The following is a 132752-nucleotide window of genomic DNA, read 5'->3' on the forward strand; positions in this document are numbered from 1 at the left end:
TAAAGTTATACTCCAAAGACTATGAAGTCCAGAAACACTTGATCTGTAATCTAGCCTCTAGTGAATGTTTGATATTAGGAAAGAATCAAAAGTAGAGAGGAAATTAAAAAGGCTTGCCTTTAAAACAATAAGATGCAGCTGGCCAATGGTGGCACACACCTTTAATCCCAGCACTTAGGAGGCAGAGGCAGGTGGATTTCTGTGCGTTTGATGCCAGTGTGGTCTACAAGAGCTAGTTCCAGGTCAGGCCCCAAAGCAACAGAGAAACTCTGTCAAAAAAAAAAACAAAACAACAAAAAAAAAAAACAATAAGATAGGATAGTTATAATCCCAGGTGTTTATGATTCTTTAAATGTTGTAGAATGATAGAAGAATATTTTGAACATTCTATCTTTTATATTTTGTAAACAAGGTAAAGGAAACTCAGTGACCTTAAATTAATCCATTAACTGAGCTTTTCTATTTTTGTCTATCTATGGGCACGGGCATATATGCACATGTATGCAGGTACATGTGGGTGTACATTCAGAGGTCAGAGGATAACGTTGGGTCCTGGTCCTTACTTTCTAACTTGTTTGAGACGAGGTTTCCGGTTGGTTTCCAGTGTAGAGCAGACTGGCCTGCCAGCAAACTCTGGGGTATTCTCCCATCTCCCAGCAGGAACGCCGCGGTTACAGGTGTACTCAGCTTCTCGTGAGTCCTGGAGGTCTGACCTCAGTTCCCCATGCTTACACAGCAAATGCTTTACCCACTGAGCCATTTCTCCAGCCTTCTGCTCGTCTAATAAAGATTTCCAGTTTAAAGAGAACACTTAGCAGCAATTAGATTTTTATATGGTGGTATAAAATTAAACTTGGCTTATTTAGAAAGAAGTCTTTGTTTGATCATAATTGGCACCAATCTGGGGACAAACACGCAATTTGCAATGCTCCTTAAATAGAATTTAATGAGAGTAACTTTGCACCTGTGCAAGCCTTGCAGCCTTGGAGCCGTGAGTGACTTCCAGTGTCATATGGAAATATCTTCCCTTCTTCATCTTTATGGGTGTTCTTCTCCCAAGAGGACATTTTTTTAGACATCTAATATGAACACCCCACTTTTTATACTTCTCAGAAAGAAATAATCAGGAGGTATCAAGCACCTCTTACTGAGGTTTCAAATGTCCAAGCCAATGAATTATTATCCTAACCCTCATCCTTTTGCTTCCCCACACTTCCACATTGCCTTCTGCCAGGGCAGTGCTGTGGACTTCGCTGGCACATTCTAGCATTCTTTTAGTGATAACGACAGCAAGCTATGCTGTGTATCTGTGTAGTGTGAGTACATGGATCAAAGTGTCTTCTTGCTCCAGAACAACCTTCATGTCACATGGCTCCCCAACATATCTATGCATCAGAACAAAGTCCGTGAATCCAAGCAACTTGAGTCTCTGACGCCTCCCTGCCACCTGGGAGCACTGCTGATGGATCCACAGGTATGAGATGCCGTGTGCAGGCTCCCCTGTTGTTGAAAAGCTGACCTGACTGATTTGAGACTCTCAAAGGATGGAGGTACCATTTTGTTCTAACCTATGGCAGAAGCACCAAGGCACTAAATCATGCCATGCAGCTGTACTTTTCCTTCAATTTTCTTTGAGATTTATGAAGACTATTTTCACTTTTGCGCTATTCCTTTGGACTAATTTTATGGGGGAAAAAATGAGTATAAAGACATAGTCCAAGCACAGAAAAAGACTAACATTCAAATATAAAAGGGGAGCACAATAATGAATTGTACCAAAAAATATAGACAAAACTGTCAGTTTTTTCAATTAAAAAGTTTAAGATATAAAGTTAGGTGTGGTCATGCACACTTGTAATCCCAGCACTTAGGAGGTGGAGGCAGAAGGATCAAAAGTTCAAGGTCATCCTCAACTATGCAGTAAGCTACAGAAGAACCTGGGCAGCATGAGACCATATCTCAAAGCACACAAAATATGAAGATGCATATGTACACATATGGAAGCATTATATGGTACTCATTGATAGGTGCATGTTTTGTGTTTTTATGATTTGGTTGAAAACTGATGTGGGAGTCCCCTCTGTGTGCTGTGAATACTATTGGTTAATAAAGAAACTGGCTTGGCCTAATAGGACAGAGTAGACATAGGTGGGGAAAACTAAACTGAATGCTGGGAGGAGGAAGGCAGAGTAGAGGGAAGCCATGTAGCCCTGCCAGAGATAGACACTGGATTTCCAGTGTCTTACTGGTAAGTGTCTTACTGGTAAGCCACAGTCACATGGCAATACACAGATAAATAGAAATGGGTTAAATTGGGATGTAAAAGTTAGCCAATAAGAATCTAGAGCTAATGGGCCAAGTAGTGATTTAAATAATATAGTTTCTGTGTGATTATTTCGAGAGTCTGGGTCGCCAGGAAACAAACAAATGGTCTCCTTACAGCAGAAAATAAACTTCTAAGTGAATGCATTTTATATAGGTACCAAGTCTTCAACTATGGTCACATAAACATAGTTTAATAAGTTTGCCATTTAAACATCAAGAATTGGCTTGTAGATAAAATTTAAAGGTCTAATTTCTAAGTAGAACTTCTCTCCACGATTGGCTTCAAAATTCAAACATTATATCCATTTTTTTAATTTCCTCCACTCAGAAGCTAGAAGTGTTATATATTTGGAAAATCAGAATCAACGTAAATCCTATGTAGACAGTTATCTGTATTGTTGGGAATCCTCACAGGGTGAGTGTGTACATTTTCATTTCTGACACATTAATTTTCAAGTGGTTCTGATTCACTAATGGGAGTCCACTGACATGGAGAACTGTGTAATTCTTTAAACCATTGCTAAGGAAATGCATTCTCCTCTTCCTAGAATATGTAAACCTTTTCGTAACCTAATGTTCTGTCTCTCTTTCTCTCTCTCTCTCTCTCTCTCTCTCTCTCTCTCTCTCTCTCTCTCCTCTCTGTTTTGTTTTGTTTTTCAAGACAGGGTTTCTCTGTAGCTTTGGAGCCTGTCCTGAAACTAGCTCTTGTAGACCAGGCTGGCCTCGAATTCACAGAGATCCGTCTGCCTCTGCCTCCCAAGTGCTGGGATTAAAGGCGTGCGCCACCACTGCCTGACCTGTTCTTTCTATTTATACACAGTTACATTTAGAAAATGATGATTTTGTGTCTAGTTTTCCAATCATGATGCATTTACTTTAAAGATGGACAATATAATGTTTCTATTGCATAAAAAGGGCTGAGTGTCGTTTTCTCTCTCTGCTGCTCTCCAGTTCCAGATGTTAGTCTACTTTCTGTGGGACTGTAGAGACCACAGCCCCATTCTGCCCTCCATCTCATCTCCCTGCATAAATATCCCCTTGGTCTGCCCTGCCCTTTTCATGATGGTGCTGAGATTTTGGCTTCTCCCTATTCCCCATCAGCAGCAATCTCATCTGCCAGGTTCTTTTGAGTCTACCTTGAACTTCAAGTCCCCTGGATCTCAGCTTTTTTTTTTTTTCCTATTTCCCGAGTCTTGGTCTGCTTCAAGAGCTTTTGAACTAGCCTTCTGCTAGTCCTACAGGTAGAAATGCTGGTGACTCGCCATTAAATACAAGATGAAGATCAAACATTCCCACCTAGAATCTGAAGCAAACCCCACTATTCTTGGATTCATAGGCTTCTTGGCCTCATTTTCTACCATACTCCCCGTGCCCTTCCCATACAGGCGTTCTTCCCAAATGTGTCTCACTGTATCAAATGACAGTCCCTTCGTTTAAGTACCTGGACTGTGAGTCCTTCATGGGAAAGCCACTGGTGAGTATAGTTTCCTTTCCGAATTGCCAGAACTGTCTACCTCTTCTAACAATACTCCCGTCACGACTCCTCCTCCGTCAAACACAATAAACCTGGGACATTTGCAGTAAATATTATAGTAATCTTAATTTTATACAGCCTTTCTCCCCCTAGATTATAAACTTCTCAAAAGCAAGGACTGTAACTTTGAATCATTTCCACATATTCTAGCAAGACCCTTCATTCCCAGTGGGCACTTTATAAGTATTTGTAACAGAAATGAGCAAACATTTCCTTGAAATCTGAGTGGGTTAAGCCACGGTGTGAGAAAACTCTTCAGGATCCTGAGATGTACTCCCACTCTGCCTGCCCATTTGCGTTCTGTCTCCTCGCTGACAGAAACATGTTGGACACTCTACTATGTGCTATAGAAATGAATGAGACAAGACGGAAGGATCTGAGGACGTTGAGCAGAAGGGACTTTCCAAACCCCGCTCCTTGGCTTGTGCTCAGAGTGCTGCATGGACGTTGTCCTGATCACGAACAGTAACATTGCATACAGTGCTGATAACCTAATGGGGACATGCCAATGTCCTTTGGAAGTCCTTTGATCACATTAATATATTTCTTCCTTGATTTGGGGCTCAGAGAATGAGGATGACAGAGAAGACAGAGAAGAAGCAAGTGGCAGAAAAGAATGACTCGGGAAAAATGAAAGGTCCAAGGAGCAAGTTAAAAGGGCTAGAGGTGATTGATAACCTTCGGGGTGTCTAACTGGTACCTTGCTCTGCCCGCGGCCCCTGCTGGTCTTTGATCTTCCTCTCAGCTCATCCCATCTGCCTCCTGATTGGAAGGACCAAGAGCCGGGATGCAGCTACTTCTTTCTTGGCTGAACTACAGGCTCCATCTGCAGCTTTGTTTCCTTAGAGCCTGAGTGGATATACACAGGTATCGAAATGTGAAGGGACTCAGTTAGGGCTATGGCTCAATGGTGGAGCACTTCTTAGCATGAACAAAGCCCCAGGCTCTAGACTAGATTGGAGGGGCATTATTGTGGGTCAAAGTATGTTCCCCAAAATGGTATGTTCAAATAATGGCCCCCAGATACCAATAAATGTGGCCCAGAGTGAAAATGAATCAGATAGCATTGACTTTGCAGATGTAATAAAGTAAACATAAGGTCATATTGGATCAAAGGAGGACCCAGTTCCACAGTACCTTTAAAAGAAAAGGGGGGTGACTGCAACATACCACACACACACATGCATGTGCCAACAGCAGCAACAGCTATGTGATAAAGGAAACAGGGACCAGAACAATGCAGCAGTAAGCCATGGAACCGAAGTTAGAGGAGGCAAGAAAGGATTCTCCACAGAGCCTTCAGGAGAGGCAAGACTGCCAGTGCTTTCAAACCTCCCCCACCTGGGAGAGAACGCATTTTTGTCATTTTGAGCCAACCAGTTGGTGGGCATTTGCACGGCACCCCTACGTAACTGATACAGGGACTAAGGAGATTGAGTAATCAGAGACCTCGGAGCAAGAAGAAAGCTATGAAAGTTCTCCCCTCCCAAGGCGGAAGCTAATCCATTTGGCTCGTGTCACTAAACAATGTGGTCTGCACTACTTAGAAACTATTCTGTAACATTAAGTTCTGGCTGGGCAATTTCACTTTATTAAGGCTTGAAATCTCAACCAGAACAAAGAAGCTGCCACTGAAGAAAACATGGGAGTCGGCCAACTCTTGGCATGCAGTAGTTGTTTAATAAATACTTGTTGAATGAATACATGGAAATGGAATTATCAGAAAAGATCCTAGGACATAAAAGCAGAACTTCTAATCCTGAGCCCCAGAATATGGAGCTTTTGCCGTCGGAGCTGAGAAACTCAAGAGCTGTAGGGGAGCCCCAAAATTCAAGAGGAGTGGGCCTGGCATGAAATGTGTATAAAGCAATGGGCTAAGGCATTGCAGAAAGCTCTCCAGTCAGGTAAACAGAATGGATGGATTCTAGGATGGGTCTGAGAGGTAATGGAGCATGTATTCATGGCTCATAAAACACGTAGTGAGGCGAATTAATTGGTCATGATGCAAGCAAAGAATGCTTCATCTTTCTTTGTTCACAGTTTCCTCCTCAGCATCTACTGATTGTCTCTTGCAGCGAGCAGGAGCAGTTGTCAAAAGGCTCCAGGTGAGATGCTGGCCACACTGCCCCTCCCTAACAGCCCATGGGAATCTCTCCTTCCCCAGCACCCAAAGACCCACACCACCCCGACTGCACCAGGATCCTGCAGCCCTTTCCCTTCAGGTTATATGCAGTCTTCAGAGCAAATTGCTGTCTGGCTCTATCTGGAAGACTTCCAGCCTCACCAGGAACAGAGCTTTTATTTGCTCTGGGTTCTCTGAGTGCCACTGCCCAGTTGAACTTCTGAAATGGTGGAGTATTCTAGCTGCCCAGACCTCTACTAACTTGAACTGCTGAGCTAACTTTAAACTTTTGACTTAACTAATTTAAATTTAAGCAATTTTTCGCGTTTGGTACTTACTATATCTACAAGCCAGCGTTAGATGTTTAAGGAAACGAACCATCTTCATTGCGTCTCTCTTCTTCTGCCTCCTCACCCCTGACTCTGAGTGACGAGAACCAGGTCATGAGCATCCTGTCCCTGTTCTGCCTGTGGAATAAGAAACATTTTAGGGGCCTGGTGGAGTTGCAAAGGACCCCACTACCCACCCATCTGGATAAGCCATCACTGAAGGGAATTTGATCACAAGAATGAATTAACCCAGCTCCACTTGGATACTCATCTGACAGTTCAAGTGACCTGTATGTCGGTCACTCGGCATTTCTTAACAGTCACTAAGTGCCTTTTTTTTGTTATCAATTAGTAGGAGAAATTTAATAAAATCTGAATAGGAAAGACAGAGTGAACCAGCATTTTCTTTCAGGAAGAAGACACCACACTTCAACTTAAGAAAACCCCTTTACGGTCCATGTCTTTTATTTCTTTTTGTACTTCAGGCCAGGAATTTGTACGGAATGGGCTCCAGCAGCTCAGGCTCTGTCCCCTTAGTCCTCACAAAGTGTCTTCTCTGGGTGGAGCAGGCTGGCGCTTCAGCTGAACCCAGGTGCCCTTCTCTTTGGCTTCCTTTTTCTTCTGCTTCAGGAAGTTGTCTTTGCTCTTCGAGTGCTTGATGTGTTCAATCCGCACAGTAATTCTCTTGGTAAGAATCTTGCCCTTAACTTGCTTGTTTACAATGATGCCCACAGCATGCTGGGTGACACTGTAGACTCTCCCAGTTTTGCCATGATAACATTTATGGGGCATTCCTTTTGAACAGTGCCCATTCCCTTGATGTCTACAATATCGCCCTTCTTGTAGATTCGCATGTGTGTGGCCAAAGGAACAACTCCATGTTTCCTACCGGGCCTAGAGAACACATAGCGAGAGCCCCTCCTCTTTCCCTTTGTGCTTGTCATATTGGGGAGTTACTGAAAGATGCTACTGTGGCCGAAAATGCCACTAAGTGATAGACTGTCACACTGCTCAGGAGGGGCTTCCCTCTAACTGGGGAGAACTCATCATTTATCAATGAAATAAAATTCATATTAAAATTAGATATTCAGGAAATGTGTGTCTATTGTCTAGCTTATTTGTTTTGTCTCTTTCTCTGTCTCTGTGTGTGTGTGTGCGTGTGCACACACATGCACATGCGTGCACACACTAAGTAACTGCTAGTGACCTTGGAGACCAAAGATGATGATCTGCCATGTGGTTGCTAAAAACCAAACCCCAGTCCTCGCAAAAACAGCAAATGCTCTTAACCACTGAGCCATCTTTCCAGCCCCCAAACCAAGGGTTGTTACAGGAAGATACTGTGCCTTTTCTAGGGTACAAAGACTCTTCCATCTCAGTCAGAACTCTCACTACTTACCGTGGTTCTCACTGAGTTACATCAGGGACTCTTGGGAAGTCTTAGAAACAGTCCCCATCTAGTTCCTACCAAACCTGAACTTGCCTTTGATCAAGCTTCACAGGGTGTTTACATGTGCACAGTGTTGAAAAGCACTAATCTAAATAGAGTTGTCCACACTGACACCACTGAAAGATGTAATAGACTGGTCTTTGATATTAAATTTTATAGGATATTTAGAATATTTTCAGAAAGCTCACCAGTTATCTAATTATCTGTTAGGGTGTGCAAGAAACAAAGGATTAGAACCGTGAGAGGAGGCTACTCAAATCTTTCATATGCTGACATTTCAGCGAGTGGTCCTCATTTTGTTTGTCACTGCTTGGTGAGAAAATAGGCCAGAAGAATAGATTGGGGCCCTAAACTGGCCACAGATCTAAAGGGTAAATGTAGGACAAGTAAGTACAATTATCTATGTTTGCCTGGCCCAAAGCTCACAAAAAGGAAGTTCACAATATTAAATTCAGGATGGTTACCTCCTATCTCAAATATCTAGCTTGGGTTTGGGAACTACACCAAACAGAGTGACTACACAGTTAAAACCATCAGTAATGAGTGGGGTTGATTCTTTCTTCCCTTGGTTGGCCCAAGGAGACAGAGGACAGGCTTGTGTCCAGGCTCACATCATCTCAAGCAAAATGCAATTTTCACTTCAACTTCAATAAAAGTTTTAATAGGCAAAGACTCCATGAGCCTGGGGTTTTCTGTTTGTTTGTTTGTTTGTTTGTTTGTTCTGGTTTGCCCACCTTTCCCCCTTTTCAAAGAGAGGAATCCAGAATCTTAGGCTGCCTCCTTAGACAAGCAAGATGACTTTCCAGTTCTCCAGTGGTTTAAATTTGAGAAATTCCTTAGTACTGTGGAAAGGCATTGAGATTAAAAACCCTGCATTTTTTAATATTTCCACCTGTCACTACTGATAAAAATTTGGGCAAGCCAATGGTTTTGTTTTTGTTTTTCATATTGCTAATCATATAAATATTTTAAATGAGGAGTTTCCACCAGTTTATCCCAAACTGAAACTCTTTGTAATTAATTTCACAAAAGGGCTGAGTGGTAGTGACACATGCCTTCAGTCCCAGCACTCAGGAGGCAGAGGCAGGATTTTCTCTGCGAGTTTGAGACCAGCCTGGTCTACAGCCTGAGTTCCAGGACAGCCAGGATTGTTACACAGAGAAACCCTGTCTCAGAAAAAAGAAAGAGAAAGGAAGAAGGGAGGGAGGGAGGGAGGAAGGGAGGGAGGGAGGGAGGAAGGGAGGGAGGGAGGGAGGGAGGGAAAAGAATTTCACAACCGAAAGATAACAAGAGTTCAAATAACTGTTCTCTTTTTTAAAAAAGCTTAACATCACAATTATCCACTTAAACACAAAAATACTACCCAGAATGTTCTCTTTAGCTACTGTGCTTTGTTGGGTCCCCAGATTAAAGGGGAGGACTAAGCTATCTCAAGCACAAAGTCTCTCATAACTTCCGGAATTAGCATGGAACTGATATTTAGCAGCCTTGATTGAAAATGAACCTAAATCCTCTTTAAGCTGTAGTTCGAGCCTAAGTCCTCATAGTATGGGGGCTTAGGGACAGCAAGTCATCGTTTTCTGAACAGAGATTTGGTCTGTAGACTCCATGGAAATTGATGTGCTCCAAGGAGGGGGGTTGCCCCAGGAACTTGCCAGCAGGGGGATGGAGTGGGAGAAGGAAGCATAATTTCACAGGTGATGCTGCCATAGGTCTTTCCGGTCAGAGGCAGAAAAGGTGACTGCTGCCAGTGCATTTCTGTTCAGCTTCTTTTTTAGCCTCTGCTAAGAAGGTAATGCTTGCCCTTTTTTCAATTCTGGAAACCCAACCTCGGGTCTTAAACTCGACCCTGTACCACCCCATCCCCCAGCTCCATTCTCTATTGCCTTGAGAGACTTCAGACAGTCACTGCTTTGTAAAAATCAAGAGCAGGTCTGTCCTTAGGAGGGACACCTGAGAATTGTTCAGTCTCTGAACATCCTGGGGACTTAGTAACGACTATTAAAATACCACCCGTGTCTTAGAGAAAATCTGACTCCTCTTTAAGAGGAATCACATCCCCGGCTTGCACCAAACATGAAAGCTCTACTAGCCATGGGAGCCGACCTGACTGCAATGAACCAACGACACACTCTGGACAAGAAAATGTGTTCTTTGGTTACAGCACAAATATGAACCCCACAAAAGGAGATGATAAGCTGTATTTGCACTACCATTTATTTGCTTCTGTTTTAACTGTGAACTTGCTGTATTCTAATACATTTTTGATGTTACACACGGCAGCTACAGGGAAGCCTGTAAAAAATGACTTGAAATCCCCATGTCAAGTGGAGCATGAAGATCCGGTTTCATTTTCAAAACTGCTCTGTGGAGACATAGGGCCTTACAGAGCGATTCTCGTTTTACTCCATGAGAGCTCCAACAGCTGTGGAGTGAATTGTAAAATGTATTTAACCCAATCTGAAGTTTAGAATTTTGATCTCTGAAGAAAGTATTTGGAAAGCATAATATTTTGGAAGAGACTCACACCTGCTTTAAAGAAAGGGGGTGGGGGGGTTAAAACTTTGATAAAGCGTCAGCAAGCAAGATTGTGAGATTTTAACAAAGCCTACCCTGGTAAGAATGCCTCAGGTCTGCAGTGTGCAATCTCCTCTGCACAGCTATCTGGATTAGTAGCATTTTCTTCCTCTGTCCTCCCAGGCACCTCGTATTCCCACCAGCACACACAAACCTTATACAGACTCAAGTGAACACTTCTTTTTTCATATGCAAGTAAATACTACACATATCCATATACTTGCTCATCTGTATTTCTGTTTGCTCACTAGTCACCCATAATAGCCAGGCTTGTAAACTCAGTGTATCTTTCTCAAGTTGCTTCCACCCTCTGATGTGTTAACTAATCAGGACCCAGTGCCACAGTGAGTTTGCAAAGCCTATTCTATCACAGGTGACCACAGCAGGGAGCAAACAGTCCCTTATGTGGGGCTGCGTGTCTGCACTGACGGTCCATGGGACACACAGCCGCCTTCCCCCCAACCACAAGCAACTTCAGATAGGGCTGATGCCAGTTTTACCTGCATCTGAGGCAAGGTGTAATTCATCATTGCCATCATCGCTGAATAAAATTACAATGCAGAATGTGTAATGCATCTTTTTCTGCAGCCTTGATAATTGTGGTATCTACATTAGAGAAAAATAAATAATTCTGTCTCTGTGTGTGATACATGAATGTGGATGTGTAGGTGTGTGTGTGCCCTGTGCATGCATGCAGAAGCCAGAGGGGGATGTAAAGTGGCTGTTTTGGCTAGGCTGGTTAGCCAGTGAGCTCCCAGGATCCACCTGTCAATCAATCTCCCAGTGCTGAGGTTACAGGTATGTTTATCTATGTGCAACACACTGTAAAATAATACTCTACAAGAGAGATGTGTGTGCAAGCACGTGGGGGGTCAGAGGTCAACATCAGGTGATTTTTTTAATCACTCTCCACCTTGGTTTTAGACACAGGGTCTCTCAGTGAACCTAGGGCCGACTCCTAGAACAAGCTGGATGGTCCAGGATTCTTCCTGTCTCTCTCCCCAGCACTAGAATTCAAGCCGGTACCTCCATGTCTGGCTGTTTATATAGGTACTGGGGATCCAAAGCTGGGTCCTCATACTTGTACATTAACTGATCTACTGAATGTGCCAATTCCCCAGCTTCTCAAATATTTTGAACTTATATATGTATGTATGAGTGTGTATGTGTATATAAGTAATTTGTGTGTGTGTGTATAATAAATGTGTATGGATTTAGAACCAGGACAGAGAGAACTAATTGCATTCTCCATATCTACATTTAAATGAAAACCATAATCTTCTTGAAGTTCATTTATAGCCAAGTGTAGTAGTGTGTGCCTATAGTCCCAGGTGCCTGCAAGGCTGAGGCTAGCAAATCACTTGAGTTAGAAGCCAGCCTAAACAAAGAAGTGGAAAGCTGTCTCTTAAAAAAGTGCTTCTGGCAAAACACTCACACATAAAATAAAATGAATAAGTCTTATTTATTTGTTTGTTTGTTTATTCAGGTTTTCAAGACAGTTTCTCTGTAGCTTTGTAGCCTGTCCTGGAACTTACTCTGTAGAACAGGTTGGCCTTGAGCTCACAGAGATCTGCCTGCCTCTGCCTCCCAAGTGCTGGGATTAAAGGTGTGTGCTACCACCGCCTGGCTAAGTCTAATTTTAAACAAAGTATTAAAGAAAGGGCTGGAGAGATGAATGTCTCAGTGGTTAAGGGTACTCACTCATTAGTCTTATAGAGGACCTAGTCTTGGTTCCCAGAACCCACATGGTGGCTCATAAATATCTGAAACTCTACTTTTGACCTCCAAGGACACTGATGATACTTTTCAAGAAGTTTATTTAAGAAGCAAATGTTTTAGCTGAGCTGGTGTTACACACCTGTAATGAACTTAGAAACAATGGCACCATCTCCTCTGAGGTGTGCAACCAAATCACAAAGACAAAGCTTCAACCCCTTGCTCTTTTTTATCATAATAAAAACTATGAAGATGATGCTCCTCTATTTGCTCTTCTGTTGATTTAAGGCGTAGCTGTTCAGTAGGACGGTGCTAGCACACACCTTTAATCCCAGCACTTGGGAGGCAAAGGCAGGCAGAGCTCTATGAGTCCAAGGCAGCTTGGTGGAGGGCCTAGCCATTGCCTGCCAGTTTAAGATTTGTCTCATGTGGTCACAGAACTGTACAGGCACTGAGTAAAGCCAGACACAGAAAACCTCTAAAACAGTATAGTATGCTTTAAAAGGTGCTTAAGTACTGAAGAAAGAAAACAAAATGGGTAGAGAGAGCGGTGGCGGAAGCAGCCCTGGACAGGGAACTCTGAAGTTCCTCATCCCCCTCCCTATACTCCCCGGGCTCCCTACAGGGGCTCTACCCCCCCATACTGCCTCTCTCTTCTTGTCCCACCCAGCATGCATCCAGAACCCTTCTTCCTTCTGTCCCCTTTCCTCTTTGGGCACATAACACCACCCAGCTCAGTCTGTCTGGCGCTGGGGGCAAATCCTCAGGGCAAGCAGGCAGGCGAGACCTCCTTTGCTTCACTGGCCCGCCTGCACCAACCAAGGTAGGCGCTTTGTTTACTAACTACCCAACCTGCAAGGAGATCTGATCTCGGCACCAGGAGAGAAAGCAGTGCGGTGAGTTTGTGACCAGCGGTGGCGGAAGCAGCCCTGGACAGGGAACTCTGAAGTTCCTCATCCCCCTCCCTATACTCCCCGGGCTCCCTACAGGGGCTCTACCCCCCCATACTGCCTCTCTCTTCTTGTCCCACCCAGCTTGCATCCAGAACCCTTCTTCCTTCTGTCCCCTTTCCTCTTTGGGCACATAACACCATCCAGCTCAGTCTGTCTGGCGCTGGGGGCAAATCCTCAGGGCAAGTAGGCAGGCGAGACCTCCTTTGTCTCACTGGCCCGCCTGCACCAACCAAGGTAGGCGCTTTGTTTACGAACTACCCAACCTGCATGGAGATCTGATCTCGGCACCAGGAGAGACAGCAGTGCGGTGAGTTTGTGACTGGACAGGGAACTCTGAAGTTCCTCATCCCCCTCCCTATACTCCCCGGGCTCCCTGCAGGGGCTCTACCCCCCCATACTGCCTCTCTCTTCTTGTACCACCCAGCTTGCATCCAGAACCCTTCTTCCTTCTGTCCCCTTTCCTCTTTGGGCACATAACACCATCCAGCTCAGTCTGTCTGGCGCTGGGGGCAAATCCTCAGGGCAAGCAGGCAGGCGAGACCTCCTTTGTCTCACTGGCCCGCCTGCACCAACCAAGGTAGGCGCTTTGTTTACGAACTACCCAAACTGCACGGAGATCTGATCTCGGCACCAGGAGAGACAGCAGTGCGGTGAGTTTGTGACCAGCGGAGGCGGAAGCAGCCCTGGACAGGGAACTCTGAAGTTCCTCATCCCCCTCCCTATACTCCCTGGGCTCCCTGCAGGGGCTCTATACCCCGCATACTGCCTCTCTCTTCTTGTCCCACCCAGCTTGCATCCAGAACCCTTCTTCCTTCTGCCCCCTTTCCTCTTTGGGCACATAACACCATCCAGCTCAGTCTGTCTGGCGCTGGGGGCAAATCCTCAGGGCAAGTAGGCAGGCGAGACTTCCTTTGTTTCACTGGCCTGCCTGCAACAAGCAAGGAGAGACATCACTAGAACACCAGGAGAGCTAGCACTGCAGAGAGCCATCACTGGGAAGGTACATCAGTAGGCAAGGAGACCTGATCCGGTAAAAGAACATCCAGAGGGGAGCATTCGGAGAAAGAGATGGGCAGGCGCCAATGCAAGAATTCACCTAACAATCTGAAAAACTATATGAAACCACCAGAACCCAGCGACCTCCCAACAGGTGGACATGAACACCTTAATCATGAAGAGGTAGATAAAATTGACTTTATGAAAGTGATTGACGCCCTTAAACAACATGTAAAAAATGCCCTTATAGAAATGGATGAGAAGTATAACAGAAAGTTTGAAGAATTGAGTAAATCAGTGAATGATACCCTAGGAAACCAAGGAAAAACAATCAAACAGATAATGGAAACAGTTCAAGACTTAAAAACTGAAATGGAGGCAAAGAAGAAAACACAAACAGAAGGCCAGCTGGACAGGGAAAATCTAGGTAAACGAATAGAGACTACAGAAGCAAGCATAACCAACAGAATACAAGAGATAGAAGAAAGAATCTCAGATTCTGAAGATACCATAGAGAAAATAAACACGCTGATCAAAGAAAACAGCAAGGCCAACAAATTCTCATCACAAAACATTCAGGAAATATGGGACACAATAAAAAGACCAAACCTAAGAATAATAGGAATAGAAGAAGGAGAAGAAGCGCAGCTCAACGGTCCAGAAAATATATTTAATAAAATTATAGAAGAAAACTTTCCCAACCTAAAGAAAGATATACCTATGAAGGTTCAAGAAGCATACAGAACACCGAATAGGCTGGATCAAAAAAAAACATCCTCTCGCCATATAATAATCAAAACACAAAGCATACAGAATAAAGAAAGAATACTAAGAGCAGCAAAGGAAAAAGGCCAAGTTACTTATAAAGGTAAACCTATCAGACTTACACCTGACTTCTCTATGGAAACCATGAAAGCCAGAAGGTCCTGGATAGATGTACTGCAGAAACTAAGAGACCATGGATGCAAGCCCAGACTACTATACCCAGCCAAGCTTTCGTTCACTATAAATGGAGAAAACAAAATTTTCCAGGATAAAAACAAATTTAAACAATACGTAGCCACAAATCCAGCCTTACAGAAAGTAACAGAAGGAAAATCACTAACCAAGGAGTCCAACAATGACCACAATATCTCAGACAACTAGAGACCCTTCACCAGCGCAACACAAAGAAGGGGAACACACAAAATTTACAACTTAAAAAATGACCGGAGTTAACAACCACTGGTCATTAATATCACTTAATGTCAATGGACTCAACTCTCCTATAAAAAGGCACAGACTAAGAGATTGGATACGAAAACAGGATCCAACATTCTGCTGTTTACAAGAAACACACCTCAACCACAAAGACAGGCACTTACTCAGAGTAAAGGGTTGGGATAAGGCTTATCAAGTAAATGGACCTAAGAAACAAGCAGGGGTGGCCATACTAATTTCTAACAAAGTTGACTTCAAACTTAAATCAATCAGGAGAGATGGAGAGGGACATTTTCTACTCATAACAGGAACAATTCATCAGGATGAAGTCTCAATCCTGAATATCTATGCCCCTAATATAAAAGCACCCACGTACGTAAAAGAAACATTGTTAAAACTCAAGGCAGCCATCAAACCGTTAATAGTAGGAGACTTTAATACTCCTCTCTCACCAATGGACAGGTCAAGTAGACAGAAACCTAACAGAGAAATAAGAGAATTAATGGAGGTAATGAATCAAATGGACTTAACAGACATCTATAGAATATTCCACCCAAATAGGAAAGAATATACCTTCTTCTCTGCAGCTCATGGAACCTTCTCAAAAATCGACCACATACTCGGTAACAAAGCAAACATCCACAGTTACAAAAAAATATTAATAACCACCTGTATCTTATCAGATCACCATGGATTAAAGCTAGAATTCAGCAACAATGCTACCCCCAGAAAGCCTACAAACTCATGGAAACTGAATAGTCAACTACTGAACCATACCTGGATTAAGGAAGAAATAAAGAAAGAAATTAAACTCTTCCTTGAAGACAATGAAAATAAAGAAACAACATACTCAAACCTATGGGACACTATGAAAGCAGTTCTGAGAGGAAAGTTCATAGCACTAACTGCCCACTTAAAGAAAACAGAGAAAGCACACATTGGAGACTTAACAGCCCACCTGAAAGCTCTAGAAAAAAAAGAAGCAGACTCACCTAGAAGGGGTAGAAGACTGGAAATAATCAAACTGAGGGCTGAAATCAACAAAATAGAAACACAGAAAAGAATTGAAAGAATCAATGAATCAAAAAGCTGGTTCCTGGAGAAAATCAACAAGATTGATAAACCCCTATCCAAACTAATCAAACGGCAGAGAGAGAATTTGCAAATTAATAAGATCAGAAATGAAAAGGGAGACATAACCACAGACACAGAGGAAATTCAGAGAATCATTAGATCTTACTACAAAAGTCTGTATGCCACAAAACTGGAAAATGTAAAAGAAATGGACGCTTTTTTAGATAAATACCATTTACCAAAGTTAAACCAGGACCAGGTGAACAACCTAAATAGACCTGTTAGTCGTGAAGAATTAGAAGCTGTTATCAAAAACCTCCCTTCCAAAAAAAGTCCAGGACCAGATGGTTTCAATGCGGAATTCTACCAGAACTTCCAAGAAGACCTAATACCTATTCTCCTTAATGTATTTCACAATATAGAAACAGAAGAGTCATTGCCAAATTCCTTTTATGAAGCTACAGTAACTCTGATACCAAAACCACACAAAGACCCAACCAAGAAAGAGAATTACAGGCCAATCTCACTCATGAACATCGACGCAAAAATCCTCAACAAAATTCTGGCAAACCGAATCCAAGAACACATTAGAAAAATTATCCATTATGATCAAGTAGGCTTCATACCAGAGATGCAGGGCTGGTTTAACATACGCAAATCTATCAATGTAATCCATCATATAAATAAACTGAAAGAAAAAAAACCATATGATCGTTTCATTAGATGCTGAAAAAGCATTTGACAAAATTCAACATCCCTTTATGATAAAAGTCTTGGAGAGATTAGGGATACAAGGGTCATACCTAAATATAATTAAAGCTATATACAGCAAGCCGACAGCTAATATCAAATTAAATGGAGAGAAACTTAAAGCCATTCCACTAAAATCAGGAACACGCCAAGGCTGTCCACTCTCTCCATACCTCTTCAATATAGTTCTCGAAGTTTTAGCAATAGCAATAAGACAACATAAGGGGATAAAGGGGATTCAAATTGGAAAGGAAGAAGTTAAACTTGCATTATTTGCAGATGATATGATAGTGTACATGAGCGACCCCAAAAACTCATCCAAAGAACTCCTACAGCTGATAAACGCCTTTAGTAATGTGGCAGGATACAAGATCAACTCCAAAAAATCAGTCGCCCTCTTATACACAAAGGATCTGGAAGCAGAGAGAGAAATAAGAGAATCATCACCTTTCACGATAGCCACAAACAGCATAAAATATCTTGGGGTAACTCTAACCAAGGAAGTGAAAGATCTATTTGACAAAAACTTTAAGGCATTGAAGAAAGAAATTGAAGAGGATACCAGAAAATGGAAGGATCTCCCTTGCTCTTGGATTGGGAGAATCAACATAGTAAAAATGGCAATTCTACCAAGGGCAATTTATAGATTCAATGCAATCCCCATTAAAATCCCATCAAAATTCTTCACAGATCTTGAAAGGACAATAATCAACTTTATATGGAGAAACAAAAAACCCAGGATAGCCAAAACAATCTTATACAATAAAGGAACTTCTGGAGGCATTACCATCCCTGACTTCAAACTCTATTACAGAGCTACAGTAATGAAAACAGCGTGGTACTGGCATAAAAACAGAGAAGTCGACCAATGGAATCGTATAGAAGACCCGGATTTTAACCCACAAACCTATGAACAACTGATTTTTGATAAAGGAGCTAAAAGTATACAATGGAAGAAAGAAAGCATCTTCAACAAATGGTGCTGGCACAATTGGATGTCAACCTGTAGAAGAATGAAAATAGACCCATATCTATCACCATGCACAAAACTCAAGTCCAAATGGATCAAAGACCTCAATATCAATCTGAACACACTGAACCTGATAGAAGAGAAAATGGGAAGTACCCTACAACATATGGGCACTGGAGATCGCTTCCTATGTATAACCCCAGCAGCACAGACATTAAGGGCAACATTGAATAAATGGGACCTCCTGAAACTGAGAAGCTTCTGTAAAGCAAAGGACACTGTCATTAAGACAAAAAGGCAGCCTACTGACTGGGAGAAGATCTTCACCAACCCCGCAACAGACAAAGGTCTGATCTCCAAAATATATAAAGAACTCAAGAAACTAGACTTTAAAAGGATAATTAACCCAATTAAAAAATGGGGCACTGAACTGAACAGAGAATTCTCAACAGAAGAAGTTAAAATGGCCAAAAGATACTTAAGGTCATGCTCAACCTCCTTAGCGATCAGAGAAATGCAAATCAAAACAACTTTGAGATATCATCTTACACCTGTCAGAATGGCTAAAATCAAAAACACCAAGGATAGCCTTTGCTGGAGAGGTTGTGGAGAAAGGGGTACCCTCATCCATTGCTGGTGGGACTGCAAACTTGTGCAACCACTTTGGAAATCAGTGTGGCGGTTTCTCAGAAAAATTGGGATCAACCTACCCCTGGACCCAGCAATACCACTCTTGGGAATATACCCAAGAGATGCCCTATCATATGACAAAAGCATTTGTCCAACTATGTTCATAGCAGCATTATTTGTAATAGCCAGAACCTGGAAGCAACCTAGATGCCCTTCAATGGAAGAATGGATGAAGAAATTGTGGAATATATACACATTAGAGTACTACTCTGCGGTAAAAAACAATGACTTTTCGAATTTTGCATGCAAATGGATGGAAATAGAAAATACGATCCTTAGTGAGGTAACCCAGACCCAAAAAGAAGAACATGGGATGTACTCACTCATAATTGGTTTCTAGCCATGGATAGGGGCCACTGAGTCTATAATTTGTGATCCTAAAGAAGCTAAACAAGAGGGTAAACCCAAGGAAAAACATATAGATATCCTCCCAGCTATGGGAAATAGACATGACTGATGGGCAAAAAATTGGAATCTTGGGGGTGGGGTGGAATGGGGATGAGGGGTGATGGGGAGAGAAAAGTGTGAAGGAGAGGATGAGGGGAACTGGGGGAATCGGGGTGATTGGGGATAAAGGAAGGTTGGATAGGGGAGCAGGGAAACTCATACCTTAGGTAAGGGAGCCACCTAAGGGGTGGCAAGAGACTTGAACTTGGAATGGCTACCAGATGCCCAGGGCAATGTCCCCAGTTAGTTCATTGGGGCACCTGAGGATAGGGAACCTGAAATGAACCTATCCTATAATCATACTGATGAATATCTTGCATATCGCCATAGAACCTTCATCTAGCGATGGATGGAGATAGAGCCAGAGACCCACACTGGAGCACCGGACTGAGCTCCCAAGGTTATAATGAGGAGCAGAAGGAGAGAGAACATGAACAAGGAAGTCAGGACCATGAGGGGTGCACCCAACCACTGAGACAGTGGGGCCGATCTATTGGGAGCTCACCAAGGTCAGCTGGACTGCTACTGAAAAAACATGGGATAAAACCAGACTCTCGGAATGTGGCGGACAATGAGAGCTGACGAGAGGCCAAGGAGAATGGCACAGGAACTTTCAACTGGCGATAGATCAAGAGAGAGACAGAGACCCAAATTGGAGCAATGGTCTGAGCTCTTAAGGTCCAAATGAGGAGCAGAAGGAGGGAGAACATGACCAAGGAAATCAGGACCACGAGGCGTGCACCCACCCACTGTGACATTGGAACTGATCTATTGGGAGCTCTTCAAGGCCAGCTGGACTGGGACTGAATAAGCATGGGTTGAAACTGGACTCCCTGAACATGGCGGACAATGAAGGCTGATGAGAAGCCAAGGACAATGGCACTAGGTTTCGATCCTAATACATGAACTGGCTTTGTGGGAGCTTAGCCTGTTTTGATGCTCACCTTCCTGGGCCTGGATGGAAGTGGGAGGACCTTGGTCTTCCTGTAGGGCAGGGAATTTGGACTGCTCTTCAGTATCGAGAGGGAGGGGGAATGGACTGGGGGGAGGAGAAGAGGAGTGGGGATGGGGGAGGGGAGTGGGGGGAGGGGGCAATGTGTGGGAGGAGGGGAGGGAAATGGGAAACGGGGAGCAGTTGGAAATTTTAATTAAAAAAGAATAAAAGAAAAAAAATGGGTAGAGACTGTCATAGAAAAAAAGTTTAAAAATAATAATGTCTTTAAAGAAAGAGCAAAGTAATATAAAAGGAATAAGCCATGTAAGGATGGAAAAGACAGAGAACATCTGGATCGTGTATGGTGCTTTGTTAATTTGGAATTTTTAAATGCCGATGAGTGAACACAGCTGCTGAGAGACATTGGCCTGTGGAAGGGAATGCTGAATTAAACCAGACTATCTGCTTTAGGGATGTCTTGGCTTCAGAATAGAAGTCTGGAAATGTGTGGTGTTGGGGGAGAGGTTGTGCTTTTGTTTCCACAGGGAAAAAAAGCTATAGATTCCTTTAGAGTTAAATAAGATCAGACTTGCCTGGGGGAGACCTCCTGAGGATCTTGGCTACAGACATGAAGGGAAAAGTCAGGAAAGACTACAGGACAAGTGAGGTATATGCTGATCTGATCCCACAACATGGGAACAGCTCTGAGACTGCATGAAACATGACAAACCTTGTTGGACAGAAGCCTCATGGCTTATCATTACAAACCATCCTTTCATATGACATAGACAGAGTGTAGACGAAGTCCAAACAGACTTATGAAGTTGGAAGATACCTATTACCTACTCAAACATAAAACAAAATCATCTTTAGCTGATTTGTACACACCACATATTCCATACCTGTGTTAGCCGGGCAGTGGTGGCACCAGCCTTTAATCCCAGCACTTGGGAGGCAGAGACAGGCAGATCTCTGTGAGTTCAAGGCCAGCCTGCTCTACAGAGTGAGTTTCAGGACAGGCTCCAAAGCTACAGAGAAACCCTGTCTCAATACCCCCCCAAAAAAAAGTAGCAAAAAAAATATTTATGTTAACATAAATGATTTCAGAAAAGGATCACACACCATGAGACAAGCAGGTCAGGGGATCCAACCTCTCAGAATGTCTCTGCCGCAGTTTTCTCAAAATTCTGCATCCAGAACAATTTCAAAGCTGCTAGCTGAGCTGGTCCAGTCTCACAGACTACACTAGCCAGGACTTCAGATAAGCCCTGAACTTTTATATTCCATAGAGGCTAGACAACAAATAATGCAGCTAGTTTTCCCTGGACTTGACCATTATCTAAATTTTCTCAGGGTCCCCTAAAAATACCATTACTCCCAGATAATAGGACGTAATTTTAAGAACACAACACTCATATTCCCAAGAGGTGGGGTGGATGGTTTTTGGTCATTCAGTGGATTACTGGATATGTATCATCATTTAGGGGGTTGGGCTGCAAGTTGTCATTAGTCATAGTCAGGGAAGAAGAAACTAAGCAAAGGAGATAAGATTCAGGGATCTAGTTCTGAAAAGAAAAAGGGGGATATAGGAATGTTAAAATAAAAGGGAAGATCATTGAATCTATTTTTGAACTAAAAAAATTAGTCTTAAATATTTTTTTGGTTTTTGTCAAGACAGGGTATCTCTGTGGCTTTGAAGCCTGTCCTGGAAGTAGCTCTTGTAGACCAGGCTGGCCTTGAACTCACAGAGATCCACCTGCCTCTGTCTCCTGAGTGCTGGGATTAAAGGTGTGTGCCACCACCCGCCTGGCTTAAATATTTTATACTGGTATGGATTTTTGTATAATGATACAAATTTAAGGTTTTGTTATACTGTATATATGTTTCTGCTCTTGTTTAAGATATTTTTTATATTGATACAAATTTGAGGTTAAATTTGTTTTAACATTGTATATATGTTTTTACTCTTGTTTAAGGTATTGCACCAATGCAGATCATTTTAAAATGTAATGTAAAGTTCTAGTCCTTAAAGGGTATTATTACAAACTGTTTAAGATAATTAAGAAATGTAGGTTAGTAGTTAGTCATTTTAAACAATCAAATTTATGGCCACATTAGGTATGTTTTCCAGGTCAAACAGAGATATAGTTTAGATAGATAGATAGATGGTCTTCAAACACTTCAGAGACCTACAGAATATGGCATTTAAGATGTTTTAATAACATGAGATTTTTCATAACAGTGAGATACATCTGCTCCTGGAAGCACCAATTTACTTCAAAAAAGGATGATGAGCATCCAAGATCCTCCATATGGAGTTTGCTTTCATTATGACAAAGTTAGCCACTAGGCAAGAAACTGTCCTTGCCTCAACACTGACCATAGTTATCCAAACCGGACAAGCAGGACACAAAAGAAAGCAACTGCTAAACTTTGCCAAGACAAGGTAGGACAGTCCTTTCAAATTGCTGCTTCATAGAAAAATATGTCAGATATTCTAGGCCTGTAGGTCAAAGATGGATGCCCCAATGTTGAAGAGGCAGCATCTTGGGTGTCTGTTCAGGCAACCAGATGCCTTTGTCATTTCTATAATTTTGGAAATTGTTTTGCTCTGCACTTCCTGTTCACTCAGGTAATGTTATATCATTATCAGATCTCTGATGGAGTTAAAGATGAGACAGTCATAGTTACACTTTCCCTATTACCAAATTTGGAAAAGAAACTCACAAAAGAGGTATAAAGTGTATAAGTTAGAGAGATAAACTAGTAAATTGTTTACCTAAGAAAACGTTTTGAACAGCCTGGTCTACAAGAGCTAGTGCCAGGACAGGCTCCAAAGCTACCGAGAAACCCTGTCTCAAAAACATAAAAAAAAAAAAAAAAAAAAAAAAAAGAGTTTTGAGGTACAAAAAGACATTTGGGGTTGGTAATACAAGTTAGTATAGAAAATGAATTAGGTATAAAACTTTGAACTCACCAAGATAAGATAGATAATGGAGTATTTTCTCTAAATTGGACAAATGTAAATGGGTTAGACATTGTGAAAGTTTTGTTTGGTTTTTTTTTTTTTTTTTGGTTTTTGGTTTTTTTTTGTTTTTTTGTTTTTGGTTTTTCAAGACAGGGTTTCTCTGTAGATTTAGGGCCTGTCTCCTGGAACTAGCTCTTATAGACAAAGCTGACCGCAAACTTACAGAGATCTGCCTGTCTCTGCCTCCCGAGTGCTGGGATTAAAGATGTGCGTCACCACCACCCCACGTGAATGTAATTCTTATCTGATAATTGCTGCTATTGTTTATAGTTTTACTGTGTTAGAGTTAAAATGTTCCTCTTATTTATACAAAAAAGGGAGAAATTCTATATGATATTTTTAATCTCACTCTGACACTGAGACTGACAATAAAGTTTACTTTGAATCAGAGGGCAGAGCTAGCTACTAGCGGACCAAAGACAGCCTTAGAAGTTTTGAAGGAGCAAGGACATATAGAAAGACACAGGAGGTAGTGGAGTGAGCCTTAGAAAGATTCTTGGCCCTTTTTGGATGGAGGGAAAAAGAGAGAGAGGAGGTTACTAGTCACTTTTCCACTGCTGCTCTGATTATTTAAATTCTTACCACAATATCTGACTCCTAAGTTTTTATTGATAACAAATAATTAGATAAACACTTCAAACAGTGTGTCTCCCTAAACCCAGAAATTACTAATTGTCTAGGCTAGCTGGCCAATAAGATTCAGGGATCCACCCCTTAAGGCCTATTGTGTTTGCACAGTTACATGCCACAGTAAAATTACAGGTTCTGGGTACCAAACTAAAGTCCTCATGCTTGTTCAGCGGGACTTTTCCGATCCAAAATTCTCCCTCAGCACCCTAACTTAAATTTTTGGTATGTATTTTTAAACTTGTAATTATAAATGTGTAGAGTTAAGAAAGAAATAAACACACATAGATGGGGATCCCATGTTTTAACGTCTTGAGCACAGAAGGCACAGACTACCGGCAGAGGCCCGGGCAGCACACAGAAAGTTCAATCTCAGTCTTCTTTTCATGCCTGGCACATATTTCACACTCCATACAACTTGTCAAATGAAAAACAAATATCACTTTGGAGTAGTACAGAACACAAATTTTAGAACTGGAAAAATAAACTGAAACCCATCTTCTCATTTTCTGACAAGGAGATGGAGGCCTGGGAGGTTAAAGCACACAGCTAATGGATGCATGCTGAAAGAAATGTTTGAGGAAGATTGAGCTGACATCCAGCTATGGAATGCTGGGGAGGAGGAAAAGACTGGAAGCAGAGGCATGCGTTAAGAGACGCTTGCAATCATCACAGTGCGAGGTAATGAGAGTGCAAGCAGGGATGATGGGAATGGAATGAGAACCAGGGGAGGACCTGAAAGACACAGAAAAGGCTCCTCTTGGCAGGGCTGTCTTGCTGTCAGTGAGATTTCATCTTGACCTATTTCTACACATGCTGGTATCAATCATGATCCCCAGATATTTTTACCCATGGCCCAAACTGCACAGAAAGACATAATTAGCAATCCTTTTGACTCATCTAGGGCCTCTGAGAGTGAATCATACCCTCTGCCACCCAATTATCTACCATAAACATAGTTCAACCTCCAAACTATTCTAAGCAATGGTTCTTTATAACGTCCGTTCAAGGGCTGGCTTCTCCATTAACATTGGACTAAGCCCAACCTCTTTAACTTATCTTTTAAGAATCCCCCATATTTTTCTCCTCCACCAAAGATAATCAATCTTAATGCACATTCTTCTGTAATGTAACAGTAAACAGCCTTTCAGAATCAGATCATAATCTTTATTTATCCCACGCATGCTAAGATCAAAGTAGCATTTGACTTCATAGCATCTTTTAAGATGTTTCAGAAGTACAATGCCCTCCTCAGTTTAAAGAACTGGTTGGTTTCTTTGTTCAAGACCAGCAATTCATAGGAAATTACATTACTGCATGTCAGGAGTTAGGAAGATAATTTACGGAAAGCCATTGGTGAGAAAAGTCAAAGTGGTCCAGGCAGGCAAAAGACAGGCATGGGGTAGAAAGTGTGAGATGCGGAGGTCAGCTTCAGGGTAGGTGAGAATGCAGGAAATGAGGCATGAAGCCACAGGCAAAGGCGTAAAGGTCAAAGGGGCTGACAATTGTTCCCCATCCAGCCATGTGCAGCATGAGGACATTGTAGACAGTAACAGGCCACACATACAGCCATGGACCTACAAACTTGTAACGCCATTGAGCATGGTAGCACGAGTCCATAACCCCAGTATTCTGGGGGCTGATACAGTAGGGTTGCCTTTTGGGATGTGCCATATGTTTGAATTTGTTTTGGTTTCTATGCTTATGGGTGCTTTGCCCGTATGTTTGTCTGGATACCACATGTGTGCACTGGCGAGGCCAGAAGAGGGACTCAGATGATACCTTGGGATTGGCTTTATAGAAAGGTGTGAATCATTATGTAGGTACTACAAACTGAGCCCAGTTCCTTTGCAAGAGCATCCAGTGCTCTTAATCACTGCGCTCTCTCTCTCTAGTTCTGAGATGTGTCAATTTTCCAAGCAGCATATGAATGTACATACTGTGAAAATTGTTGCATCTTCCCATCCCACCCCAGCCACTGAGACGCTTAAGGTCAACTCCAACCCAGCATGTCTGCTTCAAGCCTTATAGACACACATTGTATGCAGTCATCTCTACATTCTACCCCAACCTTGCTGTGCATACTTCTCTTCCCTGTATGCTTTTCACCCACTGCTCCAGCCCAATGGTGAAGAGCCACCTGGCAATGTTTTAAATCTAATCTTGCCACCAGTGGCGGAAAAGGCCCCTTGTAATTGTTCCTCTGCCATTTCACTTTTGTCCCTCCTCCAAAGAAAGAGCCCTGACTAAGTGAATTAAGAACCATATTTTGAAACCGTCCATGCTACCATTCCGTTTCTCTCCAGTGGCCACTTAAAACAGGCTGGGTGCTACAGCTGAAGAAGCACAAGTTCCTTCTTTGGGGATTGGTTTATAAACAGCATGGTTGAAAATACACCCCAGCTCAGGGCTTTTTTCTATAGCTGGGGATGAAGAAATGAACAAAGCCAGGGCCCCAAAAGACCAATATAGTCGGCAGCTGCTAGAGACAATTTCATACTTAGCATGGCTAGCTGGCTAGAGATTGGTTCTATTAAAAGACCTTGTTTTCTCTGCAAGAGAAAAGTTTGAATACATTAATTCCTAACTGAGAGCTCAAAGAGGCTAGACATGTAACAAGAAAACAAGCTAATTACAAAGCCGTTTTTCAAAGAAGGTCAAAGATTTCCACCTCTTAAAAAGAATCTGCAAATCCAACAAGAGGCTTTGTTTTGAAAAATAATTGTAGCGAAGGAGCAATATATTTCTGCATGTCTGTCACCCCAGACATGGGGTGTCCCAATGTTTCATCAGAGCCATGTATTCATTCACTTATTCATATGTCTGTTAATTGAATGTCTAGTGTGTGCTGGATGCTGTGCTTGCTAGATGCTGGGAAAACAAAGACATTCTCATCCCTGAGGATGTCAAAATGTGAGGGAAACAGTGTTTTAAATATGTTGAGTGATGTAGCAAGACTATGCACCACTCTTGGGCTTGGGGCCATGACCGAGTAGTAGATATTGACTCCACTAAGTAGGTGAGGGAACTGTGCAAATTAAATAGCTCAAAGCAGATAAAGAAGTGGTTTCTGAAAAGTGTGGATAAGCTACAAGATAAGATATCCATTGTGTCTCAGCACATCCCAGAAATCAATCCATTGAATCACCAAGAGTCAGAAACAAGCTATGCATCAGTAATTCAGAACAATGGAATGCATGTCAAGAACTAGGAAATCTAGCAGAGATGTAAATAAACCTGAGGATACACATCAGGTGAGATATGAAAAGGCAGGAAGTCTCGGGTTAATGTGGGTTAGTGATCTGGAATCATGGACACCCAGTCAAGCTCATTCATGATGACAGAGCTGGAGTAAGCCAGATCTTAAGACTAACTCCCATCTGTCATGCATGCACCGTGTGCAAGGACTTTGGCTAATCACTTCCTATAAATTATCCCATTTCATTTCCCATCTGAAACTGAAAGGGTTGTTTATAGCTGAGAAAATTGGGACTTGATGCCCTTAATCACGTGATGTTTCTGGTAGAGCCTGGCTTACAAGTCCATACAGAGCAAGTCTACTTACTTCCCTGTTAGGAAGGCACACTGAAAGGGTTTCAGAGGAAGTGAGGAAGCTCTGACTGCAGATAGAACATACTGGCTTGGATGAGGGGAGTGAGGATTAGGGATGGGCAATAGCTCAAGTGGGCTCTGATTAACTTGTCACATTAGATTTGGAATGGCAACTATTGTCATTGTCTTCATTGTCTTGTACACATCAGGAGTTCTGGCATCGCACCCTTGCTACATCACACTTGTTACACACCTAGATAAAGATTTTAATGACTGACCATTTCAGAAGTTGAACAAGAGCATAATTAAGTTTACTCAAAAGTAGTGAAGGATAGAGGATCTCAGGCTACAAAATGAAGCCAACTCTTCTGCAAGGATGAATCCCTTTCTATCACAAAAGAACAACCAGGACTGAGGTCCTGGTCCACATCTGCCATAGAGAGGACAAGTGGGGCCCTAGTGACAGAGACATGGAAGTAGGTGTGTACCTGCCGTTAGTCCCAGGTGGGATCATTCAATGTTTTGTAAGAACAAAATTTAAATGGAACATTCAGTAAATCACAATTGTTTAAAACACAGTGACTCTGTCTGGGAGTTCTGAAGAAATTCCTTGTCAGAAGTCTAGATCAGCCGGGCGGTGGTGGCGCACGCCTTTAATCCCAGCACTAGGGAGGCAGAGGCAGGCAGATCTCTGTGAGTTCGAGGCCAGCCTGGTCTACAAGAGCTAGTTCCAGGACAGGAACCAAAAGCTACGGAGAAACCCTGTCTCGAAAATAAAAAAAAAGTCTAGATCAGACATTATTTAATAGAATGAAAGACCAGGAGTTTAGGAGAAGTGGACAAACAGGGAGAGACTCTTGAAAAGTGTTAGCCAGTTTTGCAAGATGAAAAAAATTCTGTAGATGGATGATGGTTTTTGTATAACAACATGTGTAAGACTTAATACCACTCACTGACCTTTACACTTAAATGTGTAAAATACTAGCATCGTGTACATTTAACTGCAATTAAAAACCAAATTTTAGGGACTGAGGACACAGATCATCAGGTAAGAGTGCTTGCTGCTCTTCCAGGGGACCAAAGCTGCATTGCCAGCACCAACACCAGGTTGATCACAACTACCTCCACTTCCAGTTACAGGGGATCCAGCACCCACTTCTGGATTCCGAGGGCATACACCCACATGTGGCATACGTACACACATGCATACACACAAATTAAAAAAATGACTTGAAAAATAAAATTTTAAAGTTTGCTTAGCTGCAAAAACAGAGGTCTGTACGAGAGAGCATGTACACACATTCTTTGTTTTCTTTTGATGCAGGATTTCACTATGTAGCCATGGGTAACCTGGAACTCACTGCATAGATGAGAAGGTCAGAAAACAACTTGTGGGACACTCTTTTCTCCTTCCAACATGTGGGTCCTGAGGACCCAAGTAACTCTTAATATAGCCAGGCATGTGGCATTTAGGGCAAAAACAATGTTGGAGAAAATGCAGAACTTTTCAGCCCCATGCCCCAGCTACTTTGAAGATGGGATTCTACTGTTGCGAGCACACTTTTTATTAACACTCTTTACTGCTTATTGTAGACGCATTTCCCTCTGCAGATCCAAAAGTGCCCACTTAACACTGATATCCACTTTCCAGAGAAGTCTGGGGAATGAAAAGTCATACTAAAACTAACTGGACTCCATATTTACCATCAAACACCCTTCCAACTTGTTCCCTTTTCCTATATCCTCCCCCCCACCACCACCAAACACACACACCCGTTTAAAATCTAGCTTGTCTGACATATATATAGTCACGGTCTTCCATCCAGTACTTATTTCCCTTCCTTTTTAAATTTTAATTGTATTTTTATCGGGGAGGTATCAGAGGCCAGAAGAGGGCGCAGGATCCCCGGAGCAGGAGTTACACGTGGCTTTAAGTGTAGGAATCGAACTGTGGACCTCTGGGAGGGCAGCAAGTCCTCCAGCCATGACCCATCCCTCCAGCCCTATCTTGGACAACGGTGGTACCTCCAATTTGTTTGACCAATTTTCCAATTAACTCAGCAATTTGACACCAGAGGGGACGGTCACTCCCGACCGCTCTTAAACGTCGAGGAGGCAGCCACACCTAGCTCACACGGGGAGAGCACGGGTGGAGGCCGCTGAGATCTCGCGAGAGTCAAGGCCCTCGTGACTTCTCAGGCACCAGGAGGTGGGGGCGGAGCACGGCGCTCAAGCGCTTCCGCAAAGATGGCGGCGGCTGCGGGAAGAAGCGCTCGGCTGGCGGCTTGGGGCGGCAGGCTGCGGCGCGGGCTCGCGGCCGGACGACAAGCCGTCCCGCGTGCCGGCCCGGTGGCAGCGGCTGTGGCCGGCGTGGCCCTGGCAGGGGCAGGAGCGACGTGGCACCACGGCCGCGTGAAAGCCGCTGCGCGCGAGAGCAGCCTGACGGTGCTGGCGCAGGTACAGCCCCGCCCTCGGACGCCCCTGGGAGGGAGGCGCGGGAGACCCCAGGCCGCTGCGCGTGCCCGGAGAGCCCGGGAGGAGGGCGGCCGGAGGCGGGGGACGCGGGTGGGCGTGGCTCGGGGCCGGCGTCTGCGGGAGAAGGGGCGAGCTGGTCTGCGGGCGCTGGGCGTCCCCGGCCTCCCCGGGAGGGACCTCTGGTAGCCTCTCTAGCGAAAGGCTTCCCTAATCGCTGCTTTATACGGAACGGTGGAGTCGTCCTGTTAGGTGACTTTTCCAATCATGAAAATATCATTTATAAAAGTTAAAACAGTTGGTGGTTGTAGATTTTCTATGTTCTAATGACGACTATTACATGAGCCTTAAGCATTGATGTTTTAGTGGACTCCCGTCTACGCAGTGAAACAGGTTTTCTTAAAACCTGGGCTGTTAGGGTGCCAGTGTTTAGTGCCCTATTTCAAGGTAGATAATGCCGTGCGAAAACAAAGAAGAGTTTGAAAGTACAACCTCAAATAGGGAGAGACGTTTCAGTGTTTGGTTTTCATTTTCTTAGAATTAAAGGTAGTACTTTATTTCCCTTATATGTTAGGTTTCTATTATCTAGGTCTAGTGAAAAACAAACAATACAACAAAAAGAAAAGCAAATCTTTCAGATGAAAGGTAAATGTTGGTAGTATGAAGATAAATATAGTTTATGCACGTATTGGCTCCGGTTCTCATACCACATCTGATTAGAGAGGCAGAGAAAACTTACCATGCAATGTAGCCTTCTTGTTAAGTTTTCCTAAGGTTTATTTTTACTTTATGTGTATGAGTATTTCGTCTGCATGTATGTGAATACACTGCAGGCAGGCCTGGTGCCCAACTGTCAGAAGAGGGTATCGGCCCCTGGAACTGGAGTGACAGGTGGTTCCAAACCATCACCTGAGTGCTGGGAACCCAACCCAGGCCTCTACAAAAGCAGCAGGTGTTCTTAACCATCTCTCTGCCTCCGACATTTTTGTTAATCTTATGTCAGACAAATTTATTTTTCATTATTGGTTTTTCTGCTTGCATATTCAATTTCATCCTATTCAGAACCTCAGATTAATTTTCCACGTGATATTATTTTAACTTAGAAACTACTAATGCCTTGAATAATAAATTTACTTTTTTTCCCCTGTTGCTGAGTTTCCCATATACTATGCAAGTAAGGTCTGTTGACACAAGCTTGGTCTGCTCCTTGGACGAATAGAAAATGAGTTTTTATGCTTTTACTCCCAGGGTGGAATTCCTTCCTCGGCAGTGGCTGAAAACTAGTGCACTCGGTGTAGCTCTGGCTTGAACGTTCTTCCTCTAAGGCAGTGATTGGAATGTGTTTTCCAAGGGGGACCTGTTAACCCTCCCCCACCGTTTGGGGCACATGTGAGCATACAGTTTTATTTTGTGTTTGTTCCACTTAGTATCACATGTGGATCTAGTTTAATATTAAGAATAACCTTCATTTCCGCTTAACACACTAAATGATGTTTCCAGTAAAAATGGTGAAGTTGTGTTAATGACTTCCTATTCTTTTCTGTTTTCTTCCATGGTGACCAACAGCTTGAGGTTTGTGTGGGGTCAACAGGAGTAAGTGTAGATGTCCAGGTCATGAAGGAACAGACAGGTTGGAACTCTCCTTTCTTTCCCTTCATAATTATTGAAATCTTTTGTACTAAGGATGTGTGACCGCAGAGAGCAGTTTTAATGCTGGCTGCCCATTGGTGGGTCCTAGAAGAGCACCCAGCACCCTCCTGCTCTCCTGAAGGGATGAGAAATAAATGCTTCCTGGGACTGCGTGGGAATTCATTTGGCTAAAGGAGTGTAGGTAAAGGGAACGCCTGCTCAGAGATCTACGAGGAGTTTGACTCAGCAAAGGAGTGAGCTATGAAATGGGTGTGTGCAGTGGCCTGGAATGTCATTGAACACCTAAGCCACGTGGCAAGACAAGGACTGTAGTAGCCTTGGCAGGAGTTGTGCAGTTTCGTGGATACCCGCCCCACCCCTACCCCACAGAAAGCGGCTTAGGGAGAAGTTATTTTGTTTTCAGTGGCCTGTGATTAAACTTGTTTAATTAGAAGTACAAACAAGGCACACTAGACCAGCTCCTTAACTGTGGGTGGCGCTTTCATGCGGGGCCATAACTGGATGAGGAATTGTTTAAACAAACAAACAAACATAAATACACAGTGAATCCCAGGCACTTGTAGCAGTGCTTGCCAACGTTACAGCATGTGACTTCATTGGAGCCTTGTTTTGAACACAGCTTTGGCTCAGATTCCAAACTATTGTGTGTTATGAATTGCAGTATTTTTACTATATATACAAAGTTTCCTACTCTTACAGAAACGTAGTGGTTTATTAACAGAAAAGAGGCATTCAGTATGTTTCTACCATCATTCCTCGGTGTATATCAAATTACTATATCTGTAATTGTATTGTGTTTAAATACGTGATTTGAAAAATTCATGTTACTGATTCTTAAAAGTCATTACATGAATTTTGATTTGGGATTAAGACATAACTTCCAACAATTTCTGAAGTGCTCCTAAATGCTTACAAGTCTTTGTACATATTGTGTGTTTGTTTGATAACTAGAAAAGCAAAGTGCCAGTGAAGGCCCCCCAAAAAAACATTGAAAATGTTCTATGTCCTGCACTGTCAGATCCCCAGCCAGGATTTAAGAAGCACACCTATCTTATTAAGTACTTTTAAATTTTTATTACATTTATTTGTATTTGTGTGTATGGGCTCAAGTGCTCTGCACGTATGGAGGTCAGGGGTGGTGGAGTCTGTTTTGTCCTTCACCATGTTGAGCTTAGTGATCACACTCAGGTCTTCAGTCTGAGCAGCCAGCTGCTGTACCCACTGAGCTACCTCACAGACCTGTGGTTTTGGTTGTTTGGGTTTTTTGTTTTTTTTTTTTAATTATTTTTCATGTGTATGTGTGTGGAGTTTGTGCTTGTGTGAAAACATGTGTATGGGTACAAGCGAAGGGCTGAGGTAATGTCAGGATCTTCCTAGAGCTTTCAGACTTTGGCCTGTCTTGTTAATCAGATTGCTCCAAGAAACCCATGTCTCCCTTTCTGACTGAAATTACACCCAGCTGATGGCATTTATGGATTCTCATGGGCTCTGGGAGCTGAACTGTGGTCCTTTTACTTGCTGCAAGTAATTTTAACAGCTGAGCCATCTTCCCATCCCTACCCCCAAATTTGCTTTCCTCTTTAATAAATGGTAAAAATATATGCATAAAATGGTGGTTGTAAGGTAGCTTGATAATTTATTGTTAGTAGATGGTTTGTATACCTATTTTACATATCTCTATACCTAGGGTCTTAATTTTAAAAGAAAGTTCAGTGAAAAAAAGGGTCAGGACTGGAAAAGTTTAAGAAGCCTGACGCTAGCATTTTACAGCATGCAGCTCTGTCTTGAACAGGAATATTATTTTCCTGTTATGATTGGTACAGCATCTCAGTATCATTTTGCAATCCCTGTTAAGCCTGACATCTTATCAAGCTATGTAATATTTGCTTTGCTCTATGGGAAAATGTCAGGGCCTTAGAAAAATGAGTGAATTAAAAACGAGTTACAGACTTGTCACAGTAATCGGGAAATTGTGGCACCTTAATCGGGACTGGTTGACAAGATAAGCTGTACAGAGTGTGAACTGCTCATCTGTGTAAATGTGGTTATTACAGTTTCAGGATATAATAAGTACAGCAGGGAACAGTACTGCCGCCTGCCAACGTTTGTAGTAGAACGTGCTTCAGGCCTCATCAGTGGGTGAGGTGCTTCTGAAGTTTGTCCAGTTAAGTAGAATACTGGATACTAGCAGTGTCCCTGGCTTCATTTCAGATTTATTTTGTTTGCTCTTCACTATCTAACTAGTAAAATTATTTGGCCTAACAGCAGACATTATTACATTTCCCTTTTCTAAGTAAAAGTGAGGAAGAGTTAGTCCACATTCCTTAGTGTATACATTCATTGGTGTTTTATTCCTCTTAGAAGGGTTAGTTGCATTTGTATTTATAAATTTGTTTGTTTGTTTGTTTTGTTTTTCAAAACAGGGTTTCTCTGGGTAGCTTTGGAGACTGTCGTGGAACTTGCTCTAGAGTTCTGGCTGGCCTTGAATTCACACAGATTCACCTGTCACTGCCTACCAAGTGCTGGGATTAAAGGCGTGCAGCACCATTGCCTGGTGTGTGTTTATAAATTCTTACTAACTTCTGCTTCACTAATCAGGTTCTTCTTTTCTTCCCTTTTGGAATTATTTTATACGCTTGTTTTGCCTATAGCGGAATGGCCATTTGTCTGGTACATAGGATAGTGATGGAATGAACTGAACTGTGCTGCATAGTAAAGTGGCTTTGGTTTAGCCGGCATTTATAGAAAGGTTAGCCAGAAGCATAGAGCAATTCCCATTGTCCCAAATAAACTCAGTTATACTCTTGGAACCCTAGAGACATAGCATGTTCCCAGTAGGAAAAAGTAAAGACAAGACTATATTCTTTTCTTCTGTTTTCAACAAGTATATTATGACTGGCATATAAATGCAATAAATATATAACTAAATTAATAAATAAATTGATTTGGCCTCTGTTATAATAATAATTAATGTAATAATTTTCTCAAAAGTGTAAAACTTCATCTCTCTTATTTATCCATTTGAAATTGAGATTTTAATACTACTAATATTTATATATGTCTCTGTGCAACAAGATTTTTATCTTTTGCTATCACATTTAGTAAAGCAAATATCAATTTTAGAATTATGTAAAATCAATGATTTTTGCCCAACAAAATTCTTAAAAGACCTCGAAAGAACGGTACTCAACATCATTTGGAAAAGCAAAAATTCCAGAATAGCCAGAACAATCCTATGCAATAAAAGAACTTCTGGAGGCATCACAATCCCTGACTTCAAACTCTACTACAGGGCTACAGTACTGAAAACAGCCTGGTGTTGGCATAAGAACAGACAGGAGGACCAATGGAACCAAATAGAAGACCCGGATATCAATCCACACATCTTTGAACACCTGATCTTTGATAAATAAGCAAAAAATACCAAATGGGAAAAAAGAAATCTTATTTAACAAGTGGTGCTGGCATAACTGGATGTCAACATGTAGAAGAATGAAAATAGACCCATATCTATCACCATGCACAAAACTCAGTCCAAATGGATCAAAAACCTCAACATATGGGGCTGGAGAGATGGCTCAGAGGTTAAGAGCATTGCCTGCTCTTCTGAATGTCCTGAGTTCAATTCCCAGCAACCACATGGTGGCTCACAACCATCTGTAAAGGGGTCTGGTGCCCTCTTCTGGCCTGCAGGCATACACACAAACAGAATATTGTATACACAATAAATAAATAAATATTTTTAAAAAAAAAACTCAACATAAAGCCAGCCACACAGAACCTTATAGAAGAGAAAGTGGAAAGTACACTTGAACGCATTGGCATAGGGAACCACTTCCTAAGTATAGCCCCAGCAGCACAGACACAGAGAAACAATTAATAAATGGGACCTCCTGAAATGGAAAAGCTTCTATAAAGCAAAGGACACGGTCAACAAGACAAAAATGACAGCCTACAGAATGGGAAAAGATCTTTACTAACCTCACATCACACAGAGGTCTGATCTCCAAAATATCCAAAGAACTCAAGAAATTGGACACCAAAAGCTCATATAATCCAATAAAAAAAAAAAAATGGAGTAAGACCTAAACAGAGAACTCTCAACAGAGGAATCCAAAATGGCTGAAAGACACTTAAGGAAATGTTCAACATCCTTAGTCATCAGAGAAAAGCAAATCGAAACAACTCTGAGATTCCATCTTATACCTGTAAAAATGGCCAACATCAAAAACACCAGTGACAACTTATGCTGGAGAAGCTGTGGGGAAAAGGGAACACTTCTGCATTGCTGGTGGGTATGCAAACTGAATCCACCCTTTGGATGTCAGTGTGGTGATTTCTCAGAAAGTTAGGAAACAACCTTCCTCAAGACCCAATGATACCACTTTTGGGTATATATCCAAAGAATGCTCAATCGTGCCACAAGGACATATGCTCAACTATGTTCATACCAGCACTGTTTGTCATAGCCAGAACCTGGAAACAACCTAAATGCCCCTTGACCGAAGAATGGATAAGAAAAATGTGGTACATTTACACTGTGGAGTACTACACAGCAGAAAAAAATAATGACATCTTGAATTTTGCAGGAAAATGGATGGAACTAGAAAACATTATTTTGAGTGAGGTAACCCAGACACAGAAAGACAATTATCACATGTACTCACTCATAGGTGGTTTTTAAACATAAAGCAAAGAAAGCCAGGCTACAAACTACAATCCCAGAGAACTTAAGACAACAATGTGGACACTAAGAGAGACTTACATAGATCCAATCTACATGGGAAGTAGAAAGTAGAAAAAGACAAGATCTCCTGAGTAAATTGGGAGCATGGGGACCTTGGGGGAGGGTTGAAGGGGAGAGGAGAGGCAGGAAGGGGAGCAGAGAAAAATGTAGAGCTCAATAAAAATTTTAAAAAATCAATGATTTCACTCCATCTAAACTGAGAGGCTTCCACTAGTAAACCTCAGACCAATTAGATTTTTTTTTTATTTAAATAGGCCTGGAATATGGCAAAAGCCATATAGTATATTTTGGTGTTGTATAATGGTTAGATGCCGGGGACTGGCAAAATAGCTCTGTGGGTAAAGGAGCATTTGCCATACTTGACAACCTGAGTTCAGTCCCTAGACCTACATGGTAAAAGGGAAGAACTAATTCCTGCAAGTTACTCCACAGACATGTGCACGTGTACACACACAGCATGAGTCAGCAAGTAAATGGTTTAATTTTTTGTTACATGTATGCATTTGTATAATACTGCTCACCTCAGTTGAAGGTTATGGAATAATGTCTGTATCTTTTCAATGCCCTCAAGACTTTTTACGAGAAAGAAACCCAGAAAAGCAGCAGGGTCAAAAAATAGCTACCCACCCCTAGGTAAGGAAGAATGGACCCTGAAGGAGATAAGGTGTTAGGACACATAAAGCTAAATGTTGGCCCCTTTGAAGGAGGCATGGATATACCACAGCAATATACAGCCTTTTGCTGGTGAAGAAACCTGCCAGCAGGAGTCTGCCGTTGTTGGAAAGGGTAAATGGGCTGAATCTGATCTGTACAGTCCTTCAGCTCCGCAGCATTTCATAAGCAGTATGTGCTGGACTGTGGAGACGGAAGGCTCCTCTAGAATTGCCATGGAAACTGCTCGGTAGACTAGCTTGGGAACGCCCTGGTGTGAAGGATGTGTTCCTGAAGGTGTGGCCACAGCCTTGTACCTTTGATGTGGGCCTTTAGGCTCCAACTCTGAATAAATAAGACAGACTGGGACATAGAAACAGATGCCTTTCTATTTCTGGTGTCTTGCAGTATCAGTCCCAGACCTCTGTTGTAAGGCTAAAGTTGTTCCAACTGGCAAAGGAGATGAAGTAACAAATTCCAGCCCCTGTGTCATGGAGACGACCTAAGAACAGTGGCTGAGGAGTTGAGAAACAGTACATGGATAGCTGGTATAAAGTGAAGACAGTTCCACCAGGTTTCAAGGGACCAGGAAACTGTTAGTTGACAACTGATAGCAAAGGATTTGATATGTGAACTTCTGGAGAGATGTGAACAAGTGCCTGTTCACCTAGACAGCACTGACCAAAGGAAGAGTTCATCTAGTCCAACCTAGTGAACTAATAAGTTTGTATTGCTTAGTAGCAGGAGCATGGGTGATGACAAGACAGCTCTGACACTGAAAAGTCCGACCTTGGCATGGGCATCAGCCTCCAAGAAACTGTATAGGTAGGGTCTCCCACTTAATTGGCTTCTTGACTCCTACAAATATACTCTAACAGCTCCCAAGGCCAGGTACAGCTGGGACCAGACACACATAGCTGAGAGTGTGGGATTAGGCGGGAAGAAGTGGTTGGAGTCCTAGGAGAGGGTCTGGTGGTCTTCCTTTCCTGTGAAAGAACTCAGCAGACTCAGTCTTCTGAGAGCCTCAGTTAGGTAGTCGCAGCTGCCATGCTTAAGATGGCAGAGGCTGAACTGGAGGGCCTATATTGGAGTGTAGTTGACAGAGCAGGTATTCTGTTGTCTTAGGGTTCCTATTGCTGTCAACAGACACCGTGACCATGGCAACTGTTATAAAGGAAAACATTTCATTGGAGTGGCTTACAGTTCAGTCCATCATCATGGTGGACATGGCAGCATGCAGGCAGACATGGTGCTGGAGAAGGAGCTGAGAGTTCTGCATCTTACAGGTAACAGGAAGTGAACTGAGACACCGGGCAGTATCTTGAGCATAGGAGACCTCAAAGTCTGCCCCCACAGTGACCCTTCCTCCAACAAGGGTACACCTACTCCAACAAAGCCACATCTCTAACCGTGCCACTATCTATGAGTTTATGGGAACCAATAACATTCAAACTACCACACACACCATTAAAGAAAACTGACTGTTGCCAGGCATGGCAGCACACACCTTTAATTCTAGCTCTCAGGAGGCAGAGACAGGCAGATCTCTGAGTTCTAGGACAGGATGGTATACTTGGTGAGTCCCAGGATAGCCAGGGCTATGGAGAGAGAGAGAGACTATGTCTCAGAAGAGAACTGACTCGCCTCTTCCAGCAGCAGTCAGATGCAGCAGCTCCCTCTGTGCTCTGTCCCCTCTTACTAGGGTTTCATCCTGCTTGAGTTTGCATGGCTCTCATGCACACTGCAGCAATTGCTGTGATTTCATATGTACAATTGCTCTCTTGTATCCTGCAAAAATGCTTTTAAGATAGATCTTTGTAAATACTTGGCAGCCATAATAAAATTAATAATAAATATCAACATACCTTAGAAATAATGCATTTGTATGATTTTTGTATCTGTGTCCCCTATGACCTCCATGACCCATATCTTTAGACATATATTTTGCCTTTCAATATCACCTTATTTTTACTGTGATTGAGCATTTCAGGGACATCAAGACAAGCTGCAGTAGTGTTTGGAAGCTAGGATTACTCTTGAGTTTTAAAATGTTGTGACACTTAGTTTCTGTTGGTATCAGTTATTCCCACTAGCTGTCTGTCTCCTCCTGCTCATCCTGATCTCATGGAGATGCTGCCCATGCTATTAGTTCGCATTTGCATTTTCTGATAAGAATCAAGTGTCTCTAACAATATTGTTAGTTGTGAAGCTCAGACTGTTCTTATAGTGTGATCTAGCTCACTGTTTAAATATTACTTGTCAGAATACCAAGTAGCTTTTAAAAGATCATTTTTAAAATAGATTTCTTTAGAGTATTGCAGCACCTCTATGTTTATATTTTAACCCGTTCAGAAACACCTCCCAACATGCTTTAACATGTCTGAAACCTGAATACATCTTAGAATAAATCCATGGTACTTTACAGCTCTGATCAGAGAAGCTTCTTTCCGTAGATAGCAGAGACCCTTGACTGGTCAGAATAAGAGACAGTGAAATTCTAAGCCCTATATTGTACAGGTATGTCATACCCCTCCCCCACTCAGGCTGAGGGAGCTTCTCAGAAGACAGGGTCAAAAGATTGTAAGAGCCAGAGATATGGATAATATCCAAGAAGAAAACATTTTCCTGAAACAATGGATTCACAGCAGTTGTGACAACATGCACAAGACTTATACAAACTTCACAAAAGCAAAAACCCAACGTGGGAGGAGGGGTAGACAGGAAATCCCACCCCTAGCTAGGAGCAGTTTTTAGCTGCTAGATGAGGGAGTCAGTTTCCTTTAATCATTTGACCCCTGGTAGGCTGACCATGTCCCAGGACAGACCCCACTCCAAGTCTAATGGAGCAATACAGACTAGACTTGAGGGGAGAGAAAAACTAAAGCCATACCTCCAATAAGCTACTAACTACCTAGGCTCCCCTTCCTAATAGTTCAGTGTGCTATGAACTCATCAGTGGATTCACCCAACCACTTCTTGAAGCCCATCAGCTGAAACCAAGCCTTTAACATGTTTGAAGTACTTCATAGTCACACCACAACTGTGCTTACGTATAACTGCCTCACTTCCATTCATTTTACTAACAGTGCTTAGAAGAGACCCTGATTTATTGGAGATACTCAATAAATACTTGTTAGTGAATGAATGAGTAGATAGAGTGCTCAGATTGCAGTGTACATAAAATGGTTAAACTTAAGGTTAGTGGTACACTTCTTTAATTCTAGCACTGGGGAAGCAGAGGCAAGTGGATCTCTTGAATTTGAGGACAAGCTGGTCTACAAAATGAGTTCCAAGACAACCAGGGCTACACAGAGAAACCCTATCTTGAACACTCCCCCCCCCCAAAAAAAGAAAAAGAACAAAAAAGGCTACACTTATTTTAAAATAAGTAGACTTTTTCTCTAAGCTTCAGTTTGTCTCCTTTTTAAAATTATTTATTTACTTTCCCGAGGCAGGGTTTCCCTGTAGCTTTGGAGCCTGTTCTGGAACTTGCTCTGTAGATCAGGCTAGCCTTGAACTCACACAGAGTTCTGCCTGCCTCTGCCTCCCAAGTGCTGGGATCAAAGGTGTGTGCCACCACCACCCGGCCCATTATCATTCTTAAAGCATTTCTCCTGTCACTGAGTTGCTTTGTAGACTGTCTCTTCATAGAATTGGTTCCTATTTCCTTGTGGTTTATGTCCTTTTGTCAGGAATACTACTAAAGCACACTGTGTCCTTATAGTGCATTAGATCAGAAGGCAAGATACAGGACATAGCTTTCGCCTGGTAATATTTTAATCACATGGTGAGGGAGTATTTGTCAGGTCTCTTTATTGTAGAGTTAAAAAGTTTATGTACTCACTAGATGATAAAAGTTCATTGGGGAGCTACTTCAAGGCTTCATTTGGGCATCAAAATAAGAGAAAGTCCAATTTCTTGTCGTAAATAAGATTCCAGGATGTCTAGGAAAACAAAAGTAAGCCCTGGCCCACTGGTGCTGCTACTGCCCTTTCCTTCTGCTCAGTCCAGATGTTTGTTTACGCTAACTTGATACTGGAAAGATCTGCCGTGACTTAGAAAAGTGCTGTTGCCGGGATAGGCTTCTAGTGGAGAGGGAATGATGACAGGAGTTGTCCAGGCCATGAAGGCTACAGTGCTACAAGGTCCTACATTGTGCTGCAAGTGAGTTGTACATTTAGTTTAAACTCAGCAGGTTTGGAGAGGAGCAGGCCTGGTAACATGCTTCATTTAGAAGCATAACTAACTAACCCCGTGACTGAAGTAGTGTCTCCTGTTTCCTGGAGTCTACAGTTGGGGTTCTGTAGTAAAAATAGTCAAGTCCTGTGTGTGGCCGTTTCCACCTCCTAAAGCAGAATGCTTATCTAACCAGAAAGCATTGGGTAGGTGACCACAGACATGCGCACATCAGCAAGTCACAGGATGGCATCAGGAGTGAAAGAGTGCTTGTATTTGTGGTGTGTATTTCTGGGTGAAGGAGTCGAAAGATGATAAGATATTAATGGTGAGTAAAACAGACTTGCTGGCCTGTACTAGGGGGTGTTTGTGTTTGTTTATATTGATGTGGCCCAGGTAATAAACTTTACAGCAATATATAGAAGCCTGACAGCCATGAAACACTACAAGACCAACATGTATGTAAAGCTTTCTTACAAGAATGCAGAGAAGGGTGGGGCATTTTTTGGATTTTGTTTTTAATCTTACTGCCTCAGGTAAAAATGCCCGAAGACAGATAAATGTTGACAAACTTTGATGTTAATAAACCCAAATCGAAGTTAAAAAAAATCAAAGTGTGTAAATGGCTAGATTATGAAAAGAAAAATGACACAGCTATCCCCTGTAATTAGAGGTAATTTGTGATTTGGCATAGCTATTTGTAGGACATGAATAAAAGCCTGTCTTCCCTTCCCTGTAGTAGGGCTGTACTCTGTCTGTCTTACTGTATATCTGTGGAGGAAATTTCCTGCAGGTCAGGGAGGGAAGAAAAGCAAATGACAATGACAAACAGAAGGTATTTCATCTTTCCTTTCGCACCTGAGCCCTAGTGAGAAGTTGCTACTGCCTGCACTGTAACAGGTTCCCTAAGACTACACGTGAGGGCTGCTCTTGCCTGGCACTTGTAACATTTTGACAGGGACACCTATGCATAAACCTATTCTGAGCCACTCGGCAACAGTGTATGGGCCTAAAGATCATGTGCATGGTGTAACAGGAGTAGCAAATCTGTAGTAACCTAATTCCACGAATAACATTAGTATCTCACCTTCTGAATTTCAGTACAACTTAAATCTAAAGTAATATTTCATGAATCATATTTTAGTTCATCTGGTGATACAAAAGAATGTCATTTCCATCTGTGAAAGTCCGTGAATGTATGCTATGTAGAGTAAATCTGTGATTACTATGAATAAGGACCCGATCTACCTTTCCCCACCTTCAGTGCTCCGTGTCATATACTAGGAGCCTCATACCTTAAGATCCCAGGTATCTTTGTCCTCAGCCCCTTAGCTGCTATGTACCTGAGAAATGAAAATTACTTTTTAAGTTAGCTAAAATGAAATTTAAGTTGAAAGCGCAGGCAGATGTCAACACACTGCTCCAGGTATGCCAGACTTGTAAAAGGCTTGCTGTCTGCTGGGGTTATGTACAAGAAACTGTACATGGGTTGCTTTCTGTGGTTTGTATATGCAGTAGGGATGTCACGAGGTTAAATCACATCCTCATGTTTTTAAAACAAAGTCTTTTTCAGTTTCATTTAGCCATAATCACCCAATTAAGAAACCAGCTTAAATCAAAAGCAGACCCTTAGGAAGGCTTCTCTGCCTGTTTAAAACCATAGTCCTGGAGTTTGCAGAATGCAAGGGATTGCTCCAGGATTGAAGTCCAGGCCAGGGCACCACTATGGTGGTATGGCAGAACTCCTTTGTCTGTGCATGGCTTAGTAGGTGCCCAAAGGTGGTGCTTTGACTGCCAAGGGAAAGCGGTAACCAGCTGAGTGTGAAGGCTCATCTGATCATCACATGGTTAGCCGAGCCAGCATTCTCCCTGTGTACAAAGATTTGCTTAGCCCTTCTGGTAGTTCTCACTCAGATGCACTAAGTATAAAAGGTAGTCAGTGATGACCAGAAAAAATAAGAAGGAAGCTTTGGGATTTGCCCACAAACCACATGATCCAGAGAGAACTATCAAGAGGCTGGAGAGATGACTTAGCAGTTAAGAGCACTCTTTGCTCTTACTGAAGTCTTGGACTTGGTTCCCAGCACCCACTGGGCAGCTCATAGCTGCCTGTAACTCCAGTTTCAGTGGATGCCGGCCTTCCTCCTGGCCTCCCAGGATACCTAGCGTGCACAGGTGAACATACATCCATGGAGGCAACTCTTACCCATAAAATAAACAACATGGGGCAGGAGATGACAAGAACAATCAGTATAGTATTTTCTAGAAATACACTTTCTCAAAAACTCCTTGTTGATATCATGTCTTGTCAGCGATTGAAACTTACTATTTAACACTCCTGTTTTTTTTCTTTTAAATTAGAATTTCATGTTTTGCCAGTAGATTTGCCCAACAGCAGTGATTAAGTCCATTTATGTTATAGCCATGACAATTATTTCTTGAAACACTAAAATAATATATACTTACTGAAATTACTTGAAATATATTAGGACAAGATCTGGAGGTGTTGGTTTGTTTGTATCTTAGTTTTTTTCTTTAAAATTACTTGTATTTCCTCTTCTTTTTGTTGTTTGTTTATTTTTTAAGACAGGGTTTCTCTGTGTATCCCTGGTTGTTCTGAAACTCACTTTGTAGATCAGGCTGACCTTAAACTCACAGAAATCCACCTGCCTCTGCCTCCTGAGTGCTGAGATTAAAGCTGTGTGTTACCATCACTGGCTCATATTTCCTCTTCTTATTGAAGCATTTATATATTATAAAAAGTTTGGAGGTGGGTAAAAAAATAAATGTAAAAAATTCTGCCTCCTGGCATAACTTGAAAAGACTAGTTACTCCTAAACTTTGGGAGCTATACCTTAAATATAAAGGTTCATAAACTTACTTAAAACTGTACAAGACTTTAAGAACCAAGAAGGGACAAAGATATATCCTCAAGCTTCAGGCAGGGACCTTTAACCTCAAGTATGTGACTGTACACCACAGACTGGACCATGTTCTAACTAAGTTCATGAAATCGTGTAGAAAGTGGATGTGCATTTTTTTCAGAGACTTAACAAATAGTTGAAAGACTAAGGAAACTGACAGTTAATGAGTTATTACCCATTCATACTATACAAGGGCAGGCATTGTGCTACAACCCTGTACTCCCAGCAGTCGGGAAACAGACCAATAATTCAAGGTCATTCTTCATCACATACCAAGTTCAAAACCAACTCAAGGAGCATGTAGCTCACACACACACAAACACATACACATTCAGTCCTATTATAAAAATAACCTTTTTAGCTCTGCAAGTAGTAATTATGGTGGTCCCAAACACTCTGAACATAGCAAAGTGAGGCACTTTGGCCCTTCTGGAAAAACATCTTTTCCCTATGTCCTGGCCCTCCTGGCTCTTACCCACATTTCCCATTAGTGCGTCCTGGTAAAGGTGTATCTATTCTGACATCTGCTTTTGTGTGTGGAGCAGTGAGGAAGGCATGTGTCAGGGAAATGATAGAGTGAAAACAGGATTATACAGATATCCAAGTGAGACTGCATCAAGACCAAGCTCTGATTGGGTCTTCCTTTCTGAAGAAGTACGCATTTCCCCCTAGCTTTCGGGGATGAGAGCTCTGGATGTTTTCTGTGCAGTGTAAAATGAAGGGCCCATGCGTTTAGTTTTCAGGATTCAGCTTTTTGCCTTCCTGATTCTTAGCGTTGAAAGTCTTCACAGTGTGTCTGCAAGAAAGAATGGCTTCTCTGCTCCAGGTGTACAGCTGGGTTGCATGAGGTCATGCGCTTGATGGCTGTTCCTCTCGTCCCTGACCTCTTAGTTCTTTTGGCTGTTTATTTCTGTTCCAGTGTGTTCTGTGAGCCCCGTTTTACTATCTTAACCTTTTACAGCTTTACAAATGAAGACAGACACCTTTGTCTGTTGTTCATTATCCATGGGAACTTGAAGATTATTCTCTTCCCTCCCTAACTTGTAACTGAGTTATGTAATCCAAGTTCTCACAGTCTAGTGGGTCTACTTATAAATTTATAGGTATATTATTAATATTAGTAAAACATAAATTACTGTTTCTTATGTATATTTATATCTATGTCAGTGATGAACATATATAAATTCTTATAGAAAAAAATCTTACAAAAATTTAAATTGAGAGACTGAAACAATAAATAGCTTATACATATTTAGAAATTAATTTAAACAAAGTTCCAAAATTACTCAGATTTTTGAAACCACAAAGTTACTCTTTGCTACTTCACTAGCAAGTCAGGAGCAGCTTGAGTGTGGGTAAATCTGGTGCCTAAAGCATTCCAGAGCTTCAGGTTCTGTCTACTCAAAGCTCCGAGTGTGTGTCCACTCTCTCCCCAAGCCTAGGTGTAGCAGTAGATTGTCCAGGCACACTTTAAAAGAGAAAGATTGGGCCAGCAAGAACAACCAGAGTTCAGACTCTGAGACCCAGACTATGGCAGGAAAAACATGATGCTTGAAAGTTGATCTTTACCTCCACACACATGCCATTGTGTGTACAGGGGCATGCACTCACACACTCTCACTCAAACACAAGTTAAATAATGAATAAATGAGGGGGTGGGGAAAGTAAGTGAAAGGTGACCCAAATGCTGGCTCCATTCACATTTGACCCTTAAAATTGGTAACAACTTACAAAATTGTACTTTTTTCCTCTAGATTTTTTCTTACCCTGTTGGTGGTAGTAATGGTGGTTTTTTGAGACAGGGTTTCTCTGTCTCTCCCTCTCTGTCTGTCTGTGTCTGTATGTATGAGTTTATGTGCACCACAAACATTCAGGTGCCTGTGGAGACCAGAAGAGGGCGCCTGATCCCCTGGAGTTGTGAGCCACCCAGCATGGTGCTGGGAGCTAAACCTGGGTCCTCTGGAAAAGTGGTAAGAGCTCTTAACCAATGAGCCAACCCACTGGTTTCTTTTAGGGGTATTCAAGTTACATATACCCCCCCACACCCACACACAGACACATGCATACATGTGATTAAAATATAAATTGTAGCTAGACAGTAGTGGCACACGCCTTTAATCCCAGCACTTGGGAGGCTAAGGCAGGCAGATCTCTGAATTTGAGGCCAGCCTGGTCTACAGAGTGAGTTCCAGGACAGGCTCCACAGGCTTCAAAGCTACACAGAGAAACCCTGTCTCGAAAAACCAGATAAATAAATAAATAAATAAATAAATAAATAAGTTTTTTAAAGAAATAATTTTAAATTTGTTCCCATTTCTGGGTTTGTTTTTGGTTTTTGGTTGGTTGGTTTACATACCTCTGAAGAGCTTCATTTGGTGCAGGTTGCCTGGCTTTCCAGACTTGACTCACTGGCAGGTGTTTGTTTGCTTGGGGTATGTGTGTGTGTGTGTGTGTGTGTGTGTGTGTGTGTGTGTGTGTGTGTGTTGTTTGGGTTAGTTTGATTTGGTTGGTTGTTTGAAACAGAGTCTTTCTGTAGCCCAGACTGGTCTGGAATTCATGGCTGACCTGCTGCCTCAGTATTCCAAGTGCTAGAATTGTGGGTGTAAGCAAGCGCACCCACCGGCTTCTCTGGCAGTTTCACACTGCTGCTTTCTTGTACTGAGATTAAAGAACTTGCATTCCCCCATTTGACTCTTCATAAAAGCTACAGAAACTGAAAAGGAGCAGTTCTGGATACTAGCAGTGGTGGCCCCTGTTAAAGAAACGCATGCACTTTCTTACCAGTTGTTCAGTGCTTGCACAGAAAATTACAATATAGGTTGTTAAAGATAATCACCCTCAAAGTATCTTCAAAAATTAATAAGAGCATGCACACACACACATCATCATCATCATTATCATCATCATGAACTCTTCAGAAGAGTGACATGGGACTGGAAAGGAAGTGTTGGCAAATCCCGGGTCTTAGATAATTTTACTACATTTGTGCACAGCAGATCCTGAGCAGTTTTTGCTTGAACAAGGCATTAATTTGCAAAAGTACTATGAAATCCTGTGCTTGTTCTTTGCACATTTATAGCCTGTGGTTCGTGTATCCTTTGGGTTGCTGGTGACCTGTTAGAAGGTGGCCAGCATCTCTGTGCTCTCGCTGGTGTTGCTGCCTGTGCATCGGCTTTTGCTCAGTTCCTGCAGATACATCCTAATAGCAGAACTGTTTCAGAAATACAGTATTTCAGGCTGTCAATGAACTCAAAGATGAAGCATAGGGGAAAATCCATTAAGTCATAAAGCAACCATGGTAGAAGGCCTGAAATCGGTCAGATCATTCATTGAGATTTACAGGAGTGTGAGACAGCTGGTGTAATCCGGGTTCAGAGCATCCTGTTTCTAAGGGATGCCATGGCTTCTATGCTGAGCAAAACCAAAGCAGCACCCTCTAGTATAGTTCACACAGCCACCACCTGTCAGTGGCTTCGTTTCCTCTTTTCCGTTTATGAAAGCATTTGAAAATCTACAGTAATAAGTATGCATATTTGTGTTTGTAATAAAATAAGCACAAAGGGCTTTTGTTTCTTGTCATGTGAATTGATCTTTAGTGAAATTGCATGTGGCAGAACACACACCAAGGTATCTAAAACTTAATACATTTTTAATGCCTTGAGACATGCATAAAACAGATTTTTGTATATTGATTCTAAGACTGAACTCTTTCCTTAAAGTTATTATAATAGCACACCTTAAATTTAACTGGTCCCAATTCACAAGGATCCATTGGTTTGTGGTCCATATCCTCAAAGCACAAACAGTGTTAGCTGTGTACTAGGCACTGGGGTGCATTTCCTCTTCTTGAGTACTCCGGTGAGAGCCAGACAGTCCCAATATAGTGCATTGGAGCACTGATAAAATGTTCTCCCAGGGAGGACACCTAACCCAGATGGCTACTCCAGGAAGGACTCTTGGAGAAGATAAACTAACTCATAGCAGGTAGGTTGCAAGTGAGGAAGAGAATGAGAAACAATGAATTGTATTCCATGCTTAGCTTTGTCACGTGTTTCATTGCAGTCGGAAGCAAATAAGCGATCAATCTGACTTCTGGAAAGGTTCACTGAAGTCGATCAAAGGCAGCAGAATAAGTGTTAAAGCAAAGGACACCCCCGCAGTTCAGATCCATTATAAAACAGTCCTGACAGCAATAATCAGATCAGTTTAAATTAATAGGTTTGCTTCTTACAGAGGCCATTCATTAAAGAACAATATTACCAATGAAAATATAGTTTTTGTTTTTGATAAGAAATTGGAAATCTGCCCCTTTATTTTATTTTTATTCATGTGTGTGCTTCTGTAGTGCAACTTATGACTAAATACATTTAAACTTTCATAATCTTGCCATTTACCTAAAGGTCCTCATTTATATGTAGTCAGCACATGTGCCAGGTTTTTTTTTTAATTATTTCATGTTTTTCTAGAATTAAGATGTGACTGAAAGACTGCTTGCACTAGCCAACAATGAACTTTGGGAAGCCGCCTCACTGTTTGCCTCTTAAACTGAGGGCGCAGATGAAGCAACTCCATTTGCTAAGGGTCAGGATGTGGGGTGTAAGGGAGCACTGCGAGTGTGGGAGCACGGGGAAAGTGTGGCAAAATAATGTTGGGATGAATCACTCTCCTGTGGCACAGCATGCAGCTGTTCTCAGGAAGCAGAGGGAGGAGGAAGGGAATCCTTTAATCCAGCCCTTCCTCCTCCATACCATGTCCCATACTGCAGGACACACTATCCTGATTCTGTGGTCCCTGCTGGCAGCTTCTCTTCATGACTCAGCCCCCCGCAGTCTTCCAGGCTTCTCTGAAACTCTATTTCCCAAGAGCTTTTTCCATGGGTACCTTTGGTTTCTTCATTAGATCAAAGTGTCTGTCCCAAAAGTCCTCCCTTAACTGCTCAGCATCTCCTCTACTGCCTAGGGAGGGGGACTCACACCCCAAACGAATGGTCTGATACCAAACCTGTTACTAGTTTATGCATAAATTTAATGACAAAGTCTTAAAAGATGCTAGTCTGGTGCATATCTCATTGTAAAAAATAGAAATCTGCCAGGTGGTGGTACTGCACACCTTTAATCCCAGCACTTGGGGCAGAGGCAGGCAGATCTCTTGAGTTTGAGGCCAGCCTGGTCTACAAAACCAGTTCCAGGACAACCAGGGCTTCCCCTATGTTGGGGGGAAAATCCTCAAAAAAAAAAAAAAAATAGAAAACCATAATACCCATAACCTGCAAAAGTAATGATTGAAACTTAAATAGAACACCCACACTGGCTAACTGCTGCTCACTTCTTCCCTGTGTCTGCTCTAGCACCACCTTCCGTATGCCCCTCCACTAGGACGAATAGCCTTTCTATCTCTGCTTGGTGATTTGTCATAGGCGATGTGTGCTGGTTGATGTTAATAGCGGTAGAAAAAGTTCCCACAGTGGTATTTACCTTCTACCATATAGGGAATAAGCTAAAGTAACTCTACTGTTTATTAAGAAGAATATTATTTAATTAAATTGGAGTGAATAGCACTGGTAATATTTTAGAGTGATGTTGAGAGTTTAACTGAACCCCCTAAACTGTGTGTGATCACTTGAGGTCCAAGTTCAGCTTTTGTTTGGATCACAAAAGTTAGGATGTAGCTCTTAGAAGGCAGCAGAAGAGGAGGAAAAATGAATATCATGCTATAATCTAGTTAGGAAAAAAAAACAATAAAAGAGAAGATGCTTGTTTCCCCTCCCTTCTGCCCTAGACACAAGTTGTTTAATGAGTGGAGGTGAAGTATGTGAAGGTGTGTGTGTTGTATAGGAATAAAACAACAGTATGTATGCAACACACAACACCATTTTCTCTTGCTGTGCTCAACTAAGCAAAGCCTTCTTTCCTGCTTCAGAAGAAGGCTGGAGTACCATCACTGGACAGACAGCATTGAAATGCCAGGGAGGCGTTTCCAGTGCCCAGGGTTTCTGGGAATAGCTTTTGTCTCCTTGGTTAAGGCTCTGTCTTTCTGTAGAACTTATCATGAGACATCACTTGCCCAGTGAAGATTTCTAATTTAGTCTGGGGTGTTTTGTTTCATATACAATAAAATCTCCTTCATCCGGAACAAAGTAGAAAATGTGTAATGAGTGAAAATTTCCATTCGTAAAGTTTTTTTTAAGAGAAAATATTCCGTCACAGCACAGAATGTTCACAAGCAAAGCAATTTTATTTCATTCAGATTACTACCAATTCCAAACTAAAGGCCCCAAATGAATAGGTCTTACTTACTGTATTTTGTCTAATGCAGTGTGTCTGTAGTGGACATTCTGAAAGCTGTAACACTGTAAGAAAGGCCCTGTCTGTTCCCACTTTATTCTTGAGAAACGTGGACACCAAAGAATGTTCAACAAAGAACAGAGAACTTACTTTTTGTAATTTGTCACTTCATGGATAAAAAATAGAGACAGAAGGGTGAAGCACCTGTTGCTTTAAAGGCAATAAATGAGTGAAATGTTTTAACAGAAGTCATCAGCTTTCAAAGATCTCTTTTATCCAGTTCCCATCACTCACTGCTCTTAATTCCTTTGTCACATTTTTTACTGCATTACAAGTAATCCTTGAAATCCATGGAGCATTTTATATATAACTAGAACCATGTGGATGGTTCTCACATGTTCATATAGCCCCAAATCCCCGCAATTTTTTTTTCTGTTCCTTCTTTCCCACATATTTAGTCTTAGATGCAGGTTTGAGGAACAGTCATGGGGGTGACGGGAGGAATTCCACCCCCATTCACTCACGGGCTTCCACCTAGCAATTCTCTGAACAGTCTCTCTAGGTTTAGGGTAATAGAGCCTCCAGCAGGCCTGAGCCTTTGATCTCAGCCTGCATTCTATCCCCCACCCCCACCCCCTTCCCTAGGAACCGGCTCCTTGGGCAGCTGCTTTGCAGTAGAGCCCTCGTTATTTATATGTAACTGTATACACTGGCCAACAGAGTCGATTTGTAGAAGCTCCTTATGAAACGTCGTTCAGATAAAGAGTAAGATTAGTAGTGTTTATTCCATTCCTTCTGGAATAGTTCTGTTTATAACAAACAGGTTGGAGTAAGAAGGGACAAAAAGTTCCAATCCCCCAGGTTAATTAAGTTCAGTGCTGATACTGGGTGGGTGTGTGGGCACAGCCCAAACCTGCTGCTACCTTCATTTCTCCACTTTACAGTATAAGGAAATATGGCTCTGGTTTTGTTTTTTGTGTTTTGTTTTATGGGGCTTGAGAAGGACATACTGTCATGGAAGCCAGGGGACAGCTCGCAGGCGTCAGCTTTCTCCCTCTGCCATGTATGTTTTGCAGATTTAATTCAGGCTATGGAGTTGGCAGCAAGCACTTTTGCCTGCTGAGCCATCTTGCTGGCCTTTTTAAGAATCTTCTTAGAACTGCCTCTAACCCCATGCTGTTGCTTTTTTGAGGGCATGTGTGTGTGTTTAAATAAGTTTTAAAATATTGAATCCAGCAATTAAGATACCAAATTTGAAAACCGATTTTAGAAGATGAAAATTGATAAGTCTTCCCTGCGGTCTTGTAAAATTATTGAAGCATAGAATACACACATACAGGGCAGTGAAAAAAGGTATTTTCTTTTTAAATTTATAGTGGTATTTTTCTGTGTTCTTACTTAGGTTGACTAAATCCCTTTTCAGATATTACTGTATCTCACCTGTGCTCTTCTGAGTTCATTGCCTTGCTGATTGCTTAATCTTTCCATGCTCTTTCAGAATATGGTTCCATTGTCTTGTGTTGTTCTTACCTTAATCTGCCCCCTGAATTTTGCATAGGTACTACCTTAGATTCTTGTTGTTGTTGTTGTTGTTTTCAAGACAGGGTTTCTCTGTAGCTTTGGAGCCTGTCCTGAAACTAGCTCTCATAGACCAGGCTGGCCTTGAACTCACAGAGATCCATATGCCTCTCTCTCCCAAGTGCTGGGATTAAAGACGTGCACCACCGCTGCCCAGCTTAGATTCTAGCATAAACAGACATTCTAGCCAGTTATGCCATTTGCCAGAAGTGATGCGAATATGTTTTCTGGTGCTGCCCATCTTGGTCCTCGGACTCTTTTATCTCTGCATTAAAATATCATCTGAAGAACACAGCAGTGCTACTAGGTCTGCCACCCAGTCACTGAGCAGTAGAGATTTGAGAGGTGGCTGGCTTAGCTAGGGACATTCTTGTGACCTAAATGTGCTTGGAAGTTTTCCCTGTGCTCAGGTTAAAGGTTGTTAGATCCAGTAGGGGTGTGCCTCTCAGTTTCAGTTGTTCTGTCATTTTGGGGTACCTGCCAATTTAGCTTCATAGTTCCTAAATCAACCACAAATATAGTCATTTCTCTCCCAACAAAGTCATAACTGGACAGGACATGGGAGGAGAGGGCTGACATTGGGCCTTCTCTAGGACATGAAGTAGGAGGGTCTGCTCTTTTCTTAGCTTTGCCCAGCCCTGACAACACTGGTGCTGGCCCATAGGAGGCCTTTGTGTAAACCAGAAGCAAATACACCTTCATCTGCCCCTTACTGCCCCACAAGCCCAAGCTTTAGTAGGGGAGTCCCACAGTTAGTGGCCTGTGCCTGGCAGCACCACCATCTGAGGTGGCTGTGTATTTCACTGGCACAGGCGCACTGAATTGTTCTCCCTGGAAGAAGAGGCTTTGTTCCACCAGGCTTATCCTGAAGTTTTAAACACAATTGTTACTGTTTTGCAGGTTCTTTAAGACAAGTTTAAAATCTTTAATTGTAGTGTCGCTGTTTACTTTCGGGTTTTGGTTTTTTGGTAAGTTGGGAACAGTCAAGAACTTACCTATCTCATTAATTTGTAAATTTTTTAAATGACCTTTTGCTTTAAGTAAGAGTTGTCCTCAGGAAAATACACTGTGTTGTTTTGTTTTGTTTGGGTTGACGAAAACTAGCATATAGATCTGATGGTCCCAGATTTTATTTCTTGGATTCTTCTCTAAAATAAGTGGATAGGAAGGAAAGCCAGTAACACCTGGAGCTTCCAGCATCCTCCAAATGCTGATCAGGGTCCAGTATCTCTGAAGCAACCCTGGTGCTTTAGGATTTTAGGCATGAGCAGCAAAATTGGTACTGAAATTTATATACAAAGTACAATGCTTAAAATTAAGAGTTTGTTCTATGGTACTTACTATTTTTGTAAGCAATTGATTTAATCCTAGGATATAATTTCAGTCATGTTTTTCTTGATTATCTTAAATCCCAAATCAGTGTGTCAGCACACTGAATTTTTGCTCACAAAGATTCTTTTTCTGGTGCCTCGTTATGACAAAGAATGAACTAATAGTGAGCTCTTAAAAACTGTGTGTTGACATTATTGGGAAGATGAAAGCGTGTGTGCCTTGTGATTTAGTTTTATTTGACGTGTAGCAGTTATTCATGACAATGTAGAACTCTGTCTACTTGTACTTTTCCGAAAGACGTTCTGTTTTCACTCATAGCTCTAATCATTTGCAGTTTATATAAGCAAAGCCCTGGTTTGTCTATAGCGTGCACTCTACAAAGTACTGTGGCTGTCTCATGAGTCAGCCAGTGATGCTGACGTCATACAGCACAGTAGATTGTGAGGCCTGTCATGTTAGTGAATCTTCCAGATAATTCTGGCTCATTTGTTAGAAGGTATTTTTCTCATAAAAGATTTACATTAAGTGCTTTTAAGCTATCCTTCTCATCCTCCTACATTTTAAGCAGCATTTTCTGTGACTTCTGAAGGTTTTCCACGTTGTGCATAGGGGCCATTGGGTGACTCTGGTAACCTTGCCTGGCCCAAACTTTTGCAGCCATGTGTTTTTATTCTTCCCTGCCCCACTGCACTGCTCTCCCTCAGCTGTTTAACGTGCTGGACTCCAGCATTTATATGGTTTTTCAATGTGAAATATACATTCTATTATTTAAAAAACAAACATGTGGGATGATTCATTCAAAGATGTATTGTACTCAGTAAAATATGGACTGTATCATGAAGGCTGTGACCCAGTAGATATTTGCGTGGTATTTACATATATGTTGTTTTGTCTTTGGGACTGGTAAATTTCAATATGTGGGATTTTTATTTGCATTGTTTTTATAATAAAGTTTGAAAACAGTTACAGCAAAATAAAAATTTACAGAAGTTTAAAATGAAGTATGTAATAGAAAACATTAATGAGAAACACTTTACAAATGGTTCAGACTTAGTGTGTAAGAAACTTAATTATTCCACTCCTTTCGTTTAGATTCAGACATTCAAAGAGATTTACAACCGTGTCACACTCTTATCAAAATAAAAGTGTGGAGGTGGACTTTGTATAAAATCTGAACAATTAAGAATTTCCACTGGTTCCTTTCTACCACAGAAATGATATGCCGTCACTCTGGTTTAGTTCATTTTGTTTTTGTTTGTAAAATTAACAGTGTCTCAATATCACTCTGCCTTTTACCGTCCCAGGTCCCCACTTCTGGGAGTTTGTAAAGATTGAACATCTGTCCAAGAATGTAATATGTGTATGTGTGTGTACGTGTATATGTATGTATATATGCATGTATATGTAAATAAGTGTATATATGTGTGCATATATATGTATGCACACACACACCATCTGACTGAGGTGGTGGCAAAAAAGTAAACAGCAGGCAGATGGAATGCCAACTGTTTATCATTAATTTTGCCTTCCACTTTGGAAAACATTGTGAAGAGCTTTGTGTGGCTCAAAGGCTATGGGCCTGCTACCCCATGGAATTTGAGGGAGGGGTACTGAATTCACTGTACCAGACCATTCCTGATGTTTGCAAGCATTCATTTTCCTGCATGGCTTCTTAGCCGCGTCTTCTAAGACAGACACATAGCCTGTCTCAGCCTCCCTACAGCTGGGGTTACAGGCATATGACACCATAGCTTGCTTGTGACAGGCTTTTTAATCCAGCCAAAGCAGACCTCAAGATACTCCGTAGCTCAGCTGATCAAGAAGCAGAAGGAAGAAGGCAGAACTGCTTACCAGTTGTTGGTTTGGGTTTGTTTGCATTTGTTTTTACAGCTAGCCTCTCTGTCTTGAGCACGGACATCACTTCTTGTGAGATTCTGGCCCTGAGGGTCACTGACAGGATATTTAAAACATTTGTCCTCTTTCCTTCAGAGAACCCAGGGGGAGGGGCCTATGGGAAGGTTTGGAGGGAGGAAAGGGAAGGGAGAAATATTCTATAATCTCAAAGATAAAATAGGAACATAGTGATATTATTTGTTTTACATACAGAAGAAAACATAATTGTTATTTCTTTAAGGCACATGTAAGTTTTCTCTACCTTACTCTTTATTAGTGATGGGCTTACTAGAACCCAGACATGGTTCAGGTGTCAGAGCATACTCCAGTTCTCATGAATATGAGTCTGTGGATATTAATATTTACATGAAACTCAGTGTAAAACGAGCATTTATAATAGGATGTTTTCAGTAACTAAATAACCAACTTTATTGGATATGTAAATTAAGTGTAAGTGCTGGGTCATGTTATGAAACATCCTATTTCTGCATTTCTTTATAAGCCCAAGTATCTTTATATGTGATGGCTATTGGATATATTAAGGGGGAAAGTCAAAATCTGTGATCATTGGTATTGGAGAGATCAGTTGATAAGTTGCAAGCTGTATGGTGGCGCACGCCTTTAATCCCAGCACTTGAGAGGCAGAGGCAGGCAGATCTCTGTGAGTTCGAAACCAGCCTGGTCTACAGAGCTAGTTCCAGGACAGGCTCCAAAGCCACAGAGAAACCCTGTCTCGAAAAACCAAAAAAAAAAAAAAAAAAAGAATGGACTGAGGTCAAGTCCCAGAACCAACATTTAGAAAGCTGGGCATGATAGCATGTATGTATAATCCAGTACTGGGGAGGCAGAGACTGGATGATCCCTGGGGCTTACAGGCTAATCTGCCTAGCCAAATTTGTGATTCCCAAGCCAGTAAGACTCCCTACCTTTTTTTTTTTTTTTTGGTTTTTCCAGACAAGGTTTCTCTGTGGCTTTGGAGCCTGTCCTGGAACTAGCTCTTGTAGACCAGGCTGGTCTCAAACTCACAGAGATCCACCTGCCTCTGCCTCCCGAGTGCACCACCATCGCCCGGCTCCTGTCTTTTTTTTTAAAAAAGAAAGAAAGAAAGAAAGAAAGAAAGAAAGAAAGAAAGAAAGAAAGAAAGAAAGAAAGAAAGAAAAAGTCGACAGCTCCTAAGGAACAGTATCTAAGATTTCCTGACATTCCCACACATGCACACACAATTGTGCTTCTACACATACACACAGAGAAAAAACTGTGGTTTTAACAGTATACTGCTGTTAACTTCTGTACATTTTTTGTCATGTGCTTCAGGGCAATACATTCAGCAGGCTCTGAAATAACTACCTGAGCATGGATTCGTGAACATTTCTAACTAGTACATACCCCTACTACACTAGGCACCTGGTTTTCTCAGGTGCAGTTTTGACATCTTGACATCTGTTACACCTCCTCTTCTCAATCTGAACCGAGCTGGTTGTGCTTACTGAGTCTGCAGGCCGCTGTCTTTGCCTCACTCATTTATGAAATCCAGCCTGCTGCAATCATACATCATCGGAGACAGAGAAGGAAGTCAGTACCCAAAGCAGTACTCTTGGTTTATGGTATTGAAAACAACAACAAAAAAGCCACCTTGCCAGGCAGTGGTGGCACACGCCTTTAATCCCAGCATTTGGGAGGCAGAGGCAGGCAGATCTTTGTGAGTTCGAGGCCAGTCTGGTCTACAGAGCTAGTTCCAGGACAGGCTCCAAAGCTACAGAGAAACCCTGTTTCACGGGGGGGAGGGAGGGGAGCCACCTCATATATATGAGGAAAAGGAACAAAGAAAAATGGGTGAAGTGAACTCAAGCACATGAGATCAGGCAAAAACAGACAAAAGGAAGGAGTGAAGAAACAAAAGAACCTGACAGTGAAGCGTGTGGCTTCCCACCAAAGCCTTCTGCAGAACTGTTTAAGGTGCTAAAGCAAATCTCATGGTCTGGAACTCAAAAGCTCTGATGCTGGTGTTTGCACAGAGCTAGAACTAGATGTTCCCTAGATCTTTTTAACTCTTAAAATTCTGGGTTATACCATTACTGAAGAAACCACATACCTTTGTTGTAAGATAGGAAGTTAAACTAAAACTGGGCTAGAAACTTCCTTCTGCTGGCAAGCTTTCACATTGTCAGAAAGAGCTATGCATGCTATTGGGAGCTAAAAGGCATCCATCGGTGGTCTGTGAGCCCTACAAGCTACAGTACCAACTTGCAAGACAATGTATGCCCACAGGTATTAATGGCACAAACATTGTGGTGGTAACCATTTGCTTCTGCTGGATCTGAAGCCTGCTTCACAAAGGAGACCTTATTCCTGACACTGTGAACACAGTCAAAATCCTATGGCTACAAGTTCCTAGAGTACTTAACCACAGTTGTTTACATTAAGTTGTTATGGCATCAAACTGCCTTTAAAATATTTTTATTTATACCCATAGACAAATACTATACTCAACCTTAATCAGAGACGCTTCTCTTTGCAAAGGACTGTGGTGAATACAGAAACTCAGGACTGTACAAATAAGTGATGACGCAACATTCAGGCTTCCACAGTGATGTGGGATTCCCCTTCTGTATGCTGTGATTACCATTAATGAATAAAGAAACTGCTTTGGACCTATAACAGGGCAGAACTTAGCTAGGCAGGGAAAACTAAACTGAATGCTGGGAGAAAGGAGGTGTAGTCAAGGAGAAGCCATGGAGTTGCCGCCAGACAGATGTGCTGAAACTTTGCTGGTAGGCTACAACCTCGTGGTGATGCACATATTAATGGAAATGGGTTAAATTAAGTTGTAAGAGTTAGCAAATCTAGAGCTAATGGGCCAAGCAGTGATTTAAATAATATGGTTTCTGTGTGATTATTACGGGAGTCTGGGTGGCCAGGAAACGAACAAGTGGTCTCCTACAACAAACAGAGCATTTATGCCACCATCTCCATGTCTCAGAAAACAAGAAGTTTCAGAAAGAATATAAGAAGGGTTGCAAAATGCTGTCTTCTGTGCATGACACAGCTATTACAAATAGATTCTACAAGGCAGAGGTTAAGCCGGGTGGTGATGGCACACAGCCTTAATCCCAGCACTCAGAGGCAGAGGCAGGTGGATCTCTGAGTTGGAGAGCAGCCTGGTCTACACAGTGAGTTCAGGATAGCCAGTACTACAAAGAGAAATCCTGTAACAACAACAACAACAACAACAACAACAACAATAATAATACAGAAATCTTAAAAAACAGCAGAAGTTATCTGTGCTAAGTGTACAAGACTGACCCTGTCATCCGTCATGGATGGAGAAGGTTCACACAGCTGAACTTTTGGCTACTAGTAAATTTTGGGGAAGGGCATTGTCTTCAATTATGGGCCCACAGGTGAGCCCACCAGGGTAAAATGAATAATTTAAAACTCCTGGTCACACAGATGGCCCTTGATAAACTCAGTGTGTAGCAAGACCAAAAAGAAAAGAACCGAATGTGAGAAAGGCAGGTTTGTAAGGAAAGGGGTTGATGGGAGTGGAAGGGAACTAGTGGGGGTGGGAGCCACCATAGTATGCACGTATGAAACTAGATAAGAGCAAGTTTTGCAGAATTAATAAAGAAATCTCAGGGCTGGAGAGAAAACTTAGCAGTCGAAAGCACTAGCTGCCCTCCAGAGGATCCGGGTTCAGTTCCCAGCACCCACATACAGCTCACAACTGTGTAACTTTGGTCCCAGAGAGTCCAACATGTTTACACAGACACACATGCAGGCAAAACACCAGTGCACCTAAAATAAAAATAAATAAGAATTTTCTAAAAAAAAAAAATGTGGGTGGTAAATATCAACTGTACTTCTATCGTACACAAAGCAGCAGCTCAGTGTGCTGCTACGCATTAGAGTGAGTGGAAACGTCACTCCCAGGCTTGGTGGGCTACTTAAAAACGAGGCAGAAAGAATTCGGTTGTTATAATAGCACATCCTTAGAAAACCACACAGTAAAGCATCTTTCTCCTCTTGGTAATATCATAACTGACTGAATGTTGGCTTTATTGATCTTTGAAACCATCTAGTAGGTTTGAGATTTGCTCAGAATAGTTATAAATATGAAGCAAAGCAAAATAAAAGACAGACACAATAAAACTGGCATTGGCAAGTCAATTCAAATTCTATAAAATAACCATAAATGTACAATACACACAAACTGCACTTGTGAGCCTTCAAATTTTTCTTTTAAAATTTGACTACTGGTTGATAAATAATAACAATAATAATAATAACCCAATCAAAACTGTGTTGGTATCTTAATTTGGAAAGTGATAATTTCACAAAAGTCTTCCCCCCCCCCCCCCCCCCCGCTTAAATTTTATAATAGCAAACAAATCTATTCAGGACATTCTACTCAACTTAAATTTGATATAACCAGGGAAGGAATGCATACTAGTTAGGAAATGGGCATCATTTAGCCCGGGACTTAGAGAATGGCCAGTTCTAGTCCTTTCCTTTGTTAGTCTCTAGACTCTAGCTTATATCCGCATCCTACTGCACTGCATCTCCTCTCACAGGAGCTGCTATGGGAACGTGTTGGAGACTGAGCTTGGTGCCATATGGGCTGTGCCGTCAGTTACCTACTGTGTTAATCTAGGCAAGCTGGCTGACCTTCACAATCCTACATCCCTTTCTTTATAAAACAGGGGTGCTTAAAAGAAAAAACTGGTTCCAACTGGGTATTTTGAGGATTAGAGAGAACATGCTTATAAAGATGCTCCCAACCTGCCTTGTGCATCTTGCTCACTTAGTTATCTACTGCATTGCTGCTGACATTTTCTGCTACACAATTATCCCTTTGGTTCATTTGCATTCTGACTCCTAGTGTTTTTCTGAAATTAGTAGATGCTCAATTAAGTGTTGAGCTCAAAGAGGGTAAAGCTATGGGAAGATTGGTAGTAAGATGGGAGCTGGGAGCAACCACTGTATACGTCATAGAAGAAATAAAGGGCACTGTTGACTGCTGACAGCAAAGTTCTCAATCTCAGTGAGAGAGGCAGTGGAGAGGATACACAGAGGTTGGATGATAATAATGGGGATTGGAAGGCTTTGGGCTAGTAGAATGGGTTTGTTTATACTAGGGGGTAACAGGAATTCAGAAAGCTACCATACCAAATTAAATTGTAAGGGTGTTGGTAGAGGGTATTAAAGGGTTTCAACCATCTGCTGGTGGAGAAAGTCATGGTTGTAGGTCACATTTGGAAGTTATTTGTGGATGTGACCTACAGTTCTATGCAAACTTCAAGTTCAGAAATTAACTAGTAAAAAGATTCTTGTTATATTTATCTAATATTGTTCACTAGAAAGTAATTTAGCCAAAATGTAAGTGGATGCAAGCAATCCAGTCAGCTATCCAGCTCCATAAAACGGCACTTCTTAAAGGGTTGGCTCTTCGGAAATGTGACTCTGTGTGAGTGAAAGGGTCCTAGAGACAATGATTGTGTAGCTCTTGATGCTCTTCATAGAGACACATGGAAAATGATAACTGTGCTTGATGCTTTTCTTAGAGACATGGAAAATGATAACTGGTTTGAAGCACTTGATGCTCTTCTTAGAGACATGGAAAATGGTAACCATGGTTTGGAGCACTTGATGCTCTTCATAGAGACTCATGGAAAATGGTAACCATGCATGGTTTGGAGCGCTTGATGCTCTTGGAGAGGCCTGGAGCTGGATTCCAGTATCCATGTCAAGCATCTCACAGTTGTCCGTGTCTTGAGGAGGGGATCTGACACCATCTTCTGGCCTCTGTGAACACCCACACATGTGGCATATGCACACATTCACATTATTTTTAATTAAATAAGCATTTTAATAAAAATGATAACCACGAGATAGAGAAACTTTTAGAACTAAACCTTCTAGAGAAAAATACGGTATCTTTTACACAACTTGCTATGAGAGAGCAGCCGGTTTGTATATTTACTTCCTACATGTTAGTTAAGACCAGAAAAAGTAAGATCACTACAAGGAAGAGGACAGCCTGAAAACCAGAACGTAAACTGCCCCTCTTTAGAAGACCAGTAGACAGAGGGTTGAATAAAGTAGTGGACTAGATAATTGGTTGAGATGTGAAAAGAATTTAAACAAAAAGAAATATCAAAAAAAAAAAAAGGAAAATTTAACAACTTTGATACAGAAATTAGAAAAGCACCAATAGTGTCTCAGGGTTTGAGAGTGTACTTTCTCTGACGTGATTATTAGTTTTGCTATTTTCTTAATAGGCTATAAGTTAATGTTAGCTATATGCCTTTAAAAATTCTTCTATATAGTCACAACACAGTCTCATGTTTAGCCTCTTTCTGTTCTAATCCCTAGGATTTGCAAATGCAGGTAGGTTTCTGGTTTTGCTACAGCCCACCCTCCCGTTCCTGGCCATACACATAAGTTCACTGTCAAAGCACATAGAACTTCCTCAGAAATTAATGTTTGTCCAGCTTTTTTTTTGGTAAGCAAAATGATGTGTGTATATTGCTATGTATAAATGCTGATGTTTTGCCATATGTATGTGTATGTGTGTTTTATATATAATATTCAGAAATATTACCATGATTCCATTTTCTGGTTGCTAGGATGAGTATGATGCATGTAATTAAAACTTGCCCCTGGACTGGGTTATAGGTCAGGGTAGTGCTTTTCCCAGCTTGTGCAAGGTACTGCGTTCCCTCCTCACCTTTTGAGTTCTTTTCTAGTAACAGTGTATGGACAAAGTAGCATTGATGTCCATTAGGTTGTAGGTATGCTGTCGGCACTAAATAGAATGCGGAAGGAGCAAAACTGGATGTTTAGCAAGCCTGTTATCTACTTCAGGGGAGAGAATTAGTTAGGAATTCACATCAGCCAAAAGAAGTCTCTGGTGGCCTTGAATATGAAGAGATGTAAGCAGCCAGAATTCATTTTTCTTCCATTTTGGTTTGTGTAACAGGAGGAGTGGGCTGATTGTCGTCCCGGCCACCCAGCTATCTTACACCCGAAATAATCACACAGAGACTGTATTCATTTAAACACTGCTTGACCCATTAGCTCTAGTTTCTTATTGGCTAATTTTTTTAAATATTTATTTATTTATTTATTATGCATACAATATTCTGTCTATATGCCTGCAGGCCAGAAGAGGGCACCAGACCCCATTACAGCTGGTTGTGAGCCACCATGTGGTTGCTGGGAATTGAACTCAGGACCTTTGGAAGAGCAGGCAATGTTCTTAACCGCTGAGCCATCTCTTCAGCCCTTATTGGCTAATTTTTACATCTTAATTTAACTCATTTCTACTAATCTGTGTATAGCCATGTGACTGTGGCTTACCGGCAAGATTCTAACCAGCATCGTCTCAGGCAGGAGATCCATGGCATCTCTCTGTCTGCCCTTCTTCCCAGCATTCAGTTCTATTTACTCTGCCTACCTAAGTTCTGCCCTATCAACTAGGCCAAGGCAGTTTCTTTATTCATTATCCAATGAAAGCAACACACAAACAGAAGGACTTCCTACACCAAGTTTGAGTCAGCAGTCACTGTCTATCGCCTGTGTGTCAGGGTAAATCCTGGTGTTGGTGCTGAGTATGAAAAGTAGGTGGTGTGTCCTGGAGCATGCATAGCCCAGTGAAAAGGATACCATAGGAGAGCAGTGTAGGGTGAAAGCAGCACAATATCATGTCAAGGCTCCACATGGGTGCCAATGTTGTCAACTGCATGTCACAGTCTGCCCAGCACAAGACATATCTGTGTGTAGGGAGATAACATGGGAACTCGAGGCTGAAGGCCTTGAGTGGAGCAGCAAGCGTGGGATGTTTCAGCGCTGTCCTTCAGCTCTAAGACCTGAGAGACTCCAGCGCCAGCAGCGTGTGGCTGTGCATGTCCTTTCTGCACGGTGCTAGTCACAGTTGTGTGAACAGAGCCCTCACAGGAGAACATCTGTCTTCGCCACTCTCTTCCTCGCCATGGTGACAGTGGCCTTCTGCTCCTCTGTAGAACAGGCTCACTGACTCCTCCCGTGGCCTCTGTCAGTGGACTGCTTTGTCTTACCTAAGGACCCACCTGCCGCCACTGTCTCCCATTTGTTCTGTGTCACTTCCCGCCATCGCAGTGACTTCACACATTTGTGAATGTCATGCTCCCGTTGAAAGTAACTTCCCTCCAATTAGTCTTAATTGGTATTTTAACTCAGTGTCTAAAAACGTAGGGACTTAGTTGATATTTATTAAATGACTAATATAAACTTTGGGGGCTGTGAGATCTCACTCTTTAAAGGTAATTAATTCTAGAGGTAACTGAGTTTGGCAATGATACGGAAAAGCTTATTTAATTATTATTTCTTTTTCTTTTAGAAAAATGACGTGGGATCAGTAGAGAAACTTTCTCTACGAAAACAGCGGTTCATGCAGTTTTCATCCCTGGAGCATGAGGGAGAATATTACATGACACCCCGAGACTTCCTCTTTTCAGTAATGTTTGAGCAAGTGGAGCGTGAGTGACTTTTTTTTTTTTGTAAACTTAAACATGAGCATTGAAAAACCTGTTTTCAAGATTAGTGACAGCTTTTTTGCATTTGAATTATTACCATTCTGTGTTTTGTGTATTTTATTGTTATGATATGACAGTTATAAACTTTCATATGTATTTATCTTAGAAGTAGTTGTTTTGTACGGGTTTTTTTAAATGAAAAAAAAGTGTTTTTAAGATGCCACTAAAAAGATTATTTAATAATTTGACTGGATATTATTAATTTTTGGTGGAATTGAGGTTTTAAATTGAGAGGAAAAATAAACTAGACTAATTATTAAGGAAAGCCATATATCAGTTATTATCTTATTATGCTGTAAGTAGGAAAATTTTGAAAAAAAATATAACCAAAAATTAAAATAACAAAGGACAATGACTTTATAAACAGTAAGCTCACAATTATCCCACAATGGCAGAAACCCCAGGTGTACCACGGGAACCAGCCGGGCTCACCCCAACAGACTGTGTGTGCCACAGTGCTGTGAACCTTCTCATGCTGACACAACGTAACAAAACGCTGGCTTCTCAGTAAGTAAGGTAGTGGACAGCAGAAGTGTGAGGGCACAGTGAGGGGCAGTCAGCAGGGCAGTGCACTGGGAAAGGCTGACCAGGGCAAAAGCAGGTGAATACTCTCAAGAAGCCTGGGGACAGGAAGTCCCCCAGTCACTGGAGACGGAAAGCTTGGGACATTTCTTGGAGATCACATTGAAGAATAAATAAGGGCTAAATTGTACAAAAGATCTCAGTGACGGCTCACCCACTCAAGGAATGTGTACTTGGCAGGACTGTGTGGACTTCATCTTGGGGGAACAATGAAGGTTTGGAAATTAGAAAATAAAGTAATAAAAATGTGCTTTGATTATTTTAATAAAGTCCCATGGAAGGAAGTTTAGCAGTGTCAAAACTTTTAAAATGTTGACCTACATTGATATAGTAAGATACTAATCAAAGATTTAAAAAATAGTTTGGGTCACATGTGGTGGCGCACATCTTTAATCCCAGCTCTCAGGAGGCAGAGGCAAGCGAATCTCCATGAGTTCAAGGCCAGACTGATCTACAGAGTGAGTTCCAGGACAGCTAGGGCTACATAGTTGAGACCCTATCTCAAAAAAAAAAAAAAACAAGTAAATAAATAATAAAGTAATTTAACCTCTGACATGAGCAGAACTTGGACATTATCACTTCTGTCCTCACAGCAGAAAAAGGAAAAAAAAAAGGTTAAAAACTATAAAATCAGCAACTCAAGTCCATCAGGGGTCACAGCAGACTTAAGGTCCCTGGGAACCCTCACCTAAAACTAGAAACAGATCCACAGGGTCAGTCAGGGTTTGCTCAGATAAGAAGTCACCCAGAGTCTACCAGGACTTTATGTCAGAAATAGTTTAAGAATAATTGATTAGCTGCTAGAATCTCAGTATAGACCAACTTGAGGGATAAAAACTCCTGAAGAGGAGCAGTTCATGTGGCTTAAATGGTCGGAACACTCAGTTCTTCAATCCTTCAAAGCCACGTGGAGTAGAAGGAAAAAACCAACTCCACAGAGTTGTCCCTTGAGCCCACATTATGTATGCCATGGCATGTGCCGGCGCACACATACAATAATAATAATAATAGTTTTAAGATTTATTTTTAATTATGTGTGGGTTTGTGCTCCTGAGTGCAGATTCCCCAAAGACTGGAAGTCTGGGGGTCCTGGAACAAGAGTCATACTGTTTTAAGCTGCCCAGCCTAGGTATAGGGACATGAACTTGAAGAAATGGCTCAGCAGTTAAAAGCTTTTGTTGTGCTTTTAGAAGACCTAGGTTCAATTTCCCAGCACCACATGGTGACTCACAACTCTCTGTAATTCCTATTTCAGAGGATCCAGTGCCCTCTTCTGACCTCCACAGGCACCAAGTACACATGTGATATACATTGTAGTCAGAACACTCACACATAAACATCACATACACACACACATCTTTATAAAAAAAAAAAAAAAAACTACCCCTCACTGACAATTCCAGTTCTATGAAATAGAAACTCATTCTAGACTGTTATAGCCAAACAGAGTTTCCTCTCACAAAAGATGAAAACCTTATGAGAATCAGTAGATTTTGCTGAGGGTGCTCTTCTGTTCAGCTGCACCCTGCTAAGCCGTCTGTCAATTACTAATATGTGTATTTGAGTCCGGTGATTCATGTGTACGTCATTTCTCCTTTTGGCAGTGTGTGTATCTGTGTGTGTCTCCCTGAGATAAACATTTCTTAAATAAGACAAAGTACCAACCAAAAGAACAAGATTCACCATTATTAAAATAGAACTTTATTCATCAAAAGTTGCCTTAAAGAAATTGAAACAACAAGTTCAAAACTGGCAGGATTTATTTATAACACATAAAATGAACAAGAGAATATGAAGCTACAATTTTAAAAAAGTTTGCACATGGAAGAGTGAAGGTCAGGTCATCTCAGAGTATAATTACTTCAGAGTGACATCACTGGAGAAACTGTCACTACAGAAAGGGCCATTTGGCCTGTCTTTTCCTACATGCCACAAGCCATAAAGATTCTTGTGAGAGGGACATCTTTCACAAAGCAAAGCCAGAAAAACAGCCTTGATCACCAGACTGGTGACTGTGGTAATTCATCACAGCCCCAATTAACAAGTTCTTTGAAGTAACCTTTAGCTTCCATTAGCTTCTACCCCTGCCCCGCCCATATCTCTTAACGACATCCCTAGGATATAGCTTAGTGGAGAGATCCATTTGTCCTGTCTGTCCTTCCTAAATTGATTGTTGTCTAAATATCAAAGCATCTTGCTTTGGTTGTTTCTTCAAGCTCCACTTTCTTGTGAGGCTTTCCTCATACATGTCAATTTAATAAAACAGACTTCTTTATCGACTCATTAGATCCAACCGAAGAGCCCTTCTAAGGGCTAAAGGTACTTACCTGGGATGTGTGAGGCCCTGCTCCCATCCCTAGAACTGCTCAAGAAGACTAAGCAGGAAAGAGTGCTCTCCTCTCTTGACCTTTTTCTCACCCCCTCCTCTGTACAGCTATTAAAAAGTGGAAGAAATAGATATTCACAGAAGAGAAAACAAGAAAATGAACATAAATTCTTCCCTTGTTTGTAACTGTGGTGGGATAAAATTCTGCACCTCTTATTGGCAAGTGTCACAACAAAGTATGAGGAGGCTGTAAACCAGAGGTGGAGAGCTCCAGGAACTTCTATACTCTTGGTTGGAAATGGAAAGCTCCACCTGCTTTGGAAAACAACTTGTAACTGCTTTGCAAAATTAAACATTATAGAATTTTCTACCAACATTCACATTTCTAGGTATATATACTCTATACCCAATAGGAACACTTGCTGGTGTGTCATAGGATATGCAAAAGAGTGTTTATAGCAGCAGCATTGGGTTAGCAGAAAAGCTAGAAACCATCCACATGTCCACTGGTGAGAGAGTGGATAAAGCAGGCTGTACTCACAATGGGGAATTCTATTCATAGGAGTGAGTAAACTTAGTATCTGTTATAGCAGCATAAAGAACACATAAATCCACTGCTCACTGAAACTGATAGAAAAATGAAGAATCACATTTACAGTCTCTGGAAATGCTTCTGAGGTGTTACAGGAAATTTAGAAATGCCTATTCAAGTTAAGCTGCTAAAATTGATAAGAAAATGTTCAAGTCTAGAGTGCTTTAACTAAGACTGGCATTCTCCCTCCTGTTGCAACTCAATGAGACAGAAACTCATTCTAGCCTACAACAGAAGGAACACAGCTCTGAAGGCTATTGGGAGGAGCGGTGCTCTAGGCTTTCCTTTAGAACTTTGCTCCTGCCCTGCCCTGCCCTGCCCTGCCCTGGAGTCGGAATGCTGTGGGGCGCTGAAGGGTGGAAGCTACCTCTCCTCTCCCACCCAGTCTGTCCTTATTCGCTTGTTTGTAGAGCGGAGTGGAGTCTCTGCCTTTCATTCTCTTCCACCAGGAACACTGGATATCTGGCTGCTCTTGTTATGGCTTGAAAGGCAGAGAGGGTATCCAGAAGAGATGAAGACCTGGGGTTCACTTGCTGGACCAGCATTACTCAGAAAGAGCAGCACCATTGTCCTTCCGTCTGGCTACAGAACTCTGGCCTGAGTGATAGAAATAGGTTAAGTAAAAACTTCTGGTCTCCTCATTTTTAACATAAAATGGAGATTTTTCAGCCACTCTCAGAAACAAGCACAAGTCAGTCAGCTAGACAATAGCAAATGCCTGTAATCGGAACACACTGGAAGTTGAGGCTGGAGGATTGCTAGTATGAGGCCAGCTAAGATCCACAGTAAGCAAAATCCTGTTTCCAAAAAAATAAAATAAAATAAACAAATAGGTGTAGGTTGTGGTAAGAGGTAGTTGAGCTGTCAGGGGTAGATTCAGGCCAACCTACGTGCTGAGTGCTTTGCCTAAGAACACTTGGGAAGGAGACAAAACTGAGGCATGGGGAGCTTTCCAGAGGTCATAACAAATATTAATCACCCACAGTGGGAATTAATCCTTCATGGGAACCTAAATTCAAAAGATGATCTCTAGAGCAGTGTGTGTCTAGGGTTCTCATCAAGTCAGCAGGGCCAAATTGTCTGGATTCAGCACCCTAGTGAGCTCAGGAAGGAACTCAAGAACTCCAAACCATCCCATGCCTCACGGGGGCATTCCCTCAAGTGCTTAGCACTGTTAGAGGGCAGGGTGAGACAGTCTTTACTAAAGACTGTCTGACCAGACACTGTGCATTCACAAGCAGTAAGTGAGCCATGGGGAAGGAGCCGGTACCCAGATTCCCACATGTGTCATCTGAGTTGTCCCGGGCCCAACAGCAGAAGCTGAAACACAAAGAAACAAGACCTGTAGCATCACTGAACAGAAGCGGGCAAGAGAAATTGCTTGCGGAGCAATCAGATAACAGATTTAACAGAAAAAAAGACATCAAAATAGCCCCTAAAATATGTTCAAAGAACTAGAGTAAACTATGATTAAAGACTGTGACATTTCTACTTTTATTATTCTTTGGAATGCGGTTAAACCATCAGAAGGCACCGAGCCAAATCAAGACTTCAGTAATTTTGCAAGCCAAATAATACATCCTTTATGCATATGATGTTTCATCTTCACTTTTCATCGTGGATAAGATAATCTTGGTTACATTCCTACGGATCACAATGAACAGCAAAACAAAGATAAACTGAGCCAAACCACTGACCCATGCTCTCTGGGTAAATGAAATGATGCAAAGCAATCTAAGATTTATTAGATTTTAAACTCATTTACCTGGCATTATCTTTTTGGTCTTTTGTTAATAGTATGCTTTATTAATACAATTGATGAGACTTATGTAAGCACTCTGCATAGCACCCCAGATAGACAGTGACAGCTCCTTTCCTGGGGTCCTGTAGGCTTGGGTCTCTGCTGTGTGCTCTGCTTGCAGCACAGGCTCTCTGGCCAGAACACCATCTCCCCTTTTAAATTCTGTCTTGCTGCACTCCCTTCCAGTGACATTTTTTTCACCGTTCACAACCCATGCTACTAATTGTCCTAATTTTACAGTCAAATTTCAAAATTTGCATCTCTAGCAACAACTAATTAATTATCCTCCACTTTCCCGGCTACCGAGTGTGTCTATTCTCTGCCCTCATAAAAGTGTCTCACATTCACTGTTCTGTCATTCCAAGGTCCCTTTCGCTGTCCTGCAGCCACACGGTTTGCGACTTTGTCACTCTGATAACTACTTGATAATATCCCTTTTATTGAAACTGCTGGGAAGTCACACACAGATTGGAGCCACTAAATTCAGCCTCACCTAGATCCTCCAAGTCATTTGTGCCATATGCAGTTCACTTTCTCTAGTCTTCTTCATCAACTTGCCCAAATCGCTCAATTTCTCAACCTCACTGTTGATCACATCCACAGATTTCACCTGTTTTAAGCAAGCACGTGGAAGCTGAAAGTCAAGGAACCATTTAGAGTGCTCTCGTGCCACGTTAGCTAGAGCCGCTTACCTCTCCCCATCTTGTCTACCTCCCTCCGTTTGCCAAGAGGGTGCATCTCCCCTTCAGCTAGTAGAAATGTGACCAACACAAGAGTTTGGGGGGTTTGTTTATTTTGTTTTGTTTTTCAAGACAGGGTTTCTCTATATAACAGCCCTGGCTGTCCTGGAGCTCACTCTGTAGACCAGGCTGGCCTCGAACTCACAGAGAGCTGCCTGTCTCTGGCTCCCGAGTGCTGGGATTAAAGGTGTGCGCCACCGCACCTGTTGAGAAGAGTTTTAACATTGGACTGAGGGGAATGATTGGGGCACAGTGGGTAGAGGAGAGGGTTTTTCTAGGACAAAGGCCCCGAGAGGACAAGGGTGAGGGAGCATGGTGGAAGCGGAAATTATCCAGGCTCTTGGAAAGGCCCTCACAACATCAGGAAGCATCCCTGTTTCTACTCTCAGTGAGTGAGAAAGCAGTTTCAAGTTGTAAGAAAGGGAAGAATGTCAGAGGCTTGCAGAAGTAGCCTTAGTAGTAAGAGATAATGGATTTAAAAGACAGTGTGATTGTCAGTAGCCTTATTAAAGTTTCGTGTGGGGCCAGCTATCAGTTGTTCAAAAAATCTGGGCAAGAGGCACAGAAGTGACCCATCACTCCCTTGTCTCTGTGCTCCAGTCTCTCTGTGCTCCTGCGCTTTTAACCAAGCATGCTTGAGGCACTTACTCCCATTAATTAGGTGAGAAGTATTGGACATATGTGAGGTGACTTACCACACAATGTGTCACTGTGCTAGGGCCGAGGGTAGTACATGGAATCGCGTGGACCAAAGCCTCCTGACTTGTTTCTAGATCCACAGAGCAGTAGTGTCTGCTTCTGAGTGTTGTAGATGGTGAAGTTAGAGAGTCTGAGAAAAAAGGCTGTCCATTTTGAAAACGGAAGCCATTCAATCTGTAGAGTAGAAAATGCAGTCATCCAGAATCAGATGCCCGCCACCTAGTAATTACCAGCATTCTTAGCACACGTCTTTTTGGCCTGTAAATTTTTTACAGAGATAGAATTCACATGCCATAAGGTTTACCCTTTAAAACACCTTTTCACTTACAGATGTAAGACTATGCATTGTCTGCTGTGCACTTCATAACCAGCCTCTTCTGTTTAATGTCGGAGCAGTTTCTCTGTCATTGCTGCTTGAAAAAATGTTGACGGTTTCATTAGTATGCTATAATTTAACTATATGGGAGCATTTAAATTTCCTACAGTTATTTTACTAATATGAATATTTTCATAGTGAGTATAATTTTTTATGTCTTTACTTAACTGATTCTAAAATAATTTTCTGAACCTGTAATCATGAAATACAAACACTAAGACTTCTTAAGAGTATTATTAATTTGTCTGCTAAGACAAAGTATCTGATGGTTTCTGTTTCCTGCCTAACTGGGAATTTTCTCATCAACTTTCAATAATAAATTGTTTTATTTCGTTACATTTATCAAGAAGCACTATATTGTGATATGTTTTTCCTCTTTTGGGTTTTCGGGGGGGTGGGCACCACCCAGCTCCCAAATAAATCACACATGGAGGCTTACTCTTAGTTATGAAGGCCTGGCTTTAGCCTGGCTTGTTTTTTGTCATCTTAAATTATCTTTTGCCTCTAGGCTTTTACCTTTCTTTTCTTCTGTATGCCTTTCTTTACTTTCTCTGTGTCTTGCTGCGTAGCTGGGTAGGTGGCCCCTGATGTCCTCCTCTCCTTGTTCTCTTTCTGTTGTTCCACCTCCTCTCGTTTCTCCTTTTATTCTCTCTGCCTGCCAGCCCCGCCTGTCCTTGCTTCTGCCTCACTATTGGCCAGTCGTCTCTTTGTTAGGACCATTAAGTATTTTAGACAGGCAAAGAATCACAGCTTCACAGTTAATCAAATGCAGCATAAACAAAAGTAACACACCTGAAAATAATATTCTATAATACACTATTTTTTTAGATTTCAAAAACAAAATTTTACCTAGAGTAATAAAAATGGACAGAGAACATCACACCCTTTCTGAGTAGCAAGCATATTTAGTGTACGAAGCAGTGAGTCACAGATGGCATTTCCATATCTGCCTGTTATGAAGCTTGATCATGTTCGCCTCCCTTCCTTTACTCTTCTTCCCCATGCCATCCTCTTCCTTTCTTTTATGTCTCTTTATTAAGATCTGCTTGTGAAAGAAAATGTGTTTGTCTTCTGAGCCTGCTCTAATTCATCTAATATGATGATCTCCAGTTCCTCCCATTTTCCTGCAAGTGACACAACTTCTTTACGGCTGAGTAAAGTGTCATTGTGTATCTGGATCATGCTTCCTTTTCCTTTTAGCTAGTGTGGACACCTAAGCTGCTTCTGTACCAAATGCGATGTTGAACATGGAAGTTCCAGTTCTCAAAGCACAGGAGGACACTAAAGCCACTGTTCAAAAATGTATCAGCTGTGAAGCCAGCACTCTATGGAGTCTTGTACCCCTTACTCCTGCCAAACAGAAATCAGAATTCTCAGGGCACTTGAGGATGGTACAAGAGTAGCCATTTCATAGTCGCTTGGTATATGACATTTTCACTCTGGCTTTTTTGAAAACACATGAGCACATGCACACACCCTTGAGATGGTGCCCAACAAGGATATTCTTAGTTGTCACCCTGTAAGGTGACAAATAACTTAAAACTTCCTTATCCCTGATGCATCACCATCCCATCCCAAAACCATCCCCAACTGGGGATTGGCTGCATGGCCTGCTTTAAAAACAGGTGTCCTTCGTAATCTTTGGGACAGACTGCACCTCCCCTGAGATGCGGGAATGTTCCCACCCTTCTCTCCTACCATCTGCAGACATTTCTCCTGCTCGTCGTTGTCCTTTGTTGTTGCCCGCACTGATGCCTCTCCGACTGCAGAACAAGCTATCAGACACTCGTGATGTCTGTTTTACTTTTGTGTTTATGTCAACGGGAAACTGCAAGGAGTTTTACTCTGTCTTTAAAGCTCATTTCTCAGTATCAGTTTTGACTGTTTTGGAATATGACAGTAAAGAGGTGTTAACCCAGAAGACTTCCTTAGTGCCCAGAACATTCCAGCCCCTTCTCTTTGACAGTTGAAGCATTTCATTCAGTTCCCACATTAATTCTATCGTGTTTATAAAGCAGAGGCTGGTACCAGATCTTGCCTCTGTGCTCCTGTGACTGCTGAGTGATGTGGTGGACATAGACCTCTTCCTGGCACATCAAGCCACAGATCAGCCTAGTGCTTTTAACACCCACTCCACTGTTCCATGATCATCCTATATACGGATGAACAGATTTTGTAATTACTATGAAATAACCAATGTTTCTATTTTAATTTTTATTCACAACAGCCAAATGCCTTTCTAATAATATGTTAGTGATGAATCAGTTCTGTGAAGACGAGACTATAGTTACGTTACTGTCTTCACTGGGTCAGGTTGTCCAGTATCTGATTGAGAATACAGATTTTCCGCTGGCAGTCCTACTTGTTTGTTTCATATGTAAGATGAAGATAGTACTGTATTCAAAAGCCTAGGATCTGGGGGTGGGGTGGAATACTATGAAAATTAATTTCACACCTTCATGCTAAGCACTCTCAGCTACACAGTTAAGCAGATATGAGGTCTCCCTTCTTCAGGAGTTTCTATAATTTACTTCTTGCCTTAATTCTTGTAGTATATTATCATTCATGACTTTATTGGGGCACTGTTCAGTGCTATTTCTCTGGCACTGATGTTACTGGGTTAACCATTTGACAGTCTGACGTTCAGCTTTAAGCAAACAGACATTACCTAACTCACTAAGTTTCAAATAGATTTTTTTTAAAGCACATGACTTTTTTTAAAGTTCCAAAAAGGCATCTATCTATCTTATATTAGAAGCCACCTCAGATCCTCGATTCCCTTCCACCTTCCCTCTGCCGGGTATTGCCACCTCACATGCTTTCCGAATAGAGTGCAATCTCTTTCAAAAACTGGGAGAACTAAAAATAAAATATACATGGTAATGAATTTTAAGAAAAAATGTTAGGAGACCAAGCATGGTGTCACACACCAAGGCAGGAAGGTCACCAGTCTCAGGCCAGCCTGAGCTATATAGCAAGACTACCCTTCAAGAAATAAAAAAGAAGCCAGGCGGTGGTGGCGCACGCCTTTAATCCCAGCACTTGGGAGGCAGAGGCAGGCGGATCTCTGTGAGTTCGAGACCAGCCTGGTCTACAAGAGCTAGTTCCAGGACAGGCTCCAAAACCACAGAGAAGCCCTGTTTCGAAAAACCAAAAAAAAAAAGAAAAACAGCCGGGCAGTGGTGGCGCACGCCTTTAATCCCAGCACTCGGGAGGCAGAGGCAGGCGGATCTCTGTGAGTTCGAGGCCAGCCTGGTCTACAAGAGCTGGTTCCAGGACAGGAACCAAAAAGCTACGGAGAAACCCTGTCTCGAAAAATCCAAAAAAAAAAAAAAAGAAAGAAAAACATTATGATAAATTTAAATTATGATCAATTTCTTTTAAGTTAATATTTTGAATTTTAATTAAAAATGATAAACTGCCTCCATAATTATATGTATAATTAAACTGTTAGATTAAGAGTTAAAATAGTCCTGGGAATGTTGCCATACAAACTCATGAAATAAGACAAGAAGATGGCTGCTCTCAGGTGTACCTGTACTACAAAGCAAGTTCCAGGACAGTGAGGACTATATAACATAACCTGTGTCAAAAGCAAACAAAAAGTTAAAATATATGTATTGCACCATTTTCTAGATCAAGTAATCATCATTATATTACTAATTTTATACACACTTTACAGACACTCACAGTTGCAGATTGTATAGTAACTTAGATGCTATGATTTGCCCCTGACAATCAAGAACTTTCACTCACAGGCACATAATGCTCAGGAAAAACGTTAGATCAGGATAGTAACATGAAACCTCACAGATATGATTGTAGATATTTCTACACCTGCACAGTAATGTTCATCAATAGGTTTGAGACAGACAACATTTATTATTTCAATGAATTTGGAGAGCCCATGTAAGGAGCCAGATATAGCCAGTGGCGTACATCTGTAATCCCAGCACTTCTACAGTGAGATTGGAGGTGGAGACTGGAGAGCCACCCAGAAGAAACCTACAGGCCAGCTAGGCTAGAGTGCACACCATAGCAAAAACATGTAAGACCTGCCTCCTAAGCAAGGTGATGGGAAGGGGCTCTTGAAAGTTGTCCTCCGATCACCCTGCATGTACTGTGACATGCACACACCAACACTCACAAAATAATAAAATAATAATAGTAGTAAAGTTTTTAAGAAGTCTGAAAACCTGGAAGAGCTTCAGGTCTCTATTGTCTAATAAGACCTTGTGAAGAGCGACTGGGACAGTCTTGGTTGCCCCTCAAACTGGGCTGGACAGTGGTATACTTAAGAGATCTCTCTAGGATTGGAACAGGGCAGCTTTCCAAAACTACCCTATTGATGTCTTTGAATCAGTGAAACCAAAACACTGACTTTAAAGAGCAAAGGACTCATGTGGTACAGGTCAGTTCACAGTGCCCTCGGAACAAAGACCGAGATTCACGTGTGGAAGACGGAGAATGGGCCTTGCAGAAAACTGCAGTATCATTGTGTTCAGATTCGGAATTCTTTGACTCCTGATTTTACATTTGAGATACTGACTAAAGTCGCCAGCTTTATTTCTTACCTAGACTGAGTTGTTCATTTTAGAAATGATTTTCTTCCTTAATGCAGTCTGAGTTTGGAGAAGAAGTGTAAATGCTAAGTCATGGTTCTTCTCTGTTGTAGGTAAAACACTAGTCAAGAAGCTGACGAGGAAGGTAAGAAGTACTGGGGCTTTGTGTGTTTGTTTGGGGTGACCTGGAAAATGAACTTGTATACCTTAAATTGAAAGATTTTCATTTGTGTGTCTGTCCTAAGGATATCGAGGATGTACTATCAGGAATCAAAATAGCACGCAGTGGATCAACTTTTTTTAGAGACCTGGGTGATAAAGGTAATTTTCAATCATTGTTAAATTTCTATGTATATATTTAACTAAGTAGTGTTAGATAATGAAACTGGGATATTTGTGCCGTGTGATTTTTTTGGTTGAAATAAATTTATTTAATCTGTCTATAAACAAGGTGTTTAATAGTTATGGCATTTTTAAATACATATTAAATCAGATGAGTTAGACTGTATACCAGATGTAACAAAGTGCAGGGAAAGAAATGGACAAATCAGCAGCAAAATTTGTTTTTAAATCGGTACATTATCCACAATGCCCAAACAATAGAAGCAAATACTAGAATGTCCCTAAAGTAGTGCCATTAGAAAGATAACCCATCTCACAATAGCAACAGTTCATTTTAACAATAGTATGGCACAGAATACATATGAAAAAAATACATCACAAGCCGGGCGGTGGTGGCGCACGCCTTTAATCCCAGCACTCGGGAGGCAGAGGCAGGTGGATCTCTGTGAGTTCGAGGCCAGCCTGGTCTACAAGAGCTAGTTCCAGGACAGGAACCAAAAGTGACGGAGAAACCCTGTCTCGAAAAAATTCAAAAAAAAAAAAAAATCACAAGACAGCCAAGTCCACAATAATGTAACTTCGTATAAAAACCTAAGCTGCAAATAAAAATTGGTCCTATGAAAAATAAACTGGACACACTCCAGATGGTTATGTTGGGAACCTAATATCCATAATGGCAGCCTTTTACAATTTTACTCAAGAAGAGAGCTGGCGTGCAAAGACAAGAAGTCAGAGCTACTGCAATGACAGAATGTCCCTGGGAATTTGATTGGTGTGGTTATTGTAGCAAGGTCATGGGAGGAAGTGCCTGCTCTCGACAGTTGCACTCTTCATATCCGATAGACACTACAAAGAGTCTATCTCAAGTGCAATCATAGTATTAAAAGCAAATCACCGCAGTTCTTGATAGCTCGTCAACAAAGGAGGTATTAATTAAGTTAAATAAACCAGGCACTACACAAGAGAATGGAAAAACCAAATACCTCATGTTTGAAGGGAAGGATGAGGAAAGAGTGAAATAAAGATGCATGCACTTTTTCCTCCCAACCGTGTGCTACAAAAGGAAAACTAAATGAGCCAAGTAAATGCTCAAAGTGCTGAAAAGACATTGATCAAATTAGAGATTGTACAACCAGCACCTTGCTTAATATTAACTTATTTTAGTAATCAGTATCCCATTAATTAGTTCCTAAGACAAAGTGATGCCCAATTCAGCATGCCCCTTCCCCCAATTTCAAGATTTCATGCAAATCATTATTGTGCTGCAGTTATAATGCCAGATAAAGGTTGGTTACACACAGTGGTTAACATATAAATGACCATATAAAGGTTGGTTACACACAGTGGTTAACATACAAATGACCATTTGGGAATCATGACATTAGGAAATAGAGAAAGAAAAGCTAGCTACCATCTACAGTCTGGTAGCACTGTGATCGTAATTGGGGTGGTTATGAAGACATTAGGTAGATAGAAGAGGCTGCTTACACATCAGACCTCCTCAGGTATAAAGCGAGTTCATACTCTTTCTTGTTAAGTGTGCCTCCATGGACACCTTCCTTTCCCATGACTATAACCAGTGCTCTACCAGCTCTGCCAACAGCAACATTGTATGTTGGATCCTCACCTTGACTCTTTGTCTGGATATCCATTGTGCAGTCACCATCAATGTATAGGCCATCTGTGATCATTGAACACTTCTTTGCACCAAGAGTCAAACCGTTGATAAAAAGAAACCTTCCCGGCCTTTCCCTACAATCATATCTATTTCTACTGCCATGGCTGCCCAGACGTATTTGGCGTCGCAGTAGCCGACAATGGCGGCCTCGTGAAAGCAGCCATTGCCCATCAGGTTATCCATGTAGCTCTGCCAGCCACTGCAGCGGGGACGGCAGGAGCAGAAAGTGCCATGTGATTTAACTGGTGTTTCATGGTATAATAAATGGTTGAGAAATAACTTTCTCAAGTTTTTTTAAGCAATAAAAGATAAATTTTTTAACATCAGTGATTAAGCCCTAGAGGATTGAGGGAAAGTGGAGAGAAAGGAGATGAGGCCTGTGTGGAAATTAAGGAGTCTTGTACAGAGAAATAAAAAAGCCAGGCAAAATGAACAGGAAAACCACGAGAATGCTTCCAGGGGCTGAGAGAACATGGTAAAGAGAAGAGGTAGGCCAGGCATGCAGATGCACACTGAAGTCCTAGCCTTTGGAAGGCTATATCCTGATGCCAGAGTTTGTCGAAAGGTTTTCCTGCACTGACTGAAATGATGTAACTTCAGTCCTTGAGTCTGCATCACATCTCTTGATTTACATACATTGAACATCCTGGATAACACCAACATGGCCATGATGTTTATTCTCCTTATTGCATTCTTAAATTTAATTTGCAAATTATTGTGGCTTTTTGTGTCTGTTTACCAGGAAAATCAGCCTTCAGTCTTCTGTTGCTGCTGTGCACTTCTATGGTTTTGATATCAGGGTTAATACCAGCTTCTCACAATTAGTGTTGCAGTTTTCCTATCTTTCTGCTTCATGGAGTAGTTTGAAGAGTGTTAGTGTTACCTATTCCTGGGTGTGACTGGTAGAATGACGGAAAGAATCTGGTCTTGGTGTGCTATTGTGAGACACTTACTGCCTCTATCTCATTGCTTGTTATATATCTGTCTAAATTAATTATATCCTCTTGATTTAACTTTGGGAGCGTACCTGTGTCTATGAATTCGTATCTTCTAGTGTTTTTGGAATGTAGATTTTTTTTCAAGGTAGTCCTTCAAATGATCCTTTGGATTTTTTGGTATCTGTTGTAATGTGCTGGTTTCATGCTTAATTTGATTGACCATATCCTCCCTCTCTTTTAATTTTTTTGAGCAATAGTTTTTCTATCTTGTTTATTTTCTAAAAACCTACTTTGTTTCATTAAGTCTTTGTATTGTTCTTTTAGTGTCCAACTCATTTCTATCCTATTTCTTATTATCTACTGCTTTGGGGTTTGTCTTGTTCTTCTAACACTTTTATTTTTAAAAAAATATTTATTTATTATGTATACAATATTCTGTCTTTATGCCTGAAGAGGGCGCCAGACCTCTTTACAGATGGTTGTGAGCCACCATGTGGTTGCTGGGAATTGAACTCAGGACCTTTGGAAGAGCAGGCAATGCTCTTAACCACTGAGCCATCTCTCCAGCCCCTTTCTAACACTTTTAGATACACCTTTAAGTTGCTCAAATATAAGATCACTGTTTTTCAGTGAAGTTGCACATGGAGATCTGAAGGTAACCTCTAGTGCCCTCAAGAATACTGTCTACCGCTGTGAGACAGGATTTCTCATTGGCCTGAAGCTCACCAATTAGTCTAGACAGACAGCCAACCCAGGAGGCCTCTTGTTACCACCTCCTCAGCTGTGTTTACAGCATTGTTGGGGGTGGAGAGGGAGGGTGGCATTTGTTCGTTCCTGGATGCCCAGACCTGGAACAGTCACACAGAAACTGCTTGGCCAATTAGCTCAGGCTTCTTATTAACTAACTCTTACATCTTAAATTAACCTATAATTCTTGTATTTGGTAGCCACGTGGCTTGGTACCTTTTATTATTGAGGCATTTTCATCTTGCTTCCCCTGCATCTGGGCAACAACTGCAGACTGAGCCTTTCCTCTTAGAATTCTTCTATTCTGTTCACTCCACCTATACTTCCTGCCTGGCTACTGACCAATCAGTGTTTTATTAAACCAATACAAGTGACAAATCTTGGGTTTTTATGTGGTTGCTGGTGATCGAACCCAGGTCCTCATACTTGCAAAGGAGAGGCGTTATTGACTTGAGCCATTCCCAGCCCCACTGTGGTTTCCTAACATAGCAGTCATAGTTAGAAACTCTACAGATGTCTTACCTGTACCCCAAAGGTTCTGATAGGATGTGCTTCCACTTTTAAGGAAGTCGTCATTTTCTTCCCTGGTTTCTTCAGTGACCCAGTGTCGCGGCCCCCCTCGTCCAGCAAGGAAGACGCGCAACACCGGAGCTCTTCTCACTGCAGTTTTATTCAGGACCTTTTGACAATTGTAAAATCTCTCTCTCTCTCTCTCTCTCTCTCTCTCTCTCTCTCTCCCTCCCTCCCTCCCTCTCTCTCTCTTTTCCTCTCTCCTCTCCCAGCCCTTAAATAGGCCTGGGCTACCAATCCTGGATTGCCAGGTGGACACTGCTCATAGGTCCACGCATATGCAAGCAGCTGACAATCATTGCATGATAATAGCATAAGTCAGGCCTAGTTGATATTAGTTATCACAGAGAGCACTCGCTTTCGGGATCGCGGAGGGCGGGAGCCAGCACCATCAGGTGCGACTCCACGCAGCTCTCTACATTGCCATCAGGTGTGGCTTCACGCAGCTCTCTACAACCCAGTGATTTGTTACCTAAGAGTACATTGTACGGTGTAGAAATACTTGTATAATTTCAATAGGTTCTTCTGCTGTTGATTTCTACTCTTATTGAACTTTGATCTGAAGAGATACAATGAATTCTTTCACTTCTTTCATATTTGTTCAGACTTGCTTTATGGCCTCTGATGTGACCTACTTTAGAGAAGTACTTAGAAGAATGTTGGCTTGAGTACTGTGTAACTGTCTTATTTGACCTATAATGCTTGGAATTCAATAAAGAATCTTTGTAGTTAATTTGTTCTTGTAGATAACCAGGGTTCAGTTCCCAGCACCCATCCATAGCTCCAGTTCCCGGGGATCCAGTGCCCTTTGCTGACTTCTGAGGGCCTCAGGAATGCAAGTTGTACACATACATTCATACACATAAATACACATAGACAAAACACTCATGCATATAAAATTTTTTTAAATACTGGGAAAAGACAAAATAGTAATAAAAAGAATAACATAAAGGGAAGGAAATGGCAATAACAAAAGATAAAGTGTCAGAGAGGCTCTTTCTGGGTACTGTAGGACTGGAGTCTGCAGTGGGTGTGCCAGGGCACTGTCATGTCTTCTTGTAGACTTGTGTCTTGCTATGATTCTTACTGGTATGAGCCTGATCTAGACAAGGGTTAGAAGTCAGCCAGGGCAGTCTTCACATGGGTAGCTTCCTTTGGGTATAGGGGCCCTCTGCTGGCCACAGTTAGCTTTGCAGAGGTTTTCCCATCCTGAAACTTAGTTGTTATCCTGAAGAGCCTCATACTAGAGGGCACCTCCCAAGTGTGTTGAGCATAAGGGAAGAAAACATGGCCTGAGATCTTTACAGACAAACTTGTCTCCTTCACGTTCAAACCCACTACATATTGAACACCCTGCTGGAGGGCTACAGCTGTGGACAGGTAGAGCTTCAGAATTGGTAGTCTTTACAACAGAATCCTTGAGGTTGACCTACCCACTGACCTCAAGCTTAGGGCTGTCAGACTCCAGGGTTATTCTCAGTTAATGAGATCTGCCCCTAACCACCAGGAGCAGGACTTCCTCCTTTATTCTTCACTGGCCAGCCCCAGCCTACAGCCACAGAGTCCTTGATTTGTAATTATCCTTGTGCTCAGACCCCAAGGTTCCTGGTCAAGACTGTGGTGAGGAGTGACACCATGGAACTGCTCGCCACTGTGGAACACGCTTTCTCACCGGAACCTGAACTGGATTGAGGTTTCTGAGAACTGTGGGCTTGTCCTGTGAGCAGTATTGCCAGTCCCTTCACCTTGAGCACCAGCATTTCCTTCTGGAAGGGCTCCTGCTCCCCACCCCGTGCCCTGGGGCTAGACTGCTGGAGCTTGTGGCTGTGTCCCTGTGGTTTCTCCAAGCTGTCCTCTTACTCCCTTGTGGTTTCTAGTGCTGGTCTCCTCTCCCTCTGGAATCCAGTCTGCTCTATTTGGTCCTGGCTCTTCTCTACCGTTCACATAAACCAGCTGCTAGCCCACCATTTTTGTCCTGAGTACTTGATGCTTAGAGTGATATAGGTCAGTGAGGGGTGTGATATGAAGCCATTTTTGAGAAATGGTTGTCATTGTGAGAAAATTAAATGAAACCTAGTTGAGAGGCCTGGGCATGAGCAGAAGAGTTAGGAGGAGGAAGCTGGTAGGGGGGGAGACAAATAGTTGAGAGCATGTTAGTTATGATGAAGAGATGTGAGCATATTTCTTACTGGTGAGAGAAAAGGGGCAGAGTTTAAACACAGCAAATCCTAAAAAGTAGGAGAAGAGGGATTGTTTAAAAGCCAGAGGGAAAGGCCATCTTGCCACTGGCTGCTGGCTTTTCTGTTGTGCCAGGAGGGAAGAGATAGATGGTATCCATCTATATACTGTGTAGGCAGCAGGGCCTGAGGAGCAGCCCGGACAAAGCAGAATAGTGGAGAAAGGAGTAGGGAGGGGCTTCCATGATAAGAAAATGGATTGAACTGATCGAGAAGCAAAATAACTGTGAGGAGCTTCAAGCAGAGATGTGGTTCGTGAAGAATGGAGCTGCTGACCAGCTGTGTGCTCACCCTGCATTCACGTGGAGCAGCAGAGTGCTGCAGTTAAGTTAGGGTTATGCTGGGCAAATAGAGGATAGTCCTGGAGGAAGCCATAAAGAATACTGACTACTAAAGAAGTTTGACAAATTGTACATGGACCCTAAACAGGATAGTAATAAAGGAAGTCAAGTAGGAAGGGAGAGGAAGAGAAGAAAGTTTAAAAGTCAAGAGAAAGCTGCCAATGATGTTAGAAAGCATACATGATGGGGAAAGAGTGGGTGGTTTGAAAAATAAACATTTAGGAATCTTCAAAATAGCTCTAGGGGTATGGTTCAGTGGTAGAGCTCCTGGCTGATGTGTGAGGCACTGTGTTTGATCCCCAGGTCCACAAAACAAATACATGTATACACATTACTATACTCTGGTAAATATTAATCAGTAGCTGCTTGTGTCAAGTTCTGTTCATCCCTCAGTATGTCAGTGTATAGTGGGCAGCACAGAATTCCATTACGGTGCTAATATTGAATTACCCAGTGATCTTTCCACTCTAGTATCCCTATTGCAGCAGTTCTCAACCTGCGGGTTGTGCAAAGGTCGCATATCAGATATTTACATTATGATTCATAAATAGAAAAATTACAGTTAGGAAGTAGAAACAAAACAACTTTATGGTTGGGGTCACCACAGCATGAGGAACTGTAGTAAAGGCACAGCATTAGGAAGGTTGAGAACCTCTTCCCTATTGGATCCCTCCCAATCATAGCACCAGAATAAACCGATGTGCTTTAGAGGTAACAGTCTCCTACGATTTTCATATTGGGAGTTTGTAGGAATGTGTGCGCTCTGAGTCAGCAGACTCGGCTTTCTTGTACTTGTGACCAGAAGGATGCAGGGAAAGATCAATTCTGGCACTCACGCTATCTTCATTTTCTTTATCTCCGCAGGGATTCCAGAGTCAGGTGCCTCAACTAATAACAAAGTCTAGTCATTACAGACAGAAAACAATTGAGGAAGAATTTAGTAGGGATTTTCTTTGCTTGTTTTTATTTTCTGTTGAAATCTGTATTTCTGAGAAAGAAGGAAAGATTCACCTGTACTTCACTGACAATGTTAATAAAACTGTGTAAAGAACAATTTAAGATATTCCATTTCACACCATATAGGATCTATCAGAATTTATAACATAGCCAACAAAAGGTAGAATGTTCTTGAGATAAAATTTACTATGCTTTGGAAAGAAAAGTAAAGTATAAGTTATGCTCATTCTGAATTTTTAAACTGAGCTAGATTGTCAATATCACACTTGCCTCAAGGATGTTCTGACTATAAATTACAAGACACATTGTTGTAAGATATAAATATATCCCCATGGAAGAGTGATAGCCCAGGCTCTGGGAAATACAGTTCTCAGAATGCCGTTACTGAACATACTGTGTTTGCGTGTGGTTCCAGCTTGAAAATATTTCTGGAAGTGTAGGGACTGTTCACTCATTACTCCTAGTGGCCCCTAAAGATCCTTTATCAAACTTTAAAGGTAAGTGTTTATGAATTGCTCTCTCTATATATTCCTCTGTTTCTGTCTGTTTTTTTGTTTTGTTTTGTTTTTTGAGACAGAGTTTCTCTGTGTAAGTCTTGTAACTCACCTTGTAGACCAGGCTGGCCTCGAATTCACTGAGATCCTCTTGCTTCTACTTCCCGGGTGCTGGGATTAAAGGTAATTGCCACCACTACCCAGCCTTTAGGTAAATTTTTAAAAACATTTCCCTGTTTGTGCTGGGCATAGCTTAGTGATTGAGAACACTGACTACTCTTCCAGAGGACTCAAGTCCGATTGTCAGCACCATATGGCGGCTCACAACTGTCTGAACTCATCCTTATGGTGCGCAGACATATGCAGGCAGAACACCAATACACATAAGAATAGATAGATAGATAGATAGATAGATAGATAGATAGATACATACATACATACATACATACATACATACATACATACATAATTGTCTCTGTGTATCGTGCAGCTTTGAAACTGCCACTTAGCAGCATTCAGTTTCCCATCAAAGTAACAGGCGCTCATCTGCTTTCCAGAGGGTGCCCTTAGATGTGGGTCTCCCTAGAAGCGCTTTCTGAGGCCGCTAGGAGGCGCTGCAGGGCTCTCTGTTGTCTGTACTGCGTCTGGAACACAAGCCACTGTTCTTACACTTCTTGTCTGTGTTTACTTAAGTCAGTGTTTCAGAGAAAGATGATGGAATTTTCTTTTTCAAAAATTGTCTATGCTTAAAGGACATTTACCTGTGTTTAAAGACAAGAAAAGTCTCCTTTGGCACCAAGCCCAGGACAGTCTAGAGGTTGCTCCCCCCCACCCCCTCTCTATTCCTTTGAAATATAGAAAAACACTATTTTCCCCTTTTTTTAAGGCCACCAAGGGATGGAATGCTTTGATCCTCAGACTAACATTAGAGCACTTCTTCCAGGAGCAAGATGTGACAAACACATAGAATTTGTTCTCCTTCATGTAAACAGGAGCAAGACATGACAAACACATAGAATTTGTTCTCCTTCATGTAAACAGGAGCAAGACATGACAAACACATAGAATTTGTTCTCCCTTCATGTAACGGTGAATAGTCTTCAGAACGAGGTACCCATAGACGGACTACATGTCCTCACTCTGAGAAAACACAACTACTTCAAAATCAAGGAAATAGCTGAGTGAGGAGAGCTGGTGAGGACAGGAAATCAGCACCCAGCCTTTGAATATTTTTACCTGGGAGGCTTTGAAGTGATATGATACATAAGATTTGTTTCAAAATAATCTACTGAGAGGTAGAGATTCAAAGACAAAATAAGACTCACAAGTTGATAATTATTAGGCCTGAGTTTTGTTATATTATTATCTAATATAATAATCTATAACTAAGTATCAGTGATTTTAGGTATAATATATGATAATATATAACTAAGAGTCTGTGTGATTTTATCTGTTGTTGAGTTCTTCATGATAAAGTGTGTTCCGTTGTAAGTTGTGCATTTTGCTAGTATACCAAGCTTCTGGCCAAGAGACAAATTGTTAACTCCTCCAACAGCCATTCTTCTTAAAGTCAGACTTCTGCGTTTACTGATGCTCCTCATTGCATCAGCCTAAAACCCATCGCTACTCTAACACGAAAGTTTATTTAGTGACCAGATACGGAGCTAGCCCTAAAGCTGCCTGGATTTGGAGCTCAGACCAGTACCCATTTTTCAAGCCTTCCAGTTAACTATGGGCTCTCAGGCTCTGGACGCTGTCTTGTCTTTGCCCACGTCCTCATAGTCCTAATTATAACTCTCACATCATCGAGTGCACACAAAAGAAGTCAGTGATCCGGAATTCTCGGTAGAAATCATGCAGAACCGCTCATAGTGGCCTAGCTTCAGTCATGAATTGCCCTGAACCAGTCCCTAGAGCAGCCTGTTCACCAGCTTGGGCCCCAAGCCACTTGCCATCTTGGCTGGCCACTGTTTTGTCAGCTTGACACAAGGTAGTGTCATTCAGGAAGAGGTGATCTTTATTGAGAAAATGCCTCTCTAGACAAGTCTGTAGGGTGCTTTCTTTATTGGTGGTTGATATGGGAAGACCCACATCACTGTAAGTGGTGTAAGAAAACAGGCTGAGCAAACCATTGGGAGCAAACCAGCAAGCAGCACTTGTTCATGGCTTCTACTTCGGTTCCTGCCTCCAGGTTCCGGTCTCTACTTCCTACCCTGACTTTCTTGTATGTGGACTGTTTTATAGAACTATAAACAGAAGTAAGCCCTTTCCTCCCCAGGTTGCTTTTGGTCATGGTGTTTTATCACAGCAACAGAAACCTAACTCAGATACAATGCCTCCTTCAGTATCATGGAAATGGAAGGAAAAGCAAGGCGTCCCACCCAGCCTGCATATTTAAGAATGAAAAAGAATGGTTTCTCAAAGGGAAATGAAGTTACTACAACAAAGATTGGATTGTTAACATTTTAAGTTATACAGTTTGACTTTCTCTATAACCAAAGTTGAGCTACTATAGTTGTAAATTTCCATCAATCAAGTAAGGTATTACAAATAGGAAAAACTAAGTCTAAGTTACATAACCTACAGGTGAGATGCTAGTGAACTCCTGTTACTTGCTAAACAGCAGCTGTCAGTATTGTTCAGTGAAGCCAAACTCATAAGGAGACTTGCAGGTTTGTGTGACCTCAGTAAGCCAGAGACCCAAGAGCCAGGAGTGGGATTCAGTCTCAGCCCAAAGTCTTGAAAACCAGGAGAGCCAGGAGTAGAAGTACAGGGGTAGAGGATGCAGCGAGATTGCTAGCAGGTAAGGGGAGGGCAGGCCTGAATTCTTTCCTCGGCATCTTGCTGACAGACTAGATGATGCTCACATGTTGAGAGGTCAGTCTCCTCTACTGAGTCTACCAGTCCATAGACTGATTTCAGCTGGAGAACCCTCATAGATACACCCAGGAAAATGGGCAATCCTTGCCCAATCTAACTGACACATAAGATTCGCTATCATGACCTCCTTGCTGGAGGTAAAACTCGATGAAGAATGATGTCTTTCTTTTTTAAAATATGGCTGTATTTCAACTCTTATTATTCAGTGGTTTCCACTATACCAAAGATGTAGAATAAAATGTCAAATTGTACAGAGGTGAAGTTTCAATATTAGTTATTTCCATGGTTCTCATCTAAAATTTATCTCCTGATTTATTTTTATGTTTTCTCTTTCAGGGCTAATTTCATATACCGAGTATCTTTTCTTACTTACAATCCTCACGAGTAAGTATACTGCTTCTCTTTACAACAGTTATTTGGAGTTCTCATTCTTAACAAGCAGGACTTGAAATTTGATGTTTCTGTGTTTATCACTAAAAGCATTGGAAATAGAGCTGGTGAGATGTCTCCATGAGTTAGAGTGTTTACTGTACAAACATGACAACCTGAGTTCAGACCCCAGCATTCAGAGAAAACATGAGAGTCTGCACCTGTAGTTCCAGTACTGGGGAGGGGCTCACTGGCTACCCAGTCTAGAATAGCGGAAAAAGCTCCAGATTCAGTGAGAGCCATAAGGTGGAGAGCGATAACCCAAGCTCCCACCTCAGCCTCTGGCTTCCACGGCTACGTGCACAAGTGGTCTCACACGCACACAGCGCACACACATCTTAATCTCTCCATCTGCAAAATAATGTCAACTTAGAGTGTGCTCTTCTGCCCACACACTATGGCACCCTGTGACTTTGCTTCTGAGACAGAGTATTTGCTGAACAGAAAAACAGGAAAATCGTCGTTAGTGTTTTCTGAGGGAGAAGAAAAATCATAGTGTTATCCAAGAGAAGGAAAAAAGAGAGAAATCATGGTTAGCCTTCCGGGAGGGGGAGGGAGGGGGAGGGAGGGGGAGTTCTCACAATGTGACCCACACTGGCCTGAAACTCTTAAACTCACAGAGGCCCTTCTGCCTCTGCCTCAAGGATTAAAGGCATGAGACACCATGTTTGGCCTCTTAGGAATATTTAAAAAAAAAAAAAAAAAACTGAACAAGATTCTTGCCCTTTAAAGTATTCCAGTAGTGGAAACAGAAAAGATTAAGGAATTCTCATACGTGGATGAGACTAAGCAGACATGACAACTAAATGCAAAATACCTTATATTGATTCTAAAGCAAACACAGCATAAATGAAAATTACAAACTCTGCTGCTCATGGTTCATATGCTGTAGCAATGTTAATATCTTCATCTTGATAAGTGTGTTTTGGAATTGTAAAATGTTAATGCTAGAGGAAACTGGCTGAAGGGTATGCGGGCATACATTTTATAGTTGTCAAGAATGGCAAGATAAAAGGTTTTTAAAAACTAAAACAGAAAAGTAAAAAAGAATAGCAATAATATGAAAATAGCAGGAGTGCCATGAGAATACCAGAAAGCCGAAGGTAAGGTCAAGTTCTCACAGTAACTTGCTGTGCAGGGTGTGGAGCCCAGCCACAGCTCCATGGGCGATGTTGAGAGGCCAGAGCTTCAACATCAAGTACTGTTTGAAAGAGAACTTTCCTAGCTGGGTAGTGGTAGAGCACACTTTAATCCCAGCACTTGAAAGCAGAGGCAGGTGGATCTCTGAGTTCAAGACAAGCCTGGTCTACAGAGTAAGTTCCAGCACAGCCAAGGCTACACAGACAAACCCTGTCTCAAAAAAGAAAGAAAGGAATAAAAAAGAAAGAAAAAGTAATAAGAAAGAAAGAAAATATGAACAAGATCCTTCTTTCCTCTGGCTTTTGCTTATATACTTTTTGGTCATTTATTTCAAATTGGAAGGTTTTTGTAGCTACAAATACTTAGCATTTTGCCAGCAACTAAATAATTGTTCATTGTTCACCTCCTTGCAGAACCTCACACTGGATTCCATGTCGCTTTTAAAATGCTAGATGCAGATGGCAATGAGATGATTGAAAGAAAGGAGTTTGTTAAGGTGAGTATTGGGGTTATCGTTAGCACAACCTGGTGCTTGTGCGGTGATTGACATTTCCTTAAACATCAAAGCAGTGCTCACTGTTTGCATTTGAGGGGTCACACCATTTGCACGTTCAGACCTAGTTCCTAATGGCAGAGAACCCGGGTTCCATTCCCTCTTCTGGCCTCTGCAGGCACCAGACACACACATAGAGCACAAATTTACATGCGGGCAAAGCACTCATATAATAAAATAAAAATAAATTTAAAAACTTCTGAAATACAGTTTTGGGGAAATGACAAGCGCCTAGAGCATAAGATCCTAAGAGAGATGCGCTTCTGGCAGCTGCATCATACAGCTTTAAAGAATACATGTTAAAGATGTGTTTTAAATCACTCTTGTATCAAAAACAAGTAATAGAAAGGTAAGCCAAAAAAATATAAATTAGTGCAAATGTTTTAGGAACTAGGTACAGCTAATATTTGAAAACTGCAAATACAGCTGAGTATTTAATAATATTTTTTTCTGAGGACATAGTTCTAAACCTCAAAACCGTGAATTCCACTCTGTTCTCTAAAAGCTGGTGCTGATATGAAAGAAACATCTCAGAGCAAACCGTTGGTTGTACTCTGTAGTTTATGCAGAGGGGGAGATGCATACAAACTTAGCAGATTGTGAGCATCATTGTCAACCAGTGAGGGTATGCGAATGACAAATTATGTGTGTACATAAATAACTGATTTGTGGCATTTTGGTTGGTTAGTTGGTTGGTTGGGTTTTGGGGGTTTGGGTTTTGGTCGGGTGTTTTTGTTTTCCTAAAACAGGGTATCTCTATGTGGCTCTAGCTGTCCTGAGTACTACTAGTATTACAGGTGTGGGCCACTATGCCCAGATATGGAGGAGTGAAACAAATAGCCGCCTCTTTATTATATATGTGTATTGCTCATAGAAATAAGATGATGCTTGGGTCGAAAAGCAAAACTGCCATCTGCTTTCAAAGTTAAATACATGCTTAGTGTATGACCTGAGAATTTTATTCCTAGATTTACAGCCAAAGAGAAGAGAGTATATAAATGGGTGAGGTGGCTCAACCATGTAATCCCAATATTTGTGAAATTTAGAAGGCTTGCCATGAGTTCTAGGCCAACCAAGACTATAGAGTGAATTCTAAGCCAGCCTGGGCTACAGAGAGAGACCCTGTCTCAAAAACACAGAATAGCTGGCAAGTGAATCTCTATAAGTTGAAGACCAGTCTTGTGTATGTACGAAGTTCCAGGCCACTGAGGCTACATAGTGAGACCCTCACTCAATAAATAAATAAAGATAGAAAACACATGTTCACCCAGGACCTGAATATAAATATGCATAGCAGCTTTACTCAACCCCAGTCTGGGAGCAACCAAAATGTTTGTCAAAAGTGACTAGATGAATAAATGTTATTTATGCAATAGACTTCTACTGCACAACAAAAAGGAACAACGTGTTAAGTAAGCAGCAGGAGGGATGAGTGGAAATGAAGGAAAAAGTATGAAGTGTAGGATTCTGTGTATATACAGTTCTTCATGTCCATACCCAAGGAAAGCAGACCCTTGGTTGTCTGCAGCCAGGAAGGAGTAAAGGGAGAGAGAAGAGGTGCTGAAATGCTGAATACTTCAAGTCTTGATCACTGGTGGTTACGTGGCTATGTAAGGGGTATTTTGTTCTACATAAATTATACTTAGTAAAATTTTTGACCCAGCTTCATACTGTAGCTTTGAAAATGGTTGTTTTTTGTTTTGGGGGGTTTGTTGTTGTTGTTGTTTTGTACAAGAAACTCTTGCAAAACCTTGGAACAGAGGAAGAGCAGAAAAAGACCTCAGTGGAGAATGAACTGTAAAACAGTGGAGCCCCTCAAAAAGTAGACTCACCAATGCTTAACATCATTAGGAATGATCCAGAGTAGATAGATGTGTCCATCTAGGCCTGTGAGGAAGGGAAGGTGAATGATATGAAATCTGAGTAGGCTGTCGCATGGCAGGCAGACCCTCTGGGCTAAAGTGCAGAGACTGTCTTACCTGAAGTGACCAGGAGTGGTAGCTCTGTTTAAGTGTTAATTTTAGAAATGAAGGCGGTAGGCCAGGGAGATGGTTCGGTGGCTGAGAGTACTTGTTGCACAGCATGAGGGCCTGGATTCAGATCACCAGCACCCACATGTGGCCATGCACATCTATAACCCCAGTGTGGGGATGAAGGTGGGTACATCTCGGGAACATGCCAGTCAACCAGGCTAACAGAAACCAGTGAGTTCCAGATTGAGTAAGAGACTCTGTCTTGAGGGAATAGGACAGAGAGCAATAGAAGAGGGCATCCATCATGGTGCTCTGGCCTCTCCTCAAACACAGGCACTCACACATGCCTGCATTTAACATACACATGCTGCAATAAGCACACAAAAATACCTGTATAACAAACACATGATTAAGTTAAATCTCTGCTCTAGAATGAGGGCTTTTTAGTTGAATAGACTAATTTCAATTCCTTGTTACTACAGAAACATTTCAAAAGAGAGGTTAAGTAGATTGGATAGATAGCTCAGCAGTTGAGAGCATTATTTTTGCTTTTGTGTAGGACCCAGAACCTAATGGCAGCTCAAAACCACCTGTAACTCTGGTTCCAAGGAATCCTATGCCCTCTTCTGACATTCACAGGCACTAGGCACACACACGGTACACATACGAACATGCACACAAAACATTCATACACATACAAAATCATTTTAAAATTTTTAAAGAGACGTAGAGACTGGAGAATAAATAGGAAATGAAAATTTTCTATCAGTAAATTTGGGAAATTATTTTGAGATTTTTGTGTGTGTGCGTATGTATACATATGTACATGGACGTGTATATATGAGCACACACATGCCATGGGGCACATGTTATAGGACAGCTAACAGGAGTCAGTTCTCTCCTTCCACTGTGGATCCTGTAGTTCAAATTTAGGTCATTAAGGTTGATACTCTGAGCCACTCACTGGCACCCCCTTTTGAGATATATGATCATTTTTAAAGGAACTTAAGTTAAAGCAATGGAAGAAAATGCGCTTGCACAGATAGAGCCTGAAATATCTGTGCAGTGTCTTAGAAGACACCATTGCTGTCCAGCTACTTCATCTACCTTAGAGAGTAGTGTATATGAAAAGTCCATGAGGTAGAGAATTGATTCTCTCAGATTAACCAACCTGTAGAATTTGCACATGTGTAATTCTCCAAGACCTGGAAAACTTTGTGATATTATTCCTGTTAATCATGAGGAGTATGTCTTTTAGTAGTGAAGTTAGAGGCGATTTTCTTTTTGGGGGGTGGGTTGAGAGGGGTTTCTCTGTGTAACCCTGCCTGTTCTGGAACTCACTCTATAGATCAGGGTGGGCTTGAACTCACAGAGATCCACCTGCCTCTGCCTTCTAAATGCTGGGATTAAAGGCATGCGCCACCACGGCTCAGCTAGACATAATCTTCTCAGATATACTGAACAAGACCCCTTCAGGGATCACCATCACAATTCCAAAGCTCAGAGTTGCACTTCAGTAATGTTTGGGGGTGACCTGAGGCAAAAATCACAAAGCCATGGTGGCATGGAAGCTTGTCTGAAGTCTTGTCAGCTACAGAAGATGGTAAGTACTCAAGATGACTTCAAGACAGTGGCGACTGATGGCAGAATACCCCAGCCTGCTCTCTGACCTCCACATGCACATGCACCACACGTAGAAAGGAAACAGAAAGTAACTGTTGGGACACATCACTGATTGTTTGAAGGTTAAGGCTTTAAAGCCAACCTTGTATGCCTATAGTGGGCTCTTTGTGCTGGCTATAGAAATGGAACTTGATAGCCAGGGGATTGATACATTTATCAATTTTTGAAGAAATAATTTCAAGGAAGAAAACTACATTTCTATAAGTTATTTTAATTGTTTAACTTCCATGGTCCTTAGTTTAATAAACTTAAGTATGTTTATTACATACTTATATATATACACATGCATACATATTCATATTCTTGAAAGAGCCAGGTGTGGTGATACAGTGATAAGATACACATCTGTAATGTCTTGTGAAAGTGTCCTAATGTGCAGATTGCCTCAGTTTGTAACTTCCATACTAGTGAGCATTTGTGCTTTGTTAACATCTAGATGAAAAGCTGTTGGGTAGCACGGTGCCTACTTCTTCAGCCTGAGAACTGGCGAAAGTTGTCATCTACGTGAGTTGCTCTCTGTCAGGTGTGATAAACAGTATGGACAGTGATCAAAGCCAGTAATAGTTGATCTATGTAATCTTTACCTTGATAGATGGTGCGTCTGCTTGTGGGCCGAGTGCCAGGGTTTTAAGCAGCTTCTCTAGACAGAGGATTAATGACCAGTCTGTTCACCGGGGAAACGGCCCCTTAGGTGGTCCTTTCATTCCGAGCTACTCTCATACTGATGGAAAGGACTGTGCTCTTAGTATAAGAGTGTTAGGAGTTGATCAAACTAAATACACCTGCTAGAGTTGCTGCTAAATACATAGAAAAACCTTTGATAGAGTTTATTCTCCTTGGTTTTGTAATGATTCTCCCATTCCTGAATGTAAACTGTCTTGGAAGCAAAGAGAAATAAATTGACTCTGCCTAATTCATGTTCAGTCTGAAATTGAAAGTGTTGGTCAACAAAGATTCAGAAATCCATTCAACAGTATGTCCTCAGTCATTCAGAATTTCTTTTTTGTTGTTTTGTTTTTGTTTTTTGTTTGTTTGTTTTTCGAGACAGGGTTTCTCTATAGCTTTGGAGCCTGTCCTGAAACTAACTCTTGTAGACCAGGCTGGTCTCAAACTCACAGAGATCTGCCTCCTGGGTGCTAGGATTAAAGATGTGTGCCACCATCACCCAGCTAAGTCATTCAGAATTTGTATGTAGCAGATAGGCACCTGGAGGGCCTTCCACAGCTAATCTCTATATGTGTCCCTGTGACATGGCACCCCTGTGCCCAAGTCCTTGTTCTTTCCTCTGCTTGGTTGTCCTTACTACACTCATTCAGGCATTTTCAGTCATGCAGAAGCGGGCACTCGTGTCATCAAGGAGAACCGCCTGGAGGAAGCCGCCTGCACCCCCAGCAGTCTCTCTCCCATCCCTGCTTCAGTGTTTTATTTACAGTGCACAGCACCAGCAATTGCTCTGCATGTCTGTTCTCTTCAACCCATTAGAATGGAAATTCAGTGACAGCAAGGAGCTTTCTGTCTCCCCAGCACCTCCAGCAGTGCTTTCTCATAGAGCAAGCACACACAGCTTGTTACATTAGCCGGGTTCCATGCTACCGTGTCAGAGATTGTCTTAGGGAAGAGAAAGACCCTCTGACCCAAATGTTGAACTGAGATGTTTAGGTTCATACTTTCAAATGTCTCAAATGGAAATGTTAGAATTCATATAAGCGCTATAATCTTTTTTAAGTCAAATTTAGTCACACACACACACACACACACACAAACACACACACGGCCCAAGTGTGGAAGTCAAAGGACAGCTGTGAAAGTTGGTTCACTCTTTTCCCAGTGTGGGTCCTGGGGATTGAACTCAGGTTCCCAGGATTGGCTCAAACACTCTTACCTACTGAGTTACCTCTCTGGCCCCAGACACTGCAATCTTCAGTGTTCAGAGGCTATCAGAACCTCTTTATGAGTCCAAACTAAAGTGTTCTAGGTAAAACCTAACATTATAAGATTTATCAAGCACAAAATCTATCAGGACAGGTCCTTGCTATTCTAAATTTCACACTGTGTTATAAGACTCCTAAGAAATTCATACTTCAATTAACTAATTACATTTTTTGATTTATTTTGTTTGTTTTGTAACTTTTTGAAGAAAGATTATATGAAGGTTAAATTCGACTGTATTTAATGTTTCATAACAAAAGAACAAGTTTTAAGCTTTCTATAAAATTTATAATTAGCCATTTTATTGATTACATCCATCTTAAAGTATTTATTTTAAATTTTTGTGTATGGGCTGAAGCGATAACTCAGTGTTAAGAGCACTGGCTACTCTGGAGAGGACCCAGCATCCACTGGCAGCTCACAGCTCTCTATAACTCTAGTTTTAGGGTATCCAACACTCTCTCTTGTGGTCTCTAAGTGGCAGCATGTAGTGTACACTCGTATGTATGTCCAGATAAAACATCCATGTTTCGTTTTTAAATTTTACTTTCTTACACAATAGCTTTTTAGAGATTTTTTTTTTATTTTTATTATGTGTATGGGTGCTTTGCCTGCATATTCTTAGTACACCACATGTATGCAGTGCCTGTGAAGTCCAGAAAAGAGTATCAGATTCCTTAGACCCTTGTGAGTGCTCAGAACCAAATCCAGATCCTTACAGCAGTTCTCAACCTAGGGATCACATATCAGAGCTTCACATTCCAATCCATAACAGTAGCAAAATTACAGTTATAAAATAGCAGCAAATAATTTTATGATTGAGGGTCACTACAACATGAGAAACAAGGGTCTCAGCATTAGGAAGGTTGAGAACCACTGCTCTTGTAGAGTCTACAAGGACAGCAAGTGCTCTTAACCCTAAGCCATCTCTGGTACCTTATGTGACAGATTTTCAAAATGAATGAATAATCTGGAAAGGAAGGATATATTAACAATACTTTGTATCAAAGGAGACAGTGCCACAGATGCTACTGATAGCCAAGCACAGAAATGGAATATTGAGTATTGTGGCAGCCAGTTCATATGTGCTCAGATGAAATGAACTCATGTCTTCAGTAAAACTAACAAGATACAGTATCTAAATATGAACAATCCTTTATCAGAAGCCTAGAAATCACTATCCCAAAATCGTCCCACAAAGACATTCAAGTGCACATGGTTTCATTGGAATTAAGGAGATAATGCCAAACTTTTACAAACCCTCCAGAAACACAAGATAAAGGAAAGGAAGCCCAAGATGTTCCTGGTAACTAAAACCAGAGAAAGACCTGCCAAGAAGTAAATTCTAGTCCTGTCCTCACAAACCAAAATACAGAATTCTGCCCTTACCCAGAAAAAGCAAACCAATCCATGTGTGAAGTGCAGAATGAGGTCAAAATAGAAATAGCAGTGAGCTCCTTAGCTAGGAAATCAGTCAATACAGTCCACCACCCTGACACAGTAACAACAGAAGAGGCCATGTATACATATACTGTCTCTTTCTTTGTTGTCCTTTGGCCTTTAGAGACAGCTCTTATGTAACACCCAGGCTGGCGATGAACTTCTGATCCTGCTGCCTTCATTTCCAAGTACTGCAGGTCTGTGCATGCACCATCATGCCCAGCTAATTATGTCAGTATACATCAAACATTAACCAAATGTATCATTATTAAAAGTCAATGAAGTAGGAAACAGTGTCTTCATTCTGATAAAGAGTATTTGCCAAATCTTAGAGGGTCTGGGTATAGCTCAGGAGCTCACATGCTGGGGTACACCTCAGGAGCTCACATGCTAATTGCATCAGACCCTGAGTTCAATCCCCAGCGCCAAGAACCCAGCATGATGCTGAGGTTTGGGGGATCCTGGATGCTTTCCATGCAGCATGAGGAGCAGGCAGAGAGGTTTGTTTTTAACTCTAGAGTTCGGTGTTTTGCTGGACATTCCAGTGACAGCAGCCATTCAAGAAGAAAAAAAAATGCATGTGAAAAGGTTAGAATGGACCTCTGCAGAAGCAGGCCTGACCCAGCAACCTCCGAGGGAGCATGAGCCAGTGGCCTCTGGAGCAGGTTTAAGCCAGCCAACATCACGTGACCAGGCCCAAACAACCTCTTAGGAGCAGGCCCAAGCAAGCGACCTCTGGGGGAGCAAACCTGAACAACCACCTCCAGGATTGCAGAGTACAGAGTGACCTCTGGGAATGCTGAGCAACCCTCCTGGAATGCGAGTAACCTCCAGGGTGACTCTACCAGGAAGAGCAACCATCTGAACCTAGGATCACCAGAAACATGGCCCCAACTACACCAATCAGAAAAAAAAAGATGGGTAGGCAAGGTAAGAACACACTCAATATCACAAAGAGCAACACACACCAACAAAAACTAGTGACTCTACAACTTCAAGTCTTAAACACACCAATACAAAAGCAATACACACCAAGCAGAAGAAAATACCCTAAAAAATAACTTTGAGGCCCTTAAAGTGGAAAGGGAAAAATTCCCTTAAAGAAAAGGAGGAAAAGACAAACAAAAAAATTGGAAGAAATCAAATCCCTTAGAGAAAACCAAGAAAAAACAAATCAAACAGGTGAAAGAAATGATTCAAGACTTGAAAACCAAAATAGGGACAATAAAAAAAACACAAACCAAGGGGATTCTGGAAATGGAAAATATGGGAAAACTATCAGGAATTACAAATGCAAGCATAAACAGTAGAATACAAGAAATGGAAGAGAGAATCTCAATAAAGGAAATAGTCTCATTGGTCAAAGGAAACAGTAAATCTAACAAAAGCTTAACACAAAATACCCAGGAAATATGGGACACCATGAAAAGACCAAACCTAAGAATAATATAGAAATAGAAGTAGTCCAACTCAAAAGCACAGAAAATTTATTTAACAAAATCATAGACAAAAACTTTCCTAATCTAAAGAAAGATATGCATATGAAGATACAAGAGGCTTATAGAACACCAAATAAACTGGACCCAAAAAAAAAGTCCTCTCACCACATAATAATCAAAATGCTAAACAGACAGAATAAAGAATATTAAAAGCTGCCAAGGAAAAATGCCAAGTAACATATAAAGGCAGACCTATCAGAATTACACCTGAATACTCACTGGAAACAATGAAAGCCAGAAGATCCTGATCAAGCATTTAATTAAGACATCAAGAGACTACGGATGCCAGCCCAAACTTCTATATCCAGCAAAACTTTCAATCACCATAGATGGACAAAATAAAATATTCTGTAACAACCAGATTTAACCAATACCTAGCCACAAACACAGCCCTACACAAAGTACTAAAGGAAAACTCTAACCCAAGGAAGTTGGTTACATCTACAGAAACACAGACAGTAGATTATCTCACAGCAAATCCCAAAGAAGGAAAAAAAAACACACAGTGATGTCACCAACAACAAAAACTAAAATAACAGGAACTAGCAATCACTGGTCATTAATATCACTTAATATAAATGAACTCAACTCACCTATAAAAAGACACAGGCTAACAGATTGAAAACAGAATCCATCCTTCTGCTACATAAAAGAAACACACCTCGGGGCTGGAGAGATGGCTCAGTGGTTATGAGCACTGACTGCTCTTCCAGAGGTCCTGAGTTCAATTCCCAGCAACCACATGGTGACTCACAGCCATATATAGTGACATCTGGCACCCCCTTCTGGCTTGCAGGCACACGTGGAATGCTGTACACAAAATAAATAAATAAATATTTTAAAAAACACACACACACACCTCAACCTCAAAGACAGACATTGCCTCAGAGTAAAGGGTTGGGAAAAAATTTTCCAATCAAATGGACCTAAGAAACAAGGTGGTATAGCTATCCTAATATTTAAGAAAATAGATTTCAAACTAAAATCAATCAAAAGAGACAAAAAAAGGACATTTCATTTTTGTCACATGAAAAATCTGTCAAGAGAATCTCAGTGCTGAACATCTGTGCACCAAATACAAGGGCACCCTCATATGTAAAAGAAACACTTAGAAAGTTTAAATCAGGGATGGAGAGGTGGTTCAGCTGTTAAGAGCACTGCCTGCTCTTCCAAAGGTCCTGAGTTCAATTCTCAGCAACCACATGGTGGCTCACAACCATCTGTAAAGAGATCTGGCGCCCTCTTCTGGCCTTCAGGCACATATGCAGACAGAATACTGAAAATACTGTATATATAATAAATAAATAAATCTTTAAATAAAAGCTTAAATCATACCTTAAACCCCACACACTAGTAGTGGGAGACTTCAGCACCCCACTCTCATTACTGGACAGGTCTACCAGACAGAAACTTAACAGAGAAATAAGGGAACTAACAAGGGAACTAACAAATGGACTTAACAGACATCTATAGAATATTCTATCCAAACATAATATACCTTCTTCTCAGCACCTCATGAAACCTTTTCAAAAACTGACCACATATTAGGTAATAAAGCAAACCTTAACAGATATATATTTTTAAAAAATGGAATAACTCCATGTATCTTATCAGACCACCATGGCTTAAAATTAGATTTCAACAGCAACACTAATTTCAGAAATCCCATAAACACATGGAAATTAAACAGTGCTCACCTGAGTCACCAATGTGTCAAGGAAGAAATAAAAGAAGACATTAAAAACTTCCTAAAATTCAATAAAAATGACCACATAACATACCCAAATTTATTGGACATAATGAAAGCTGTGCATAAAGAAACTGGAAAAATCCCACACTAGTGAGTTAATAGAACACCTGTGAAAGCGGAGGCTGCTCATTCATTTCCCAGCCACCCATACTCGAATCAATCACACAGATAATATATTAATTGCAACACTGTTTGGCCAATAGCTCATGCATATTTCTAACTATCTCTTACATCTTAAATTAACCCATTTCTGTTAATCTATGTATTGCTACAAGGTTGTGGCCTACCAGTAAAGTTCTCATATTCTGGCATCTTTCTCCTTCAGCAGCTACATGGCATCTCCTTGACTCAGCCTACTTTCTATATATATGTCATTCCTGCCTGGCTATATTCTGCCCTGCCATAGGCCAGAGCAGCTTTATTCATTAACCAATAAAAGCAACATTTATACAGAAAAACATCCCACATCTTCTCCCCTTTTCTGTCTAATTAAAAAGGTTTTTAACTTTAACATAGTAAAATTACATATACAAAACAGCTATCAAACAAGAATTATAGTTACAATATTTAGTCCACTTATATTTGGCAAATTAAGGAAAATACTCTATCATCTATCCTATCTTTGTGAGTCTAAAGTTATATCTAATTTATCTTTTATCATAACTAAGGAAAATTATAACTATCTGTCTTCAGCTCTCCAAAGACCCCAGTTGGATATACTATTACCTAAGTAAACAGGAAGTGCATTGTAAGCAACTTCTAAAACACTAGAATTGACAGAGACATCTCAATGCCTGGATAGGCAACCAGAGTTCTTCTGTACCATTGGGGCATCCTCCTTCAGCCTATAGGTCCATAGTATCCAGCAGACTTTTCCATGAAGCAGGAAATTTGAGGAACTATTCTGTCCATATTGCCAGTTTGTTAGTCATGTTCTTCTGTTTCCTGCAGAATATCTGGCAGTTATTTCATGAAACAGGAACCCTAAAGAACTGTCTCACCTTTAAGCAATTTCAGCAGCCATTTTTCTGTGTGCCCTGCATGTTCAGTTCATATAGCATACCATCAAGCAGTCCAGGCAAGAGCAGTTTCTTGCCCAAATGACTAGCCTTGTCACATTGAAGGCAAATTCTAAAATGAATTTCTTCAATGCCCATCAACCTCTCTGAAGTATTTGGTGCTGCCAGAAGCAGACGTGTCTCACTGTTGAGAAAAGTCTTAAGTTGTTAAAACATTTTAGATGCCATATTCGCCATATTCTGTAGGCCTTTGAAAGGTTTAAAGACTATCTATCTAACTGAAAAATTTCTCTGTATATCTAGAAAACCTAACTAACATGACTGCAAGTTTGACTCTTATAAATGACTATTCTATAATTTTTAATTATATAATATATATATATTAGATTTTCGAGACAGGGTTTCTCCGTTGCTTTTGGTTCCTGTCCTGGAACTAGCTCTTGTAAACCAGGCTGGCCTCGAACTCACAGAGATCCGCCTGCCTCTGCCTCCCAAGTGCTGGGATTAAAGGCGTGCGCCACCACCACTCGGCTATATATTATATTTTTAAATGAGACTTATAAACATAATACCTTAAACAAAAGCAGATATATATGATATATATAGATATAGATAACAAAATTGACCTTAATTTATTGTATCAATAAATCAAAGACCATACCAATGTAAAGTATTCATTTCTATATTATATCCCACCTTAAATGAAAACAAACATTTATAATAAATCATTTTGGGAAATTGGGCATAGTTTTCACTAAACTGCTTCCCGTTTGGTGAGTGAAGTATTTTTGGCTTCATGGAGACCTTTAAGGGGGTCTTGTTCCATCAAACCATATTAGCTTGGAAAGAATCCACAGGTTCTTGTCTTCTGTGGAAACAAAAGCAGAACATCTTATCCAAAGCAACATATCCTTAGAACCAAATTTTGAAGTCAAGATACCTTTTAATATATATATGCTGGTTTAGCTTAGCATATTGAACAATGAAATTAAATATATCTTTATAGTTAGCTCATTCACGGGCAAAAAATTCAAAGAAAACACAATAACATACATAATCTAGACTGTATTTTCTATCTTTATGTGACTTATTTTTCTATACCGCTTTAATCCATGACTGTACTCTTTTATATTATTTTTACTGTCTTTTTAAAGATTAGTTTTATTTTTAAAACTATTTACTTCTTTTTATAACTGTCTGTACTCTTTTTCCTGTCTCTCCCAAGCCTACATAAATTTTTTTAACACACTGTGACCCATTCAGAGGTTTATTTTTGTCTAAATCTGTCTTTATTGTATATATCTAATCATTTTCTGACCAGGAGTGCCATTTTTTCCCTAAACATTAAGCAAGTGTGACTAGGACCAACTCCATGGCCCTGCCTGTTCTGCCCCATCCAACATGGCAGAAATATGTTCACCGACTCTGTGAGCCATGCTCACCGCCCCAGCTCTAGGGAGGCAGTGTGTCTGTGTGCCATTAGGTAATTTGTAGCACACTACTCATAAGCCCGTTTAAATGCAGGTCCTCCCAAAAGAGTCAGAGTTTTTTAATATTTATTTAGTTAGTTAGTTATTATGTATACAATATTCTGTCTGTGTATATGCCTGCAGGCCAGAAGAGGGCACCAGACCCCATTACAGATGGTTGTGAGCCACCATGTGGTTGCTAGGAATTGAACTCAGGACCTTTGGAAGAGCAGGAAGTGCTTTTAACCTCTGAGCCATCTCTCCAGCCCCCAAGAGTTAGAGTTTTTACTGCCAGCATGTACCAAAAAGCCATCTCTTAAAGAAGCCATGCAGTTTTTGCTGCTAATGCTGAGTCAGGAAGCCTTCTCTTAAATGAGCCACGCCTCTGCTCACCACCAGCAAACAGAACCTATCTGAAAAAAAATGCAGCTACCAAGAAGCTCCAATTGACTCTCAATTTTGTGGATCTAGAAGCTCTTTGTTTAATTAAGCTTTCTGAGGCTTTATGTGGATGTACATTGCTGAACATTGGGTGCCATTTTGTAAGCAGAGGCTGCTTGCTCGTTTCCCAGCTGCCCAGACCCGAATAATCACAGAGATACTATGTTAATTATAACACTATTTGGCCAATGTCTCATGCATATTTCTAACTAGCTTTTATATCTTAAATTAACCCATTTTTATTAATCTGTGTATTGTCACAAGACTGTGATCTACCTGTAAATTTCTGGCATTCCGGCATTTTTCTCCTTCAGCAGCTACATGGAGTCTCCTTGACTTACCCTACTCTCTCTACATCTCTCTTCCAGCCTGGCTATATTCTGCCCTGCTATACACCAAAGCAGCTTTATTCATTAACCAATAAAAGCAACACATGTACAGAAGGACATCCCACATTATTCCTGAAAACACTAGAACTAAAAGAAGCAAACTCACCCAGGAGGACTAGACAGCAGGAAATAATCAAATTGAGAGCGGAATTCAACAGTACAGAAACAAAACAATACTAAGAAACAATGAGACAAAGAGTTGGTTCTTTGAGAAAATCAACAAAATAGACAAACCTTTATCGAAACTAACCAAAAGGCAGAAAGAAATACCCAAATTAACAAAATCAGAAACAAAAAGGGGGACATAACAATAGACACAGAGGATATCCAGAGACTCATCAGATCATACTTTGAAAACCCATACCCCTCAAAATTGGAAATTAAAGGAGATGGACAATTTTATGGATAAATATCACTTACCAAAATTAAATCAACACCAGATAAACAAATTAAATAGGCCTATAACTGCTATAGAAATAGAAACAGTCATCAAAAGTCTCCTAGCCAAAAAAATCCCAGAACCAGATGGTTTCAGTGCAGAATTCTACATGATTTTCAAAGAACTAATACCAATACTCCTCAAATCAGCTTCTTCATTAACCAATGGTAATAAAACATTCACAGCATACAAAAGGGCATCCCTCATCACAGGCAGATGAATAAGCTGAAAAGTGTTGGAGTCAGTGCGACACAACTCAGCAGTGAATACAAACAGGCAACATGCATGAATCTTGAGATAACCATGCTGAAAGAAAAAAGGCACATGCAGAACAATATGCAGTGTTCAGTTACACTTGAAAACAAAGTGAAATTAATTTAGAGAAAAAACAGAATTGCTTCCATGGACATTCAGGAAGGACAGGTTGACTTCAGAGAGATAATTTTTCAAGTGTACAAGGCTAGGATCTGGTTGGTTTGTTTGTTTGATTGGTAGTTGTTTGGTTGGGTGGTGTTGTTCTTGTTTTTCGAGACAGGGTTTCTCTGTAGATTTGGAGCCTGTCCTGGAACTAGTTCTTGTAGACCAAGCTTGCCTCAAACTCACAGAGATCCGCCTGCCTCTGCCTCCCAAGTACTGGGATTAAAGATGTGTACCACCACTGCCTGGCCAGGATCTGGGTTTTAATGTATGTCAATTTTTTCTAAAGCACTGTCCAGAGTAACAAGCAGGGAGCACCCCAGAGTGCTGCTCCTCCCAGAGGCTGAGTGTTCCTTACATGGAAGTCTGTTGCTCTTATCTTTGTTGGATTATGTTCATTTCTGCCTGAAAGAAGTGCAGGTGTTGGGCAAAGGAGGGATACGGAGTGTGAGAATTGGGCCTGGCGCTGTACCATGGGGTTTTCAATGGCAGACATAAAAGGTGAAAGTGATGTCAAGCTTTCAATTGTTTCCCTGAAGCCAGGAGGGCATGGCACACAGGGGAGGGAGGTCTCTAGAGGACCCAGCATGAGCCATTTGCCTAACTAAACATAGAAGGGTTCCAAGTGTAGATTGATGGTCTCTGACTTAATGTTAGCAGTTTATAAATTACTAACAAGTCATTTTTTTTAAAGAAAGACCTGATGATTTGTTTCCTAATTGATTTAAGCCATAGTTTGAGATTGTGTGTACATCTCACTTCTTTTCAATCCTTTCTTTTCATTTGCTTCCCTATGAAGACTGGTACAAATGGCTCTGGAAGGTAGGTAGGCTACTTAACATACTCAGTTTTAAGAAACCGTTAACAGTTTTATAGTTAACAAAAATATAAGTATTTCAACATGTTACAAGTAAATGAAAGGGAGAACATATGTAGAAGAGTGGCGTTGTGTGTGATACGCATCTGAAATGTGGCTGTAAAGTGTCAGCGGTGTAAGAAACACGCCCAAATGGAAACCATCCGAAAGGAGTGAAAGGCAGTCTGCAGCTCATCTGCTGGAGGAGCTGCTGCTAAGCAGAGAACTGTGGCCCTGGCGGCCTTTCTGCCTGCTTAATCCTGCAGTCTTGCATGGCCTACAGCCAGCCGCAGACAGCTAGATGTCCTGTAACAGCTAAGCATCTGTCTTCAGGTTACTTCAGATCTCCATTAGACAGCCATGTAAGTGTGTGTCTGTAATCTTTTCAGTTGCAGAAGATCATAAGTAAGCAAGATGACTTCAAGACAGTGAAGACGAATGAGGCCGATTCCCAGGTATGTGAGGAAACGCTTCCAAACACATGGTGTTGGTAAAATCTGAACTCTGGTCCTCACACTGTGTGGTAAGTGCTCTACACACTAAGCTGTCTCCGTGGCTCATTATCTCATCTCATTGTGGCTTCAAGGTACATTGTTGTATGGCTACAATATTTATGCTGTCATTCCCCTTTTGGGAAGTATTTACCATATATCTGTCTTTCATAGTTCATAAGACTGCAAGGAATAATCCTGGGATTATGCTCTCTTATAGACGTGTGACTATATCTTAGGGGTAACTGACCACAAATTCAGTTGCTGGATCAGAGCGTGTTACTGTTGAGTAGGTTAACATACTGACCAGTATTAACCAGTATTCGTGTGGGACACTACTTTCCATTCCCACCAGTGGTATATACCAATACATTTCAGCTGACTATTATCTGGTAATTGTAAGATTTTCTTAAACTTCTGAATCACTCTAGTTTAGAACATATCTATTTCAAATGTGTCAGTTTTTAAAAATCACAGCCTCTGCCAAGAGCACATCTGTATCCCAGCACTCAGGAGGCAGAGATAGTCAGATCTCTGTGAGTTCAAGGTCAGCCAGAGCTACACAGACACCCTCTCAGAAACCAAATACAACCTCCCCTCCACTGACATCACAGCAGGGGAGGATACCTGATGCCAAGTTGTCTTCTTAGGAAGAAAATTATTTTTATTTAGTCCAGGCTAGAGAATTGCTCAGTTGGCAAAGCATTTGCATTGAAAGCCCAAGGACATAAACTCAATCCCCAGAGCCCACATAGAAGCTAGATTTGGTAGTGTATACTTGTAATCCCAACACTGGAAAAGTGGGCAGGAGTATCCTTGGGGTTCTCTGGCAAGCTACCTAACCTAACCTAGTTGGTAAGCTCTGGGCCAGTGAGAGACCTGATTCCCAAAAAAGTGTTCATATTCCTGAGGGTGACACCTAGGGTTGTCTTCTGGCCTACACACATACAAACAGTGTTAGAAACAACAATAATTAGGAGCTGGGGAAATGGCTCAGCGTCTAAAGCATTTGCGTGGAAGCATGAGAGCTCAACTCATGTACACCTTGTGGGTGGAAGAGCCACAGTGACTGCAGCTTTGCAGATACAGGGCTCTGACAGGGCAGGGCCAGTTAGAGACCCTGCCTCACTGCAGTGGCGAGCAATCCAAAGGAACTGCATCAGCCTTGAGCCTCCACTCATGTGCACCAGCAAAGACACCTGTGCCCACACATGTGAATGAGCACATACACATGCACACCACATATACACAATGGCAGGTATGTATTAATACGTGAATGAGAAATTCCCTGAAACAAAAATGAAAACTTAGAAATATTTGTTTGCTTAGAGCAAAGTATGTTTAAATTGTTAAAACAGTGCTGTACTCCTTAAATCTCAGAATCTGGGGCTCAGAGGTAGAATTACAACTTCAAGGCCAAATTGAGCTATGGTGAGATCTTTACCTCAAGAAAAAGGAAGAGTGGAGCTCAGTAGTTAAGAGTATTGACTGAGCTTCCAGAGGTCCTGAGTTCAATTTCCAGCACCCACATGGCAGCTCACAGCTGTCTATAAATCTGGGCCTATGGGATCCAGTACACAGACATCCATGTAGACCGAACGCCCACATACATAAATAGATCTTTAAAGGGGAAACAGGCAGGGAGACTGACAGTGCACGCCGCGGTGGTGCTTACAGAGCGTCCACAGCGTCCTGGGTTCAGTTCCAGCACCACTTAAGTGAAGCAGATGTGCAGCCCAGTCTAGGAGGGCACGGTCCTCCTTGCTACTGGAAACCTGTCTCAAAAGAATAAAAGTTGAAGTGGACTTGTAAGGTAAACTCAGAATCTCATAACCAGGGACTTTAGAGCAGATGTGGTGTGCACCTCTAACTTCATTTAATTTATGCTCAGAGCAAGACTTAAATCCAAATCTAATTAGAAAAACAAAATTCCCAGGGAATTAAGGGGAAAAGTTGGTAAATATAATCAAAATACATTGTATGAAATTCTTAAAGAATTAGTAAAAATATTTTAGCTACCATGAATTTTACTCATGCTTTGACATTTGGTCTGATGTTTGGTAAATGTCAAAAGTAGAAGCTATCCCTCTTCTGAGCTTAAATTTGGGGACATTTTGCTATTCAGTTGATTTGTCCCCTCGTTCTGTAATCATGAGGCAGACACCCTCTACACTTCACAAGATATGTAGAACCTTAGGACTGTGGAAATCTGAATCTAAAAATAAAAAATTCTAGTCATAGCCAAACTGAGTGGAAGAGAGAATGAAGACATGCTTTCACAGATAATGGTGTCTGTGGGCCCTGGGGCAGACGGGGCCTTTGCTAAGAGTGCCAGGGAGCTGCAGGCCTCCAGTTGTATGAGTTACGCAGCCCCTGTTTTAAACAGACAGGTTCTGGAGAAAAGTAAGTCTGTGATGCTGGCTGTAGTTCAATAATGGCCCTGCCTGGACTGCCGCTCTGTGCGGGGAGAAGTCGGCAGTGAGGACAGGAGTGTAGGGTGGAGCTGGAAGGATCACCGGGCGCTGGACTCCAGGCCAGTGTGGTGTGGGCTGCAGAGAGCCTCTGGGTGGCAGTGTCAGGGCACTTTAGGGAGCGCTAGGAGGGACTTGTCCACCAGTCCAGCGTGGCAGCGCGCACCTGTAACCCCAGCTGAACTGAAAGAGCGAGGAGTCCCACCTGGACTCTCTAGACTTTCGACTTTTCTTCATTCGGTGTAGTTTCAGCTGTAGGTTTGTCCTGTTAGGGCATGTCCCTTCTGTTCTTAGTTTCTGTAGAGTTTCATCACAGAGAACGGTAGTGGAAGTTGGGGGAAGCCCTGCTAGCCAAGGTCGCAGGCAGGAGTGACAGTCCTCATTGCCTTCACTCCTACAAGACACACTCGTGGACATTTCCCCAAGCTCACACCCACAGGTTCCTTTCTGTGCTTCTTTATAGGAACCAGCAGTGAAAGAGCCTGGAATTAATACAACCCTTCAAGTGCGTTTCTTTGGGAAAAGAGGAGAAAAAAAACTTCATTATAAAGAATTTCGAAGGTAAACATAAAATTTGAGGAAATGTTATATGTAAGAAATGAAGAAACTATCCGGGCGGTGGTGACACACACCTTTAATCCCAGCCCTCAAGAGGAATACACAGGCAGATCTCTGTGAGTTCGAGGCCAACCTTGCCTACAAAATGCATTCAGTTTTAGACAAAATTCTGCTTTGACCCAGAAAGAAATATAGCATCAAAAATCTGTGCATCCGGTACATTCAGCAAATGTCGCAGAGACAGACATCTACGCCCTTTCTCACCTCTACACTTGGAAGTTTACAGGAGAAATGCAGACCCTAAAGCAAGCTACTAACGGTGGTGGTTTTCTCCCTCTGACCTGATTGTATGCATTTCTTTATCCCATGTATATTTTCTACCCATTTTAAACTGTGTTATGGCACACAAAAGGTAAAATGTATTTAAAGGAGATTGCAACACGTGACAGTGTAGGATGCTCATAATGGCTTCGACATTACTCAAGTAATAACCTAGTGCAGTCCTTCTAGATTCTTGTTCAAGAAAGTAAAAGTTTAATCTGACAGCTATCAGTGTGACTTTGCTCAAAGTAACATGCTGGTTTTATTTAAAAAAAAAAAAAAGTGCTTTGTCACATAGATTCACGCTGTTGCCCCAAAAACTGCAGATAATTTCATGTGCTCCTGAGCTTCTGATACAAAGTCATTGTTTCTATGTTGGTGTCCATTAATTATTAAGCTTAAAGGAATGCCCTCCCCTATACTTTAATTTTTCCGGCTGTTGATGTTTGTGCATTGGGAAAATGCTCTTTTCAGTAAATCTGTTAAAGCAGCATTCAGCATAACTTTTATACCTCACACCGATGGCAGCACAGACCTGCTGGACTATTGCACTTGCCCAGTCTCTGGCTGCTCTCTCACGCCCTGACACAGCCCTGACGCTTCCTTCTGCTCACCTACCAGAGGCCAGGAGTTGTGGGGAGGCGGGAGCTGCCTCACAGCCCCGCTTACAGTATTAAGGGGGAATGCCGCTCGCTGCTTATACCACTTTCGTACTTTACTGTTTAGATTTATGGAAAACTTACAAACGGAAGTTCAAGAAATGGAATTCCTTCAGTTTTCTAAGGGTCTGAACTTCATGAGGAAGGAAGATTTTGCAGAGTGGCTCCTTTTCTTCACTAACACTGAAAATAAAGACATCTACTGGAAAAACGTGAGAGAAAAGTTGTCAGTAGGAGAGGTCGGTATACCTTTTCTTTACACATTTGAGAGACATGAAACAGACCAGAAATTTCATAGAACATAGTGACTTGTAACTGAACTGATGCAGCCAGGTCAAGGACACTTCCCTAGTACTAGCTCCCTGTCATGAGCTGCCTCTGACACAGCACAGCCCCTGTGAGGCTGCAGCTGCACTGTGGGACAAGGCTCTACCCAGCGCTGAGTGCTGCTCTGGAGAGCTTAGCCAGAGGAAATAAGAAAGGCTGTTTGGGAAGAAGACCATGGTTGTCTCTGTTTACATAGGATTTGACTATGTACCTAGTGAGCCCAACAGAGCCCTCTTGAAAACCATCAAGAAAAAATTGAATTCAATGAAATGCTGCTGTGCCATTAACATATTAGAAGTAGCTGTCCCGTGTACACATTTTCACAGGAAATGTGATTTGTGTGTGAGCTTCAAAGTGGTGATCACCAGACTCGTAGTTGTGGTTTTGTACGCGTCTGAGTGACTTTCTGTTGCTGTGACACCATCATTAAGGCGATTACAGAAGGCAACATTTAACTTGGGCTTACAGGTGCAGGTTTAGACGTCATGGCAACAAAGCAAAGGCATGGTGGCAGGGACAGCTGAGCGCTCACGTCGTAATCCACAAGTTGGAGGCAGAGAGGGAGGGAGAGAGAAACAGACTGGGAATGAATGACACAAATCTTTTGAAACTTCAAAGTGTCACATACTTCCTCCAACAAGGCCACATCTCCTAACTCTGCTCACGCAGTTCTGCCAACTGGGGACCAGGTAGGCGAGCATGAGCTGGGAGCCATGGGTACCCTTCTCATTCAACCGACTGTCCTGTAGTGAGATTTCAAGGGACTGTTTGTTTTTTTTCATTTTTTATTATTATTTATTTACATGTACATGTGTATATTTGTGTATGTATGTGTATATCTGAGGTCGGGCCATCCCCTGGAGCTGGGGTAACAAGCAGTTGTGAGCTGCCTGATATGGGTGTTGGGAATTGAACTCAGGTCCTCTGCAAGAATAAAACATGCTTCCACCCACTGTACCATCTCTTCAGTGCCTGTTAGTTTTCTTTTTGTTTTGAATCAGTGCCTTGCCATATTGCATGGACTGATCTTAACCTTGAAAGCTCAAATGGTCTTTCACTTCAGCTTCCCTAGGAGCTACAACCACAGGCGTGTACACTGTGATTTTTTTTCCCTTTGTCATTTTATGTAAGCAAAATGTTTTTGGAGTGAGCAAGTATTTTTGTATAAGATCTTAAGAACTATTTGTTTTTTAAATTATAAACCCCTTTCTCTCTCTTTTTTCTTTCTTTTTTTGGTTTTTGTTGTTGTTGTTTTGTTTTCTTTTTTGTTTTTCGAGACAGGGTTTCTCTGTGGCTTTGGAGCCGGTCCTGGAACTAGCTCTTGTAGACCAGGCTGGCCTTGAACTCACAGAGATCTGCCTGCCTCTGCCTCCCAAGTGCTGGGATTAAAGGTGTTATTATTTTTTATGCGGGGGTGTTGTTCAGGAGGGGGAGACACGAGACGCGCGGGGTTGGGGAAGGAGAGACAAGACACGCGGGGTCCCACGTGGGTAAACTTTAATGGGGGAGGGTAACATACAAGGAGCGGGAGTGAAGAGACGAAAGGGAAAGAGGAGGGGAGAGCGCGAGAGAAGAGAGAGAGAGGAGAGAGGGGCCGGGCGGGTTGGAACGCCCATTTTTAAAGGGCTCTGGGCATTTTGGGGTTTGTAGTCCACTTGGAGACTGTATTTTTTGCGCATGCGTGGCCTTGTCTCCAAAGGAACAACATTCCACCCTTTTGGTTTTATTAAAAAAAAAAATTGAGGGGGGGGGGTTGAGGGTCTTAACGGGTAGGGAATAGGGGCGTAGCCCGGTATCTCATGACTGCTTCCTGCTGACTTTGGGCGTCGAGGGGTCCGGGGAGCGTCCTATTGTCCTGATGATGTCATATCGATGTTTTGTCCGCTGGCATCAAGTGGCTGATTGAAGAAATCGCATCTGTCTGGAGATTGTGTCTGTCTGGCTCTTGAGTAGCTGGGTCACCGTTAGGATGCTGGAAAGCAAAAGTCGCATTAGTAGAGAGAAAAAAGTTAGAGGGGAGATTTCGGGTGGAGGGGGTTGGGGTGGAGGGGGGGGGGCTTTTTGGAGGCCAGGGGTTAAGAATAAGAATAAAAAGGTAAATGATACTTATTCCATTAATTGAATGATACTTATTTCGTTTTGCTTGTGTCTGCTTTGTCCAGGTGGGTCCGGTTGGTGTCTTGGAGCTTAAAGAAAATGTCTTAAAAGAAATAGATTTTAATTATATATTCCTTAACATTTTAGGGGTCACTGCTGCAGTCAGTGACAAAACCTGTTATTTTAGGAACTTGGTTAAGCATTTGCTTGTCACCTGAACCTCTTGGCTCTGTGTTTGATGATGATTCCTGTAGAGACAACTGGATGGTTATTTAGGAATTTAGAAAAGGGAGGGTGTATTAGCACAGGAGGAAAAAATGAAAAATGAGACCATTGTTTTCCTTAGGGTGGAGTAGAGGGGGTTGGACCTGTTGTCCTTTGGAACTTGAGGGAACATGGTCCCGTCTGAGTTACCGTGTAAGGAGGATTGTTCTGAGCTGTAGGGATGAACGGTTTCAGATGTGACAGGTGAATCCAGTGAGGAATTCCCTCGAGCTTGGCAGCCAGTCGAGGTGAAGTTCTTGTGACATCTTAATGAGGGCATCCTTTAAAGAGCGGTTAGTCCGTTCTACCTTACCTGAAGACTGGGGGTGGTATGGTATATGAAAATTCCAGGGGATTCCAAGTGCCCTAGACAGATTCTGAGAAATCTGGGAAGTAAACTCTGGGCCGTTATCTGACTGAAGAGAAGTTGGGAGCCCGAACCGCGGAACAATTTCTCGGAGGAGGATATCAGAAACTGTCTGGGCTCTCTTGTTAGAGGTGGGGAAAGCTTTAACCCACCCAGACATTGTATCCACCAACACCAGGAGATATTTAATTTTTTTAACTGTGGGCATATGAGTAAAATCCAGCTGCCAGTCAGTTCCCGGAAGGGAGCCCCTGGCTTGGTGAGTAGGGAAAGGAAAGCTACGATATTTGGTCCTGGGATCTGACTTTTGGCAGATCTCACAGGAGGCAGTGGTAGCCTTTAGGAACCTGGTATCCTCAGGGAGTGAGCGAGGCGGCGGGCGGGAGTGGAGCCCAGAGGTGCTTTGGAAGATCGCGGCCGAGGGACGGGGCGGGAGGGGGATGGGGAAGAATCCGAAGACGTTTCCGACTGTCTGCATGTCCTGCGGTGGGGGCGGGTGGAAGCCTCCACCCCCCCCCTGCGACCTGTGGTGGGGGTGGGGAGAATTTTCCAGCCGCTCCCGGGATCGCTCCCGGATCGGCGGGGGCGGGTGGAAGCCTCCATCCCCCCCTGCGACCTGCGATGGGGGTGGGGAGAATCTTCCAGCCGCTCCCGGGATCGCTCCCGGGATCGGCGGGGGCGGGTGGAAGCCTCCTCGGAGGAACTGGGCGAAATCCCTGTAGATCCAGAACGGGAGCTTGTTGGGGAACTAGACGGAGAACGGTTAGGTGACCTGGAGGAGGATTTTCTGTGCCTAAAAGAAACTTTGGAGGAAAGGGGAATGGAAGAACCATCGTTAGATCTGGCAGAACGGGAAGGAGTAGCCCCGCGAGGCCGGGGAGGTGGAGGTTCGTCCGCGGGGTCCATAGCAGGAGCAGAAGGTTCCGGGTGGGGCGGCATTGCTAAGAACATGTGAGCAGGTGAGCACTGAGAGACAGTAGAAGGATCCGTTTTTAAAGCCATGTAAAAGAATGCCATAATATACATCATTTCTTTCCATTTAGCAGAACGGTGGCAAAAGTTAGCTAGTTCCCGTAGAATATCGGGGTCAAAAGACCCGAACGATGGCCATTTAAAGTTCCCCTGTAGGCCGTAGGAAGGCCACCTCTTAGAGCAAAGACGAATGAGTGTAGATAATTTAACAGAAGGAATTAAGGCGTGGGGCTGTAGAGCTTCCAACAGCTGTCCCAGAGGAGAGGAAGGGGGAATTGGTTTTGAAGACTTAGCGCCCATGGCTAGAACCGTGAAAATATCCGCAGAAGGCACCCGAAGATGCTCCGAACACAGTTGCTCTGGACACAGGCGTCAGAGTACCCAGGGGACCGTGCTATGGGCTAGCTGACCCAGTCCTAGTTTTCGACGGGAGACGGGGGTCTCGGCTAGGAGGGGACAGTTAAGCCCGAAGGCTGCCCGTTGCAGCCGAAACGAACACCCAGGCCCTGTGAAAAGGCGTCCGATTTCACAGGGTGGGTGGTAGGACCTTGGCTGAGCCGAATTCAGCCAAGGTCAGGCCGCACCGGCGGCGGGCCGCACCGTAGCGGCGGTCACAATGAAAAAAAGAAAGAAAAGGAATGAAGCAGAGGACAGAGAACCAAAAGTATCGAACTTTTGGGCGCGGATAAAAACAGGTCTAGCCTAGGGCGGAAGGCCGGGGGAAGGGGGGGGGGGTTAGCAACCACACCCAGGACACGCCAGAGGAAGCCGGGAGCTCGGCCGGCCTCCTCCAGGTGAGAGGGGATGGTTAGCCAGCCCAGGTAAACTCACGAATTAGCCGCTGATGGTTGGAGAGGGAGGGCCGTGTCGAGATGGCTGGAACACGTGGAGTGGTCGCAGGTCGTCCGGTTCTGACCTTGTCCCGGGGGAGGCCCCGAGCTCCAGGAGGCGCCAAAACTCAGAGCCGAGGCCTCAGGTGAGGGCCCCGGGGCGAGAAGGTCCCCGAGCAGACGGCACCAATGTTATTATTTTTTTATGCGGGGGTGTTGTTCGGGAGGGGGAGACACGAGACGCGCGGGGTTGGGGAAGGAGAGACAAGACACGCGGGGTCCCACGTGGGTAAACTTTAATGGGGGAGGGTAACATACAAGGAGCGGGAGTGAAGAGACGAAAGGGAAAGAGGAGGGGAGAGCGCGAGAGAAGAGAGAGAGAGGAGAGAGGGGCCGGGCGGGTTGGAACGCCCATTTTTAAAGGGCTCTGGGCATTTTGGGGTTTGTAGTCCACTTGGAGACTGTATTTTTTGCGCATGCGTGGCCTTGTCTCCAAAGGAACAACAAAAGGTGTGTGCCACCACCGCCCGGATTCTCTCTCTTTTTCTAATGTGTATCCATGTTAGTGCATGTGTGTGTACGTGTGAATTACATGTGTGCAAATGCTCACAGAGGCCAGGAGCTGTCAGACCCCCTGGAACTAGAGTTAAGGGAGATTGCAACCCACTCTGTGTAAATGTTGGAAATGGAATTCCAGTCCTATGCAAGAGCAGCTGATATTAGTAACTGTTGGGCCATCTCTCCAGCCTTTAAAAGCAATTTCTAGCAAAAAGGGAAAAGATAAAGTATGAGTGATCCAGCTAGGCATGGCAGCGCACACCTTTAATTCCAGCACTCGAGAGGCAGAGGTGGGCATATCTCTGAGTTCCAGACCAGCCTGGGCTACAAACTGAGTTCTAGGACAGCCAGAGCTACCCAGAGAGAAACCGTGTCATTAAAAAAAAGAAAAGAAAAAAAAATAGATCTTTTCTTTCTCTCATAATGTTGTCCAGTAGGCCTTTAATTTATAATTCCCCTGCCTCATCCTCCTGTATGTCATCATGGCCAGAAGGCAATACAATTGATAATTGAAGTGGAAATACATAATTACAAGTGAATTTAATTTTTAAAATGAAGAAATGTTTATAATGATGTGCACACCTCTAGTCCCAGGACTCCAGAGGCCAAGGCAGATCTTGAGTTTGAGACCAGCCTGGTCTATAAGGGAGTTCCAGGACAGTCAGGGTTACAAAGAGAAACCCTGTCTCAATAAACCAAAAAATTGTAAATTTTTTTTAAAAAAAGGAAATGTTTACAACCCTGATTAGATACAAAGGAAACATCTAATTTTAGAGCTGCCCCTAGTATTGACTAGGAGATTAAAATGTTTACATGGGCCGGGCGGTGGTGGCGCACGCCTTTAATCCCAGCACTTGGGAGGCAGAGGCAGGCGGAGCTCTGTGAGTTCGAGACCAGCCTGGTCTACAGAGCTAGTTCCAGGACAGGCTCCACAGCCACAGAGAAACCCTGTCTCGAAAAACCAAAAAAAAAAAAAATAAAATAAAATAAAATAAAATAAAATGTTTACATGGTCAGGTTGGCAGGTGAAGCTAATGAGCACATGGTGAACTCTTTTCAAACCATGACTCTCAAACACCAGGAGGATCTGAGAACTTAAAAGATCAGACTGTCAGCTAGTACAGAGTACCTGAAATGCTTATGTTTCTACACGACCCTGCACAACGGAGGGAAAGAAGATTCAAGATTATTGAGTCAGAGACAAGAAAAACAAAAACAAAAAAAAATTGTTACTCATAGCAGGAGCGTGAACATCCTGTTTGTGCTGGTTTCCCCTTGCCAGCCAAGGCCAATAACAGTGATTCCGAGAGTCCCTGAGGGAAGCTGCTGTGTGAAAAATCATACACAGCCAAACAAATCAGTCCTTCTCACCAGGCAGGAAGCGGTTTCCTGACCTTTGCTGCAGGAGGCCTTGTTTTCATTATCCTGGCAGCAAGCAAAGTAGCCCTCTGTCTGAGGAAACCCGTGTGGGTAGGGCCACTCCTAGGCTGTGGTCCTGGGTTCTATAAGAAAGCAGGCTGAACAAGCCATAAGGAGCAAGCCAGTGAGCATCACCACTCCATGGCTTCTGCATCAGCTCCTTCCCCCTGGTTCTTGCCCTGCTTGAGTTCCTGTCCTGACCTCCTCTGATGGTGAACAGTATGGAAGTGTAAGCCAAATAAGCCAAATAAGCCTTTTCCTCCCCAAGTTGCTTTGGTCATGGCGTTTCATCACAGCAATGATAACCCTCACCAGGCAGGACATAAAGTCACAAGAAGAGAAATCACAAATGAACAGTGTGAAACCTCATTTTGAAAATGCACAAGTTCAGGTGGTAATGAGATGCCGTTTCCGCCTGTAGAAAAGCCTAGCATGCACAAGGTCCTGAGTTCACACCTCAGCATGCTGGAAAGAGAAGTGGGCATTGGAATGGCTGCACTCCATGCCTGTTTTAAGATCATGATACGATAGACAGAGAAATGATACTTGATCCACACTGTGCTGACAAATTCACTGTGGGGAAAAGGAAGGTGGAGCGCAGAAATGTGCAGAGAGGGTGTTCCAAGTCCAACGGCCGTTTGTGTTGTGTGGGTGCACAGCCGCTTTTGTATGAGCTGTGTATTTCTGGAAGCATACAGGTATTGCCCATGCCTTTGCAGTAAGGTCAGAAGAGGGATCGGAGGAGGAAGGAAGGCTTGTTACCCTTCACACTGCTGGCATTTTTTTCACCTTGGTCACCTTATAGTTGTTTTGTTGGGACTGGAGAGAAGGCTCGGGTTAAGAACACCGCTGCTCTTGCAGAAGACCCAGTTTGATTCCAGCACCCACATTGTGGCTCACAACTGTCTATAACTTCATCCAGGGGATCTAATGCCCGTTCTGGCCTCCATGGGCACCAGGCATGCAAGTGGTACACAGACAACACCCGTATGAAAAATAATAATTTTTTAAATTTGTTGCAGTTTTACAACTTCAATTGCTCCACAAAGGCTGAAAGCAGTGGTACTTGAGCAGACCACATGTGGACAGAGGGCAGGTCCTAAAAGGCCCTGGAGAAATAAGAATTTTCTCTCGGAACTTCCACTGGTTCAGGTGGCATGTCCCTGTAACCCAGCTGCTCTGGAGATCAAAGCAATAGGGATACTAAGTTTGAGATGGACTCAGGTAGCATCAGTTGAAGGAAGAAAATTTTCTAATTTCTTTTTTATTTAATTTAAGATTTATTAATTTTATGTGAGTACTCCACCTGTATATATGACTTTATGCCAGAAGAGGTCATCAGATCCCACTATAGATGGTTGTGAGTCACCATGTGGTTGCTGGGAATTGAACTCAGGACCTCTAGAAGAGCAGCCAGTGCTCATAACTGCTGAGCCATCTCTAGCCCCTCTCCAAGTTCTTTTTACTGGTAAAGGTAGCTTTTAAATTTAGGTTTTGTTTATTCTTAAGTATGTAGATACTGAAATCAGATAGACCAAGGTTCAAATCTCAGTTCTACACCATAGAGACCTTGGTCAAAGGAACCTAAGAGTTGCCTGTCTGAGGTTTAGGCAAAGATAATACACATCTTAGATGGCAGAGCTGAAGTTTCAGCATCGGCCACCTTGTCCAGTGCCCTGTACACTGGTTAAGTAGGAGTGGTCCATTGAACAGGGTGTTAGTAGTCTCCTTGGCTGTAGTCATAAAGTACAGAAAAACCTGTCTTCTCTCTGTTCTGGTGATGTGAAATCTAAGATCAAAGTGCCAGCAAGGCTGGGTTTAAACTGCTCTTTGGTGTCTGTCCTCTGTGTCGTCAGATGGCTGCAGCTCTGTGGGGGTGTGTGCATGTACACAGGGAGAAAGGGAACAAGAGCAGCAATGAGTATACATACTTACGTTCGTGTGTATATTCCCGTGGACATCAGCCTTACAGGACTGCAACCCTCCTAGACCTCACTTTACCTCTGCAGCCTCCTTCAAAATGAGAATCAGGAGAGAAGCTAGGACTGGTCCCAGAGTACCCCGTCCACACAGCCACACGGCAGCCTCACTCTCATGGACCTCCTGCAGCTCTAGAGTCTACTGTTCTGTTCTTCTGTGGGGAGGCTGGGACGGGGTTGCTTTAGGTTTTGTTTTTTGTTGTTGTTTTGTTTTGTTTTCTTGTTTTTCAAGACAGGATTTCTTTGGCTGTCCTGGAACTTACTCTGTAGACCAGGCTGGCCTCGACCTCACAGAGATCCACCTGCCTCTACCTCCGTATTCCACTCTGTTCTGTGTCTTTAACATTTTATCAACTTGCTTAGAAAGATCTAAGTTCATAAGCTTTAGGATAGAAGACTTAACATCAATAAGATTGCAATGTATAGTGGGGCGGTGGTGGCGCACATCTTTGGAGGCAGATCTCTGTGAGTTTGAGGCCACCCTGGTCTACAAGAGCTAATTCCAGGACAGCTAGGGCTGTTACACAGAGAAACCCTGTCTCGAAAAACTAAAAAAGAAAGAAAAAATATTTCAATGTATATGTAAAATTATAATTTAAAAAACCTTTTATTTTATTAGAGCATTAGTTTGGATGAGTTCAAGTCATTTTGCCATTTTACAACGCATTTGGAAGACTTTGCTATCGCCATGCAAATGTTTAGCCTAGCTCATCGCCCTGTGAGACTGGGTAAGATACAGATCATTTCATTTTTATTGTCTGTAGGTAGTTTCACTCTCAAGTAGATGATACCGATAAGGGGGTGACTAGCAGTAAGATAATGTTATTCTCCGTTCATAGCACCCGCAGGCTTATTCAGGAAACACTTTATCTGCTTTTACTTTCTTATTCTCCAGAAGGGGAAGGACATGGAATTGAATATGTTACTGGGAACCTTGATTACCTTGAAATGCCCTGCTTTATCCTCATGACATTTCTCAACCAAATGCATGATTTGAATATTCTCATGATTTGTGTACACTCATGATTTGAATACACTCGTGATTTGAATGCTCTTCTCAAATAATGGGGAAATGTGGACTAAATCCACTTAGACTAATTTACCTGTTGACCGGCAGTTTCTTGCTGTGCTTTTCAGCGGAGTTTAAGAGAGCTGTGAAAGTAGCCACTGGACAGGAGCTCTCAAACAATATCTTGGACACTGTCTTCAAGATCTTTGACTTGGACGGCGATGAGTGCCTCAGCCATGGGGAGTTTCTTGGAGTATTGAAAAACAGGATGCATCGAGGTTTATGGGTAACAGATTTTAGTTTGTTTATTTTTTGTTTTTTTTTTTAAATCTGTGTTTTTACATGTTAGTAACAATGGTATTAAACCTAAAATTTAGAGCAAATGAAATATGTTAAATGGAATCGTTATCATTTATACAGAAACTAAACTACAACCAAACCCTGAACTGTCTTTCACAAGAATGATATTTACCATTTTCCTTACTTTAAAAATAACCTGAGTCTGGGGAAATGGTCCCATTAGTAAGGCCCTGAGTTTGGTCCCCAGAACCAGGTAAATGCCAGACACAGTGACATGTACTTAGAATCTCACTTCTGGAGAGACAGAGATAGGTGGGTCTATGGGTTTTGCCAGCTAGCCAGACTAGCCTCCTTTTTGAGCTTCAGGCCTCAGACCTCTGTCATTGTACATACTTATACACACGCATGCACACACACTTGGACATACATGCACACTTGTATATTGGATGTACACATACTCACATACATCTGAATCAATTTCAGAAATCACAGCCTAGTATCTAACCTTGAGTCTGACTTTGGATCTGACCTTAGATCTGACTTTGGAACTGACCTTGGACTCATTAGGTTCAAATCCTGCCCTGTCATGTATTAACTGATGAATCTTTTTTGTTTTTGTTTTTTTGTTTTTTGTTTTGTTTTGTTTTTGTTTTTGTTTTTGTTTTTTGAGACAGGGTTTCTCTGTGTAGCTTTGGAGCCTGTCCTGGCACTCGCTCTGTAGACCAGGCTGCCCTTGGACTCACAGAGATCCACCTGCCTCTGCTTCCAGAGTGCTGGGATTAAAGGCATGCGTCACTACCGCCCAGCTAACTGATGAATCTTGAGGAGCCACTTAGTTTGTTCCTCAGTTACTTCATTTGTATAATGAAGAAAATGATCGTTTTACCAACAATACCAAGGCAGGGAGCTAACTATGAAGCACGCAGAACCATCAGTACATTTCGTGGCTGCTCATAGTCACATGTTGGGCTCAGAGTGGGGGCCAGAGAAAGCCCAGAGTTTTGTTTGCATTAGGATCTACTAGAGGTACTCTCATGAAATAAATTTGCATCAGAATAACTTGGCTTTACGCATCTGCACAGACAGTAAATAGATAGTTAGGAAGAGAGCTAGGAAAGAGGGATGATCAAGAACTGATGCTTGAGCCGGGCGGTGGTGGAGCACGCCTTTAATCCCAGCACTCGGAAGGCAGAGGCAGGTGAATCTCTGTGAGTTCGAGACCAGCCTGGTCTACAGAGCTAGTTCCAGGACAGGCTCCAAAACCACAGAGAAACCCTGTCTCGAAAAACAAAAAAAAAAAAAAACAAAAGAACTGATGCTTGTGTTCCTAACATAAGATTATTCATTTACAATTAGAAAAGAGATCCCGATTCCCACAGCACATGTTATCTCGGAGAAATTAATAAATATGGGTTTCATTACATGCATTTGGCAACATAACCCACCCTCAGCTTTCTTTAGAGAAGTATGGGAAGGCAATAAGCAGGGCCACGAGACATGATCCCAGTGACTGACCTCTCTTTTGGGTGACAGGTATCGCAGCAGCAGAGCGTGCAAGAGTACTGGAAGTGCGTGAAGAAGGAGAGCATTAAGGGGGTCAAGGAAGCCTGGAAACAAGCTTTTTAAGAAAAAGATGTGTAGCAATTACATTGCTTGAAGTGCCAGAATTTGTGATATTTTTTTCAAAGAATTAATTTTCTCTAAATCTTTATTGAGTTGCTTTGTAATGTAAAAATGCCATGTACTCATTTTCTGGTTCAGGGATTGAGGCAGGGGGTAGGGGGTAAAGTGTGTGCCACAGTGTGCATGTGGAAGTCAGAGTCCAGCCTGTGGGAGCCAGTTCTCTCCTACCATGGGAGTCCCAGAGATTGAACTTGGGTCATGAGCTTTGGCATCAAGTGCTCTTACCTAATAAGCCCTCTAGCCAGCTCTGACTCAGTAATTGCTTGGTAAATTTTCATTAAAGAATATAATAAAAAGAACAGAAAGTATTCCTTTACAGAAACACACACTACATTGTCAGAAGCCTGTATGCAGAGTGCTGCTTTGGTAAGCTGGAGGCCGAGGCCGTCACTGAGCCCTTGAACATGAGAACGTGAAGTGCTTTCTAAAAGACTAAGCAAGCGCCCAACACCATGGAGAGTCTCACTTCAGGCTTCCCTCTCTGTATCCTGTCCTGTGTGACTGTTCCCTCTCTGTGTCCTGTCCCGGGTGACTGTTCCCTCTCTGTATCCTGTCCTGTGTGACTGTTCCCTCTCTGTGTCCTGTCCTGGTGACTGTTCCCTCTCTGTATCCTGTCCTGTGTGACTGTTCCCTTTCTGTGTCCTGTCCCGGGTGACTGTTCCCTCTCTGTATCCTGTCCCGTGTGACTGTTCCCTTTCTGTGTCCTGTCCCATGTGACTGTTCCCTTTCTGTGTCCTGTCCCGGGTGACTGTTCCCTCTCTGTATCCTGTCCCATGTGACTGTTCCCTCTCTGTGTCCTGTCCCATGTGACTGTTCCCTCTCTGTGTCCTGTCCCGTGTGACTGTTCCCTCTCTGTGTCCTGTCCTGAATGACTGTTCCCTCTCTGTGTCCTGTCCTGAATGACTGTTCCCTCTCTGTGTGTTCTCTGCCTTGAAAATAACCTGAGAGTGACGGTGGCTTGTCTGGAAGCAGGATAAAGTATTGACAGTGATACAGGAAAAATAGGCTTTCTTCTAAATTTTCTATACTTTTGAGATATAAATACAGTACCCTTTCTCCCAAACACATAGGTTTAGGGGCTCAGCCTGCACAGGACACAGCTGAGTACCACACTTTCTTAACAACACACACAACAATGATCATAAGATCAAGGTCTCATAAAAGAAGATATATTGGGCTACGGGAAACATGCAAGATGGCACTATAAAGTAATTGGCAGTAAAATAAATATAAAATAATGTTATAGGGAAATGTAAGTATATGTTTATGTATGTGTGTACAGGTGGGCATATATATGTATGTGGAAGCCCCTACTCCTGTAAGTAGCCCCTTACCCATGTTCCAGAAGTAACCCCAATAAACTCATTAGTTCACCAAGCTAGACTTGGATGATACTATTACTTTGGTCTGTTGTGTTTTCTTAAGATTTCCTTATTCTGTGTGTATAAGCATTGTACCTACTGTGTGCACCTTGTGTGTACCTGTGGATGTTGTAAGCCACCATGTGGATGCTGGGAACCAAAACCCAGGTCCTTTGCAAGAACACAAGTGCTTTAACCCTTTGGCCATCTCTCCAGTACCCTGTCCTTTATCTGGTGTTACCACAACATGAAAATCATAAAATGTTAGGAGATTTTTGTGGGCTTGTTGTAGTTTGGCTCTTGGATTGTTTTGAGACAGAGTCTTGCTATGTTACCCTGCCTTAGACCTTAATATGTAGTCCAGGATGTCCCTAAATTCAGAGACTCACCTGCCTCTGCCTCCTGCGTTGTGGGACTAAAGGACATAATGACAATGATGTGTCGCAGTACAAAACATTGTACACACCTGCAAGACCAGTTGACTACAGTAGAGACGTCTCACAGACGTGGTCAGGCGATTTTCAGCAGGGCACCCAGAACATTACGTAAAAGAAGGGACTTGTTTTCAGCAGTGTGCTAGGAAAATCCCGTGTCCACATACACCTGTCATCTTCCAAGCTCATGGCAGCTCAGCGAGCTCTAAGCGCTGAATTGTATTCTAGCCCAAAATGCCAAATTCTTTTCACAGTCCTCCCAAAAACAACATGGTCAGGTCTACAGAGCAAACCCCCATGATCCTGGTACCAATTTTTCTAGTTTGTTGTCTGTTGCTATGACAAACAGCATGACTCAGATCAACATGGGGAAGAAAGCATTTATTTCAGCTCACCTCTCCTACAGTCCACCATGAGGGAGGGCAGGGCAGGGACCTGGAGGCAGGAACTGATCCAGTGGCCGTGGAGGAGTGCTGCCTACTCAACTGCCCCTCATGACTTCCTCAGTCTGCTTTCTTATCCCGCCTGCCCAAGGGTGGCACTACTCCCAGTGGGCTGGGCTTTCCCACATTGATAATTAATCAAGAAAATGCCCCCTACATAATTGCCTATTGACCAATCTTATGACAGCATTTTCTCAATTTAAAAAAAAAAAGCACATACTCCTAGGAATTCAAATAAACATTTACATCTGGTAATCGTTGTATCATTATACATTTAGGCAATATATGTAAACGCTAGTGTCCATCAAAAGATGAGTAGAAACACAAATGTATGGTATACATAGAGTACAACATGACTCCACTGTAGTAAGGAGGCCACTTGGTTCCTGGCTGCTCAGCCCAGAAATAATCACACAGAAACTATATTAATTAAATCACTGTTTGACTCTAGCTTCTTATTGACTAGCCCTTACATATTAATTTAACCCATTTCCATTAATCTGTGTATAGCCACAAGGATGTGGCTCACCAGGTAAAGTTCTGGCATCTGTCTTCAGTGGGGCTACATGGCTTCTCCCAACTCTGTCTTCTTTCTACCAGCATTCAGTTTAGTTTTCCCCACCTACCTAAGTTCTGCTCTATCAACAGGCCAAGGCAGTTTCTTTATTCACCAATGGTATTCCCAGCATACAGAGAGGAATCCCACATCATGCCACTCTGCCATATAAAGGGATGAGGTTCTGGTACATGGTACACCATGGATGGATCTTGAAAAGATCACATACACAAAAATGAAAGCCAGCAGAAAGGACTCATGTACAGTGTTCATCTATCTAGAACTAAGAGTGAAGTGGGTGGTGGGTGGTCACCTGTAGTTAAAGAATATTAGAGTTGCCGGGCGGTGGTGGCGCATGCCTTTAATCCTAGCACTTGGGAGGCAGAGGCAGGTGGATCTCTGTGAGTTCGAGACCAGCCTGGTCTACAAGAGCTAGTTCTAGGACAGGCTCCAAAACCACAGAGAAACCCTGTCTTGAGAAACCAAAAAAAAAAAAAAAAAAAAGAATATTAGAGTTTATGAAAAATTTTGTGAACATGTATTAGTGATGGGTGCACAACAGTAAGGCTGATATTGCTGAATCAAACATTTGTAAATGATGAAAGTTTCCATTTTTGTGTGTTATATATTTTATCACAATTTTTAGATTTGCAGTGTAATGTAGCAAAACCCACTAAATGTGTACTTGAAATGAGTGAACTGCCAAGCATGTACATTATATAAACAAGATTAATCAATAGATTCAGTATTTGGAAATAGCAAGGATAAACAAAGGATTGGAATTTGAATTCTCATCTTTATCTTTCTAATTTTTTCCCACAACCACCAGTAATTTTCAAAAAAAAATACATTTATTGGGAGAGGTGGCACACACACATGTGACGTGGGATGCATGTGGAGGTCAGAAGATAACTTGAAGACTGTCCTTCCACCATGTAGGTCCTAGGGATCAAACTCACGTCTTCAGTCTTGTCAGCAATTGCCTTTTATCCTGAGCCATCTTGCTGGCTCCCACTACCATCTTTAATGGATATTTATAATGTCGACTTATTACTCAGATACTTACCCCAATAATAAATACCTGAAGTAATCAATTTGTAAAAAGAGAAAAGTCTTTTGGCTCATGGGTTTAGAATTTCCAGTCCATGATCAGGTATGGACCCAATGCTTACAGGTTTCTGTTGGGGTCCAAGGTGGCAGTGATGGGAAGTAGGAGAAGGACACTTACTTTTGGCCAGAAAGAGGAAGCAAGCAACAAAGGTCTCATTCTCCTAAAGGACATATTCCCGATGGCCCAAAGCCCTCCCTCACTAGGCCCTTCTAAAGGCTTCACTGCATCCCACAGCACCAAGATGATGAGCAAACCTTTGAAAATGTGTATCTGTAGAATTAAAACTTGCACCACAGATTTATCTTTCAAGATAAAGCTCTAACACACATGAATTGTAAAAAATAAAATAACATGTAACCAGGAATTCATAAAGATTTGTCACTCATATTGATTTAATAAAATGCTGATTGGCCAGTAGCCAGGCAGGAAGTATAGGCAGGGCAACCAGACTGGGAGAATTCTGATACGAGGAAAGGCAGAGAGTCAGTCGCCACCCAGACACAGAGGAAACAAAATGGCAATGCCTTACTGAGAAAAGGTACCAAGCCACATGGCTAAACATAGATTAAAAGTTATGGGCTAATTTAAGTTGTAAGCGCTAGTTAGTAATAAGCCTGAGCAATAGGCCAATGAGTTTATAATTAATATAAGCCTGTGTGTGTTTATTTGGGACTGAATGTCTGTGAAACCTGGAGGGACAGAAACTTCCTTCTACAGAGCGGGAGAGAACAGTTGGAGGAGCAGGAATAAAGGGGATAGAAATAGGGGGAGAGGATAAAAGGGGGGGAAGAGGGGAGAAGAAAGTTAAGAGCAGCCGATAACTCTGTTCACTGTGAAAGGTGAGAGCACACAGATTGATCTGAGTCCCTAAGAGAACTCTGTGCTCATTAGTTAGCTGAACACAAATTAAGACAAGATACTAATCCATACTTATCAGATTGGCAAAAAACAGAAATGTGACCCTGCAAAGGTTATCATGAATTCAGGAAACAAGATCCCTGTGTCTGCTAGCTATAGGCAGTCTTAAGGAAACCTAGAAGGAGGCTACCTCCTGGACAGATGCTTTCAGGGGCGCATGCTAATGTATGTGCAGGAGGGTGGCTCCAAGGGCCTTCCTGCCAAGACTGCCTCCACCAGTGTCCACCACTAAGGAAATGCAGAAATAAAATGAGGCATGGAAAACGAGCATGGTTAGAACTGTGGCCTGAAACAGCAGAACCTATATTAATTACAACACTGGTTGGCCAATACCTTAGGCATATTCCTGGCTAATTCATACCTTAAATTAACCCATTGCCATTCATCCGTGCATCACCACAAGGCTGTGACCTACCTGTAAGGTTCCAGCGTTCTGGCATCTTTCTTCTTTGGCAGCTACATGGTATCTCCTTGAGTCTGCCCCCCCCCCCCCATATATATATTCCAGCCTGGCTGTATTCTGCCCTGCCATCAGCCAAAGCAACTTCTTTATGAACCAATGGTAATAAAACATATTCACAGCATACAGAGGGAAATCCTACAGCAGTGGCGCATGCCTTAAACCCCAGTACTCAGGAGGCAGAGACAGACTAATCTCTGTGAGTTCCAGTTTAGGCTCCAAAGCTATACAGGGAAATTCTGTCTTGAAAAAACCAAAAATAAAAAAGTTTTTTTTAAAAAAGAACAGAAAAAATGTATATTCTAAAAATGTAGAGTGCAAATTCACAAAGTACAACCACTTCAGTGCCGTAGAGTAAATGAGACTAAAAGAGGAAAACGAAGTGATGACGTTTGGAATATCACTGCAGTCGCTTTCAAACAAGAAGAATTCCACATAAAGTTCCACAAGGTGGCACCCTTGCGTTCCAAAACCATGCCGAGGCTCTAGCACACAGAAATGTGAGGCAGGGAGGGCCCTGGAAAATGATGCAGGGCTGAGGATTGCCACGGCTTGGGGAGTGTTTGCCTGCTCCCCACATCGGGCTGTATTGAAGAGGAAGAAAATGACCCTTGACTTGTGGTGAATCTGTCCCGAGTGCCTGCTAGGGACTCACCTTAGCTTTGGTGGGAATCAGCCCTCCTTCCAGGAGAGTGAAAACAGAACACGTTGGCTTGTAACAATCGGGTTTGCACAGTATCTGTGAGAACTAATTGGTGCTGAAAGAAACACCACGTAAGGCCCAGAAAAATAGGAGATATGAATATTCTCACCTCAAATATATGAGTCATAGCTGTATGAAGTGGCCCCGACTACAAAAGTTTATGAACCAAAGAAAAGAAAAAGATTGCTCAATGCAGCATCATTTCAGATAATAACATTTGGAAATCACGTGACTACCCAGCACTGTGAAAATGGATGCGTGGATTGGATGATTGAATTCTACACAGCCACTTAAAGTGTGAGTGGATAAATGAAGCTGCAGGATTCTGCCGATGGCAAAGCTATTGTGGCTCATTGTTCCAGCATCCTTTTCCCAAACACACTGTGATGCTAGGCAGCGATGGGAGACGCTGGTTCCCTTTACCTGCTGCCAACCCCTGGGCTCTGCCCACAGTGAGCAGTTCCAGAGAGGCCACAAGCCTGGAGTTGGAAGACAAGCCCTTTGGTGTATCCAGTCTCGGCTTTGATTCCTGCAGCCTTTGGTACCAGTCTCTGGCTGCTTTTTTGTTTTGTTTTGGCATGCCTAAAACCAGCTTCATTGTGTGTCCACTCCCCACCCCCAGAGGCTCCAGCCCTTGCCTCCAGGCACCCCCTCCCTCCCTGAGCATGCAGGACTGTTCCTTCAAGCTTCTAGACTGCAGTAACTTCTGCTTCTTGCCTTTGTGTCCAGGCCCAGAACATGATAGCTGCTTCCAACGCGAATTTTCTCTGTGTTCCTCAGTGCTCTTTGGTTAAAATTCCCTAATACCTTTGTTAAACCCTTCTTTGTCAAAATCAATTTTTATGTTTTAATATTTAATGTGGACTCAACTGATAAAATGACCATGTGCAGTTGGGCAGTGATGGTGCACACCTTTAATCCCAACACTCTGGAGGTAGAGGAAGGTGGATCTCTGTGAGTTCCAGGACAGCCAGGGCAGCAAAGAAAACATCCTCTCTTGAAAAACAAAAACAAACAAACAAACAAAAAAAGACCATGAAACTGTCTAGTTACTTTTCTATTGCTGTGATAAGACACCATGACCAAGGTAACGTAGAAAACAAAATGCTTATTTGGGGCTCACCATTTCATAGGGTTGGAGTTTATGACCATCCTAGGGGGCCTGGCCATAGGTATGGCATTAGGACAGTAGCTGAGAGCTCACATCCTGAAACACAACCATGAAGAAGGGAGAGAACAAACGCTCAGAGTGGGCCAGCTTTTGAACAACTTCAACAAGGTACTCCACCAAGGTAGTTCCATCAGCCAGAGAAGATGTACTCAGACATGAGTCATTGGGGACCCTTCTCAGTTAAGTCACCTCACAGAACAGAGGCCCCAACACAGGCAGCAGGCACTTGGTCTTCTGAGACGGTGAATGATCACCAAGGAGAAGCCATCCACAGTCACTGCAGGGTTTTATTTCAGGTTGAAATATTCTGTGCCTCCATGTAAATTCTGGGTGAAATAGCCGGGCGGTGGTGGTGCATGCCTTTAATCCCAGCACTTGGGAGGCAGTTGTCTGTGAGTTCGAGACCAGCCTGGTCTACAAGAGCTAGTTCCAGAACAGGCTCCAAAACCACAGAGAAACCCTGTCTCGAAAAACCAAAAAAAAAAAATAAAAAAAAAATTCTGGGTGAAATATATTTTCATTTTGTTTTTTGGTTGTTTGTTTCTTGAGACAAGGTATCACTATATAGCTCTGACTGTCCTGGAACTCACTATATAGACCAGGGTGGCCATGAATTTACAGAGATTTGCCTGCCTCTGCCTCCTGTGTACTGGGATTAAATGTCTCAGCCACTACGCCCAGCTACTTATTTCTTTCTTTTTTTTTTTTTTTTTGGGGGGGGTTTTCGAGACAGGGTTTCTCTGTGGTTTTGGAGCCTGTCCTGGAACTAGCTCTTGTAGACCAGGCTGGTCTCGAACTCACAGAGATCCGCCTGCCTCTGCCTCCCGAGTGCTGGGATTAAAGGCGTGCGCCACCACCGCCCGGTCCAGCTACTTATTTCTTATTAATTTATCCTTATTTCTTATTAATTTACATATACATATAATGTATAAAATTTCACTTTGTCCCCACAGCAAATTCTATGAAAATGACACATCCTTACTCTACAGGAGAACTGAATCTAAAGGCGACAGACAAATTCTACAACCTCCCATAGCTAATAAAAGATGAAGTTGAGATTCTGGAATCTGTATTTTCCTACTGTGTCCTTGAAGACCTTGTTATAGTTTGGATGTGGTTTAACAGACCAAAAAGCATATGTTAGAAGCTCAGCCTCCAGTCTAGACGTGGTAGGTGATGTCTAGAGGTGGTGGGAAGAACCAGGACCTGACAGGAGAACGCTAGGTCACTGAGTTGGGATGGTGATACCTTCAGAAAGAACTACAACAGCTCTTAGGGTTCCCTGATAGGTTCCTGTAGGTAGAGTTTTTGTCTGGACTACCTGTCAGCTCTTTCCCACCAGCTGGCTCCCAAATAACCACACAGAGACTTAATATTAATTATAAATGCTGGGCCGATAGCTTAGGCTTATTACTAACTAGCTCTTACAACTTAAATTAACCCATATTTCTTATCCTGGCAGTGGCTTAGGTTGAAATCACTAGTAAAGAGTTTAGAGGAAAATATGCTCCTTCTAAGCCTCCTATACCTCCCTCCTGAGTGCTGATTAATCCCTGTGTGGCCCTGCAGGCTTCCCCTTCAGATGTGCCGTACAATTCCTCCCCTGCCAGCATACCAGATAGCATGGATGATTCTTTTATAACACTATGGGAGAAAAAGCACTCTTCCCAAGTGATCGAGGTTGAAAGGGGAGCAAACTGTGTCTTTACCATTGTACTGCCTCGATTTTATGTCAACTTGGCACGAGCTAGAGTCATTTGAGAAGAGAGAACCTCAGCTGAGAGAAATGTTTCACTAAATTGGACATTTGATTTCCTTCCTTCCTTTCTTCTTTCCTTCCTTCCTTCCTTCCTTCCTTCCTTCCTTCCTTCCTTCCTTCCTTTCCTTCCTCCCTCCCCCTCTCTCTTTCTTTCCAGAAACTGGCATTTACTTTAGTGAAGGAAGAGGTCACTCCTCAGGCTGTGACCACAGTGTGGGGCAGTGCCTACATAGTAGAGGCAGCTAGCATCCTCAGCCTGGGGACTGTGTGGGAGAACACCAACTGCTTGTGGCTGCACTTCTGGCATGGGTGGCTCATCCACTTCCTGTGTGATTTTGTTGATGTAGATACAGCTGTTGTCAGCTTCCTTCTCCTGCTCCAAGTTCATGCATGCATACAGGAGTTACAGTCCCCCTTGTCCTCCTTGGGGCACTGCATGTGTCATATTCCTGGCAGAATCCTGCTACATTTTCTTGATTGATGCTTGGTACGAAAGAACTCAGCCTATTGTGGGAGGGGCCATCCCTGGGCTGATGGTCCTGAGTTCTAAAAGAAAACAGGTTGAGCAAGCCATGGGGAACAAGCCAGTAAGCAGCACCCCTCCATGGCCTCTGCATCAGTTCCTGCTTCCAGGTTCCTGCTCTGAGTTCCTGCCCTGACTTCTCTAGATAGTAGACTGTACTGTGGAACCGTAAGCAAAATAAACCCTTTCCTCCCCTAGTTGCCTTTTGGCGGTGGTGTTTATCCCAGCAATAGAACCTAACTAAGACAAACATGGAGATGGTATCTTGTTTAAGGCAAAGCCAGGTGTTACTGAGAGTATAACACGAATTCTAATTGTTCTTAATAATATAAACTTGGGGTCAGCTATCAGGGGTGAAAGCTGAAGGATCAGAGAGGCAGAGCAGCTAGCCTCTAGAGTTCTTACCTCTACCAATGCTCAGACAAAAGGGCGATCCTGTCCTTGGACTACATCCTCAGACTGACTGCTCCTCAGACTGCTTCTGTCTCCACCAAACCTCAGACTGCACTGAGCTCCCGTCTCCTCCCACCTTGTATTCCTCTCTCTGCCCAGCCACATCACTCCTGTCTCCACCTCCCTACTGCTAGGATTAAAGGCCTGGAATCCCAAGTGCTGGGATCACCTGTGTGTGAGCTGTTTCTCTTATAGACTGGATCAATTTTGTGTAGCCCAGAGTAGCCTTGAGCTAACAGGGATTCATCTGCCTCTGACTCCTGAGTCCTGGGAGGTGTGCACCATCACTGACTAGCCTTTAGTGGCTTAGCTCTGCACTCTGATTTTCAGGCAAGCTTTATTTGTTAAAACACAAACAAAATATCACTACAGAAAGTCTTATGCAGATCACATATGCACTTAGCACGATGCCTCTAGCACAGCATATTGCCTGTATGACTTCCTTTCCCATAATTTGCAACTTTAGGAAAGAAATAGATGGCTTAGTAGTTAAGAACCCTTGCTGCTCAGCCGGGTGGTGGTGGCACACACCTTTAATCCCAGCACTCAGGAGGCAGAGGCAGGCGGATCTCTGTGAGTTTGAGGCCAGCCTAGACTACAGAGTGAGTACCAGAACAAGCTCCAACACTATAGAGAAAGCCTGTCTCAAAAAAACCAAAGAAAAGAAAAAAGAGCCCTTGCTGCTCTTGTAGACAGCTTAAGGCTTAGTTCTCAGCACCCACATCAGATGGCTCACAACCATTTGTGACTCCAGTTCCAGGGAATCCCATACTCCTGGCTTCTGTGGGCACCTACACTCTCATGGTGCACACAAAAACTCACATAAGCACCCACGCACATGTAACAATAAATCTTTTTAAAAAAGAAAAACAAATTCACAACAGTATAGTCATGAGAAATCATGATCAGATGAACCCAAATCGAGGGACTTTCTACAAAATACCTAACAACACTTTTCTGTTCGTTTGCTTGTTTTGGATTGGGGTGGGGTGGGGTGGGTAGGGTGGGGAACAGGGTCTCACTATGTAGCCCTGGCTGACCCGTGCTGTGGAATATTATTTTAAGGTGCATTACATTTGTTTATGCTGTGGAACATTTGTTTAATGATGCAAAGATGTATTGCATTCTTCTATGTTGTGTGGGAGCCCACGTGTGGCTCAGTTTCCATCTGGAGTCATTTCTGACTTAAAGAAGGCATTTGAGTTCAAGCTTGCCTGCTCTGCTTTTTCCAGTAACCTTGAGGGCTGGGAGTAACATCTGTGTTAGCCCACAGAAAGAACATTTTGCCCAGATGAAAGAGCACATTTTCTACTAAGATTTGGACTGGGGTATGCCAGCCGGAGGCACTCCTCGCTAGAGATTAGAAACTGCTCAGCTGAATGAGATAAGCGTGCTTGCTTGAGCTTCCTCCCAAAGACAGTGCAGAGGGGGTTAGCTGACTGCACTGCTCTTCGCTCTGCCTTTTGACTGTATTTAGTGCGCATGCTGTCTGTGGAATAAACTCAGGGCTGTTTGGTATTGGCCTTCAGTCCCCCGGGGTCTAGCCTATGTTTCTGTCTTCATTTCTCTTAATCTGCCATTTCCTATAACCTCGAGCCCCCTCCCAGTTACCCCCAGCTGATTCCTGTCAGCGTGGGCTCTGACAATGTTGCATTTGTTTAACTCTGTGTCGCTGTGATTCTCTGCCTGTCTAAAACACCCAATGGTCTAATGAAGAGCTGGGCAGCCAATAGTGAGGCAGAAGGGATAGGTGGGGCTGGCAGGTAGAGAGAATAAATGGAGAAATCTGGAATAGAGGGAGGAGAACATCAGGGGCCACCCACCCACCTGCACTGCAAGCCACAGAGAAAGAAGTGAAGTAAAGAAAGGTATACAGAAATAGAGAAAGAGAAAAGCCCAGGGGCAAAAGATAAATGCAATTGTGACGCAACACCTGCTCTACGCTCTACAGTATGGTTTGCAAGCCAGGCAAAGGCAGAGAGAGAGAGAGAGAGAGAGAGAGAGAGAGAGAGAGAGAGAGAGAGAGAGAGAGAGAGAGAGAGAGAGAGAGAGAGAGAGAGAGAGATCATCCTTGAAACAAGAATGCCAACTGCATTGTGTTCCAGGGCAGCTTATATAGGGTCTCCTTGACTAGTGGCCATGCCCTAACTCTCAGCTGCAAGCCCACCAGAAACCACTTCCCTATCTCGTGCTCAAAGCAGCTGCAAGCATAGGAAAACAAGTTGTTTACAGGAACTTCAGGGTCTGAGGTTCATGGCCCCCAACATGTAATAATTTAAGATAAGAAAAATGGGTTAAGAGCAAGTCAAGCTAGGGCCGGGTATTTATAAGAAAGAATAAGGCTATGTCTGTGTCTTATTTGGGAGCTGGGTGGCAGGCCCCCCAAAGAGTAAAAAGAGTTCAAAGCAGCCACCTGCACACCTGGAACTTTTCATGTAGACCAGGTTAGCTTTGAATTCCCGGAGTCAATACGCCTCTGCCTCCACGCCCTCTGCTAGCTTGCTTGCTTCCTTCCTTCCTTTCTTTCTTTTCGTTCCAGGACTTGTCCTCAAATTCTACAATAGCTCAATCCTTTCAAAACTGGAAGTTTTTCCCAGCACTCGGGAGGCAGAGGCAGGCATATCTCTGTGAGTTCGAGACCAGCCTGGTCTACAGAGCTAGTTCCAGGACAGGCTCCAAAGCCGAAAAACCAAAAAAAAAAAAAAAGTGGAAG

The 132752-nt window shown here is 42.3% G+C and overlaps 1 protein-coding gene and 2 pseudogenes across 1 annotated transcript; 1 reads left to right on the forward strand and 2 right to left on the reverse strand.

The window, feature by feature from the left end:
• Positions 1 to 6791: 6791 nt before the first annotated feature.
• LOC130885318 (60S ribosomal protein L21-like) lies at positions 6792 to 7254 on the reverse strand (annotated as a pseudogene).
• A 22252-nt stretch (positions 7255 to 29506) lies between these two features.
• On the forward strand, positions 29507 to 121536 carry Micu2 (mitochondrial calcium uptake 2). Its single transcript, XM_057786190.1, has 12 exons — positions 29507 to 29731; positions 63359 to 63497; positions 75346 to 75377; positions 75478 to 75553; positions 86753 to 86800; positions 88399 to 88481; positions 104232 to 104297; positions 107268 to 107365; positions 108410 to 108581; positions 117775 to 117883; positions 118293 to 118450; positions 119998 to 121536. Exons 1-12 carry the CDS (start codon positions 29522 to 29524, stop codon positions 120088 to 120090), a joined length of 1284 nt encoding a protein of 427 aa, XP_057642173.1. The 5' UTR covers positions 29507 to 29521; the 3' UTR covers positions 120091 to 121536.
• LOC130885194 (profilin-2-like) lies at positions 77059 to 78107 on the reverse strand (annotated as a pseudogene).
• Positions 121537 to 132752: the final 11216 nt, after the last annotated feature.

The sequence above is a fragment of the Chionomys nivalis genome, chromosome 12 (genome assembly GCF_950005125.1).
Source record: "Chionomys nivalis chromosome 12, mChiNiv1.1, whole genome shotgun sequence".
Taxonomy (NCBI): domain Eukaryota; kingdom Metazoa; phylum Chordata; class Mammalia; order Rodentia; family Cricetidae; genus Chionomys; species Chionomys nivalis.

What these genes read in the sequence shown, in the direction of transcription:
- Micu2 (XM_057786190.1), top strand. Translation starts at nt 29,522, where the DNA reads ATGGCGGCGGCTGCGGGAAGAAGCGCTCGGCTGGCGGCTTGGGGCGGC. An exon ending in GCCTGACGGTGCTGGCGCAG is followed by an intron (nt 29,732 to 63,358) that starts GTACAGCCCCGC and finishes TTTTTCTTTTAG; the next exon opens with AAAAATGACGTGGGATCAGT. An exon ending in CGAATGAGGCCGATTCCCAG is followed by an intron (nt 104,298 to 107,267) that starts GTATGTGAGGAA and finishes GCTTCTTTATAG; the next exon opens with GAACCAGCAGTGAAAGAGCC.